The 144,179-nt window shown below is 44.4% G+C and overlaps 2 protein-coding genes, 16 non-coding genes and 2 pseudogenes across 19 annotated transcripts; 12 read left to right on the top strand and 8 right to left on the bottom strand.

Annotated features, from left to right (window-relative positions):
• The first annotated feature begins 8,516 nt into the window (after positions 1-8,516).
• Positions 8,517-8,602, top strand: TRNAR-UCU. The gene is given in 2 exon segments: positions 8,517-8,553; positions 8,567-8,602. It is a non-coding gene; the product is annotated as a tRNA-Arg (tRNA).
• Positions 8,603-8,912: 310 nt separating this feature from the next.
• Positions 8,913-8,983, bottom strand: TRNAG-GCC. Its single transcript has one exon. It is a non-coding gene; the product is annotated as a tRNA-Gly (tRNA).
• A 2,961-nt stretch (positions 8,984-11,944) lies between these two features.
• Positions 11,945-48,645, top strand: LOC120933530 (transcription factor HES-7-like). The gene is made up of 4 exons (XM_040346781.1): positions 11,945-12,022; positions 21,265-21,360; positions 43,910-43,997; positions 47,567-48,645. Exons 1-4 carry the CDS (start codon positions 11,981-11,983, stop codon positions 47,953-47,955), a joined length of 615 nt encoding a protein of 204 aa, XP_040202715.1. The 5' UTR covers positions 11,945-11,980; the 3' UTR covers positions 47,956-48,645.
• Positions 48,646-59,346: 10,701 nt separating this feature from the next.
• Positions 59,347-59,431, bottom strand: TRNAR-UCU. Its single transcript is given in 2 exon segments — positions 59,347-59,382; positions 59,395-59,431. It is a non-coding gene; the product is annotated as a tRNA-Arg (tRNA).
• A 3,320-nt stretch (positions 59,432-62,751) lies between these two features.
• Positions 62,752-62,836, bottom strand: TRNAR-UCU. Its single transcript is given in 2 exon segments — positions 62,752-62,787; positions 62,800-62,836. It is a non-coding gene; the product is annotated as a tRNA-Arg (tRNA).
• Positions 62,837-68,180: 5,344 nt separating this feature from the next.
• Positions 68,181-68,265, bottom strand: TRNAR-UCU. The gene is given in 2 exon segments: positions 68,181-68,216; positions 68,229-68,265. It is a non-coding gene; the product is annotated as a tRNA-Arg (tRNA).
• Positions 68,266-74,165: 5,900 nt separating this feature from the next.
• On the bottom strand, positions 74,166-74,251 carry TRNAR-UCU. The gene is given in 2 exon segments: positions 74,166-74,201; positions 74,215-74,251. It is a non-coding gene; the product is annotated as a tRNA-Arg (tRNA).
• An 8,839-nt stretch (positions 74,252-83,090) lies between these two features.
• On the top strand, positions 83,091-83,172 carry TRNAL-UAG. The gene has a single exon. It is a non-coding gene; the product is annotated as a tRNA-Leu (tRNA).
• A 3,217-nt stretch (positions 83,173-86,389) lies between these two features.
• TMEM107 (transmembrane protein 107) lies at positions 86,390-109,120 on the top strand. Of its 2 annotated transcripts, none has more exons than XM_040346780.1 (6): positions 86,390-86,487; positions 86,943-87,037; positions 88,855-88,922; positions 90,243-90,343; positions 107,992-108,088; positions 108,649-109,120. In XM_040346780.1, exons 2-6 carry the CDS (start codon positions 86,951-86,953, stop codon positions 108,716-108,718), a joined length of 423 nt encoding a protein of 140 aa, XP_040202714.1. In that variant the 5' UTR covers positions 86,390-86,487; positions 86,943-86,950; the 3' UTR covers positions 108,719-109,120. The 2 variants fall into 2 exon arrangements, with proteins under 2 accessions (XP_040202714.1, XP_040202713.1); XM_040346779.1 differs by lacking the exon at positions 107,992-108,088 and adding an exon at positions 104,501-104,597 and having other exon boundaries at positions 86,391-86,487.
• TRNAT-AGU lies at positions 92,129-92,202 on the top strand. The gene has a single exon. It is a non-coding gene; the product is annotated as a tRNA-Thr (tRNA).
• Positions 94,274-94,430, top strand: LOC120933967 (annotated as a pseudogene).
• TRNAI-AAU lies at positions 98,681-98,754 on the bottom strand. The gene has a single exon. It is a non-coding gene; the product is annotated as a tRNA-Ile (tRNA).
• A 7,588-nt stretch (positions 109,121-116,708) lies between the features above and the next one.
• Positions 116,709-116,867, top strand: LOC120933887. Its single transcript, XR_005748148.1, has one exon. It is a non-coding gene; the product is annotated as a U1 spliceosomal RNA (small nuclear RNA).
• Positions 116,868-118,041: 1,174 nt separating this feature from the next.
• LOC120933875 lies at positions 118,042-118,200 on the top strand. Its single transcript, XR_005748140.1, has one exon. It is a non-coding gene; the product is annotated as a U1 spliceosomal RNA (small nuclear RNA).
• A 3,916-nt stretch (positions 118,201-122,116) lies between these two features.
• Positions 122,117-122,248, top strand: LOC120934157. The gene has a single exon (XR_005748307.1). It is a non-coding gene; the product is annotated as a U8 small nucleolar RNA (small nucleolar RNA).
• Positions 122,249-124,380: 2,132 nt separating this feature from the next.
• Positions 124,381-124,475, top strand: LOC120933971 (annotated as a pseudogene).
• A 2,088-nt stretch (positions 124,476-126,563) lies between these two features.
• Positions 126,564-126,637, bottom strand: TRNAI-AAU. The gene has a single exon. It is a non-coding gene; the product is annotated as a tRNA-Ile (tRNA).
• Positions 126,638-130,325: 3,688 nt separating this feature from the next.
• Positions 130,326-130,397, top strand: TRNAW-CCA. The gene has a single exon. It is a non-coding gene; the product is annotated as a tRNA-Trp (tRNA).
• A 3,930-nt stretch (positions 130,398-134,327) lies between these two features.
• TRNAT-UGU lies at positions 134,328-134,400 on the top strand. The gene has a single exon. It is a non-coding gene; the product is annotated as a tRNA-Thr (tRNA).
• Positions 134,401-143,828: 9,428 nt separating this feature from the next.
• Positions 143,829-143,902, bottom strand: TRNAI-AAU. Its single transcript has one exon. It is a non-coding gene; the product is annotated as a tRNA-Ile (tRNA).
• Between the last annotated feature and the right edge of the window lie 277 nt (positions 143,903-144,179).

Here is a 144,179-nt window from a genome sequence, read left to right as displayed (position 1 = left end):
GCCAAGTCCTGGGTGTATTAGTCCCTGTACTTTCTGCCAGAAGGGTTCCCTATTTTTGAGGTACTTGCCTACCTGGTATAAGTTTTTATTTTATTTTTTTTACAGCTCTGCCTGGCTTTGCCGAGTTGTACCAAGATGGCGTCAGAGGACTTCCGGTGAAGCGGCAAGATGGCACCGGATAATAACTTGAGGCACTTTCCGGCGCCATGTTGATAAGGAACATGGCGTAGTATACTGAGGACATGCTGCCTGGCACAGCAGTCTATTTCTCTGGCCGATCTCCACTCGCCATATGGAGCTTGAGGACAGGCCTGAGGATGGAGCACCCACTCGGATTGAACCAGCGGCAGCACCCAGAATCTTTACAAAGATCATGGCCAAAGACATGGCCTTTTTTCGGATACAAAGTGTATCGATCATCCAATATCTGGACGATTTTCTGATCTTTGCCCGAGTCCCTTATCCGTGATCTGCAGTTGGTCTTGCGGACCTTTCAGAAACTGGGGTGGAAAGTCAACCAACAGAAGTCTTGTCTGGTGCCCTCCCAGAGCATACTTTTTTGGGTTATCTAATAGACTCTGTTGCTCAGAAGATTTTTTTTTTCCAGAGGAAAACATTTTTAAACTTTAGGCCTTCAAATTGCTCCCACAGACCTCTCTTCGGTGTATCATACAGTTATTAAGATTAATGACTGCAGCCATCCCAGGGTTACCCTGGGCCCAATTACACTCCAGACCCCTTCAGGCGTTTCTCTTACGCCATTGGGATCGCAGGAAGGATTCTCTAGATCAGCGGGTACAGCTGCCAAGAGAGCAGCGGGAACACCTGCAGGGAGGGAAGAACTGGGCGCAACATGCTCCAGTAAAAGTTACTACAGACGCCAATCTGTTGGGCTGTGGTGCGCACCCTCGGGGCTGGCAGGCCCAGGGAGCCTGGTTGCCGGAGGAGGCAGGCCACTCCAAGTTTCAGGGAACTACTAGCTGTAGGGAAAGCTCTCTTGACTCTGCAAGAGAGGGTCTGTTCAAGAGACTATGGTGGTGTACCTGAACAAGCAAGGGGCACACGTTCAGAGTCAGATTCTGTCCTGGCCAGAAATCAATGTCACCTCAATCAGGGCAGTCCACTTCAGGGGTTCAGAGAATACGCTGGCGGACTATCTGAGCAGAGTGAGTGTCAGTTCCAGCTGTTGGGAGCTACATTAAGGCACGTTCCAGGAGATTGTGCTAAGATGGGGTTTTCCTGCAGTGGATCTTTTTTCCTCCAGTCTTAACAGAAAACTGCTGGCATTCTTCTCACTGGAGAGAGAGAGAGAGACGGGGTCCTTGTGGACGGATGCTCTCTACTTCCCATGGGATTTCACTTTGACCTATGCCTTCCCTCCTTTTCCCCTCTTACCTCTGGTAGTTCGGAAAATAATTCAGGATTGGGCAGAAGTGGTTCTGATTGCCCCCTGGTGGCCCTGGAGGAGTTGGGTTTTCCTCTCTGAAGACCCTCTCTGTGGATCTTGGATGAAAAGCAGTGAAAAAATAGCGCAACCCCCAAAATTATATGAATATATAGAGATTAAAAAAAAAAAGTGAACAGAAGTTTGAAAAAATAAAAAATAAATTCTACAATAGAATTACTAATATCCATCAAATTATGGCAATCTCAAGTACTGATAGCTGGAGACATAAGTCCACTAAAACAGATGAAAATTAGCTGGCTTCACAGGTGATATAATTGGATCTTCCAGGGCATACATGTACATCCGCATGCAGAGACACAAGATAATATTCGGGCAAGTTGGCCCCTTACCATGAAAGATGGATCTCTGTTAGGAGATCATACAGGCAAATAATGCAGATTCCATAGGTCACAGGAGTGCAGGGAAGGTGGATCCGTCCTCTTTAGTTCACAGGAACACTGATGATCAACTCAGCTCCACAGCTCTCCCAGGGATGGCATAATTAGCAGGTGTAATTGGAGGAAAAAAGAGGCTTCATAGTGCATTACGTTTGATAAAGTTCATAAAAACCTCTTTATTAAAAGTTGCTGCAGTGGACATCAGCGTTTAAAATTCACATAATCCATATGCAAATCGGTTGGTTAAAAAGAAAGAAACCAATAATCCTTTCAGCAGTCAGTGTCAGTGAATTACCGATCTGCTGAGTGATGGCTGTGTCTGATACTGGGGCTCCGACCGACGCTGCGTTTCACCTGATAAGGTTTCAACTGGGAAAGGAGGCAGTGTGGATCTTCCCTGGCCCCTTCCAGGATCTACTCCATCAGGGACCAGTTTTGCATCCAAGCCCTCAGACCTTCCATTTGATGGCCTGGAGGCTGAGCGGCGCATCTTACAGTTGAGAGGGTGTTCAGAGAAAGTTATTCAAGCTATCCTGGACAGCCGCAAGTTGGTCACAAGGAGAATCTATGGGAAAATTTGGAAAACTTTTTATTTCCTGGCAAAGGAAATCCAGTTTAAATTATTTTTCCACTCCCTGTATATTGGATTTTTTTGCACAAAGGAGTAGAGAAAGTACTCTGTTGGCACCCTTAGGGTTCAGGTTATGGCCCTGTCTGTGTCTTCAAACAAGAGGCTAGCAGAAGATCCTTTAGTCAGGAGGTTCCTTTCAGCCAGATCTAGACATGCTCCCAGGATCGTCAAACATGTGCCTCCTTGGGATCTGTCATTCGTGTTAAATGCTCTAACAAGGGCTCCTTTTGAGCCTTTGCATGAAGCTTCCCTGAAATTGATTTCCTTGAAGATTTCTTTACTTTTAGCTATTACGTCGGGAAGAAGGATTTCTGATCTACAGTCCCTTTCCTGTAAAGACCCCTTCCTGATGATTCTAGAGGACAGGGTAGTGAGTAGGCCTGATCCTTTCTATTTGCCCAAAGTATCTTCAAACTTTCATAGGTCCCAGGAAGTAGTCCTGCCTAGTTTCTGTACCTCTCCCAACAATGCAGAGGAGGAAAGATTTAGTTTTTTAGACGTAAAGAGATGTCTTCTGCTTTACCTAGAGAAATCCAGTGGGTTTAGCAGTTCTTCCCAGCTGTTAGTATTTGTTCAGTGGCCCCAAAAAGGATCCAAAGTGTCTAAAAGCTCTATTGCTAGATTAGTGAAGCTTACAAAGCATCGGGTCGTTTCCCTCCTTCTAGAATTAGGGCTCATTCAACAAGATCCATGGCTACGTCATGGGCAGAAAGAGTGGGGGCATCATGGGAAGAAATTTCTAAAACTGCCGCCTGGTCCTCCTCTCATGCATTTTTCAAACATTATAGAGTTTAAATGCTTTCCAGCCAGGTCCTCTCCTTTGGTAGGAAAGTGCTTCAGGCTGTTGTTCCTCCCTAAGGTATAGAATCTTGTTTATCCTCTCAAGTAGCTGTCCTGGAAGGTGAGGGGGGGAAACCCCTGTTAGACTTGCCAGTAACAGTAATTCCAGGAACCTTCCAGGACAGCATCTATATTCCCACCCTATTCTACTTTCACCTGGTGGTGGTGGTGTTTTTTTATGTTTCTGTATTTTATATTATATTAACTGAGGGTCAGAGGAAAGGGAGGGGCCTTTTAAATTGTATCTGATTTTGTGTTTCCTGTAGAGGGCGGAGCCAATAATCTCTCGTAGCTGTCCTGGAAGGTTCCTGGAAATACGGTTACCGGTAAGTCTAACAGGGTTTTTTTTCAGCATGTTTCTTTTCATTAGAGTTCTCCTATAAAGGCTGGATCACTTTTCAGGGGGCACTTCACAGGCAGCTGGGAGCGAATCTTCCGGGGGTACAGAACTCAATATGAGTGCTTGACCTGTCAAAGGTACTCATTGTGCGTAGTATGCCTGTGAGGACTATGCCTGGGTTCAATCTATGAATAGAGGATGGATGGATAAAATGTTCACCGCCTCCATTCATAGATCTCTTTCCATTGATGGAAGCTATAGTACAGATTTAATAAATGGAGGAGGGTGATAAAAAGGGTGGGCATAATCTGATAGGCCCCCAGTTTGCAAACACTCCACAACCTTGGTCTGGTGGTTGTGGGGGTCTGCAAACTGTGGGACTATCAGATTATGCCCACCCTTTTCACCACCCTCCTCCATTTATTAAAGCTGTACTATAGCGGCCCTTGTTCTCACCAACATGGAGGCAAGTTTCCCTGTCAGGGGGGTCCCACCCAGCAAGGTACCCCTCCATGTTGACACGTGGCCTGATATGGTTCAAGAGAACCTGAAGGGCATTGTGTGCAATATGGTCAGAGTTCCCACATTGTTGTTTTTTGCAATATATCTCAGCTTGTTTGCATACATGGCTGAAGTGTGTCTTTTAGGTATTATAACTTAGGAACCAGTCAGTAAGATTTGTAGTAGATTCTAGAAGATTGTCAGTTGGGTACCACACTCAGGAGCTGGTTTATTGATGCTTACAGTGAAAGCATAAAAATACATTTCAATATAGTGCCTGGGGGGTCCCCTTAGTCCACCTGTAAAGTGGCACATCTGTAATGTGTATAGAAGCTGCTAAAGCCAAACAAATTAATTTTCCCTTCAAGCTTTCTTTATTTTGTAAGCAAGACTTGGGGAGCCAGTCTGTATGCTGAGGCCACAATGTAGTACACTGGGAACAAGATTAGAGATGTTTTGGATGAATTCTGGTGTCTCTTCCACAGACTTTGGATAGAAGTAACAGGTGTGTAAAAATTGGTCTTTGGGTGTTGGTGGCACCTTCACACCGTAACCCAATAGAGGTACTCTTGTTGAAAGCAAGAATTGGCCTTGCTGTCAATTTCAATGATTTGCCCCTGTTAAACAGTTGCCGAAAAATTGCTCTTTGGGTGGCTGTGGTGCCTTCACACCATAACCCTATAGAGATACCCTTGATGAAAGCAATAATTGGCATTGCTGTCAAAACATTGCAATGATATGTGCCTCTCAAATCCTGGGTACCTATTTAAGAAATACTGCACCACCAAATTGAGGACATGTGCCAGGCATGTGTAAACTTTTCCTGTCTAATGGCGGACAGGAGGTTTGTGCTATTATCACACACCACCATTCCTGGCTCCAGCTGATTTGGCGTGAACCACCTCTGGGCCTGTCCCTGTAAAGCTGCAAGAATCTCTGCTTCGGTGTGGTTCCTGTCCCCTAGACACACCAGCTGAAGCACTGCATGGAACCTTTTAGCCTGACTCATGGAATAGCCCCTTGAATGCTTAGGGGGTAGTTGTGGTTCATAGGACAGGTTTTCAGGTAAGTTTCATATAATGTGCTAGTATGCCTTTACCTTGCAGGTCCTAAAAAACCAAACCAAACAAGGGTTTACAACCGCTTTAAGATTTATAGTAGATTTTAGAAGTGTGTCTGTTGGGAACCATACACGGGAAACTTTGATCCCCCTAACACAAGTCATCCAGAGGTGTCACTGGCCAGTTTTCCCAACTTTCCCACAAGTGGCTTGTCACTTCTCTGTGAATTGGAGGACAAATGGCAGACATGACAACCACAATAAAATAGGACGGGAAGTTTTCATGGTAGTTCCACAAGTTGGGTTTACAGAGCAGATGTGTGATAGTAAATAACTAAACCACATAGTAAAATCTGTACAGGCCACCAGCTTTCCAAGATTAATTGTAAGGCTGGATTCACACTTAGGCTCCATTCACACTAATGCGTTTTTTGGTGCATTTTTTAGAAATTCAGGGACATTTTTTAACATGGGTTTCTATGGAACATGTTCACATCAATGCTTTTTTGTGCCTCTGCGTTTTTGGAAAGGGTCGGGGACTTTTTTCCCGCAAAAAGCAGCGTTTTGCATGTAATAGAATTCAATGGACCCGCATCCAAAATGCAAGTACCGCGTTTTTGCCGCGATTTGCATTTGCATTTTTTAACCTGTTTATAGCTGGTTGTTAAAGCGGTGGTTCACCCTCATTACCAACATTTTAGCATTAAATTAGGCATAGTAGCGCGAGCTACAGTATGCCTGTATTTTTTTAGCCCCGTACTCACTGTGCAATCGTATAGATAAGATTCCGACTCCCCGCGGGGAATGGGCGTTCCTATCCAGAGGGAGGATGATTGACGGCTGGCTATGGCACGTCACGCTCCCTGAAGATAGCCGGAGTAGGTCTCGGCTCTTCACGGCGCCTGCGCACAGACTATGTGCAGGCGCCGTGAAGCGCCAAGTCCTATTTCGGCTATTTCTGGAGAAGCGTGATGCGCCATAGCCGGCCGTCAATCATGCTCCCTCTGGATAGGAACGCCCATTCCCTGCGGGGAGTCGGAATCTTATCTATACGATTGCACAGTGAGTACGGGGCTAAAAAAATAAATACAGGCATACTGTAGCTCGCGCTACTATGCCTAATTTAATGCTAGAAAAAAAAATTGTTTTATTAGGGTGAACCCCCTCTTTAAAGGAAATGTAAAAAAAAATTAAAATTGATGGCTAAAAAAAAACGCAAATCGTGGTAAAAACGCACGTCAAACGCCGAAAAAACTATCAAAAGCAACATGCATAGGTGTAAATCGAGCCTTATGGCATTTTTAGTGCTTTTTTGCATTTTTCAAATTTGCACTACAGAATGTGTTCCATAGGAAACCATGTGAAATGGACTGTAGTACAAATCTGCAAAAAGCACTAAAAATGCAATAGGTGTGAATTCAGCCTAAATGTAATCTTGTATGCATGTGAGATAGCAACCTGAGAAAGTAAGCTCCTTAGATGCAGAGCCTGATGTGAATGTAAAGTGTTGTATACATTGTCTGAAATAAGTGTGCTTCTCCCCTGGGGGGGTAGCTTTGTGCTTCCTCTTCAAAGGATGTGGGAGATCTACAAATGAATGGACAGGCGCCAAATTCACACCATGAGAAGGACACACTTATATGACACACTTCAGTTCCCACCATCACACCTGAGACATAAAGGAAGCCATATGTGTGCTACTTTATTTTTTTATTTTATTCTTATATTTTATTTGATTATGATAAAAGAAAGAATGTTTATTTTATTATGTTTGATGATTTAATTATATTGAATGTATTATCTTAATTATTAGTATTAGTAGTAGTATTAATATGAATGAATTTTGCTATTCGTTTTTACTCTTTTTACAATATTAAGTGTTTATTTTTTTAATTGTTGTATTCTATTTGACTGTGATGAAACAAATAATATTTATTTTTATTGTTTTAATATTTAATTATAATCTATGATTTTTATATAATCATTATTAGTAGTATTGCTATTAATTTTTTATTTTATGTCATATATAAATAGCGCTATATAAAGCCTGTATAATATAATTTTTTTTTATATATAAATAACAGTTTGCGCAGCGCTTAACAAAATTAAGGCAGACATTAGTTGCATTACAATTTGGTACAAGCGGAATCAGAGGGCCCTACACATATATATATATATATATATATATATATATATATATATATATATTATATAAACTTTATTTTAAGACTAGTTAGCATGTTGTATCCTGTATAATAACAATTATAGCCTGATAAATGCAGAGCAGTAATCTCATTGGTCTTAAGGCCCCATGTACACTGCTGCTGGTAAACGTATGTTTAGGAGCAGTTGGGCATTTTATTCAACTGCTCCTGAACTCTCCTCTGTTATCTTATCAGTACATGTACCCTGGTTCGTTTATACTTGTTTATAGGCAGTTGTGTTTAGAGGCTTTTTCTTGAACCCCAAAAAAATGCTTTCAGAAGCTGTGTTTAGAGGCAGTTGAAGTGCCAAACAAGGCTAAATACGGCAACTCGTGTTTAACAGCGTTTCGTTTACAGACGTTTTCATTTTAACTAGGGCTGTTACTGATCAAAAAATGTCTGTTCGATTTAATTGTTTTTTTTTTTTTTAAACGATTATTCGACTAATTTCGATTAATTATAACACACATACAAATCCAACTACTTTTAGCTGATCTCCTTGCAGGCTGATTCCCAGTGCAGCTACCAACCACTGGAAAAATGGATAGCGGGATACAAAAAACACACAAAGGCAGCACTCAATGGGAATAGCATTAAAACTTGTATAGTCTTCAAGTAGGTAACAAAATAAATATTGCACTGGAGACAAAAACGATGTAGCTACATAAACTGTAAAAATGGTGCGAGTAATACCAAACGGTAGCAAAAGCAGTCATAAAAACATGTAACTAAGTATGATACTGGTATAAAAATGTGTACAACGATGCCACTGCTGAATCCAGATGAGGGGTTCACATCAGTCCGTTGGCATGTAGATGTCCCGTGAAGGGAACTATCACCTCCCAGGTTGATAGAGGGAAGTGTAAACGCGGCTGAACGGCAGTTTTTAGACACTGGTTTCTGGCTGTCAAGTTAAATTGTTTAAGAGAGGTTGAACAATGTCCCGTGTACATGAAGCCTGACTCAGCTTCCACCCATATAGTGTTGTCATCAGTCTGTATGCTCTGTGGTATTATATATTCCAACTCCACCAGGAGGCATTGCATCTGTAGGACCCTTCTTAATAGACACACTGCTTGCCTTCTGATGACACGTGGCTCTGTGGCGCAATGGATAGCGCATTGGACTTCTAGCTGGTTGAAGAGATTCAAAGGTTGTGGGTTCGAGTCCCACCAGAGTCGCTTTTTTTTTTTTCTCCCCTGTAGCTCTTTCCTGTAGATTTCTTTTGTATCTTATTTTATTTTTAACCTATGTTTTCCTGCACTGTAGCCAAATTAATAAGTTAGTTGCAGTGTAACCACTTATTGCTGCTTGCAGCCAAAGGATGGATGGAGGCTGGGCTGTCGTAGACTGCAGTTAGATGCCATCAATTGTCATTAGAAATGCAGATGGTTTTATTTATATATTTTTATGTATGCAGGTGTCATAATGGAGAGGGCAACTTCATGACTTCAAAGAAAATTTCAAAATCAAATAAAACAAAAATTCAGATGCATTGGCCGGGAATCGAACCCGGGCCTCCCGCGTGGCAGGCGAGAATTCTACCACTGAACCACCAATGCCTTCTTAGGAGCTGATTTTGGGGGACGTATTACAAATAGAATATACAGACGTATAACAAATTATAGTTATGTTTAATTAAATAGTATAATTGGCTCTACTTAAAGAGGAGGTAAATCCCCCGACAAAAACGGGGGGGGGGGAGAAAACCCTGCAAGCATAGCATACTAGCTCATTTTTGTGGCACTTACCTGAAAGTGCTCCTCGTTCCCCTCCGCCGCCATGTCCCCTCTGAGCTTCTTCCGGGTATCGCTGCTCCACAGTGCAGACTTCATACCGGGCTCTGCACAAGCACTGTGCGAACACGCCGGAGCTCATCACTAACTGGGATAAATCGGTCCTGTTCCCACTAGATTATGATAGCTTTAAATTTTTAAAAAAGAGCTTAGCGTGGTCTGAATTGCCATTATCAGTGGTGGGCCGAGCAAATTTTATAAAAATTATATGGGCCCCACAGCTACTTTACATTCTACATAATTCACCAGTATGGATCCCGTTAAAATGGTTTGAAAAAATAGAATCCCTGTTTCGTAAATTTAATATAGAAAGGTAAAAGTTCAAGGATCAGATTGTCTATTCTTCAGAGGGCTAAAGAAGAGGGGGGGGGGGGGGTAGCAGTGCCACAGCCAAGAATGTATTTTATAGCTTCCCCATTGCTGTATTTTGTGGGGTGGGGGATGATAGACTGGAAAGACCCAATTCAAGCTGTACTACTGAGTCAATGCTCGCACTATAATCTTATGGCCCAGTTGTAATCGGGATTATTTGCCCACATCGGAACTAGCCCAACAATGATACTCATGAATAAAGTGTGGCAGGAAATTAGACGGGGGGGGGAGGGGTTTAATCTTGTTGGTGTGTGTATATATATATATATATATATATATATATATATATATATATATAAGCAACTTATGGTGAATTATCAAGACATTATGGATAACCCAGGTAGAAAGGGATGGGAGATGGATCTGGGGGTTATATTGGAAGAGGAATGGAAAAGTATCCTGAAGAGTGCCTGCGGCACAGGAACGCCCACTCCCGCGTGAGGCAACTTCCCGGAAGCCGGCTAAGAAAATAGCTTTACAAGGTATGTACAGCAAGAAAAAAAAAAAATCGGCATACTGACACTGTCAGTAGTGAGCTGGATGTAATGTTAGAATTTTTTTTTAGGGTGAACCCCCGCTTTAAGTTTGTTGTATGTTTGAAGTGTTGTAAAATTGAAAAACTTTGAATAAAAAATGTAAAAGTAAAAAAAATAAAAGGAATACTGTTGTTATGGTAGCAGCTAGCTTCCATAATCCCGGTACCCTCTTCAAGAGCGGGTGTCCACTTTCAGGTAAAAGTGGTCTCTGCGGCGGATTCACAAGAACCCTTTTATCGGCGGCAGGAGAGGAGCCCCCCCCTTCCCGCCGCTCTCTGGTGCCCTCTGTCGACAGCGGCCAAGGCAATCGGATGCTGTCCCTGGGCTGACATGGAGACGAGTGAGAGGAAGATGACCCCCCCCCCCACCAGTCTCGATGTCATTGCAGGGCGAAAGCGATGTCAAAACGTCACTTCCGCCCAATGCCCTTAAAGGGACTTTTTTTTTTACATAAATTGTATTTCTTTTTATTGCATTTTAGTCTAAATATGAGATCTGAGGTCTTTTTGACCCCAGATCTCATATTTACGAGGACCTGTCATGCTTTTTTTTTCTATTACAAGGGATGTTTACATTCCTTGTAATAGGAATACAAGTGACCCAAATGTATTTATTTTTTAAAAACGGTGTCAAAATACAACAAATTAAAGTAAAATAAATAAGAATTTTTTTTTTTAAAGTGCCCTGTCCCGACAAGCTCGCGCCCAGAAGCGAACGCATACGTGAGTAGCGCCCGCATACGAAAACGGTGTTCAACCACACATGTGAGGTATCGCAGCGATCGGTAGAATGAAAGCAATAATTCTAGCCCTAGACCTCCTCTGTAACTCAAAACATGCAACCTATAGAATTTTTCAAACGTTGCCTATGAAGATTTTTAAGGGTAAAAGTCACCATTCCACGAGTGGGCGCAACTTTGAAGCGTGACATGTTGGGTATCAATTTACTTGGCGTAACATTATCTTTTGCAATATATAACAAAATTGGGCTAACTTTACTGTTGCCTTATTTTTTTAATAAAAAAAAAAAAATTCCAAAAAAAAAATTGCGCTTGTAAGACCGCTGCACAAATATGGTGTGACAAAAAGTATTGCAACAACCGCCATTTTATTCTCTAGGGTGTTAGAATAAAAATGTATATGTTTGGGGGTTCTAAGTAATTTTCTAGCAAACAAACCTGTTTTTAACTTAAATACAAATCTCAGAAAGAGGCTCGGTAAGTGGTTAAATGTCCTGTGTGTGTGTGTGTATAAATAATTGTTTATTGTGCATACATTTTATTTGGTTGTGATTAAACAATTAATAATTATTGTATTTGTTATGATTTAATTTATTGTAATGAATTTATTATTTTATTAGTAGTAGTATTGTTTTTAGTTTAATTTATTGTGTTTTTTAAATATATATAAAGTATAAATTATTTTTTATTGGTCATATCCACAACCGAAAAGGTTCTGGAGCTACTTTGGAGCGTTTTTTCGCACATAGAGCAGCCCTTTAAAATAAATGAGCTGCCCTGGAGCGTGACGCGCTGTAACACATGAAAAACACAAATAACTTTACTGCTGACCCCCCTCCTTCAAGGACATATCCCCCTTCTCATCACAGCCCAGAATTTCCATCACACGTGTGTGCATAAAGTTGATTGCACTCCTCCTCACTCTGGGGACAAATGCCTCCTTGTTATTGTCACCAAATGGAAGGGAGGAGAAGGCAGCAAAGGCACAGGAGCACAGAGGGGAGGGGTGTGGCCCTGGCTTTGAAGTGTACAGTGGGGGTGTGAAGATGGGCGTGGTTAGAAGGGGGTATTTAAACCTCCAGCAGGCTCCTAATACCAGTATTTGCAGCTGCAAACATGCCTGATATGGAGTGTGCTGAAGCTTGCCCCTCCAGAAAGGTAAGAAATGCATGAGATCTAATCCATAATAGATACATTGTATTTGTTACATCATTACTAGGATTATTTTAGTGCACAGTGCATGAAATACACACTTTTTTTTTAAAGCCTGGAGATTATTTACTGGGGAGGTTGAACATCTCAGCAGATTCGTTTTCCAGCTTTTTTGTATTTAAAACCAATCTTACAATTCCCCTTATTAAGTATGTTTGCAAATAGGGAACTTTGAGTAAATCCATAGTTTTTTTTTATTTTTATATCAGATAAATCAAAATCTACCCATCAGATATTAATAGATCAGAGGAAGATGAGTTGAGTCTCCTAATGTCTTTTTATAGCTCCCTAAAAGGTGACCATACACTATGCAATCTGATTGTCCAATCTCCTTTAGCTCTACCAACAATTACAGTTTGTAGTGCAAGGACCTGCTTGATCTGATACTAACTGAATCGATTTTTTTATGTGCATCCTGCTATTACATAGTCCTTGTGAATATAAAATATTGTACAATTAGATTGCATAGTCCAGCCGTTCTTGTAGAGGGTTTCTCCAGGGGTGGCTATGGGTTCCTTGACTTGTGCCTAACTGACCTCCTATCTGATGTAAGGAACATTCTTTACATTGACTTCCAATATAATGAACATTTCCCATTTTCCCATGTATGGAACATTCTCTCCATTGACCACCAATGTAAGGAACATTCTTCCCACTGATCACCAATGTAAGGAGCATTCTTCCCCATTGACCACCAATGTAAGGAGCATTCTTCCCCATTGACCACCAATGTAAGGAGCATTCTTCCCCATTGACCACCAATGTAAGGAACATTCTTCCCACTGACCACTAATGTAAGGAGCATTCTTCCCACTGACCACCAATGTAAGGAGCATTCTTCCCACTGACCACCAATGTAAGGAGCATTCTTCCCATTGACCACTAATGTAAGGAGCATTCTTCCCCATTGACCACCAATGTAAGGGGCATTCTTCCCCATTGACCACCAATGTAAGGGGCATTCTTCCCCATTGACCACCAATGTAAGGGGCATTCTTCCCCATTGACCACCAATGTAAGGGGCATTCTTCCCCATTGACCACCAATGTAAGGGGCATTCTTCCCCATTGACCACCAATGTAAGGGGCATTCTTCCCCTTTGACCACCAATGGACTAACCTTATTAGGGGTCCCCTGATACCTGAACATTATTTCAATGGGTTCCTCAGAGGCAAATATTTTGAGAGTCTGGTATAGTGCATGGCCAGCCTAAGTTCCAGTTCCCATGTATACCTCCTGAGTTATTTTTATTTTATTTTTACACCTCCTATACTGCAGCAGTAGAAGTGAGTCTCCATGGTGAGGAATTGGGGACACAACTGAGATCTTCCCAAACATGGTACAAGCCAGTGTGTGAAATATTAGATGTGTGGAGAATTATACTATGCTTTCCTCGCCATTAAATAGTTAAAACAATCCATTACTAAGGGCCCATTCACGCCAGAAATTGTGTGTTCTTTTTTTTTTTTCATACGCATTGATACCTGTTTTTACATGCGTTTACAGTGCGTTTTTTCCCAAGCATTTATAAGAGCCTGTCTTTGCCTTGAGGTCACTTCCTCATTTTTTCTTTGGGCTTTTGTGTGCACTGCATTTAGTTTACAGGTAGATGCGTTTGTTGCGTAAAAATGCAACTTGTTATGCTTACTGTATTTTCACTGCACTGCAATGGTGTGATCTATGCCTATTGGATAACATGGATTTTGGACTCTACATGCAGTGGGAATGTGTTCAAAAACGCACCCCACTGCACTGGGTGTGAATGGGTCCTAATGCAGTCAATGGACCTAGAGCAGAACTTTAGGAATGTAATGTGTCTTGTTCTTGAAAGCATCCAAATTGTACAGTGTGCACGGCCTGCTTATATGCAAGGTTTCTAGGTCCTTTCTATGTATTTTAGTGCATTTAACAAGTCCCAGTGTTCCTCCACCTCTGGGCATAGCTAAGGGAACGGGGCTCCCAGGGGTGGGGGAACATGGGAGCTCCCAGAGGTGGAGGTACAGTGGTGGAGGAACAGGGGGCTCCCAGTGGTGGAGGAACAGGGGGCTCCCAGTGGTGGAGGAACATGGGGGCTCCCAGAGGTGGAGGAACATGGGGGCTCCCAGAGGTGGAGGTACAGTGGTGGAGAAATGGGGGGTCCCAGGGATATAGGAACAAGGGTCGCAGAAATGGAGAAACAGGGGGCTCCCAGAGGTGGAGGAACATGGGGGCTCCCAGAGGTGGAGGAACATGGGGGCTCCCAGTGGTGGAGGAACAGGGGGCACCCAGGGGTGGAGGTACAGTAATGGAGGAACGGGGGGTCCCAGGGGTGGAGGTACAGTGGTGGAGGAACGGTGGGTGCCAGAGGTGGAGGAACGGGGGGTCCCAGGGATAGAGGAAAAAGGGTCACAGAAATGGAGAAACAAGGGGGTCCCAGAGGTGGCAGCCTTGCTACTGAGGTTCTTCTATTAACACGAGATTAGCACTTATTTTATTTCCCCCATGCTTAAATTTGTAATGCAGATGGCATTGAGCAGATCCATGCACACAGATGACCCTGCTGAAACATTTCCAGGATGGTCATGTGATTTGTGATATTACATCACCAAATACTGAGGACACCAGAGGAGAGGAATTGTCCTAGTGCTTAACAAGTAACTCCCCTGTGCAGGGTCATGTGACTGCAGGAATCCATAGAAGTTAAACGGCAGAAAAAAGACCAAGTGGTCCATTGGGTCTGCACATTTTTATTTTATATATATATATATATATACACATACACTTTTATTTTTTTTCCAACTTTTTTTTTTTATGAATATAGATCTATGTTTGAATCCAATCCGGACAGTACTGCTAGATGGAAGCAGTAGGTGGGGGGGTGATCTACTGATGAGGCGGCGTGCTTTCAAATTTCCCGCGTCGTATCTTTGTTTTGAATCCTCAAAACAAGATACGACGGCATCTGGGTTAGATCCGACAGGCGTACGTCTTCGTACGCCTTCGGATCTAAGATGCAATTCTTCGGCGTCCGCTGGGTGGCGTTCACGTCGTTTTCCGCGTCGAGTATGCAAATTAGCTATTTCCGACGATCCACGAACATACGAGCGGCCGTCGCATTTTTTACGTCGTCTCTAGTCGGCTTTTTTGGGCGTATAATTAAAGCTGCTATTTCGTGGCATACTCAATGTTAAGTATGGCCGTCGTTCCCGCGTATCGTTTAAAAAATATATATATTTTGTTTGCGTAAGTCGTCCGTGAATCGGGATGGACATAATTTACATCCACGTCAAAACAATCATTTTAATTCATTTTATTATCTGTAGTTTATTTGCCTCTGGTTCAGATTTTTTTCTCAACTTAAATATTATATATATTTTTTTCTAGTAGTAATATTGTGTAATAAGTTTTATATTACAACAAAATACTTTAAAAAAAAAATAGAAGAAAAACTGAACTAGATGCAGCAAAATTATTATTATTATTATTACAGTTAAAAGTAGTAGCAATGCTTTTATTTTTAGAAGTAGTCTTGATAGTAGTAGTTATAGTAAGAGCAATAGCAGCACTGGCTATGGTAATGGCTGTAGTAGTTGTACCCTTTTAAATGGAATATTAATACATTGTTAGGAGGGGTAGTAGTTGTGATTTAACGCTGTAATTGCGCAGCGGTCTTTCAAGCACATTTTTTGGGGGAAATCAGGGCTCTGTTATTGGACAGCAGAAAGACAGCCGCTAATGCTTAAAGTGTTACTAAACCCAGGACCTGCATTCACTACATCTGGTCTCCAGGGCCATCTTTAACCACTTCATTACTGAGCAGTTAAACCCCCTTCGTGCCCAGACCAATTTTCAGCTTTCAACGCTGACGCATTTTGAATGACAATTGCGCGGTCATACAACACTGTACACAAATTATACTTTTTATCATTTTTTTCCCCACAAATAGAGCTTTCTTTTGGTGGCATTTGATCATCTCTGCGATTTTATTTTTTGTCAGGCCTGCAATATTGCGGCGGACGTATAGGACACTTTTGACACAATTTTGGGACCATTCACATTTATACAGCGATCAGTGCTATAAAAATGCACTAATTACTGTATAAATGTGACTGGGAGTGAAGGGGTTAACACTAGGGGGTGAGGAAGGGGTTAAATGTGTATCCTGGGTGTGTTCTAACTGTGTGGGGGGACATATTGCTCCCCAATCATTCCAGAAATCATTGCAAACACTTGCCTTATATCCTCCAGCTCATGTTGTGGCCGTATCCATCATATGTGTGGGCATGTGAAGCCCAGTTCCTTTTTCTTCCTGTTTTTTTTAGGGAGAGGTGCAGGCTGGACATTTTTTAGGCACAGTAATGCCCAGAGACTCCTGGGAAATGAGTGTCATAATTTCCCAGGAGGCAATGGGGTCTTAGGACAGGAAGTTGAACCACCTAAGACCAGGAACTAGGCAGATTACGAAATCTGCCTAGTAACAGCCAGATAGAAGTGAGTAAATTGTTTTATATTTTATATTTTTTTACATTAAAGGCAAGCTGTTAATAGAACGTTATTTTTTTAGGGTGAAACTCCCGCTTTAAAGGTTTAAAATAACTGACAGGTTCACTTTATGCTATTTCTAGCCTCTAAAATACATATAAATGCATTTATTAAATTCAGTAAGATTTTTCTTTTTTATCCACCACCATCCTGATCGATTTTTACTCTGAGGTCGTTCGCGTGAAGGTCGATGGTTAGAAATGGTTGGTTTGAAATTTCATCATCAAATGTCTAAAGTTTATTTTTTATATATATATATATATATATATATATATATATATATATATATATATATATATATTATATTATGTTATACAGTGGATTACGAGCATAATCCATTCCAGGAGAATGGTCGTAATCCAAAGCACTCGTATATCAAAGCGAGTTTCCCATAGAAGTCAATAGAGACGAAAATAATAAAATATTTTTTATTTGTGTGTGGAAGGGTTAGAACCTATGTTCGCTCTCTTTGTCTGATACAAACTGTCACAACTCTATTTTCCCTTGACTTGTTGAGAGATTCTCTCTCACCATCTGTTGTGTCACCAAGACAGGAAGTTAAGGGAAATCACCCCAATGGGGGGAAAAAAATAAAAAGTTGTGTTACCAATGGTGATTATGACATCAGTTGAGGAATCAACAAATCCAAACGATATTATATCATTTTAGAATAAAAATAAAAACACTTGTATACAAGTTAAAATGTATTTATAATAAAGTGTATGCCCTTAAAAAATAAGAAGAAACAATGAATACTACTTTGCAGCGCCACACAATGGAAGGTCTATGAATTGGCCGATGCACATTGGCTCCATCTAGTGGCCAAAATGTGGTATCATTTTCTGAACTGCTTCAGTGTAGAGAAATATACCTTGTTTTTGGTCAACAGATGGCGCTGACGATCATAGGAATGAATCTATTACAGGAAATACGGGCAAAATGTGTCCTGTGTGTGTATCGCATTTGTCCAACAAATGTTCCCCTATGTATAGATTTGTCCAACAAATGTTCCCCTATGTATAGATTTTTTCCTGCTATTTTCTAGCTGTTCTGATGATATCACTGCCGCATGGGGTGGGCATTCTTTCTGAACTGACAGGTGCTCAAGTAATGACTTGTGAGCACTGTTTAGTCCTGGAGTACTATAAGCCCAGCCTGCATGATAAGCAAACCCCCAGCGGTGTGTAAACAGCCTGAGCTCTCAGGAACATTATGAATATCGTTCTGCCCCAAGAGGACTGGTGGCGCTGGATGGAGGAGGATGCCAAGGACATCATTTTTCACACGTTCCCGCACTGCGCCTGGTGTGAACAAGCATTTAAAGGAGTTGTAAAGTCCCAAGGTTTTTCGCCTTAATGCATTCTAAGGACTAACATCCTTTCACCATAAAGCCATGACTAACTAACGTCCGAAACGCGTAGGCTTTGTAACTAATTAATAAAGAAATACCATTTTGGATGTCATCCTGAGTGCCAAGTGCCAACCATCCCTTTCCTTATTCTGTGCAGTGAGGTGAAAAGCTTCTGTGCTGCAGCCCCCCTTTACTTGCCTGAACCCGATCGCTCCAGCGACGAGCATGAGCCCAGCAGCTTCAGCTGCTGTCTCTGGTCATCATTAGATAGATTGATGGCAGCGGGAGCCATTGGCCAGTGACACAGGAGTGGGGGGGGGGGGGCGGGGCCGAATCCTGCTGTCTGTGTCAATAGATGCAGCAGCAGGAATCGGGAGCGTGTCAAAGCTTCTTATTGGCATAATTGTTCTAGATCAGCAAGTTTGAAAGTCTTTGGGCGAGCCTGGCATACAGATGACAAGCATGCGTGTTTCTCGTAAGCAGGAGGACTGTGTGATTGCAGTGAGTTACACAGCGCCATCTAGTGGCAAATCTCTGTATGTACAATACAATGCCAATGTTATGGAAGCAGACCAAACATTACAATTAACACGGCAGTAATAGTGTAAAATAAATGTTCTCGGAAAATGCGTACATACATTCAACGCCTAATCCGTTTTAAGGTGAAGTTAAACCAGTATAAGTCGGCAAACTTGGCGGTAGGCTATACTGAAGAAAGTCATCCAACATTTTTTTTTTTTTTTTTAAGCATGTTTGTTTAACCACTTGCCTACTGGGCACTTTCACCACCTTCCTGCCCAGGCCAATTTTCAGCTTTCAGCGCTCTCACACTTTCAATGACATTTGCGCGGTCATGCAACACTGTTTTTCCGACATTACATTTTTATAGGGTTGTCCCGATATCACTTTTTTAGGACCGAGTACAAGTACCGATACTTTTTTTCATGTACCGTACTTGCCGATACCGATACTTTTTCTAAAAAATGTGTCCCCAAATGCAGCCATGTGTAGGTCCCCAGTGGCATACCTGTGTAGGCAAAGAGAAAGCCCCTCCGCCATTATAGCTGCCGTCTGGTTAATCAGTGCGCAGGGAACATAACGGCTTTCATTTCAATAACTGTGTGTTCTCTGCCACACGTCGTCATATATAGACCCTCCCCCTTGTCCGGGCACTTTGATAGACAGATCACCCGTCCAATCCTGGGACAGGTGATCTGTCTATTAAAGTGCCCGGACAAGGGGGAGGGGCTATGACGATGCGCGGCAGGGAACACACAGCTATTGAAATGAAAGCCGTTATGTTCACCGCGCTGATTAACCAGACGGTGGCAGCAGCTCTCCTCTCTCTTCCCTATTAGTGATATTATTCACACATTGACAGTCCTGCTCTCAGCCCCGCTCTCAGCCCCCTCCCTGCCCGCTCTCAGCCACCTCCCTGCCCACTCTCCTCCTCTAAGCCCGCTCTCCGCCCCCTCTCAGCCCGCTCTCCGCCCCCTCTCAGCCCGCTCTCAGCCCCCTCCCTGCCCACTCTCCACCTCCTCTCAGCCCACTCTCCGCCTCCTCTCAGCCCCTCCCTGCGCGCTCTCCGCCCACTCTCAGCCCCCTCTCAGCCCGCTCTCCGCCCCCTCTCAGCCCGCTCTCCGCCCCCTCTCAGCCCCCTCCCTGCCCACTCTCCACCTCCTCTCAGCCCACTCTCCGCCTCCTCTCAGCCCCTCCCTGCGCGCTCTCAGCCCGCTCTCCGCCCCCTCCCTGCCCGCTCTCCGCCCACCCCCTTCCGCCCACTCTCCGCCCGCTCTCCGCCCACTCCCTGCCCGCTCTCAGCCCACTCCCTGCCCGCTCTCAGCCCACTCCCTGCCCGCTCTCAGCCCACTCTCAGCCCACTCCCTTCCCGCTCTCAGCCCTCTCTCCGCCTCCTCTAAGCCTGCTCTCCGCCCACTCTCAGCCTCCTCTAAGCCCGCTCTCCGCTTCTCAGCCCACTCCCTGCCCGCTCTCAGCCCTCTCTCAGCCTCCTCTAAGCCCACTCTCCGCTTCTCAGCCCACTCTCTGCCCCCTCTCAGCCTCCTCTCAGCCCGCCCTCCGCCTCCTCTCAGCCCGCCCCCCCCTCTCAGCCCCCTCCCTGCCTGCTCTCAGCCCCCTCCCTGCCTGCTCTCAGCCCCCTCTCAGCCCCCTCCCTGCCCACTCTCCGCCTCCTCTCAGCCCCCTCCCTGCCCCCTCCCTGCCCGCTCTCAGCCCACTCCCTGCCTCCTCTCAGCCCCCTCCCTGCCCGCTCTCAGCCCCCTCCCTGCCCGCTCTCAGCCCAATCTCTGCCCACTCTCCGCCTCCTCTCAGCCCACTCTCCGCCTCCTCTTAGCCCACTCTCAGCCTGCTCTCCCCCCACTCTCAGCCCGCTCTCCACCCCCTCTCAGCCCGCTCGTCACTCACAAAAAAAGTATCGGGTGAAGCATCGGGATCATTTGCGCGAGTACAAGTACTCGCGCAAATGCTTAGTATCGGTACCGATACTAGTATCGGGACAACCCTACATTTTTATATTTTTCACAGTATTTTTTTGGGTGGGTTGTTTTGGGGGAGGGTCTGTAGATAGGGGGAACAAATGTTTAGAGCTTAGATAAAGGAATATGATTTTTATCATGTGTATCTGTGTATCTGTTTATATCTATACAATAAAAAGGAGAATATAAAAAAAAAAAAGTGACTAACCTCAGGGGATACACCGAGATTAAACAAATCCTCTTTCATAAGTTGTACCTGTTTATCTGGAGTTTCCTCTTCTCTACATCCATTCAAAGTGTTGAATGATAAAGCTTTTCTGAGAATTCAGAAAAGGTGTGGGGAGGTGAAGTCACACTCTGCAGGGCTCAGTGAGGAGAGCTCTGACAGATGATTGGGGGAAATTGACACACCTCCACACAGGAACAGAGCTGAGGCTGTCAATCACAGGCTTTTTTCTCTTGGTGTAATGAAAACTTGTAAGAACTTGTCAGATTCTTGCTGATGGCAGAAGAAGGAAGTAGCAGACAGAAATGGCACTTGGTGCTCTAGACTGAGACAAGCGCACAGAATAGAGGGATATGCTTTGTTCGTATTTCATATCTGAGGTTTACAACCACTTTAACTATTAGAGCTACAATGTATTTTCATTAAATAATTCTGATCAATTATTCGCTATTGAACACATAACTCATCTAATATAAATTGTATTTATCCTTCCGTTACCGGATCACTCACCCTCGCAATCTGTGTGCGCAATGGGCGGAGCTGAGCGGGAACCATGGGAGGGGTTTTGGTGCTCCTTGTTAACTTGTGCTGTCCATAGATCCTCAAGCCTGTGGTGGAGAAGCAGAGGAGAGATCGGATAAACCGGAGCTTGGATGAGATGAGGGATCTGCTTCTGAAGCTTACCGCCAATCAGGTTAGTGACAATTTGCAAAGTTCAATAAATGCCGAAGTCTAATCTACTTCTAAATTGCCTTGTCTGTTTTCTCCTTTCCCCCCTTATCAACATGCAAATGACATTTTTATTATATACTTTATTTTAGACCCAGTGATGTCATCACTGGGTCTCTGTGCTTCTCTATGCAATGCAAGCAGATCATGGCTGGTGGGAGGAGCCATCAGTGGGCTGTACGCAGCTTCCTAAAAACATCTTAGCACCCTGCCTCAGTGTTCTTCTTCAGAGCCCTCAGTCCTGATTACAGCCTGTACATGTTAACCACTTACCCCCCGGACCATATTGCTGCCCAAAGACCAGAGTACTTTTTGCGATTCGGGACTGCGTCGCTTTAACAGACAATTGCGCGGTCGTGCGACGTGGCTCCCAAACAAAATTGGCGTCCTTTTTTTCCCACAAATAGAGCTTTCTTTTGGTGGTATTTGATCACCTCTGCGGTTTTTATTTTTTGCGCTATAAACAAAAATAGAACGACAATTTTGAAAAAAATGAATATTTTTTACTTTTTGCTGTAATAAATATCCCCCAAAAATATATAAAAAAACATTTTTTTTCCTCAGTTTAGGCCGATACGTATTCTTCTACATATTTTTCGTAAAAAAAAATCGCAATAAGCGTTTATTGATTGGTTTGCGCAAAAGTTATAGCGTTTACAAAATAGGGGGTATTTTTATGGCATTTTTATTAATATTTTTTTTACTAGTAATGGCGGCGATCAGCGATTTTTTTTTGGTATTGCGACAATATGGCGGACACTTCGGACATTTTTGACACATTTTTGGGACCATTGGCATTTTTATAGCGATCAGTGCTATAAAAATGCATTAGATTACTATAAAAATGCCACTGGCAGTGAAGGGGTTAACACTAGGGGGCGGGGAAGGGGTTAAGTATGCCTGGGTGTGTTCTTACTGTGGGGGGGGGGGGGGGTGGCCTCACTAGGGGAAACACTGATCCTCGGTTCATACAGTGTATGAACAGAAAATCAGCATTTCCCCCGCTGACAGGAACGAGAGCTGTGTGTTTACACACACAGCTCCCGTTCCCCGCTCTGTACCGAGCGATCGCGTGTGCCCGGCGGCGATCGCGCCCGCCGGGCACACGCACGGGAGTCGGGGGCGAGCGGGGGGCGCGTGCGCGCGCCTCCGGCGGCGCGCGTGCGCCCCTAGTGGCGGCTAAAAGGTAGGACGTCATAATACGTGATCTCGCCTAGGAGAGCCACCTTGTGGACGTATTATGACGGTGCGGCGACGGCAAGTAGTTAAACTGCACCCCCGAGATGTATGAGAATTATGTGCCACTTAAAATCCCCTCACAAAAAAATTGAGCACTAATTTGCATGCTTACCCCCCCCCCCTCCAAGTACAAATCTGTCCCCCTGCTGGATGCCCTCCTCCTACTACAAATCTTTGCCCCCCCCCCCCCAAAAAAAACACCCCCCCCCCTAGCACAAATCTTCTACCACTAAAATGTCCCCTCCAAATGCACATCTTCTTCCCCTCCAAATCCCCCCCCCCATCCCCTCTTCCAACACGAATCCCCCTAAATCACCACTCTTCACACAACACCCCCCTCCCCCTCCAAAGTGTGCCTTCCTAGAACAATTGTTACCCACTTTCCTTCTCCCAAATTCCCCCTTGAAACACAAATCCCTTCACCTCACATGACCCCGGAATGCCCAGGGAAGCCGTCCCTCCTGCCCACCCCTTGCCCCGACTCTGGTCCTGATATAAACAGTAGGCGGGCTCTTGGGAGGAGTTATACTGGTAATGAAGTGCCTTGATAGGTGGATGTCTGTTTGGAGGCGTGTGTGTTCCCATACAGGCTACATTTGCATAAAGACCGCCCTAGGTAACGCCCACATGGGATGAGCCTACATGAACACTGAAATCCAATGAATAAAAAGGGGGCAGGCTATAGAGAGTCAGATGGGGGAGGAGGGGCTAGATGATGCTGGAAGGGACAGTCAGATGAGGGAGGAAAGGGGCAGGCTGTGTGAGAAGCTCACAGTGTGCGGGGAAATCAGAGTAAACCATTTCAGTCCAGGAGAGGAGTCTGTACAAGAGTGAAGGGGAAGCCGGAGTTCATGACGGTTACAATACTGAGAATACTTTTGTCTGTTTTATTTGTTACTTTTCATTTAGAAAGGAGAATAAAGAGTATTTAAAGTGATACTGAAGTCTCCTTTTTATTTTTATTTAAAAATAACAAACCTGTTATACTTCCCTGCTCTGTGTAATGGTTTTGCACAGAGCAGCCCGGATTCTCCTCTTCTCGGGTCCCTCGCTGTCGCTCCTGGCCCCTCCCTCCTGCTGAGTGCCCACAGCTGCTATGGGTGCACCTGAGCAGGCTCGCTCTCGAGCTGCTGCTTTGTGTCCATTCACAGATTGTAAAACGTCACTTCCGCCCATACTTCTTAAAGGCACATTTTTTTTGTTGTAATTTTTTTTAAACAAGGCGTTCCCCTATTCTGCCTAGTGACACTGTCACTGATGACCGTTCCCCGTGATCGGGAACGGTCATCAGTGACGTGTCACATGTAGCCACCCCCCCCCCTAAAAGTAAGAATCACTTCCTAGGGAACACTTAACCCCTACAGCGCCACCTAGTGGTTAACCCCTTTACTGGCAGTGTCATTTTTACAGTAATCAGTGCATTTTTATAGCACTAATCGCTGTAAAAATGACAATGGTGTCAAAAGTGTCCGATGTGTCCGCCATAATGTTGCAGTCCCGAATAAAAATCGCTGATCGCCGCTATAACTAGTAAAAAAAAATATTAATAAAAATGCCATAAAACTACTCCCTATTTTGTAGACGCTATAACTTTTGCGCAAACCAATCAAATGCTTATTGCGATTTTTTTTATTTATTTTTTTTACCAAAAATATGTAGAAGCATACGTATCGGCCTAAACTGTGAAATTTTTTTTTTTTTTCATATATTTTTTTTGGGGTCATTTATTATAGCAAAAAGTAAAGCGACGCAGTACCGAATCGCAAAAAGTGGCCTGGTCTTTGACCACCAAAATGATCTGGAGCTGAAGCGGTTAACCTCAATACCAGGCACTTTCACCCCCTTCCTCCCCAGGCCATTTTTCAGCTTTCAGCGCTGTCACACTTTGACAATTGTGCGGTCATGCAACACTGTACCCCAATATTGTTTTATCTTTTTCTTTACACAGATGGAGCTTTTTTGGGGAATTTTTTACAAAAAAAAGATTTAGAAAAAAAATGTTTTTCTTCTGTCAGTACATTCTGCCAGTACATTTTTGTAAATAAGTATTTTTTTTCCTTCACTGATGGGCACTGATTAGGTGGCACTGATGAGGATGCACTGGTGGGCACTGATAGGCGGCATGGATAGGCAGTACTAATGGGAGGCACTGATGAGCAGCACTGAGGGGCACTGCTGGTGCTTTCCTGTAATCAGTGCCCTGATTGTTTTATTGAATATTTTTGTTAAGCGTTAAATTACATAAGTATCAAAACGCTACCCGGCGTCAGGACCAGGTGCCATTCGCCGTACCTGCCTGGGTCTCCCCTGTGAGGAGATGCTGCTGATCGGCACTCTGTCAGTGCGAGGCGAGGAGAGCCTATTCATGGTACTTTCTTGTTTACATGTGACCAGTTGTGATTGGATACAGCCGATCACATGGTTAAAGAGCCGAGGATGCATTTTTTTTATTGCATTCTTTATTTTTTTGCATCTTTTTTTTTTTTTTTTTTTTTTTAATACTCTTGAACTTTATAAAAGTGTAAAACTTAAAGACTAAGTTCACTTTTTTCTAAATTCCAGCTCCCCCATTTACCAATATACCATTAATGTACCTCTGTTACTGAACAGAAAAATCTTTCTCTGACTTGCAGGACAGACCTTACCTAAGGCCCACAGTATGTTCGATGAGAAAAAACTCCTCCATTACTTCCTGCTCCATCCTGAAATGTGGTATTTGGGACGTAAAAACCTTTAGAAAGAAGTACTTGGCAGCTGACCTCATTAACTCACACCCTGCACCTGCCCTCCTCCTCCAGGAGATTGCTCCCACCCCACTCTGCAGTTTCAATGTTTTCAAATGCAGATATTGTCAATGAGCTTCTCTCTATACACAGCCATTGAAAGTTTTGTACTTTACCTTCATCTTTTAAGGATAATTCATTTGGCAGAGTGTGCAGCAGCTGAGCGATCACATACCAGCCTATGTGGAGGGGTTTTGTATTGAAAACAGTGTGCCCATGGAAGTCTGTAAAGCTCACCATACACTATATAATCTGATTGTACAATCCTCTTTAGATATAGACCATCAACTATGTAGTGCAAGGGCCTGCCTGATTGGATACAGAGTGATTGGATAGATAGATGTGTGCTCCTATTATATCGTTTTGGTAGATGCAAAGAAGATCGTACAGAGATTGTACAATACGATTGTATAGTGCATGGTGAGCTTTACAGACTTCCAGGGACATCTTTATACACGTATAGAGAGCTTTACAGACTTCCAGGGACATCTTTATACATGTACAGTGAGAATTAGACTTCCAGGGACACCTTTTACCCATATATAGTGTATAGTGAGAATTACAGACTATACATGTATAGTACAGTGGAGACTGGTGCTCCAATTTTTTTGGGGGGTGCAAACAAAGCAAACAAAAATTCTGAAAAAACCCCCATTAATTGCAGCTTCACTTTGCCATCAAACGCAGTCACTGTGCCCCATCAATTGCCACTTCACTGTGCCCCATCATATGCTGCCAGTGTGCCCCCCCCCCCCCGCACACCATCTAACTGCCACCTACCCTGTCTCAGTTGGGCAGCAGGGGATGGCGGTGGGCAGCGAGCGGTGTCCTCCATGCTTCTCGATGTCTTTTCCCATCCTCTCATCCCGTCGTCTGCTTTGATTGGATGCCTGACATAAGAAAAGGCTTCTGAAAAGTGACGATCTACCAGTTAGGAACAGCCCTATAACAGATTTACTGCTACAGGGCTGCCTTCCTGCACAGAATCGCATATATACAGTATCTCACAAAAGTAAGTCACATTTTTGTAAATATTTTATTCCAACTTTTCATGTGACAACACTGAAGAAATGACACTTTGCTACAATGTAAAGAAGTGAGTGTACAGCTTGTATAACAGTGTAAATTTGCTGTCCCCTCAAAATAACTCAACACACAGCCATTAATGTCTAAACCGCTGGCAACAAAAGTGAGTACACCCCTAAGTGAAAATGTCCAAAGTGTCAATATTTTGTGTGGCCACCATTATTTTCCAGCACTGCCTTAACCCCTTCCCGCCGTGCATACGCACATATGCGTCCTCGGCTTTTGGGGGTTATACTGGGATGACGCCCGTAGCTGCAGGCATCATTCCGGTATAATTTTTTAGAGCCGGCAATTGGCTTTCCAGGGATAACAACCAATGTTATCCCGGAGGAGCGGGAGGAGACATCCTCCCCCCCCTCCTCTTACCGGGCCTCCCGTCCTACCGGGAGACCCGATCTACGATCCGCCACCTCCATTCCCTAACTGCAGACTGGAACAAAGCCGCGAACGGCTTCAATCCAGTCTCTTCAGTGTAAACGCGGAAACAACCTCACTTCCCGGGTTACTCGGCTTCCAGGTTACATTACAATGGTTTTAAAAAAATACACAGTATTCAGAATCGCCATTTTCGACAATCTGAACACTTTGAAGTGTAAAGGAGGGATTGGGGGTCTTTTAGACCCCCAATCCCTCCATAAAGAGTACCTGTCACCACCTATTACTGTCACAAGGGATGTTTACATTACTTGTGACGGCAATTAAAGTGATAAAAAAAAAAAAAATGTAAAACACAATTTTAAATTATCAAAAGAAATATAAATAAGAAAGAACTTTAAAGCGCCCCGTCCCCGCGAGCTTGCACAGCAAAGAAAACGCATACGGAAGTTGTGCCCGCATATGTAAACGGTATTCAAACCACACATGTGTGGTATCACCGCGATCGTCAGAGCGAGAGCAATAATTCTAGCCCTAGACCTCCTCTGTAACTCTAACCTGGTAACCGTAAAATAAATTAAAACGTTACCTATGGAGATTTTTAGGTAATGTAGTTTGTCGCCATTCCATGAGTGCGTGCAATTATAAAGCGTGACATGTTTGGTATCTATTTACTCAGCGTAACATCTTTCACATTATACAAAAAATTGGGCCAACTTTACTTTTTCATTTTTTTTATTCATGAAAGTGTATTTTTCTCCAAAAGTTGTGTTTAAAACACCACTGCACAAATACCGCGTGACATAAAATATTGAAACAATCGCCATTTTATTCTCTGCTAAAATAAATATATATGATATTTGGGGGTTCTAAGTAATTTTCTAGCAAAAAAAAATCGTATTTAACTTGTAAACACCAAATGTCAGAAATAGGCTTGGTCAAGAAAGGGTTAACCCTCTTGGGCATGGAGATCACCAAAGCTTCACAGGTTCATGGAGCTGGTGGATGTTAGAGACCTTGCGCTCCTCCACCTTCTGTTTCAGGATGTCCCACAGATGCTCAATAGGGTTTAGGTCTGGAGACATGATTGGCCAGTCCATCATCTTTACCCTCAGCTTCTTTAGCAAGGCAGTGGTGGTCTTGGAGGTGTGTTTGGGGTCGTTATCATGTTGGAATACTGCCCTGTGGCTCAGTCTCTGAAGGGAGGGGATCATTCTCACTTTTTATAATACTGCATATACAGGTTTCTGCACTTTCACCTTGTGGGCACACTTTGATCTGCGGTTGACGGGCACTGGATGTTCGCCAGCACCTGCCGATAGTCGGGCAGAGACACAGGATGGAGCTCCTGTAAACATGGCAGATCTCCGTTCTGACAGGTGGGAAGTGATGGATTCTATCACTTCCCCGTATAAAAGCACCACACAGTGTACAGCAAAACACAGGCTAGGCACACGTTTACCCCTTTGATCGCCCTAGCTGTTTAACCCCTGCCCAGCCAGTGTTATTAGTACAGTGACGGTGCATATTTTTAGCACTGATCCCTGTATTAGTGTCACTGGTTCATGCACAGTGTTAGTTAGTGTCTGTCTGCCGCAATATCGCAGTCCTGCTATAAGTCACCGATCGCTGCCATTACTTGTATAAAAATAAATCCGTAAAAAAAATTCAGTATATATGCCATAGTTTGTACACGCTATAACTTTTGCGCAAACCAATCAATATACGCTTATGGGATTTTTTTTTTCTACCAAAAATTAGCAACAGAATATACATTGGTCTAAATTGATAAAGAAATTAGATTTTTTTTTTTTTTTTTTTTTTAATCGGGTGTGTTTTAAAGCAGAAATTAAAAAATGTTGTTTTCTCGAAATTGCATTTTTTTGTTTATGGTGTAAAAAAATATGGACAAATGTCACACACATCTGTGCGAATTTTGGCTGTCATTTCTGTAACAGATTAATTCCTAGGAACGTCCGCTCCCTCTAGTGGGCAAAATGAGGTATAAATTCTCATTGAGGGATTTCAGATAACTATACTGCATTTTGGCCAGTGGAAGGAGCTGATGACCCTAGGAATTAATTACAGAAAATACAGCCAACATTTGTGCAGCCTGCGCGGAATGTGTGTGACGTTCATCCAACGAATGTTTCATAAATAGACTCCCTAATCTAACGGTATGTGTAGCCAAAACTATTTTTAAATTGCAAGGCTGTGAGAACTGAGTCTTGTAAGCCATTATTTCTATGCTTTAAAACACTGACTGACAGACAGGTATTTAGTGTATAGTGCGTTTTAAGATCGTAAAGTAGAACTCAAAAAACAGATAAATGAATAACCCAGTAAAAGATCAATTTAAAAATACCAGTGTTTGCTGCAAAATTCACCTTGAATCCTGAGATTTTCTGCCACTAAGGTGTCCTTTTATGAAAGTGCGGTAAAATACAGCATTTCAGTTCTCAGGGGTGATCGCTCTCCTCTGAGTGCCTGTTTATGAAACTTTGTAGATCGCTCCTCATCTCAACATGAGAACCGATCTACAAACGGCTGGAAACTCCTGAGAACTGCTTCTCTCACTGTAATCTCGCGTGATGTAGCGGGATTACAGTATGAGGAAGTGAAAAATACACACATTATACACCACATATTAATAAAATAATAAAGTTACATTCTCACCAAACAATATACATTAACCTAATTATTAAACATTGTTTTTATCAATATTTAAAGCTCATACATGTGCCTATTTAAATGTGAATGGTGTATAGTATATGAATGGAATCCACATATCTAATGCAGCTATACACCATTCATATAAATGAAAAATACATTTATAATCATTAAATAATTTTTTTAAATAAAGTATATAAACCTGTATAACTGTAATAGAACAGTCCATGTGTAAAACATATTTTAGGGTTTACAATTTTTTTGTTACTAATAAATTAGAAATTATATAAAAATGACTTTAATAATAAGAGAGAGATAGAGAGAGATAGAGAGATATATAGAGAGATATAGATATAGAGAGATATAGAGAGAGATAGAGAGAGATAGAGAGAGATAGAGAGAGATAGAGAGAGATAGAGAGATATAGAGAGAGATAGAGAGAGCTAGAGAGAGATAGAGAGAGAGAGAGAGAGATCTCCAAACCCTGATCCCGCCGGGGCGTTAGGCTCCAGACGGGGACTGAGGTACTGTGGTCTGAGCAACCGAAGCCAACACGGACCCAACTTCCTCGGAGGGACTGCCGGAACAGAACCCTCCCAGTACTAGGTGGGGCTCCCCCGAAGTGAGAGCAGGCGAACTAAGCCAGAAGGCCATGTCCACCCACTCCCAAGACGTTCAGGGCAGGCCCGAGGACCCGCACCCTACTAATCGCATAGTGAACAAAAAACATGCAGAAACAAAGACAAAAACGGGACAAGACACGGGGGGAAAAAAAGGTGGGGGAGAAAGAAAGATGAGGAGAGTGAAAAAATGACGATGGCCAGCCAAAGCTATTTTTGCCCTACGTCTCGGTACTTGGTTCTGCACGCCTGTGACCTGTATTTAGTCGTCTGTCCTCTGTGGGCTTAAGTCACTCAGTCGGTCCAGACTGTGGAGAGACTGACTTTACAGCTGAGACCCACCCAGATGCCAGGACAGGCAGCTGGCTCAGCCTCTCAGTGAGCTGCTGGGAGATTGAGCCAGCTGCTCCAGTAAGTGCTGGAGGGGCAGAGCAAAGAGGCTCTCTGCAGATTGAATACTGAGAACTGAGTGATCAACAGTTAATGGTTGCTCAGTTCTCGGTGTAGAGCCAGCAGAGACAGCTGCAGCTAGATTCGGTGTTGCAGCCATCAAGGTGAGTATGTGTGTTTTATTTTTTTCTATTTTCTTTCTTTATCACTTATCCAGCCCTATAATAACATTTTGAGAAAGATATTATTTATTTTATCCCCTACGTGTAAAATATTCCCATTTGAATTTTATTTTTTCTCTTTGCAGCCAATAGGGAGAGCTATATGCAAGCTCAGTAAGTTCTTTTCCTTAGAGCTTCTGTGCTAAAAGTAGACCTTGGTGACTCACAACAGGGACTTGGCTGCTACCCCTCTGCCGACAGATATAGTAACGGTTTATAGTGGATCTAATATAAAAAAACTGTCCACTTGCATAAAAAAAATGAATGTCTGGCCCCCCCAAATACTCACTTTCTTCTGGTGCTGCTTTATCTGTTTCTCGGCCAAGCACAGGTACTGGCAGAGGCAACCAATCTAACCTCTTCTTCAAGCATACCTCCCAACTTTTTGAGATGGGAATGAGGGACACTTATCAGTAAAGGTATGCAGGCATAGGACACACCCCTTGCCACGCCCCCTTAAAGGATAATTGTACAAAAAAAAGATTGGTTAAACCCACAAGTGCTTTTTTTACCACTACTATTCCTTTATTGGCTTTTCGATTGTACAAATGCAGCAATTTAGAAATCGGATGAAAGGTTTAGCACTGGAAAACACTTTTTGATAGATAGAAAGTGCATTTTATATACATCGATATAGATCAGACCAAAATGAGGGACAAATGAGGAGGAATGAGGGACAGAGGGACATTGTTCCAAATCAGGGACAGTTGGGAGCTTTGTTAAAGAGAGACAGCGGGCAATCAAAAGATCCAGGAAAAAGTTTAGTCTTTGAGGACCATCCTGACATTATTTTATTAGCAGCAACAAGGGGGAAATAGGTAAGTTTTTGCCCATATGTCGCCTTTAAATAGTACATAGGTCGAGGGCAAATTTAACGTCCTTTAAACTATAACTTGACTGTGGCAGTGGAATTAAAAAATGTCCCATATTTGGCTTTAATGGGATGTATAATGCCCCACTGTTATCAGTGGGAGGAATCGTATCCAATCGGTGGTTTTATTGGGAGGAATAGTGCCCAATTGTTGGTATCAGTGGGAGGAATAGTATCCAATCGGTGGTTTTATTGGGAGGAATAGTGCCCAATTGTTGGTATCAGTGGGAGGAATAGTATCCAATCGGTGGTTTTATTGGGAGGAATCGTGCCCCATCATTGGTGCCAGTTGGAGAAATAGTGCCCCAAGGGCCATATAAAGACAAGCAAAGAGCAGCAGTTTGGAGACCTCTGAACTAGTGATTATCAGTTTTCCAGAAAGCCCAGTATGCTTTTCAAACTTTTTGCATAATAAAATATCAAATTGACCAGAAATCATTAGAGTATTCTACTGAGTATTGTCCACTGTTAGTCGGTTTTATGATCACATAGAGATCGATGAGTAATTTCATTGGGGTAAGTATAGGGAGGTTCTTTGCTCTTTTCTCCGACGAGGGCCAACAAGGAAAGTTTGTAGCCCTCCACTTTCTGCTCTGCTTTCACATTGAGTCGCCTCATTTTACACTAGTCGAGCATGGAGGTAGATTAGCTTTGCTGCCAATCCAACCAAAATTGGTACATTTTTAGGTGGGTTAAATTGCCTGTTGGCTTGCTCTGTCCTTTATGACCTCAGTAAGAATTCTTCATCTCAGCTTCCAGCACTATTTGTGAATTCCTAGCTTTAGATAGTTCCCTTTTTCCTTTACATCACAAATTAAATTCCAAAAAAATAATGATCATAATTCCCAAAGCAGGACTTGAAACCATTGTGCTATTATCGTTGGGTTACTTGTGAGAGATGTCAGACGATGTGTACAGGTGATATTCCACATTTTGGAATGGATTGACCCTTCATATGATAATGCAGGTTCTGAAATTTACAGAGAGTCATGGGATAATTGGTGTAAAAGAAACAATGGTGGCCCAGTTACAAATATGACCCCCCCTTACTGCCCTCTCCCTAGTGCACCCATTGCAAAAAATACTCCACTTTTACTGCCCACCTTGTGCAAATATTGCCCAACCCCCGTGCAAAGTGTACCCCATCCTTACTGCCCTCATTGCAACCAGTCCTCCACCTTTACTACCCACCCAGTGCAAACAGTGTCCCCCTTATTGCCCCAGAGCGTAAAGTGTACCTCATATTTGGTGCCCTCATTGCAAACAGTCCTCCACCCTTATTACCCACCTAGTACAATCATTCCCCCCCCCCCTTTTTTTCCCTCTCATTTTGAAGAGTACCCCATTCCTAGTGCCCTCATTGCAAACAGTCCTTCACCTCTGTTTGCCCTCCGAGGGCAAACAGTGCCCACATTGCAAATGTTCCCCCGCCTCTATTGACCACCCAGTGCAAACAGTGCCCTCATTGCAAACAGTCCTCCACCTCTGTTGCCCACACAGTGCTCACATTGCAAACGGTCCTCCGCCTCTGTCACCCACCCATTGCAAACAGTGCCCCCTTATTGCCTTCCCAGTTTGAAGAGTACCCCATTCCTAGTGCCCACATTGCAAACAGTCCTCCACCTTTGTTGCCCATCCAGTGCCAACAGTACTCATTGCAAACAGTCCTTCACCTTTGTTGCCCACCCAGTGCTCACATTGCAAACGGTCCTCCGCCTCTATCACCCACCTATTGCAAACAGTGCCCCTTATTGCCTTCCCAGTTTGAAGAGTACCCCATTCCTAGTGCCCACATTGCAAACTCCTCCACCTTTGTTGCCCATCCAGTGCCAACAGTGCCCTCATTGCAAACCGTCCTCCACCTTTGTTTCCCACCCATTGCAAACAGTGCCCCCTTAGTGTCCTCCCAGTTTGAAGAGTACCTCATTCCTAGTGCCCTCATTACAAACAGTCTTCCACCTTTGTTGCCCAACCAGTATTTCCCTTACGCCCCCCCCCCCCCCAGTTTAGACTCCTCCTTCCCTAGTGCCCTCCATATGCAACCAGTCCTAAACTCTTACTGGCCACACAGTGCAAACTGTACCCCCCCCCCCCTTACTGCCCTGCATTACATACATTACAGTCAGAACAACCTGACCCAAGAGTTGCTGGCAGGCCTAGGCTGAGAGGTTGGCAGAACAGGTATGTCCCCTGGGCGTTTCAAAAAGAGGGAGCACAACAGAGATTGTTCTTGCAATTTAAGCTGCTGAGATAATTCACAGATCATGGTAAAGGAGCAGGGGGGGGTTTGAGGGGTACAGGATACAGTTTGGCCTTTTTGCCTTGGGTGCTTAAAGGACTTTGTCCAAGCACTGGTTGCTGGCCACAGCCCAGGGAAGCTACTGAGGACCAAGCACAGTGGATGCCTTTGGCAGTTTATCTGCAGCTTCCCTATGCTCGGCCTAGAATAGAAATGCATGTCAAAGACAATAGAGAATGTAGAACTGTCACTTAATGTCTCCTAGGCCTCAAACAGACACTCGGTAGTCATACAAGCATTCTCACTTAGGGCAATTGAGAGTGAAGCGGGGCCACACTCAGACTGTCCCTTCACCAAAGGACTCAATAGCGATTGAGTAAAAAAATTCTATTTTGACTGATCATTTTATTCCCCACATTCGAATGTATATTTTGTTGCCACATGGGCACTAGATTATCACAGAATTGCTGGATGGTGTAATGTCTATACCAGACTTTTTGAACATTTGTATCCTAGAGAAACCCTTTTAAAGTGATATTAAAGTTTTTTGTTTAAAAATAGCAAACATGCCATACTTTTTTGGTCTGTGTAGTGGTTTTACACAGAGCAGCCCAGATCCTCCTCTTCCCAAGTCCTTACCTGACAATACTGGCCCCTCCCTCCAGCCGAGTGCCCCCACAGCAAGTAGCTTACTATGGGGGCACCCGAACTGCTGTTCTGTGTGTCCATTCAGATACAAAGTCATGTCTAAGCTCCACCCCCTCTCTTCTCATTGGCTCGCTGACTTTGACAGCAGCAGGTGCCAATGGCATCCGCTGCTGTCTCAGACATTGAGGAGGGAGAGTCCCGAACAGCCGAAACTCTTGTGCAACATCGGTGGCTTGAGATGGGGATCAGGTAAGTATTAGAGGGCCTGAGGTGGGCTGCTACACACATAAGCTTCTTTATCTAAAGACTCGTACACATGATTAGATTTTCCGCAGACAAAGCTTAAGACTTTTTTGTCCGAAGGGCGTTGGCCAGGAACTTGTCTTGCATACAAACGGCACACAATTGTCGGCCAACAAACACGAACGTAGTGACGTACTACGTCGTTTTTCAGCTCTTTAGCGCCACCCTTTTGGGCACCTTCTGCTAATGTTATGTTTGGTGAGCATTGCTTCTGAGCATGCTTGTTTGTACTTTGGACTTTTGTCCGACGAACACACGCTCGAAAAAAACAGACCGTTGTCCATGGAAAAATATAAAGCCTGCTATCCAACATTTGTCCATGGAAAATCCGACAACAATTGTCCGATGGAGCAGACAAATGGTCGGACCCGCCAACAGGCTGTCATCACACAATTACCGTCGGAAAATCTGATTGCGTGTACAAGGCTTTATTGCAGGGATCTCCAAACATTCTAAACAAAGGGGCGGTTCATTGTCCTTCAGACTCTTGGAGGGCCGGACTTTGGCCAGCGGGAGTGAAAATGTTCCTGGCATCATTGTTAGTAAACATCTGGTATTAGGGGGAGGAATAGTGCCCCATTGCTGGTATCATAAGGAGTAATAGTGGTCCATTAGTTGTGTCAGTGGGAGAAATGGTGCTCCATTGTCCGTGTCAGATGGCAGAATAGTGTCTTGTATCAGTGGGAGGGATAGTGCCCCAAGGGCCGGATAAAGGCGAGCAAAGGGCCACAGTTTGGAGACCACTGCTTTATTGCATAGAATGCGTTAAGATAAAATCTTCTGTCTTTAGAACCACTTTAACCACTTAAGGACCTGCTCATATATATATATATATATATATATATATATATATATATATACATACGTCCTGTTTTTAAAGATAGATATCTCGGTAACGGCAGCAGCTGCTGCCACAACCGAGGTATCCATCTTTAGCATGAGCGGTCCTTTAAACGATAATGGCGGTCTCCGCGGCGGATTCGCCGCAAGATCGACATTATCATGGAGAGGAGAGACCCCCCCCCTCCCGCCGATCTCCCGCTCCCTCCGCCGCTTACCGGAGCCGTCTGTAGCGGCGGAGGCGATCGGGTCCTTCAGCCTGCTGTGTGGGGATGCGAGTGAGGGCAAGATGGCCCCCACCCGTCCCCATAGCCTAGCAGGGCGTCCCCATATTTAGACTTAACAGTAGGGTGAGGTCGACGTGCCCTCTCATGAAACTGGCAGGTTAGGAACTGCATCAAATCCAGGCCAGGGGCCCAGCACCCTCCAGATTCGACCTCATGCCTCTGTCCAAATCAAAAGGCCTCCACCTCCACGCCAGCAGGCTTAGCATCTGCCGACCGCCATCCCTTTCCACCTCGCCGTGTACACAGGACAGTCAGCAGAGCACCACCTACTGGCAACTGATAAGAACAGGTACTACACTTGATCTTAGCCCAAAAAAAGAAGATTTATTTCGTTCTGAACAGAAACTAGAGTATAACAACGGGGGCGGCGGCGTAGGAAGTTCCCACCCCGATGTGATGGCAAAAAAGTATACACAACGTAATCGCGTCACTTCCTGTTTCCAAATCCCGCGATAACTCGCGGCGGGCCTCCGCAATGACTCCTGGGAACAATGACACAAGCTCCCAGGAGACAGTGCAGCACACAGGACATTACGTACATACCCTCAAAATACCCGCCCATAGCCGCAGGGGTCATATACCGGAAAATAAAATGAAAAGCTGAAATACACAGGTACACCTGATGATAAAAAAATGTTCCGTTTAAGAATGAATACATTAATGTAATTTGATTGAGCAAAACGTATAAAATTGGGTGGACCTCCGCTTTAATTTGCATGGATTTCCTCTCACTTCCTGTTTGGCTATTGGACAGGAAGTGAGTGGGAATTCTCCACAATAGGACACAGATGGCAAAAAAAAAGAAAATTGTATCCTACTTACCATAATTTTATTTTCCTGGTGCCTATCCATGGCAACCTACATATGATAGTAGCCCTGCCTACTTCCACCCACAGGACCAGTGCATAGCTATAAAAAGTAAACACCCACACAACAGCCCATTACCTGTACATCGATTGGGAATAAACTGGGTGGGTTCAGTATGCTGCCATGGATAGGCTCCAAGAAAAGGAAATTACGGTAAGTACAATTTTCTGTTTTACTGGTGCCTCCATGGCAGCATACATATGATAGATTAATAACTAGCTATCGGGATGGGAAGCTTCAGCAAATGATATCATAAGAAAGTGAGTGAGCTACTGGCCTCCTGCCAAAGACAGGTGGGTGGAAGTAGGCGGAGCTACTATCATACCGTGTTTCCCTGAAAATAAGCCCGGGTCTTATATTAATTATGCCAACAAAAGACACAGTAGGGCTTATTTTCGGGGTAGGTCTTACCATGTAATGTGTTGTCTTCTCTCCCCCTCTCCCTCCCTGCCTGTCAGGAATCCCCAGTGTGAACCGAGTTAAAATGCTTGTACAATCCTATAATCCTCTATTACAGTATTATATAATGTACAATGTGTGCGTTTCTGTAATATAATTGTGCCAAATACATTTGTTATAGCGCCACTCTGGTACCCGCCGGAGCTCTTTTCCCCGCAATTATATTCCAGAAACACACACATTGTACATTATATACTACTGTAATATAGTGGATTAGAGGATTTTACAAGCATTTTTAACTAGGGCTTATTTTCGGGGTAGGGCTTATATTGCAGCCCTCCTGGAAAACAACACTAGGTCTTATTTTAAGGGTAGGTCTTATTTTTGGGGAAACAGGGTATGTATGCTGCCATGAAGGAACCAGGAAAATGTTTTGCCTATACAGCGGAACCTCGGATTACAAGCATAATCCGTTCCAGGAGAATGCTTGTAATCCAAAGTCCTCGCATATCAAAACGAGTTTTCCCATTGAAGTCAATGGAAACGAAAATAATTTGTTCCGCATTGACTTCAATGGCATGTAATACCAAATGCGGCCAGAGGGGGTACCGGAGAGCCTCGGAAACACCTGGAAAGGCCCAAGGAAAGCTCGGCTGACCTTGGCAAACTTCGGAAAGGCTCGGGAACTTAATATTTCCGAGTCTTACCAAGCATTTCTGAACAGCGCCGTTCAGCTCTGCTCCGCCCCCCCCCCCCACCTCAGGCCAAACTCGGTACTGCACACGCTTTGGCCTCAATCCTGCTAGTTTTGTGAGACAACCTAGTTAGGATTTTTCAAAATACAGTGTTCGTATTGCCAAACGCTCGTTAACCGCATTACTCGCAATCCGAGGTTCCACTTTAATATTACAGAATACAAAGACATTTTAGATAATGGTTGCACTTCCAAAATGTTGGTAACGGTTTAGGGATGGCCCTTTCGGTTCCAACATGATTGTGTCCCAGTTTACAAAGCCAACCCTATAAGGACATGGTTTGATGGGTTTGGTGTGGAGGAACTTGAGTGGTCTTCACAAAGTCCTGACCTCAACCCTACTGAAAACCTTCAGGATGGATAGGAAGGCCAATTACAAGCCAGGTCTTTTTATCTAACATCAGTACCTGACCTCACAAATGTTATTTTGGCTGAATGGACACAAATTCTCAGATGCACTCTGAAGTTTTGTGGAAAGCCTTCCCGGAAGAGTAGAAGGTTACTGTGTTAAAGGGGGAGGAATTTTGCCTGAAAGCTTTTTCAGATCGAAAAAGACACCGGAGAACAAAGCCTGAGACAGTTTCATGTCCTTGTCTACTTTTGTCATCTGTAATGTTTTGATTGTGTATACTTTTGTGGTTTTTAAAGCCCACCTCCATGAAAACAAAAAGAATTCACCCTTGCAGTGAGGCCTTCTCGCATTCTAATGCCGCGTACACACGCTCGGAATTTCTGACAACAAATGTTCGATGTGAGCTTGTTGTCGGAAATTCCGACCTTGTGTAGGCTCCATCTGACATTTGCTGTTGGAATTTCCAACAACAAAGATTTGAGAGCTGGATGTCAAATTTTCCAACAACAAAATTTGTTCTTGTAAAATCTGAGCGTGTGTAGACAATTCCGACGCACAAAATTCCACCCATGCTCTGAATCAAGTACGAGACGTAAGCGCTCGGTCTGGTAAAACTAACATTCGTAATGGAAATAGCACATTCGTCATGCTGCAGTAATCGACTGAAAAGCACAAGGCTGAAAAGCAAATCTCAGACATGAAATATGAACAACACATTTCCCTCTATAGTGTGTACTTGTCTAAATTAAGAGCACTAAGTGTCATTTCTCTCTGCTGCTGCTTCATTCTTCCTGACACCAAGAGAAATATGGTGACAGGGGAGGGATCTCCAGCTGATTGACCGTCTTAGGTGTGTTCCTGTAAGCTGTGTGAAGGGGGGTGTGTCCCTTCCCTCCAATCATCTCTCAGACCTCTCCTTACTGAGCTCTGCAGAGTGTAATTTCATCTCCCCACCCCCTTTTTTCTGAACTTGCAGACAAGCTTTTTAAATGCAGCACTTTGAATGGATGTAGAGAAGAGAGGACTGTGGACAAACAGGTACAACTAATTTGTTTCGTCTCTGTGTATCACGTCACTGGGTAAATGGTAGGGGTTACAACCACTTAAACACTTTTCAGCTTGGCAAAGAACAATATTTCCATGTACCAATTTGAGGTCTGCGTGTTGCCACAAAGAAAATATTACCATTGTTTATGTGCCTCATTCTGATGTGATAGATGTATGTAGGAAGGCCTCCATGGCTACAGGCAAATGATGCAGTGCCTTGAAAAAGTATTCATACCCCTTGAAATTTTCCAAACTCTTTTCATGTTACAACCAAAAATGTAAATGTATTTTATGTGATAGAGCAACACAAAGTGGCACATAATTGTGAAGTGGAAGGAAAATGATAAATGGTTTAAAAAGGGAAAATTGCTGATCCCAGATGCTCTCCGTCCAATATGATAGAGCTTGAGCTTTTTTGCAAAGAAGAATTGGCAACAATTTCATTCTTTTAGATCAGTGGTCTCCAAACTGTAGCCCTTTGCTTGCCTTTATCTGGCCCTTGGTGCACTATTCTTTAAGAAGACACCAATGATGGGGCACCATTCCTCTTACTGACACCATGAATGGGGCTCTATTCCTCCAACTGACACCAATTATCTGGCACCATTCCTCCCACCGACACCAATGATGAGGCTCTATTCGTCCAACTGACACCAATGACGGGGCTCTATTTGTCCCACTGACACCATCAATGGGGCTCTATTCCTCCCATTGACACCAGTGATGGGGCACCATTCCTCCCACTGATGTTATCGATGAGATACTATGAGGGAGATTTACTAAAACTGTTGCACAAAGAATCTGGTTCAGATGTGCATGGTAGCCAATCAACTTCTAACATCGGCTCGTTCAATGAAGCTTTGACAATAAAACCTTGAAGCTGATTGGTTTCTATGCAGAACTGCACCAGATTTTGCAAAATTCCAGCTTTAGTAAATTTCCCCCTATTTCTACCCCACCCATCAATGGGGCACTATGCCTATAAATGACACCAATAATGGGGCACTATTTCTTCCACTGACACCAATAATGGGGCACAATTCTCCCTCTAAAATGAATGATGGAATATAATTTACTGTCAATGTTTCTACTCCCACTGAACTTAAAGTGGATGTAAACCCACTCTCATCCTTTCTAAACTACTGCCATAGTGCTGATCTATAAGGATATTCTTGCCTCCTGCATGTATCCTTACCTTATTAACCACTTGCTTACTGGGCACATAAACCCCCTTCGTTCCCAGGCGAAATTTCAGCTTCCGGCACTGCGTCGCTTTAACTGACAATTGCGCGGTCGTGCGACGTGGCTCCCAAACAAAATTGGCGTCCTTTTTTCCCCACAAATAGAGCTTTCTTTTGGTGGTATTTGATCACCTCTGCGGTTTTTATTTTTTGCGCTATAAACAAAAAAAGAGCGACAATTTAAAAAATATATATATTTTTTTTTACTTGTTGCTATAATAAATATCCCAATTTTTTTTTTAAAAACTCTTTTTTTTCTCAGTTAAGGCCGATACGTATTTTGACGTATTTTTATAAAAAAAAAAAAAAAAATCGCAATAAGCGACTGGTTTGCGCAAAAGTTATAGCGCCTACAAAATGGGGAACAGAATTATGATTTTTTTTATTATTTTTTTTTTTACTAGTAATGGCGGCGATCTGCGATTTTTATTGGGACTGGGATATTGCGGCGGACGTATCGGACACTTTTGACACAAATTTGGCGCCATTCACATTTATACAGCGACAGTGCTATAAAAATGCACTAATTACTGTATAAATGTGACTGGCAGGGAAGGGGTTAACACTAGGGGGTGAGGAAGGGGTTAACTGTGTAGCCTGGGTGTGTTCTAACTGTGTGGGGGGTGACTGGGGGAGGTGACCGATGCTGTGTCTCTATGTACAAGAGACACAGATCGGTCTCCTCTCCTCTGACAGGACGTGGAGCTCTGTGTTTACACACAGAGCTCCACATCCCTGCTGTCACCTGCCGTGTCACCGACGATCGCGTGTACCCGGCGGACATCGCGGCCGCCAGGTACACGCATCGGGTCTTCGGCGATGCGCCGGGACAGTTTTTACCCTCTGCGCGCCACCCAGTGGCGCGCGCGGGTAATGCACATAAAAGGCCGTGTTTAAACGGCCACTTGGCACTTGAGAGCCGCGCTGCGGACGTATTTTGTCTATAGCGCGGATCTCAAGTGGTTAAATGTTTCACCTCTGTCTGTTATAAAAACTGAAACTGCAGATTCTGTGGGTGGATCTGTTGTCTGGAGCTCTGTGGGTGGAGTCGTGATGTCAATAGACTTCCCGCCCTCCTCTACACTCCCCTTGTCAACATGCATTTTCTCCTGTGTATTCCTTACACTGAATTCTGCTATGATCTCTAACATCCAGTCAAAATCCAGAAAAGTAACCACATTACTTCAGAAAAGGAGTGGGTGGGAATTAAAAAATAGTGCCTGTCTCCAGGCTGGTGCATGAGATATGTAAATAACATGTCATTCACAGCAAGGGGGCGGAACGGATTTAGGTTTTTCTCTGTAAGTCTGTTTAATTTTACTGAACAATAAAAGAGGATTGCTCAGAGCTGGATGAACTCTGTGTGGCAAGACTGGGCACAGATGATAGGAAATCGTATACTGTACATTGTGACATCAAAAAAATATAAACAATTTGGGTTTACATCCACTTTCAGCTTAAAAGGAACCTTATTGACCTGCATTGGACTGTGAGAGCTCAGGCTTGGCTCTGTCAGCATTGGCATACCATGCCCACTTAAAACTCATGGGCTACTGAGACCTGCTAAAGCAAAGGGCCAGTTCACTGTGCTTAAAGTGGAACTAAACCCATCAATTTAACTGTTTTCCCAAAACAGTCTCAGTCAAGGCATGTTGTGAATTATAATTGTAACAATCACTTGTGTTCTTAACTAAACTGCAGCACCATAGTATCTTCCAATCAAACAGAGGATAAGATGGCAGCTTCCAAGGCTTCAAAGGAAAGGAGGGTTTAGTTCTGCTTTGGGACCCTAGAGGGGCCAGGCTATGGCCAATGATAGTAGAAAATGGCTGGTGTCAGCGGTCATTGAGAGTAAACCATGTCCAAGCGCTAGTGGGGGGGGGGGGGGGATACATAGCACCTGTGGGTTAGTGGGAGAATATTGGTATCAGTGAAATAATAGTGCCCATTGTTGGTGTCATTGGGAGGAATAGTTCCCTATCGCTGGTACCAGTGGGAAAATAGGGTCCCATCATTGGTATCGGGGTCATTTGGAGAAATAGGACCCTATTTGTGCTATCAGGACAATAGTGCCCAATGTTGGTGTTAATGAGAAGAATAGGGACAATTAAAAGCTGTCAAAGGGCCACACCGGCCCATGGGGTGCAGTTTGCTGATCCCTGTGCTAAAGAGTGTATATAGATAATACAATCTATATTATGTAGTGACACCTTGTGGTATCCCATGTGTACTGCGTGTTTTAAGGTAAGAATTAGGGGCCAGATTCACAGAGCAGATACGACGGTGTATCTCCTGATACGCCGTCGTATCTGTTGTTCTATCTATGCGACTGATTCATAGAATCAGTTACGCATAGATAGCCATAAGATCCGACAGGTGTAATTGTTTTACACTGTCGGATCTTAAGATGCAATACCGCGGCCGCCGCTGGGGGCAGTTTGCGTTGTAAACCAGCGTCGGGTATGCAAATTAGGAGTTATGGCGATTCCCGACTGTTTTTCGCGTTCGCTACGTCGCCGCTAGTCTAGTTTCCCGTCGCAAAGTTAGTCGTTTTTTTGGTGCCTTAACTTTACACAGCAATCGTATTGCTGTATAAAGTATGGCCATCGTTCCCGCGTCGAAATTTAAAAAATAACGTCGTTTGCGTAAGCCGTCCGGGAATACGAAATTACGCTACGCGCGTCGCCGTTCGAAAAAATTACGTCACTTCGCGCAAAGCACAGCGGGAGTTCGGAAACAGAGCATGCGCGGTAGGTCCGGCGCGGGAGCGCGCCTAATTTAAATGGCACACGCCCCTTTGAATTGGCCCGCCTTGCGCCAGAGGCCGCCGGCCGTAGGTTTTCATCGCAAGTGCTTGGTGAATCGGGCACTTGCGATGAAAAATTGCGGCGGTGTAACGTATCTACGATACGTTACGCCACCGCTTATCTACGTGAATCTGGCCCTAGGACTATAAATTTATGCGACCAGCTAAGTTAGAACTTTAGATATGTTGTTATTATTATTTTTATTGTTAAATCATTTTTATGCCATAATTTTCTTGCCAATATACAGTGCTAGCAATGAAATGTATATTAATCATAGTAGCAACTGTATCAGTAAAATCATTGCAACAATACTTATAGTATTAATAGTAATAAAAGTGTTATACAAAAATAAGTGCCAATTGACCAGATGGGAAGGCAAATCACCAAAGCACCTGATATTTTATAATGCACAGTATGTTTTGTAACTATTTGGCTTTAATTTTTGACCCATTTTCTCTGGATTATTCTCCTGCAGAAGCTTCGCAATCCTAAAATGGAGAAAGCAGAGATCCTGGAGCTGGCGGTCATCTATGTCAGAGACATCACCCGTATGAAGTCGCAAGGTATTAATCTTACCCATCATGTGACCTCTATAGGCTGTGTACCTTTTTTGTGTCATATTCAAATTTTAGGAATAGGGTAGTGGCAATTTCAAAGCGGCAGCATCCAGGCTTTCATTGTCTACTCCATGCTGGATAAGTGACTGTTAAAACATGATTTGATGTTACAAGTCAGGCCCATAGGTTGCAACCCTGCTATGGTACTTCTTTCCATATACTACCATAGCCTGTCTACATACTACCCTAGCCTGTCTATATACTACCCTAGCCTGCCCCTATACTACTCTAGCCTGCCCCTATACTACTCTAGCCTGCCCCTATACTACCCTAGCCTGTCTATATACTACCCTAGCCTGTCTATATACTACCCTAGCCTGTCTATATACTACACTAGCCTGCCCCAATACTACCCTAGCCTGTCTATATACTACCCTAGCCTGTCTATATACTACACTAGCCTGCCCCTATACTACCCTAGCCTGTCTACATACCACCCTAGCCTATCTATATACTACCCTACCCTAGCCTGTCTACATACTACCCTAGACTGCCTACATACCACCCTAGCCTGCCCCTATATTACCCTAGCCTGTCTACATACCACCCTAGCCTATCTATATACTACCCTACCCTAGCCTGTCTACATACTACCCTAGACTGCCTACATACCACCCTAGCCTGCCCCTATACTACCCTAGCCTGTCTACATACTACCCTAGCCCACCCCTATGCTCCCACAGCCCGCCCCTTGGAATTGAACATAATAGTATGTCATATAATTTTGCATACAGACAAGGTGCTGTTGCATGTAAATCTGACTTCCTGATACATTTAATTTTAGTTTTAATTATCAGGATATAAAATAATGATTGTGGGGGCCTTTTGGTGGACGTGATTTATTTTTTTTGGTGGGGGAGAACCCTTAAAATAACTTTCCGGTCTCAGGGAACCCCTGATATTGATTGGATGCATTATGCAGGGCTTTTTTTAGGTGCAAGAGCTCAACCATGCACCCCACAGAACCGCATCAAACTAGGGGTGTGGCCAAATTGCAGTGGGAGTATCCTAAATGGGACAATAAGTACCAGGGGTGCGCTACGTGCAGAGTTCAGGGGTGCGCTACGTGCAGAGTTCAGGGGTGCGCTACGTGCAGAGTTCAGGGGTGCGCTACGTGCAGAGTTCAGGGGTGCGCTACGTGCAGAGTTCAGGGGTGCGCTACGTGCAGAGTTCAGGGGTGCGCTACGTGCAGAGTTCAGGAATCGGCTCTCTTTCACAGGCTGTTAACATCTTACTTCCATCCCTTCCCCTGGGTGTGAAGGCCACATAAAATGGCTTGGAGTGCTGATTTGGGCCACGGGCCTTGTGTTTGACACGTGTGATCTAGGGTTTTTATACATTGAAGTATAACCTCATTGGCAGCTGAATTAAGACAAAGGGACTTTATGCTGCTTTACTAAAATGTATCTAAAGCTGCCCATACATTATACAATTTTCTTACACCTTCCTGTACAATTTCTTTAGATTTACCTTCACTATGTAGTGCAAGGGCCTGCCTGATTGGATACAACTGGAAGTGTTTAATTTTGACCTCATATTATATGTTTTTTAGTAAATCTAAAGGAAAACTGTATAAGGAGATTAAACACGTATGGCAAGCTTTAAACTAGAACATTCTTTTTAGGTTTTTTTTGGAACAGAAAAGGGTAAAAAAAAGCTGTCTTTTTGCTTTTAGCTACCCATTGGGCATATCGCTTCACTTCCTTTGTGGTTTTGAGACAGGAAGTGAAGTGTCAGCTTTTCTAAAGTGAGGGGAAATCCCCTGTTAGACAGTTGTCTCCTGAACAGATGTCTCCATTGAAAGATTTCCCCTTACCTCTTGTTCAGATGACAGTTATAACATTTTGAATTTTCAATCACGTTCTGTCCTACAGTTTTGACAATGGTCAGCAGGACAAATAACATAAAATTTCTCTAGCAGGGAAGGAGATGGGGGGGGGGGGGGAACCCCCACAGGCGTTTTTACCTTTCCCAAGTCAACAGTGCTGGGGCAAGGTCCTTTAGCGTCCAAGGCAAAAAAGCCAACATGTGCTCATTCCCTCATCTATTTGTCCAGCTTCCAGCATATTTCCCTACCTGTATCCTTCCCTTCCACCAAAACCTGTTGTATAGATGCATACATTCACCTATGTTTTGCATTTTCTTGTATTTGCAGTAGCATCAGGGGTCAGGCTGGTAGTTTGCTGTCAGGGACTGGGCTTCCTCAGCTGAGCTTGGGTTTTTTCAGTGGCAGCTGGTGCTCAAAATTTTTGGGGTGGCGCAAATAAACGGAAAAAATAAATCAATTGCCACCACTGTGCCATAAATTGCCACCACTGTGCCATAAATTGCCGCCACGGTACCCATAAATTGCCACCACTGTGCCATAAATTGCTGCCACGGTACCCATAAATTGCCGCCATGGTACCCATAAATTGCCGCCACGGTACCCATATATTGCCGCCATGGTACCCATCAATTGGCGCTACTGTACCCATCAATTGGCGCTACTGTGCCCATCAATTGCTGCCAGTGTGCCCATCAATTGACACTACTGTGCCCATCAATTGCTGTCAGTGTGCCCATCAATTGGCGCTACTGTGCCCATAAATTACTTCCAGTGTGCCCATCAATTGCCGCTACTGTGCCCATCCAATGCTTCCAGTGTGCATCCCCCACCCGCCCCGCACTTACCTGTCTCGGTGAAGCAGCTGGTCATGTTGGTGTCCTCCACGCTCCGCGATGTCTTCTCCCGCCCTCTCTTCCCGTCCTCTGCTATAGACGGACGCCTGATAGGAGTCCGTCCATAGCGCCTGTCGTAATGCACAAATCTAGCTATGGTGATAGAGAAGTGGCAGGAGAGAGGGGACAGCGCCTGTGCGCCCCTTATGGACCCACCGCCACTGGGCCTAAAGAAGGGGTTCTATCAGCAAAGAAAAAGGCTTACATTTTCAGACATGTTCCATGTACAGGTATTAAGGGAAGTATGAAACCTACTAGAAAGGATTGAAAAAGGTGCAATGTGCATATATAATGTACAAATCACAGAAACACAAACCAATTCAATTCCCACAGATGTGTCTGCTTAAACTAAATCCTTGTTGGGTGCTTTGATTTACCAATGTTTGTACTTCTAGTATTTTTAGAAGGCCGATTACAGTCAAACCCTTCTCCCATTTCTCTACATTGATTTGCTTTAATACGTAACTCCATGCCAATATAGCAGACCAGGAAGAGTAATTTTTGATGATCTTTTTGGGACTTTCTTGGCAATGGATGAATGTCGATGGGCTTTGGAAATTTCCCATTTGGGATCTAACACCTTATTGAGAATAAGACCAAGTCACTGAATAACTGGATACAAAGTATAATTTATTATACCCTAAATTACCAATTTCTGCTAGTTAGATTAATGTGGTGTATGCTATAAAGAAAAATGTGTATTATCTTGCACATACCCATATGAGATATGTTCCACTCAGACAAAATATATTTAATACACTTTACTCTTCTAACTGTCTGCCTTTCTCTCTCAGATCCTCACCGATGGGCAAAACCTGCAGGAAAGTGTTATCTTTCTGGGTTCCAAGACTGCTTGGACCGCACAGAAGACTTCATCCAGGACAAAAGCCCAAAAGCCAAGGCCCGTTTTCTCGATGAGCTGCAGACGCACCTTCAGGACAGGTTGCGTTTACCAAATCAGCTCAACCTTTGCAGCCAAGTTGGCAGTCAGGATAAAGACTTGTCTTCGGAAGGGAATGTCTCCCCCGTTTCCACCATAGAAGTAAGCCCATGCTCGCCTCCCCTCAGCGGATCTGAAAGTGTAAGCCCCCCGAGATGGATGCAATCAAGTTCCCCAAACCCTGGTGCTTACCAAATGGAACATAACCATGCTTCAACCTATGTTTGGAGACCTTGGCCATAAAGTTAAATGAACAAGTACGATGGACTCCTAAAACCTGTTTTGAAGACTTTTCTAATCAAATCTCCATGATTGTTGATGTCCCAAGTGGAATCTCCCAACCACAGCTGGAAAGTCTCAGACTCCATGCTGCAAAGGGGTCATATTTTTGGATATTCAAATCAAGTTATGATTATTTTCTCTTTTTTTAAAGGGGATTATCCAAAAATGAGTTTACCTGCAGTAACAAGGGGAGCTATTCTATAGACTGGCCATACATTTTAATGCTCAGCATCTCTGTATGGTTGTCAGCTCAAACAGGTAATAATTATAATATATTTATATAATACAAAAACATTAAGGCACGCCCCCTAGAAAGTTTCAAGGTGTGTGTTTACTAAAAAACGTATAAATTGGTTTTTGAATACATAACTTGTGAACTCTGAAGAAGTATTCCCAACTGCAGGCAACCAGTATGGAGCATCTTATTATCCTACAAAATGTCTAATATATTAGGGCTGGAGAATTCTGGGGTAAAGCCAAGGAGTCCGTTTTTGGAGTCCACGAGATACCAGATGCTTGGGTATGAAAGCAGAGTGAAGGTTTGAGGATGGCAACCCTTTTGTGTCTTGAAATTATATTATTAAGTTGGCTTCCTATGGGCAAACTGGAACAGTAAGGCCCCGTACAAACGACCGAACATGTTTGATGAAACTGGTCCGCGGACCAGTTTCATCGGACATGTTCGGTCGTGTGTACGGCCTAGCGGACAGGTTTCCAGCGGACAAAAGAAACTTGTCCTCTGGAAACCTGTCCGTCGGACATGTCCGCTGGTTAGTACGTCTAACCAGCGGACCGAAATCCCGCACATGCGTCGAATTGATTTGACGCATGCGTGGAAGCATTGAACTTCCGTGTTTGAGAACGTCGGTGTCTTCTACGTCACCGCGTTCTCTGTCCGCGGGGATTTTGGTCTGATGGTCTGTACACACATCAGACCAAAAGCTCCCGGGAGACATGTCCGATGAAAACGGTCCCTGGACCGTTTTCATCAGACATGTCTTCTCGTGTGTAAAAGGCCTAATGGGACAAAAGGGACTAGAACTAGGGACAAAATCAGCAGCTCCTGGTGCCTCCCGACAGGGTCATTGTATCAGACTGCTTCTTTAACCACTTAACCCCCGGACCATATTGCTGGTCAAAGACCAGGCCACTTTTTGCGATTTGGCACTGCGTCGCTTTAACTGACAATTGTGCGATGTAGCTCCCAAACAAAATTGGCGTCCCTTTTTTTCCCCACAAATAGAGCTTTCTTTTGGTGGTATTTGATCACCTCTGCGGTTTTTAGTTTTTGCGCTATGAACAAAAATAGAGCGCCAATTTTGAAAAAAAATTATATTTTTTACTTTTTGCTATAATAAATATCCCCCAAAAATATATAAAAAAACATTTTTTTTCCTCAGTTAAGGCCGATACGTATTCGTCTACATATTTTTTGTAAAAAAGAATCGCAATAAGCGTTTATTGATTGGTTTGCGCAAAAGTTATAGCGTTTACAAAATAGGGGATAGTTTTATGGCATTTTTCTTAATATTTTTTTTTACTAGTTATGGCGGCGATCAGCGAATTTTTATCGGTACTGCGACATTATGGCGGACACTTTTGACACATTTTTGGGACCATTGGCATTTTTATAGCGATCAGTGCTATAAAAATGCATGGATTACTATAAAAATTGCAGTGAAGGGGTTAACACTAGGCGGGCGAGGAAGGGATTAATCATGTTCCCTGGGTGTGTTCTAACTGAAGTGACTGACTAGGGGAAATGACAAATCACTGTTCATACATTGTATGAACAGACGATAGGTAATTTTCCCCCCTGACAGGACCGGGAGCTGTGTGTTTACACACACATTTCCCGATTCTCGCTCTGTAACAGCGATCGCGGGTGCCCGGCGGTGATCGCCACCGCCGGGCACGCGCGTCGGCGTCAGGGGCGCGCGCCCCTATCAGCTGCTCGGCGAGGTGGCGTAAAGCTACGTGCTTTCGCCCAGCAGAGCCGACCTGCCGTTGTATAGCTGCCGCGGCTGGTCAGCAAGCAGTTGATGCCGCGTACAGACGGTCTGACATTCCGACAACAAAAACTTGGATACATTTCCGACAGATGTTGGTTCAAACTTGTCTTGCATTGCATACACACGGTCACACAAATGTTGTCGGAAATTCCGAACGTCAAGAACGTAGTGACAAACAACACGTACAATGGCACTAGAAAATTGAAGTTCAGTTTTCAGCCTCATGCTTTCCAGTCCATTAAAGAGTCACGAATCTCCATTACGAATGCTAGTTTTACCAGAAAGAGCGCTTCCATCTTGTACTTGATTCAGAGCATGCATGGAATTTTGTGCGTCGGAATTGTCCACACACAATCGGAATTTACGAGAACGGATTTTGTTGTCGGGAAAATTTAAGTACCAGCTCGCAAATTGTTGTTGTCGGAAATTCAGACAGCTAATGTTCGATGGGGCCTACGCACGGTCGGAATTTCTGACCAAAAGCTCCCATCGAACATTTGCTGTCGGAAATTCCGAGCGTGTGTGAACTGTACTGTCCTATCATACAACTTAATAATGATATTAATCACAGGCCATGTATACAGACATGAGTTTGTATATGTATCTCTATACAGTATCTGTATGTCCTTTCTATATGTTGTGCATATGTATGTCAAATATTGCACATTTGTTTGATTGTATCACTATGTTTTTTGCTGTTATACAGCATTTTGAGTGTATTTCTTTTTATTTCTTTAATAAATGTCTAAAAATGTTTCAAAAGTCTCAATTATAAATTTCAGAATGCCTTATTAACTGCTCAGTCATGACAGCACTGTGAGCTGGATTTCCCACCAACAGCAGAATGCCGTTTCTGATCTTGTCTCTATTAGTTAAAGTAGATCCATGTCATTACAATATGTTAATTAACCACCTTCCTGACCAGGCCATTTTTTGTGGTAAGGCACTGCTTTGCTTTAACTGACAATTGCCAGATCATACGACGCTATACCCAATTTAAATGTACCGTATATACTCAAGTATAAGACGACCTGAATATAAGCCGAGGACCTAATTTTACCACAAAAAAATTGGAAAACGTATTGACTCGAGTATAAGCCTAGGGTGAGAAATGCAGCTACGGTAGCTACGGTAAGTGGAAAAGAGGGTCAACTGTGCCCATTTGCAGCCCCACTGTGCCCATCTCCCTGCCTCTCTGTGCCCATCTCCCTGCCTCACTGTGCCCATCTCCCTGCCTCACTGTGCCCATCTCCCTGCCTCACTGTGCCCATCTCCCTGCCTCACTGTGATCATCTCCCTGCCTCACTGTGATCATCTCCCTGCCTCACTGTGATCATCTCTCTGCCTTACTGTGTCCATCTGCAGCCTCATGTACCTGATCTCAGGAACACAGGTGCTGTGACATGCAGTCAGTCTATTCGGCGGCCGTCCAGTGTAACAAAGCCCCGCCGCCTCCTCGTCCTTGTCCGTGATGGAACACTGATTCCGTTTCCCAGCAGTGAGTCAGTGTCCTGCCTATCACGGATGAAGACGAGGAGGAGGTGGGGCTTTGTCACACTGCACGGCCATCGACTAGACTGCATGTCACAGCGCCGGGAGATCGGGCACATGAGGCTGCAGATGGACACAGTGAGACTCGAGTATAAGCCAAGGGGGCATTTTCAGCACAAAAAAATGTGCTGAAAAACTCGGCTTATACTTGAGTATATATGGTATGTCCTTTTTTTTTTTTTTTCACACATAGAAATTTATTTTGGTGGGATTTGATAAGAAATTTTTTTTTTACTTTCTGCTAAAAAACGCATCCAATAAAAAAAAATCGAATTTCTTCATAAATTTAGGCCAATATGTATTCTGCGATTAACACTATATTGTCAAAAGTATTGGGACACCTGACTTTACATGAACTTTAATGGCATCCCAGTCTTAGTCCATAGGCTTGAACATTGAGTTGGCTCCTCCCTTTGCAGCTATAACAGCTTCAACTCTTCTGGGAAGGCCGTCCACAAGGTTTAGCAATGTGTGTCTATGGGAATGTTCGACCATTCTTCCAGAAGCGCATTTGTGAGGTCAGGCACTGATGTTGGTCAAGAAGGCCTGCCTCGCAGTCTGCGCTCTAATTCATGCGCTCTAATTCATCCCAAAGGTGTTCTATCGGGTTGAGGTCAGGACTCTCCAGAGTGCCAGACCAGAAGTGCTGGATCATGTACATGATCCAGTGCACCAGGGCCGCTCTTCTGCAGTAAATCTGCGGTAGGTGGTCCGCAGGTGATTAAGTAACGCACAGACTGCAGGGGGTCCGGATTAACTACTTAAAGGGTCACTAAAGGAATTTTTTTTTTTTTAGCTAAATAGCTTCCTTTACCTTACTGCAGTCCTGGTTTCATGTCCTCAATGTTCGTTTTTGCTCTGATGTTGCTGTAATTCTGCTCTGTTCTGGACACTTCCTGGTTGTCTGTTTCCTGATGACCACAGTACTGGGAGCTTCTAGTTTCGTTTTCCAAACCATCACTGCTCTATGGCTCTGTGTAGCACAGAGGCATGAAATAACATGCAAAAACTAAGCTAGATGCAAAAACGAAACTGAAACTACAGGTACATTATATGATTGATTTTTATCTATTTTTAATCGTTTTTAAAAGGAATCAGTTAACTATTATGTCTCTATACCCTGTAAACAGTAATTTCAGCAAAAAAAATGTTTTCCTTTACAACTCATTTAAGCTCTCTGGGTGTACTAGATATGCTGGTGAATAGGGACAAGGTAGGTGGATTCATTGATGGAGATAAGGAAATTGATCAGCTTTGATACTACAAGCTATAACCACAATATAATGTATATTACAAGGTATGGCAAGAAAATGACATAGGGATTATAACTACACCTTTACATAGTTAAAACCACAACAAATAAATGTAAAGTGTACAACACCTTTGAACATGGCTATCAGTATTTTCAGTTAGAATGAAAGAGTCGAAAAGTACACAGTTTCCACTGTGCTTTGCCCGTAGATAAACCATAGTGCTCCATGTATCTAGTGGCATGAGTGCGCCTTGTATTAAATGTTTACTTGCAAAAAAAAGATTTTATATACCGTAAATCCTAGATAAATCAATATGAAACAGTAATATGTAATATAACATTTATAATACACAGCATATTTAGACAAATGCTTAGGATATTATAGCCATAGTACCATTATTGGAATCAAAAGCAATTCATAGTAAAGCCAAGGCGAGAATCCAGAAACTTCCAAGATCAACAAAGCAACTAGAAGAATAAACAGCAGGTTTCAATTGTGAAGGATCACATGTGAAAAAGCTGCCTCTTGACAGCAAAATAATTGTTAGTCTGATAAAGTATAGTTTCAAGTAAACCATAGAAAGAGAGTCTGAAAGTAAACAGTTTCTGCTGTGCTTTGTCTTTAGATAATCCATAGTGCTCTGTGTATCCAGTGTCATGAGGGCACCTTGTAGGGTGTATGCGGGGAATCCTGCCAACTATGCCAAGTTGTGGGCGGTGCTACTCTCCCTGCACATGCGTGTACCTTTCACTCTGCACGCTCTCATCAATGCCTGGGATCATGTGAGGATCAAACATTAAGGCAGTTACCCAACTTAGAGATGAGTCGTGTTCCTGTGTGCAGTAATAAAAGTACAGAGTTCCTCTGAAAAGTACCGTCCCGTTCCAGTACACACTTTAACTTGATATATGTTGCATTTAGGAGGGACACCGCTGAGCCTGCGCTCTCCACTAGTCTAGCATTCCTCTGTTACCCCATTCCCAGTCTTTGTGATGTAGGAGTGCTGAACCTTATGCAGATGCGTTTTAACGCAATGGGTGGTTTGTGGTCCTAGAGCACTGGAGGGAGCCAGATTACCGACCCTCTCACTAACAGAGGGCCCGTCACCTACACCACGTAACACGCTTCACAGCTGTCAGCAATGTACCTTGCACTAGCTGGTTGCCCATAGCAACTGCTTTACTCCTCCTGCTTATCCTGCTGAGTAGATCTTTCATGGTGGCTTTGCTTCATAAGCCATATGTGCTTTACTGACCCTAGTTCCTTCCCACACCAGGAACCATCATGCACCCCTTAAAAATAACTTCAGACCAAACTTGGCACTAGGGTTGCACCAATACCACTTTTTTAGGACCAAGTACAAGAACCGATATTCTTTTCAAGTACTCGCTGATTACTGATACTTTTCTTTTAATGTCATGTGACAGTTTTTAAAGCACAATTTTCTAAATAATAAATGCTTCTCCTTCACTGATGAGGCTGTACTGATGGGCACTGATGAGGTGGCACTAATATGCAGCATTGATGGGCACTGATAGGTGGCACTGATGGGCACTTGTGGTGTTCAACCTCTGACGGAGACACGAAATGTCACTTCCGTTACCGAATGCGATGGCCCTTGTCACCGATTCTGACGGAACATGCGGCTGTGCCCTTTACCCCTGCCCCAGCCAGCTTACCTTCTGCTGCTGCCAGCCTGTTGAGGACTCACTTTCCAATCCGCCCTCTCAGACCCACTAACTTCCAGGAGTGAGCACCGCCGCCTCTTCACTCCCACATATTGGATTAGGCATCGGGAGAATTGAGTACAGGAATTCGTGCAAATGCTCGTTATTGGCGCCAATACCGATACTAGTGTCGGTATCCGTGCAACCCTACTTAGCACAGTTGATACAACTTTACTTAAATGTTTGGGCAATTCAGTCCAATATGAACAAATACAATAGAATATCCCCCTATCTCTACTTGAATGTCCAGGAATATCTTCACAAGGTAGTAGTCAATGCTTGGTGTTCTTCACAAACTGGTAAATCTTCGGGCTCCTGGTGCCTCCAATGGACTGCAAGGCGCAGCAGTCTGCCTCTGCAGTAGTCATAACATTTCTTCGTGAGCGGGGTGAAGTAGACTCTATGGAACCCGTCTTTACCCCTTATTTATATTGCAGGGTCGATAGGCTGGTTCTAAAAAGCCCAGGAACAGCAATTTACAGCATTACCCCTTCCCCACCCTGGGCCAGTCACTACCTAACGAATATACTATAACAGGGGTGTCCAAACTTTTTTCAAAGAGGGCCAGATTTGAGGAAGTGAACATGTGTGAGGGCCGACCATTTTGCCTGACATTCTTTGAACCATTACAATTAAATTAAAATTAACTAATACGTTTCCCAGCTAGAATTCTCTTGTCTTTGGGGCTGTGTGTTGTGAAGAGTCTAAGGATGAGCTTGGCGTGTTATTTGAAAAAACGTATTTATAGGCGTATAACACACACCTTCACTTTAAAGCGGAGCTCCACCCTAAAGTGGAACTCCTGCTGATCGGAACCCTCCCCCCCTCCGGTGTCACATTTGACACCTTTCAGGGGGGAGGAGGGTGCAGATACCTGTCTAAATACAGGTATTTGCACCCACTTCCAGCCACACAGTCTGCGGGTAGACTGTGGGCAGGACGCCACCTCCACCCCCCCCCCCTCAACTTGTGTTCTGGGAACACTCGGCTCCCAGAACACAGCGGGAGCCAGTTAGCACGGCACATCGCGACTCACGCATGCGCCGTAGGGAACCGGGAAGTGAAGCCGGAGCGCTTCACTTCCTGGTTCCCTCACCGAGGATGGCGGGGGGGGGGGGCAGCAGAGTGAAGAGCGATCGCTCGTCCTCTGCTGCGGACGGCGCTGGACTCCAGGACAGGTAAGTGTGCTGATATTAAAAGTCAGCAGCTGCAGTATTTGTAGCTGTCGGCTTTTAATATTTTTTTTTTCAGCGGACATCCGCCTTAAGAGGGAAGTTTCCAGAAAAAAAGAACATTTTAAATAAAGAACTGAAAAAAAGCAAAATAAGGGTCAGTGCCCATCTGCAGCCTCACAAGTGCAATGAATTCAGCCTCACCATTGCTATCAGTGCAGCCTGATCCATGAGCATCTGCAGCCTCGGAGGGGACAGGGAGGGGGGTGGGCAGGAGAATCTCTTGTTTACTCTGTGCCCTCTTTAACCACTTCCCACCCTGCGAGGGGACAGGGAGGGAGGCGGGAGGTGGGACGAGTGCCCTCAGATTACATACAGGAGAATCTTCTGTTTACTTGGTGGCCTGTGTAATAGGAAGTCCTGTCTCTTGGGCTAGCATTGGACGACTGTTCTGTCTATTACAGGAGGCGGGACTTTGTATTTACCACTTAAGACCCAGGCCATTATGCAGGTTAAGGACCTTGTCCCTTTTTGCGATTCAGCACTCTGTCGCTTTAACTGACAATTGCGCGGTCGTGCGACGTGGCTCCCAAACAAAATTGGCATCCTTTTTTCCCACAAGTAGAGCTTTCTTTTGGTGGTATTCGATCACCTCTGCGTTTGTTTTTTTTTGCGTTATAAACAAAAATAGAGTGACAATTTTGAAAAAAATTCAATATTTTTTACTTTTTGCTATAATAAATATCCCCCAAAAATATATAAAAAAAACATTTTTTTCCTCAGTTTAGGCCGATACGTATTGTTCTACCTATTTTTGGTAAAAATAAATTGCAATAAGCGTTTATCGATTGGTTTGCACAAAATTTATAGGGCCGGATTCAGATAGAGATACGACGGCGTATCTCCTGATACGCCGTCGTATCTCTGAGTTCCGTCCGTCGTGTCTATGCGCCTGATTCATAGAATCAAGTTCCGCTCCGCATAGATCTCCCTAAGATCCGACAGGTGTAAGTGACTTACACCGTCGGATCTTAGGCTGCAATTCCAGGCCGGCCGCTAGGTGGCGTTTAGTTTTTTTTACGCAACGAATATGCAAATGATCCGCTAATCTATCTGAATCTAGCCCATAGCGTTTACAAAATAGGGGATAGTTTTATTGCATTTTTATTAATTTTTTTTTTACTACTAATGGCGGCGATCAGCGATTTTTTTCGTGACTGCGACATTATGGTGGACACATCGGACAATTTTGACACATTTTTGGGACCATTGTCATTTTCACAGCAAAAAGTGCTATAAAAATGCACTGTTTACTGTTTACACACACCTCTCCCTGTTCTTCAGCTCCGGTAACCGATCGCGAGACACCGGCGGCGATCAGGTCCGCAGGTCCCGCGGGCGCGGTCACGGAGCTTTGGACCGGGTCGCGAGTGCACCGCCAGTGGCGCGCTCGCGACCCCACGGCTGGGCTTAAAGAGACAGGTACGTGATTGTGCCCTGCCATGCCATTCTGTCGACTTATATCGTCGGTAGGGGGTCCTTAAGTGGTTAACCACTTGCTTACTGGGCACATATACCCCCTTCCTGCCCAGGCGAAATTTCAGCTTTCGGCACTGTCACGCTTTAAATGACAATTGCGCAGTCGTGCGACGTGGTTCCCAAACAAAATTTACGTCTTTTTTCCCCCACAAATAGAGCTTTCTTTTGGTGGTATTTGATCACCTGTGCGTTTTTTTTTTTTTGCGCTATAAACAAAAATAGAGCGACAATTTTGAAAAAAACACAATATTTTTCAGTTTTTGCTATAATAAATATCCCATTTAAAAAAAACTATTTTTTTTTTTTCAGTTTAGTCCTATACGTATTCTTCTACATATTTTTTGTAAAAAAAAAAAATCGCAATAAGCGTATAGTGATCAGTTTGCGCAAACATAACGCCTACAAAATAGGGGATAGAATTATTACTTTTTTTTATTATTATTATTATTTTTTTACTGGTAATGACGGCGATCTGCGATTTTTGTCACGACTGCGATAATACGGCAGACACATCGGACACTTTTGACACATTTTTGGGACCATTCACATTTATACAGTGAACAGTGGTAAAAAAATGCACTGGTTACTGTATAAATGTGACTGGCAGGGAAGAGGTTAACACTAGGGAGCATCAAGGGGTTAAATATGTACCCTGGGAGTGATTCTTACTGTGGGGGGAGGGGGACTGACTGGGGGAGGTGACCGATGGTTGATGGTGACCGATGGTTGTCCCTATGTATCCTCTCCCTGACAGGACGTGGAGCTCCATGTCCCTGGCTCTGTGACTGCCGATCGCCAGGCACGCGCATCGGCACTTGTGTGACGTGGCGGGCGCGCACGCCCCACAGTGGCGTGCGGCCAGAGGCCGTATATAGACAGCCTCCCGGCAGATCAGAGCCACCTTGCGGCCGTAAATAGTGGCCCCCCAACAAATCACTGGGGGCCACAAAAGATATATATCCAAATTATCAGTGGGGCCGTATTAAACCGGACCATGGGCTGGACTTTGGACATGCCAGTACTATAGCACCCTGCCTACAATCTTGTATGAAATAGTTATTTGACAAGCAAAGATGTTATATGAATATGACATAATAAATATGAAACAACAAGATGATCGACAATGGCTTGATTTAATAAATCAAATAAACAGCAGGTTTCAGTTGTGAGTCAGGTGAGTCTTGACAGCAAAATAATTGTTAATGTCATATAAAGTATAGTATTAGCTAATCTATAGAAAGAGAGAGTCTGAAAGAAAATAGTTTCTGCTTTGCTTTGTCTTTTGATAATCCATGTGGGCACCTTATATTAAATGTTTATTTGAATAGCAAAGATTTTATATAAATTAAAGCGGTTGTAAACCCGCATGAAAAAAAAAAAAAAGAAATTTCCTCCTGTAAGGGAAAAGTCATAATGAGCTAATATGCACCGCATATTAGCTCATTATGAAATACTTACCTGGGAACGAGGTGCGTAGCACTTACCTGGTTCACGCAGAGCGAGATTTCATCTTGCCTCGGCATGTCTTCCGGGTATCGCCGCTCCAGCGCTGTGATTGGCTGGAGCGGCGATGACGTCACTCCCGCGCGTGCGCGCGGGAGATTTAAAACTCGGCAAGGTCCGGCGGCTGCCGGTCCTTTCGCCGTAGATCCCCCCTGCGCATGCAAGATATTCTCCTTATCTACAGGTAAGCCTTGTTATAGGCTTACCTGTAGGTAAAAGTACAAAAAGTGGGTTTACAACCACTTTAATATGAAACTGGTAATCTGATCTTATACGATCAGTTTGAGTTACTAGTATACCGATAAGCTAAGATTTGCTAAATTTGCAAAGAGATGCACAGCAGCGGAGAAAATTGATAGGACCCCGTGAAATTAATTTCTATTTAAATAAGTCAACCCCATATAAATGTAATTACCACCATACATATTTATTTCTGTACAACGAAATGTGATGAAGAAACGAGTGTTACAACCTCTTTGTATACAGGAACTTTCTATTACAAGGAGTTGTTGGTGTTTTACACATGACCCAGTGTACTGCTAGGACTTATACACAAATCTTCTCCCTTGTACTATGCTACTTGTACAGCAAAAAGCGACTCTGGTGGGACTCGAACCCACAACCTTTGAATCACTACACCAGCTAGAAGTCCAATGCGCTATCCATTGCGCCACAGAGCCTGTAGGGGCTTTCTGGAGACCACATGCTAATGTACGTAATGTCCCATCCTGTCTGGGATTACACTATCACAAATATCATGGGTGTCCAACTTTGGCCACCTTGATTGACCAGTACGGGATGACGTCACTCCCACGCATGTGCAAGAGAACAGTCATCCAGGCAAAGTGTAAGCCCCCCGAGATGGATGCAATCAAGTTCCCCACACCCTGGTGCTTACCAAATGGAACATAACCATGCTTCGACCTATGTTTGGAGACCTGGGCCATAAAGTTAAATGAACAAGTATGATGGACTCCTAAAATCAGTTTGAAGACTTTTCTAATCAAATCTCCATGATTGTTGATGTCCCAAGTGGAATCTCCCAACCACAGCTGGAAAGTCTCAGACTCCATGCTGCAAAGGGGTCATATTTTTGGATATTCAAATCAAGTTATGATTATTTTCTCTTTTTTTAAAGGGGATTATCCAAAAATGAGTTTACCTGCAGCAACAAGGGGAGCTATTCTATAGACTGGCCATACATTTTAATGCTCAGCATCTCTGTATGGTTGTTAGCTCAAACAGGTAATAATTATAATACATTTATATAATACAAAAACATTAAGGCACGCCCCCTAGAAAGTTTCAAGGTGTGTGTCCACTAAAAAACGTATAAATTGTTTTTTGAATACATAACTTGTGAACTCTGAAGAAGTATTCCCAACTGCAGGCAACCAGTATGGAGCATCTTATTATCCTACAAAATGTCTAATATATTAGGGCTGGAGAATTCTGGGGGAAAGCCAAGGAGTCCGTTTTGGAGTCCACGAGATACCACAGATGCTTGGGTATGAAAGTCCCAAGTGGAATCTCCCAACCACAGCTGGAAAGTCTCAGGCCTTGTACAGACGACCGAACATGTCTGATGAAAACGGTCCGCGGACCGTTTTCTACGGACATGTCTGCTGGGAGGTTTTGGTCTGATGTGTGTACACACCATCAGACCAAAATCCCAGCGGACAGAGAACGCGGTGACGTAGAAGACACCGACATTCTCTGACACAGAAGTTCAATGCTTCCACGCATGCGTCAAATCAATTTGATGCATGCGCAGGATTTCGGGCCGCTGGTTATACAACATAACCAGCGGACATGTCCGATGAGTCGTACTAACCATTGGACATGTCCAACGGACAGCTTTCCAGCGGACACGTTTCTTAGCATGTTAAGAAACTTTTGTCCGTTGGAAACCTGTCCGCTAGGCCGTACACACGGTCGGACATGTCCGCGGAAACTGGTCCGCGGACCAGTTTCAGTGGACATGTTCGGTCGTGTGTACGAGGCCTCAGAGTGTAGCAGGCTTTTTTTGGTAATGCAATTTCTCCTGTTGGCCACAAGATGGAGACAGAGAGTTTATGGGACTCGAACGTTTGAAATCTAAAGTGCTAATTTTAAAGGCTAATATGCAAGTTATTGTCCTAAAAAGTGTTTGGGGACCCAGGTCCTGCTCCTGGTATCAATACAAAAAAAGTTTTAAAAACTATCCTTCAGAAATGACACTTTGTGCAGGGACAGTTCTACGCATGGGAAACAAGCGCTGCTTTATAGGCATACTTTACACACCCGTTAGGTACGAAATTTGAAGGAATATTTCACTTTTATTGTTTCACTTTAAGCTTTATTAAAATCACTGCTCCCGAAAAAACTGCAGTTTTTTAAAACTTTTTTTGCATTGATACATGTCCCCTGGGACAGGACCCAGGTCCCCAAACACTTTTTATGACAATAACTTGCCGCGAACACCCCAAATTGTTCGCTGTTCGGCGAACAGGCAATGTTCGAGTCGAACATGAGTCGAACATGAGTTCGACTCGAACTCGAAGCTCATACCTACCCCTAACTATCTCTACTTGAATGCCCAGGAATATCTTCACAAACTCTTAGATCTCTGGGCTCCCGTAGCCTCCAATGGACTCTGCAGTAGTCATAATATTTCTTTGTGAGCGGGCTGAAGTAGACTCTCTGGAACCCGTCTTTACCCCTTATTTATATTGCAGGGTGGATAGGCTGGTTCCAAAAAGCCCAGGAACAGCAATTTACAGCATTACCCCTTCCCCAGCCACTACCTAACTACTATACTATAGCAACCTGCCTACAATCTTGTATGAAATGTTTATTTGACAAGCAAAGATATTATATAAATATGACATAATAAATATGAAACAACAAATTGATCGACAATGGCTTCATTTAATAAATCAAATAAACAGCAGGTTTCATTTGCGAAGGATCACATGTGAAAAAGGTGAGTCTTGACAGCAAAATAATTGTTAATGTCATAAAAAGTATAGTATTAGCTAATCTGTAGAAAGAGAGAGTCTGAAAGTAAATAGTTTCTGCTTTGCTTTGTCTTTAGATAATCCATGTGGGCACCTTATATTAATTTTTTTTTTTGAAAAGAAAAAAAAGTCATATAAATTAATATGAAACTGACAAATTGATCTCATACGATCATTTCGATATACTAGTACAGTGGAACCTCGGATTGTGAGTAACAAGGTTAACAAGAGTTTTGCAATATGAGCAATGTATTTGAAAAAATCGTGACTTGCTTTGCAATCTCTTCTCGCAAAACAAGCATGATTCAGGCCAAAGCTGTGTGCAGTACCGCTTTTGGCCTGAGGTGAGGGGCCACCGGAGCCAGGCAGAGCCAAACATCACAGATCGCAGCCGATCGGCACCGTTCGGAAATGCACGGAAAGGCCCGAGGACAGCACGGCTGACCTTGGCAAATCTCGGGTAGGAAGTCTTTCTGAGATTTGCCGAGGTCAGCCGAAGTGCCCTCGGGCCCTTTTGCCCGTTTCCGAGGCTCTCAGTCGCCCTCCGCCTCTGGCCACATGCGGTATTGCATCCCATTGAAGTCAATGCGGAAAAAAATAATTTTAGTTTCCATTGGGGAAACTCGCTTTGATATTCAAGTACTTTGGATTATGGACATACTCCTGGAACGGACTATGCTCGTAATCCAAGGTTCCACTGTATACCAATAAGCTAAGATTTGCTAAATTTGCAAAGAGATGCATAGCAGCGGAGAACATTTTTAGGAGCCAGGGAAATTAATTTATATTCAAATAAATCAACGCCATATCAATTTAATTACCAGCATACATATTTATTTCTGTACAACGAAATGTGATCAAGAAACGAGTGTTACAACCTCTTTATATACAGGAACTTTCTATTACAAGGAGTTGTTGGTGTTTTACACATGATCCAGTGTACTACTAGGACTTGTACATAAATCTCCTCCTTTGTACTTTGCTACTTGTAGAGCAAAAAGCGACTCTGGTGGGACTCGAACCCACAACCTTTGAATTACTACACCAACTAGAAGTCCAATGCGCTATCCATTGCGCCACAGAGCCTATAGGAGAATACATGCTAATGTACGGAGTATCACATTCTGTATGGGATTACACTATCATAAATATCATGGGTGCCCAACTTTGGCCACCTTGATTGACCAGTACGGGATGACGTGACTTCCACGCATGTGCAAGAGTACAGTCATCCAAGCACTGTGCTGGAATCTAAACTGAGCGGAACACATGCAGCTCAGAGTACATTCCACAGATAACTGTGAACAGATCGGTAAGTTAATTTATAACGTTAAACAAGACAAATAGAGAGGGTGAATCTCCCTAACACGGGCACAGACAGCAATAAAAACCTGACAGGTGCTCTAACCCCTCTCATCTCTATCCAAACCTAAAAAAAATGTTTTGCCTTTAGTTATAATTTTATTCAATTTAAAAATCCAAACAATGAGAATTTTTTTTATTTCACAGAACAAATCTTTCAAGAAAAATCCTTAAAAGTGTGCTTGAGAGACGGTATGTAAAGAAAGCCATTGGGTGATGGTCAGACAAGCAGGCACAATCCAATTGTTAGTAGATATTTGATGTGGAAATTCATACCTTCAGTTTGCCCGAGCATTCATTTTGCTGGAAACAATAACCTGATCATGCGTGTTTATGAAATAGTTGAGGATAGATAAGGTGTTCTCACCTATTTGTTTAACCCCCTCTCCCCCCCCCCCCCAGATCTCTTAACCACTTGCTTAACACGCTATAGCCAGATGATAGCTACAGAATTGGTCGTCCAGTTCTGGGATGCGTCATATGACGGCTTCCCATGATCGCACCCTCCGTGGGCTCTTTGTGGTGTGTGGGGGACACGTTCTGTAATCACAGTGTCCTTCAGCCACTGCAGATCACAGATTGAAGTGAAGAGCCAATCATCGTCTCTTTACTACATGATCAGCTGTGTCCAATCACAGCTTGTCATGGAGTTAAAAAGATGCTGGATGCACACCTTTCCTCACGCTGACAGCATGAGGAAGGGAGAAGAGAGCTGATAACTGACTTCTGTAAAAAGGGACTTGTACAATGAAAATTTAGGGCACTGATTATCAGTGTCCTGATGATCAGTGCAGTCCCAACAGTGCCTCCATCAGTTTCACCTTTCAATGCCACCTATCAGGGCCTCCTCATCAGTGCAGCCCATTTATGGCCATCAGTGCCGCCTAATCAGTGCAGCCTATCAGTGCCACCTCATCAGTGATCATCAGTGTCGCCTCATCAGTGCAACTTCATTAGTGATCATCAGTGCCGCCTCATCAGCGCACATCATCGAAAGAAAAAAATTACCTGTGTAGCGGGGTCATCCTGTCAGAGTCTCACGACAGGTCATCCCCGCTGGAATTACATTCACGTTTCTAAATATGTTAGACATTGTCGTGAAGTTGTGCATCGCGGGGCTATGAGTGACAGGAGATATGGACTTCATTGACTCTGAGAAGAGAACAGGCTACGCCCCTCGCAATGCCCCGTACCATTGGAACATGTGACAATTCCACTCAGCCAGTCAGAATGGACATGGGAAGTTATTTAAGAGAGGGGAGGAGCTAACTTCGCTCTCTCGGGATCGGCACTCTCTCCTCAGCGGAGCTGCTAATAACCACAGCCGCACCACTAGGCCAGAGCCTGGGCCTATTCACGGAGAGACCAGCCATCTAGACAGAAGCAAGACCCCCAGCATCGAACTTGTGTTCTCAGAGATCGAAGAGGCAGCCCAGCTGACAACAGGAACAGTGGAGCACCCTCGTCCGGGATCCCTCGTGCTGCGGAGCAGTGCCTTCTCTACATGTCCCTTTCTGAGGAGAAATCAGGCAGTTGGCCTGTCGAGTGAGAGAGTACATGCTCAGTTTCTGACTTCCTGGCTGTTATAGACACCCAGTACCTCTTTACAGGCCACAGATACCCATCGGCCCATAGCTGAAACTTAGAGGCCTGGTAAAACGTGCCAGTGGTCCGTAGGGGGGAGTTGACGCCGGCAGGCGATCACTTCACCAACGCCCTGCTGTCTTAGACATTGTTGTTTACTCAGTTTATTCCACCAATTGTTACCCGTGGATTACATATTTTTATGTGCACCGACCGGCCGCAACACAGTTATTGACTAATCAGTAGACTTGTCCGTTAGGGGCCGCTCGTGAGCATAGACTTCCTCTAAGTTTAATGAATGGTACCATTCCTAGGTTCAAAGATAAACCTCTTTAGCTTACATTGATTACTGATTCCTGCAAGGGCCCTTGCGAATCAGAGTTATTACTATTGATTGCGTTTATGTACAAATCTTACACCTGTTGTTTTCTGAGTCTTTATACAGTAAACTCACCCCTTGCATTCAAATATATTCATTGTGTGGAGTACCCTTTTTCTTGCTTGAAGAGACCGTTTGCCACCACAGGTAATTCTTTATCATTATTGTCCTTGAATATTGTATGCTTGCTATTGTGATTTTAGCCCAGCAGGGGTCACAATGTTCCTCTACCAGGTTTCTGATGTGTCAAGGGAGGGTTCGAGCTAATTAAACCGGCGCGAGTTGAGCAAATAGAGAGTAGATCCCAAACTAATCAGCGGCTGGCTCCTTCGGGGGTAGCGCTACACCTGTTTGAAAAGTGTTATTACAAACTATGAAAAAGTTATTTATTTTTTTTATTTTTTTTAATTGTCGGTCTTCATTCGTTTATTTAGCAAGTAAATTTCTGCCAGTAAATACCTTATACAGCCCACTTCATGTTTCTTGTCTGGTCATTTGCCTAGACTTATGACACCATGCACAGCTCTCTTTCTCACTCTCGTGAGAGTTTGCCAGGAAGGGAAGGGGATGAGTCATAAGAAGGCCAATGAGAGCTGCAGAGCTGGAGGTGTGCCTCTGTGTGTCTGTGTAAATCCAGGAAGTGAACAGGCAACAGCGTCATCTGCCCACAGTTAAAATGATTGCAGTCAGGCTCAGTGGAGGGAGATTTCTGCAGCATATTTGGCAAGTACAGAATCACAGTATATATAAAATAATATGCAAAGCGGTTGGAGGGAAGCTTCAGAATGGCAAAGATGTTTTTATTACAAATTATGTGAGCAGACTGCAGTTCCTCTGTAATAAAAGGGCTTTAAAATTTCATTTGCTTTTAACTTTTGATGTTGGAATGAATGGAATTTCCCAAACAAAAACCACATTCACCATTTACATTTAGTCGAGAAAAACCTCATTAACTACTGAATGTTCTGAAATTGAATTGTTTAAAACTAAACACTGACATTCGATTTTGGAATAAATTGAATTTTCCATACACTGATTAAGTTATTTCGAAAAAATGTTTCCATCCTGCTTCTCGGCAGCCAAACATGATCTTCATTACCTACTGGAAAATCAAATACATTTTCCCGAAAAATGTTTTTGTTTTCTAACCAAATTCCACCCGTGCATGGCCAGCTGTAGACCGACATTGTCTGCAGCTACCCATATTAATGAGATTGTTCTCCAGGCCACAGGCCAGTTTCAGCAGACATGTTTGGTCGTGTGTGGGCGCGAGCGGGCCGAATTCCAGCAAACATTTGCCCGCCGGGCCTTTTCCCAGCGGACAAATATTCCTGGACTTGTTTTAAAACAAAACAATATAAAAAGCCGCGCCATTGGCGCGGCTTTTTATATTGTTTTATTTTTTCTTGTCATCACACGCTAGCCGCTGCCTGAATTTACTGTGTTGTGATAGCGCGGTTTTTTGGTGTATACTTGTTTTAAAACAGTCCGCTGGAATCCTGCCCGCTCGGACATGTACGGTCGTCAGTACAGACCTACCGTATATGTCCAGGCGCCCGCCGTCCCTCGCATGCGTCGAATGACTTCGACGCATGCGTGGAAGCATTTTAAAGGCGGGCCGCCCACGTCGCTGCGTCATTGTCGCGGCGACACCGCGTCATCGACGCGGCGACACCGCGGACACGCCCCGCGTATTGTTTACGCGCGGACTTCTGTACGATGGTGTGTACAACCATCGTACAGAAGCCCTCTGGCAGACATGTATGGTGAAAACGGTCCGACGGACCGCTTTCACCATACATGTTTGGTCGTGAGTACCCGGCCTTAGTGTCCCATACTGCAAGTATAGCATTAGATCATTTATATAAAGAGAGTCTGAATGTAAACAGGTTCTGTTGTGCTTTGTCTTTAGATAATCCATAGTGCTCTGTGTATCCAGTGTCACGGGGGAGCCTAGTATTAAAAGTTTATTTGAAAAACAAATATTATATATAAATAATAAATATTAAACTGCCAAAGTTGAACAGCAATGATCTCATATGACCTATAGATTGATTTACTAATATACCAGTAACCTAAGATGTAGGGCCAGATTCTCATACATTTACGTTGCTCCTGGGCAGCGTAACGTATGTGATTTACGTTACACCGCCGCAGGTTTACAGGTTTACAGCCTGATTCTCAGAACACTTACCTGTAAACTTGCGGCGGTGTATCGTTAAATCGCTTGGCGCAAGCCCGCCCAATTCAAATGGGGCGGGCACCATTTAAATTAGGCGCGCTCCCGCGCCGAGCGTACTGCGCATGCTCCGTCGGGTAAATTACCCGACGTGCATTGCGCTAAATGACGTCGCACCGACTTCATTTGCTTAGACGTTAACGTAAATGGCGTCCAGCGCCATTCACGGAAGTCTTACGCAAACAACGTAATTTTTAAAAATTTTGACGCGGGAACGACGGCCATACTTAACATTGGTTGCCCCTCATAATAGCAGGGGCAACTTTATGCGTCGGAATGGCTACGGAAACAACGTAAATTCTCTGCGTCGAGCGCGCGTACGTTCGGGAATCGCCGTAATTTGCTAATTTACATAAGCGACCGGGAAAACGACGTCCGCGACACCTAGCGGCGGGAAACAAAATTGCATTTTAGATCTGACAGCATAAGAGCCTTACGCCTGTCAGATCTAATGGGTATCTATGCGTAACTGATTCTAAGAATCAGTCGCATAGATACCCGGGGCCAGATGAGGAGTTACGACGGCGCAAATGGTGTTGCACCGTCGTAACGCCTTTGAGAATCTGGGCCTATGTCTGCAAGGAGAAGCACATAGGACATTGAGAGGAGCCTGGGAAATGAAATTCTATTCAAATAAGCCAACCAACCCCATATCTATGGTAAAATCAAAGTAACAGCATAAATATTTATTTCTATACAACATGATCTGCAAAGTAGCTTCACGACCTCTTTACATGCAGAAGATTCTATTACAAGTAGGTGTTGGTGGTTCACACATAACCACATGCACTACTAGGACCCCGTACATCAATCTCCTCCTCCTCTGTACTCAGCTACTTGTAGATTGACAATCCTGGAGCAAAACTCGACTCTGGTGGGACTCGAACCCACAACCTTTGAATTGCTTCACCAGCTAGAAGTCCAATGCGCTATCCATTGCGCCACAGAGCCTGTGAGTGTTGCTGTTGAATGCCTGCTCATATACAGTGCTCAACATAAATAAGTACACCCCAACAGATTTGTTGGAAAACATTTACTTTCTTCTAAAAATCAACATTTTCTATGGGACACTATACTACAAAATACTCCCAAAAATGCGGGCCATTGATTGCTACCAAGATTTGTTAATTTGCACACACATAAAAGTATTTTTCCTAATTAATTCATTCAAGAACATGTTGCAAAAATGAATACACCCCAATGAAAGTCTTACGAGCAAAGCTAAACTTTAGACAACAAAACCCTAATTAACAAGAATCCAACCACAGATGAGTCTAATCATTCATTAAACAGGTGTCCAGCAGACAGTTGATTATAGTTGATTAAAAAAAGGGCATTACTTAAAGCAGAGGTGCGCCCAAATTTTTTTACTACTACTATTTTTTCTACTAATAGTGCAGCTGCTGACTTTTAAAAAATGGACACTTACCTGTCCAGCACACCCGCAATGTAGGCAGCCGAGGCCGAGCAATCGCTCGTCCCTCGGATGCTGCCGCCGCCATCCTCATTGAGGGAATCAGGAAGTGAAGCGCTGCGGCTTCAATGCCCAGGTTCCCTACTGCGCATGCGCGATTCATGCGGCGTATCGTAACTGGCTCCTGCTCTCTCCTGGGAACAGTGTGTTTTCCAGAAGACAGCGGGGGGGGGGGGGGGGGGGGAGAGTGGTGCCTGGAAGTGGGTGCAAATACCTGTCTTAGGTCTAAGGTGACCAGATTTTTTAAATGAAATCCGGGAACATATTTACTAGTAAGTGCGGCAATCAGCAACTCTCTGCCCGTCGCCACCCGCCTCACAGCCTGTCAAGTCTCACTCTCCCGGCCCCGGCTACTACTGGGTGGGGAGCGGAGGAAGATCACTCCGTCAGGGGAGGCAAGAAGATAAACAGGCAGGCGGCTGGCCGGGACTTCTGGGAAGAAGAGATACCTGATGACCCGGCCTTTTTTTAATTACATGAAACAAAAATGCCAGTAAAGAGATATAAGGAAATGATAGTATGCCATCTCCAAAATGCGGCCAAAGCTTGTATACCTGGCACTTGGAAGCAAAGACAACCCCCATTAATAAGACTTTGGCTTAAGAAAGTAGAGGAAATTAATCAAATGGAAGAACTAATATGGACAGCACGACAGGAAAAAGAGACCTATCAGAAAACATGGTCCACATGGAATCTCTTTATTAATTCAAAGGAAGGGAGGACGCTTATGGTAGTAATATAGAGGAATAATATACTGCTAGGGGGTTCAGGGAAGAAGGGGGGGACGCAGTGGAGCGGGAGGAGAGGGGGGATTCCCCAATTCACCGTAAATGGCCTTTTTTTTGGCCGCTATTGGGTTATGTAGTGTACTTTGTTGTCTTGTCTCATCATAATTTTGACGGTAGGGGTAAACTGAGGGGGAGAGATACCATATTAAGACAGGGTAAAAAGTAAAGGTGGAGGGGTCTGTCTCAATGTGAGAAGTGATCTTAAAGCAAGTGTGAAAGAGGACCTGTTGGATGGAGAGTGTGATGGGTCATTATGGGTGGAACTGCATACAGATGTGCGTAGTTCAAAGTTAATCATTGGGGTTTGTTATAGACCACCCAATGTTAATGAGGAGGTGGAGACTCAGCTCCTTGCACAGATGGAAAGGGCTGCAAGGTCTGGGACGGTGATAATGATGGGGGATTTTAACTACCCAGAAACTAACTGCAGTAATGGCACTGCTGGGACACTTAAAGGGCAAAAATGTATAAACCTATTGCAGGACAATTTTTTGGTCCAGTTTATTGAGGCCCCGACTAGGAATGATGCTCTGTTGGACCTGGTAATCTCAAACCATGCAGAGCTTATTACTAATGTTCAGATAAAGGAACACCTGGGTAGAAGTGACCATAACATGATTTCATTTGATGTTAGCTGTAAGCAAAAATCATATACGAGAAAGATAAAAACACTTAATTTCAAGAGAGCACATTTTCCAAGGACGAGGGCTGCTCTCAGGACTTAGACTGGGACAGAATATTGGCATCAATGGGCACAGAATAGAAATGGGAATTCTTCAAAAAGACTGTTTGTGAACTCACTGCAAAGTATATTCCCATAGGCAATAAGTTTAAAAGGCTAAAAATAAACCTACGTGGCTCACGGTAAAAGTTAAAAAAGCTATAAACTATAAGAAAAGAGCCTTTAAAAAATATAAAAATTAAGGAACACTAGTGTCATTTAAATGTTACAAAGAATATAACAGGATATGTAAAAAGGAAATCAAGGATGCAAAAACTCAAAATAAACGACAGATTGCAAAAGATAGTAGGACAAACCCCCAAAAAATCTTCAAATATATTAATAGTAAAAAGGTGAAGTCTGAGCATGTAGGCCCCTTACAAAATAATCTAGAGTGGGTGACTGGGGACAAAGAGAAGGCAAATTTATTAAATGCTTTCTTCAGCTCTGTGTATACAATGGAGCATGGGGGAGCTCATGTCCAAAATGGGGGTGGGAGTGACACAGCCCCAAATGATCCACAATGGCTCAAAAGTGATATGGTCCAGAAATATTTAGACAGAATAAAAGTGGATAAAGCACCTGGACCTGATGGCATCCATCCACGGATCCTAAAATAATTGAGCTCTGTAATTTCAAAGCCATTGTATCTAATTTTTAGGGACTCATTAATGACAGGAATAGTACCATTGGATTGGTGCAGGGCCAATGTGGTGCCCATATTTAAAAAGGGAACAAAGTCTTTACCAAGTAACTATAGACCTGTTAGTTTAATTTCTATATTTGGGAAGATACTGGAGAGATTAATAAAAGACCACATGGATGAGTTTTTGCTGGAAAAAAATGATTTAAGCAACAGACAGCATGGATTCATGAAAGACAGAAGTTGTCAGACAAACCTGATTTCCTTTTATGAAGAGGTAAGTAAAACCCTGGACAGAGACGTGGCTGTGGATGTGATATACTTGGATTTTGCAAAAGCGATCGATACAGTTCCGCACACACGGCTCATGTGTAAGGTAAGGTCTACACGATTGGATATATCAGTTTGTAAATGGATAGAAAACTGGCTGAAAGACAGAATTCAGAGAGTCGTGGTTAATGATTCTTACTCTGAATGGTCCAATGTTATCAGTGGTGTACCCCAAGGTTCAGTGCTGGGACCCTTACTTTTTAATATCTTTATAAATGATATTGGGTCTGAGATCAAAAGTAACATTACTGTCTTTGCAGATGACATCAAGCTATGCAGTGGAATAACGTCCTTACAGGATGTTGCCAATTTACAAGCCGACCTCAATGCTCTGTCTAATTGGGCGACTAAGTGGCAGATGAGGTTTAATGTAGATAAATGTAAAGTTATGCACTTGGGGCTAAGAATATGCATGCATCATACATACTAGGGGGAGTACAACTGGGGGGTTCCGTAGTGGAGAAGGATCTGGGGGTTTTGGTAGAACATATGCCAAGCTGCGGTTTCCAAAGCGAGCAAAGTCCTTTCTTGTATTAGGAGAGGTATGGACTCCAGAGAGAGAGATATCATTTTGCCCCTGTACAAATCTATAGTAAGACCTCATCTGGAATATGCAGTTCAGTTTTGGGCCCCAGTTCTCAAAAGGAATATCGGGGAACTGGAGAAAGTGCAGAGAAGGGCAACCAAACTGATAAGAGGCATGGAGGAGAAAGATTAGAAGAACTAAATGTATTCACTCTTGAGAAGATGAGATTAAGGAGGGATATGATCAATATGTACAAATATATAAGGGGGTTCCATATAGTGAACTTGGTGTTGAGTTATTCACTTTACGGTCAAGACAACGGACAAGGGGGCACTCTTTACGTCTAGAGGAAAAGAGATTTCATCTCCAAGTACGGAAAGGTTTCTTCACAGTAAGAGCTGTGAAAATGTGGAATAGTCTCCCTCCAGAGGTGGTTCTGGCCAGCTCAGTAGATTGCTTTAAGACATGCCTGGATTCTTTCCTAAATGTACATAATAAAACTGAGTACTAACATTAAAGGGTCACTAAAGGAAAAACATTTTTTTGCTGAAATGACTGTTTACAGGGTATAGAGACATAAAAGTTAACTGATTCCTTTTAAAAATGATGAAAAATAGATTAAATTCTATCATATAATGTGCATTTAGTTTCACTTTCGGTTTTAAACTGATTTCATGTTTATGTGAAGTAAAGAGACACACAGAACAAAAACAAACAAATCCAGGGCAGTGTTTTGTTTTTAAAATGAATCTGATTGGTTCTGAGGAGTTGTGGACACACAGCTTAGACCACAGTGAGAAGCTCCCATGAGAAATTTACTATGGAGCCAGAGAACCAGGAAGTGAGGATTTCAGCAAAGGATTACAGCTGCTTCAAAGCAAAAACGGACAAGGAGGACATGAAATCAAGACTGCTATAAGGTAAAGCAAGCTATTTAGCCCAAAAATGTTTTTTGTTTAGTGATCCTTTAAGGCTGGATTCACACTTGTGCGGTGCAAATTTCAGCTCTCTTATCTCTGCAGAGAGATAAGAGAACTGTTCAGCAGATCATCTCGTTTTAGCTGCGAATTTGGAGACCTGGGAGAGGGGAGAGGGGAAGTGTATTGAGGTGAATGAGAGAAATCCTGAAGAGAAATGAACACATCTACAAATCAGATGCGTGCCCATAAAAGATAATGGGCCTGAATTCGCACCGCAATGCCTAGAAAAGGCACACATTTTTTCGGCAATGCGCAGTGCGAATATCGCACATATGTGAACCAGCCTCATTGACATCAATGTATTTTATAATGTTATGCAAATTGGATGCGGTTTAAGCCACAACCAATTCACATAGGTGTGAACATGGCCTTATAGGTAAAGTTGATCCAGGGAATATCCGTTTGCCTCTCGGGGGATCAGGAAGGAATTTTTTCCCCTGCTCTATCAAATTGGATCATGCTCTGCTGGGGTTTTTGCCTTCCTCTGGATCAACTGTGGGTGTGGAGTTGGGTGTATGGGATTGTATGTTATTATTATTTAATTTTTATTTTTTATTTATTTTTTATGGTTGAACTGGATGGTCTTGTGTCTTTTTTCAACCTGACTAACCATGTAACTATGGAAGAATACTAGACTAGACCGAGCCTATAGATTTATGACCAAAGGGAAATGGATACTGGGAGAAATAAATAAGGGATTTATTGTAAATATGAATAAAATGGTGTGACTATGAAGTAAATTCTGGAATATAACCACTATTCTGATGGAGGAATAGGTCAACTAGGTGATTATATTATTATAGTGATGTACGGAAGATGTCTTGAGATTAACTTTCCTTTCTTGTTGTCTTTTCTGTTTGGTTGAAATAAAGAAAATGTTGAAAAAAAAACATTCGGAGCTGAAGTGGTTAAACATGCACTAAAAATGCTGCGTGCAAGACTTTTAAAAAAACGCATCACACCCGCAGTGTACTGGTGTGGAGACATTTACATTTTTCAGACATTTTTGTTCTGCTTTTTAAACATCAAAAATAGATCAGTGGGAAAGGATCCATAGATAAGAGATTGTCCCGAAAACTGGCAAATTGGGTGGAGACGATCTCCTATGAATGATCTATGAATTAATTTGCTAATATACTGATGAGCTAAGATTGTATGCAGGAAGCACAGCAGCATCTGTGGAATGAAGTTCTATCCATATAAATAATTTAAAATAAACACACATAATCTTCCATACAACACCATGTGATGTACAAACTCACTTTTACAACCTCTTTACACACAGGAAGTATCTATTACAAGTACTTTACACATAAGCCACATGTACTCCTAAGGACCTCCCTCCTCTGTACTCAGCTACTTGTAGATTGACAATCCTGGAGCAAAACTCGACTCTGGTGGGACTCGAACCCACAACCTTTGAATTGCTTCAACCAGCTAGAAGTCCAATGCGCTATCCATTGCGCCACAGAGCCTGTGAGGATAATCCTTCCCACATGCTAAAATACAGAATCTCTCAGCCTGTCTAAGCTCTCATCATGATACTTTGTTGTTACTTTGTTCTTTTTTTCTTCACTACCAACACGTTGCTCTGTCTTGTATATCATCAGAAGTTCCTGCAGTCAGTGTTCCCTTTACGCCACCCTTAGCTTATTTTACTTCAGTCTACATAGGGGGCGGTGTGTGATGAATGCTGAAATGTTAAGTATGAAAGTGTAAGAAGTGCAGTCAGCTATAGAAGGGTTTTAAAGAGACTGACAGTGTGATATAGAGGAGAACTGGGAATATAAAGGGGTACACTGTGATATGAGGTATAGAGGTATAGTGTAGGGTGACCAGACATCCCCAGTTTCAGGGGACAGTCCCCTGATTGAGGACACTGTCCCCGGACCAAGTCTGTCCCTGGTTTTGTCCCCAGATTGGATTTAATAGGGGGCAGGGGCAATTTCAAAGACAATCAGTGCAGAATTAAAATTAAAAAATTAGAATTACACACCCCCGCTCTGCCGTGCCTACTAGCATAGGGGGGTTGTATTTTTCCCATTATCTGTGCCCCTTTCTGATGATCATGTGCTGGTCAGAGCGGAGGGAATATTTCTTCAGTTTCAGGCTCATGCCCATTCAGCTTCGCTCGCATGTTCTTCTGCCTTGGCTCAAATCCTGGCCAGCCACCTGCCTATCTCCTTGCCTTCCCTGGCGGAGTGATCTTCCTCCGCTCCCCATCCAGTAGTAGCCAAGGCCCGAAGAGTAAGACTTGAGAGGCTGTGAGGCGGGTGGCGACAGGCAGAGAGTCGCTGATTGTTGCCATTACTAGTAAAGAAAAAATATGTCCCTAGATTTAATTAAAAAAATCTGGTCACCTTAGTATAGTGGTACATTGTTATAGGAGGTATGGAGAGAGGTATAGGGGAACACTGTGATATAGAGGAGTTATGAAGAGAGGTATAGGGGTACACTGTGATAGGAGGTATGGAGAGAGGTATAGGGGTACACTGTGATATAGAGGAGGTATGCAGAGAGGTATAGGGGTACACTGTGATACAGAGGAAGCATGGAGAGATGTATAGGGGTACACTGTGATATAGAGGACATATGGAGAGAGGTATAGGGGTACACTGTGATAGGAGGTATGGAGAGATGTATAGGGGGTACACTGTGATAGGAGGTATGGAGAGAGGTATAGAGGTACACTGTGATATGAGATATGGTGAGAGGTATAGGGGTACACTGTGATAGGAGGTATGGAGAGAGGTATAGGGGTACACTGTGATATGAAATAAAAAAAAACATATCATCGAACAGCGAGGGCAGGACAGTCCGAGGGCCTCTACGCTACCACTGGAGAACAAGACAAACTTCCCTTGGATCCTCATTCGGATTCCTGTATCGGTCAAGGGGGCTCCGGTGACAGTAGGCATCGGGTTGGCTACCGGTACAGACATCGGGGGTCTCAGCCTTTCAAACGGCATTGGTGGCACAGACATGGTTGCACGACTCTCGTGGGCGGGCAATCACTCCTTTGTCCTTTGGCGCCAAACTCGCCCTACGTCTCATGCAGGGTGGGTGACGCCCTCCACCTGAGTTCTTTTTCTCGCACATTGCAGGCCCACGTGGCTCCACTGCACGTGCGCCCAAACTTTAATGGTGAAGTTAACTCCTTCCTCACCAGCACAGTCAAACACCATGACAATTCCTTGAAATAATGGCAGAATAAACATCTCAATTCGGTTGTGCGAGGTAACAGCCTATCTCGGACGAGCCCCCATGTGTAGCACTACCCCTGGAGGAGCTGCTGGTTTGTTTTGGGTGGATGAGAGGCTGGATCGCCAGCCTCTCATTGGCTCTCGTCAGATGGACACCCCACCGAACAGCTATACCGATTGGGATCTTTAGGATTGGGAACCCAGTCGACCACTGGGCTCCCTGCCACGACTCAAATGCTCCAGACCCATATGGTCCCGTAACCAGGAACTCCGCGTGGCACGCACGCCCTGGCCAGGTAGGCCATAACGCTGGGGCGCCGTGGTGCAGACACCCTAAAGGTGGATGCCGCACTTGAAGAAGAAGACCCAGAACAAATGGCGTCTGCCCCATAAATACCCTCCCTTAGCATGCAAAGCGAGGCTCAACCCTCCTGATTGGCTGCTGGGGAAGAGCACCCAAACCTTGACTCCACTGCTGCCACCTACTGCACTGGGGTGGGAAGAACACCCCAGTACAACAGAATGAGCCCACAGCACAGGCAAGCTGAGACAGAGACCCAATTTGAGCATTTTAACCAGATCAGAGTTTAACTACACTCTGATCTCCCTCTAAATTTAAATAGCACCGGTATTTGAAATAACCAGGCACTACACATATTATTACTATTAAAGCCAAATTTACCACCCCAACTCCTCCCACAGCTTTTACACTACATAGACAAGTAATATACCGAAACGTGCAGATTGTTCCTGATACTCCGCCCACTCCAGTTGTAGACTACTGGTGGAGGCAAGAACACGTCACACAATTTCCCCAGAAATTGTAGCTTTTCTAGTTATTAAGTGTTCTTGCATAGCAAGACCACTTACTGTTATCTCACATATATATATTATTCTTAATATAGCCAAATTAACCACCCTAACTTCTCCCACAGTTTTTACACTACATAGACAAGTAATATACCGAAACGTGAGGATTGTTTCGATTGGTGTGCTATTACTTTGTGGAACGTTTCACCGAATCATTCACGAAATATCGCCATATCCACGGCTAATGCCGCGTACACACCATCACTTTATGTGATGAAAAAAAACGACATTTTCTGTGAAGTAAAAAATTACGTTTTTGAAACTTCAATTTTCAAAGACAAAGTTGCCTACACACCATCGTTTTTCTCACAATGTTCTAGCAAAGCGAGGTTACGTTCTCACCACTTTTTCCATTGAAGCTCGCTTCTGGGCATGCGTGGGTGTAAAAATGTATTTTTAAACGACGTTTTTTGCTACACACGGTCAATTTCTGTGAAGTAAAAAACAACGTTTTGAAAAACGACACATAAAATTGAAGCATGCTTCAATTTTTTTTGGTCGTTTTTTACAAGACATAAAACGACATTTTCCCCCACACACAGTCAATTAAAGTGACGTTTTTAAAAACGTTGTTTTTTTTCATCACATAAAGTGATGGTGTGTACGGGGTATAAGCCATAGTTCTGATAGTTTTCACAATATGACCATTTGTTTGCAACTCATGCCATCCATAGACATTCATTGAAATTACACTCTAGAGTCTAGACACCTAAAATTTGAAGGGCAATATGTAAACTGCGACTATGCCTTAAATTTTAATATTTCAGAGACATACTATACTAAATGTAGGTCTGGGTCTTGTGATTTTCACAATATAAAGCTATTCGCTGTAGGATTTATAGTTTTTAAAATACGACGGTTTGAAGAATGACAAGTATTCAGGAAAGGCAAAATACTCTGGACTGTGCTTAGAGCCTGCATAAACATTGGTTTCCTGGCAACGCTAAGGGGAATTGTAGCTCCTCCCACACAGCTCTGAGGAGAATTATAGTTCCTCCCACACAGCTCTGAGGGGAAATATAGCTTAATGTTCAAAAATAGAGTGGGAGCTGACAAAAGCTGACAACCCCATGATCAGCCAAAACATTATGACCTCCTCATAATCAGCCAAAACATTATGTCCTCCCCATGATCAGCCAAAACATTATGACCTCCTCATAATCAGCCAAAACATTATGTCCTCCCCATGATCAGCCAAAACATTATGACCACCCCATGATCAGCCAAAATATTATGACCCCCCCATATAATCAGCCAAAACATTATGACCCCCCCATGATCAGCCAAAACATTATGACCCCCCTTGATCAGCCAAAACATTATGACCCCCCATGATCAGCCAAAACATTATGACCCCCCATGATCAGCCAAAACATTATGACTACCCCATGATCAGCCAAAACATTATGACCACCTAATGATCAGCCAAATTATTTATGACCACCCCATTATCATCCAAAACATTATGACCACAACATGATCAGCCAAAACATTATGACCCCCCCATGATCAGCCAAAACATTATGACCCCCCATGATCAGCCAAAACATTATGACTACCCCATGATCAGCCAAAACATTATGACCACCTAATGATCAGCCAAATTATTTATGACCACCCCATTATCATCCAAAACATTATGACCACAACATGATCAGCCAAAACATTATGACCCCCCCATGATCAGCCAAAACATTATGACCCCCCATATGATCAGCCAAATCATTATGACCAGCCAAAACATTGTGACCAGCCAAAACATTATGACCACCCCATGATCAGCCAAATAATTTATGACCACCCCATTATCATCCAAAACATTATGACAACAACATGATCATCCAAAACATTATGACCACCCCATGATTAGCCAAAACATTATGACCCCCCATGATCAGTCAAAACTTTATGACCCCCCCATGATCAGCCAAAACATTATGACCCCCCATATGATCAGCCAAAACATTATGACCTCCCCATGATCAGCCAAAACATTATGACCACCTCATGATCAGCCAAAACATTATGACCCCCCATGATCAGCCAAAACATTATGACCAACCCATGATCAGCCAAAACATTATGACCACCTCATGATCAGCCAAAACATTATGACCACCCCATGATCAGCCAAAACATTATGACCACCCCATGATCAGCATAAACATTATGACCCCCCATGATCAGCATAAACATTATAACCCCCCATAGAGGCAGGAACACTTCACACAATTTCACCTGAAATTGTAGCTTTTCTAGTTAAGTGTTCTTGTACTGTTATCTCACATATATATTATTATTCTTAATATAGTCAAATTTACCACCCTAACTCCTCCCACAGCTTTTACTGTACATTGACAAGTAATATACCAAAATCGTTCACAAAAAATTGTCGTTTTTGCATCAAAATTTTCCCATAGGAATGAATGGTGAAACTAGAGTGAGAGCTGACAAAAGCTGAAAAATCAGGACATGATTTCTAAACTGCCACCACTCCCTCATTTTCAAGCCCACCTACACAAATCGTATATCAAAATGTTCAGCTATCCCTGCTGCCACTACACATGTCCACAGCTAAGCCATAGACCTGATCGTTTTCACAATATGACCATTTGTTTGCAACTCACGCCATCATTAAAATTACATTCTAGACACCTAAAATTTGAAGGGCAATATCTAAGCTGTGACTGTGCCTTCAATTTTGATATTTCAGAGACATACTATGCATCAAAATGTAGGTCTGGGTCTTGTGATTCTCACAATATAAAGCTCTTCGCTGTGGGATTTTAAAATACGACCGTTTGAAGAATGAGAAGTATTCAGGAGAGGCAAAATACTCTGACCTGTGCTTAGAACCTGCATAAACAGGGCATGAGTGTTGCCAGGAAACATTGGCTTCCTGGCAACGCTGAGGAGAATTATAGATTCTCCCACACAGCTCTCAGGGGAATTGTAGCTCCTCCCACAAAGCTCTGATGGGAATTATAGCATTATTGCTCCTCCCACACAGCTCGGAGGTGAGCTATAGCTCCTCCCACACAGCTCTGAGAATTATAGCTCCTCCCACACAACTCTGAGGGGAATTATAGCTTCTCCCACAAAGCCCTGAGGGGAATTATAGCTCAATGTTCAAAACTAGAGTGGGAGCTGACAAAAGCTGACAGCCCCATGATCAGCCAAAACATTATGACCACCCCATGATCAGCCAAAACATTGTGACCACCCCATGACCAGCCAAAACATTATGACCACCCCATCATCAGCCAGTTTTGATGGGGGCAGTTTTTGATGGGGGCAATAGGATGGGGGCAATTTTGATGGTGAAGTTTTGATGGGGGCAGTATTTGATAGGGCAATAGGATGGAGGCAATTTTGATGGTCCTGTTCTGATGGGAGCAATTTTTGATGGGGCAATTTGATGGGGCAGTTTTGATGGGGCAGTTTTTGATAGGGTCAGTTTTTGATGGGGGCAGTTTTTGATGGGGAAATGGATCGACACACTGTTCGATCTAGCTAAATGTTCTTGCATAGCAAGACCACTTACTGTTATCTCACATATATATTATTTGTATTCTTATTCTTATTCTAGCCAAATTTACCACCCTAACTCCTCCCACAGCTTTTACACTACATAGACAGTAATATATCGAAACGTACAGATTGTTCCCGATTGCTGAAACGTTTAACCGAATGGTTCACAAAATATCGTTTTTGCATCAAAATTGGTCCCATAGGAATGAATGAGTGGGAGCTGAAAAATCAGGACATGATTTCTAAACAGCCACCACTCCCTCATTTTCAAGCTATCCCTGCTGCAACTACACATGTCCATGGCTAAGCCATGGTCCTGATAGTTTTCACAATATGACCATTTGTTTGCAACTCACCACATCCATTGACATTCATTGAAACTACACTCTAGCCACCTAAAATTTGAAGGGCAATATCTAAACTGCGACTGTGCCTTAAATTTTACAAAAACAGAGACATACTATGCATCAAAATGTAGGTCTAGGTTTTGTGATTCTCACAATATAAAGTTCTTCGCTGTAGGATTTATATACATTTTAAAATACGACTGTTTGAAGAATGAAAAGTATTCAGGAGAGGCAAAATACTCTGACCTGTGCTTAGAGCCTGCATAAACAGGGCATGAGCGTTGCCAGGTAACATTGGTTTCCTGGCAATGCTGAGGGGAATTATAGCTCCTCCCACACAGCTCCGAGGGGAATTGTAGCTCCTCCCACACAACACTGAGGGGAATTGTAGCTCCTCCCACACAGCTCCATAAAGTTACTCTGCTCAGTCTAACCTTTCCACAGTTACCCCAGCCACTCCAACCACACAACAGTTACTCAAGCCACTCCACCCAGTTACTCCACCCACTCCAGTTGTAGACTACTGGACTACTTCACACAATTCCCCAGAAATTTTAGTTTTTCTAGTTAACTTTTGTGTTTTTTGGCCCTTCTAGGAACGGCCACTTTGTTATCTATGTTTTCAAATATTTAGTATGTTGCACTTCTAATAAATTTACATATTTTTTAAGTCCATCATCTGCCAACCTACTCTTATAAAACACTGTGATATGCAGTATGGAGAGAGGTATGGGGGTACACTGTGATATAGAGGAGGTATGTAGAGAGGCATAGGGGTACACTGTGATAGAGAGGAGGTATGGAGAGAGGCATAGGGGTACACTTTGATATAGAGGAGGTATGGAAAGAGGCATAGGGGTACACTGTGATATAGAGGAGGTATGGAGAGAGGTATAGGGGTACACTGTGATATAAGAGGTATGGAGAGAGGTATAGGGGTACACTGTGATAGAAGAGGTATGGAGAGAGGTATAGGGGTACACTGTGATATAGAGGAGGTATGCAGAGAGGCATAGGGGTACACTGTGATAGGAGGTATGGAGAGAGGTATAGTGGTACACTGTGATATAGAGGAGGTATAGAGAGAGGCATAGGGGTACATTGTGATATAGAGGAGGTATGTAGAGAGGCATAGGGGTACACTGTGATATAGAGGAGGTATGGAGAGAGGCATAGGGGTACACTGTGATATAGAGGAGGTATGGAGAGAGATATAGGGGTACACTGTGATAGAAGAGGTATGGAGAGAGGTATAGGGGTAAACTGTGATATAGAGGAGGTATGGAGAGAGGTAAAGGGGTACACTGTAATAGAAGAGGTATAGGGGTACACTGTGATATAGAGGAGGTAGGAAGAGAGGTATAGGGGTACACTGTGATAGAAGAGGTATGGAGAGAGGTATAGGGGTACACTGCAATATAGAGGAGGTATGGAGAGATGTATAAGGGTACACTGTGATATGAGGTATGGAGGGAGGTATAGGGGTACACTGTGATATATAGAAGGTATAGAGAGAAGTATAGGGGTACACTGTGATATAGAGGAGGTATGGAGAGAAGTATAGGGGTACACTGTGATATGGAGGAGGTATGGAGAGAGGTATAGGGGTACACTGTGTTATATAGATGGTATGGAGAGAAGTATAGGGGTACATTGTAATATAGAGGAGGTATGGAGAGAGGTATAGGGTATATGCAGAGTTCAGGGGTCAGTAGTATGTAACACAGAATTCAGAGGTCATTAGTATGTAACACAGAGTTTAGGGGTCAGTAGTATGTAATGCAGAGTTCAGAGGTCAGTAGTATGTTATTCAGAGTTCAGGGGTCAGTAGTATGTAACACAGAGCTCAGAGGTCTGTAGTGTGTAACACATAGTTCAGGGGTCAGGAGTATGTAACACAGAATTCAGAGGTCATTAGTATGTAACACAGAGTTTAGGGGTCGGTAGTATGTAATGCAGAGTTAAGAGGTCAGTAGTATGTAATGCAGAGTTCAGAGGCCAGTAGTATGTAATGCAGAGTTCAGAGGTCAGTAGTATGTAATGCAGACTTTAAAGTTTGGTAGTATATAATGCAGAGTGCTGGGGTGGAGCCACGTCGCACGACCGCGCAATTGTCAGTTAAAGCGACGCAGTGCCGAATCACAAAAAGGGGCCTGGTCTTTTACCTGCATTTTGGTCCGGGTCTTAAGTGGTTAAAAAAGGAAGCACTCATACTTGATGTACTTGCAGCACACAGTAACTATAATAATCTTTGCTTGCACTTATTTATGCTATTTTCTCTGACATACAATAAATCGAATGGTTGCACTGACGTCACACAAAGACAGTAATGATCCCTATGGCTCTGTGCAGAGCTCCAACAGGGTAGCGTGGCCGAGCGGTCTAAGGCGCTGGATTTAGGCTCCAGTCTCTCTGGAGGCGTGGGTTCAAATCCCACCGCTGCCATGTGTTTTTTTTTATTCTTTACTTATTTTATTGGATAGAAGAAGATCCTGGGCTGCCGCACTCTTTAAAACGATGTCTTTATTGTACAAATTAACCACTTGCTTACTGGGCACATATACTCCCTTCCTGCCCAGGCGAAATTTCAGCTTTCAGCACTGCGTCGCTTTAAATTAAAATTGCGCGGTCGTTTGACGTGCCTCCCAAACAAAATTTACATCCTTTTTTTCCCACAAATAGAGCTTTCTTTTGGTGGTATTTTATCACCTCTGCGGTTTTTATTTTTTGCGCTATAAACAAAAAAAAGCGACAATTTTGAAAAAAAAAACACAATATTTTTTACTTTTTGCTATAATAAATATCCAATTTTTTTTAAGAAAAACTATTTTTTTCTCAGTTTTGGCCGATACGTATTCTACATATTTTTGGTAAAAAAAAAAAAAAAAAAATCGCAATAAGCGTATAGTAATTGGTTTGCGCAAAAGTTATAGTGGCTACAAAATAGGGGATAGAATTCTGACATTTTTTTTTTTTTTACTAGTAATACGGCGATCTGCGAATTTTGGCAGGACTGCGATATTGCAGCGGACACATCGGACACTTTTGACACATTTTTGAGACCATTCACATTAATACAGAGAACAGCACTATAAAAATGCATTGATTACTGTATAAATGTGACTGGCAGGGCGAGGAAGGTTTTAAATGTGTATCCTGGGAGTGAGTCATACTCTGGGGGGAGGGGACTGACTGGGGGAGGTGACCAATGCTGTGTCCCTATGTACAAGGTACACAGCATCAGTTTCCTCTCCCTGACAGGACGTGAAGCTCTGTGTTTACACACAGAGCTCCACGTCCCTGTCATTGCCGATCGCGGGAACCCGGCGGACATCGCGGCCGCCAGGCATGCGCATCGGCATCTCGGGGACGCGCCGGGTGCGCGCGCGCCCCCCCAGTGGCCGGAGGACGCAAGGCCGCAAAAAGACAATGCAGTCAGCTATGAGTAAGCATCACATGATGTAAAACATATCAGCCATCTTTTTCCTGTTGTTCACTTCATTTTTACTGCATCGTTTTGCTTGTTTTTTGGATTTTTAAAAACGATGCAGTCAAAATGAAGTGAACAACAGGAAAAAGGTGGCTGACATGTTTCACATCGTTTTAAGGAGAGCGGCAGTCCAGGATCTTCTGCATAGCCAGCACCCTTTTGGTTTAGTGCAGGGGTCTCCAAACTGCGGCCCGAGGGCCAGATGTGGCCCTTTGCTAGCCTTTATCTGGCCCTCTGGCACTAATCCTCTCACTGATTAGAGGTACTATTACTTCCACCGACACCAACAAGGAGGCACTATTTCTTCCACTGATATTAATGATGGGATACTATTCCTCCTACTAATAGGGGCCCTACTCCTCCTCCTACTGACCACCAACCCTGAGGCCATATTTATTCTCACCGCCGGGCCCAGGACATTTTCTGCCCCCGCTGGCCACAATCTGGCCCTTCTAAAGTCTGAAAGACAATAAACTGGCCCTTTGTTACATGTGGAGGCCCTTATGCGAAAGTGTCACCCTGATGCGAGACTGTACCCATGCCCCCCATCCCTTAGTTCACCCCCCCTCCCTTTCTCTTTCTTTTCTCTCTCTCTTTCCTTTATACAAAAAAACACACAGGGACTGGGCGACCCGCGGTGCCACGGATGAAACTGACCCTCCACAAAGGGGTAAACATGAGAAGAGGCGCCCGTACTAAGCCCAATTTGGGAACTTCCCCCGACTGAGGGCTCTTTATAGGCGAGTGAAGTTAGCTGATCCCGTTTTGCACGGGGCACTGTTAATGGGAAAATGTTATGCTGCGTGCTATCTGGCGCACATGTTACACGCTTTTTTTAGCACCTGCCTCCTGGGCCGGGCCTTTTGGCTAGGACTGGAGGAATTTTTTATTCCTGGCCGGAGGGCCTGGTCATTGTTTCACCACAATGACCACTTCTTTCACTCTCCTCTCCACTATCCCTTCCCCCACTTTATTTTATTTAAGCCTGTGTTTGTCACTTTTTTGTCTTTTTTTGTTGTGCACGTTTTGTCACTGTGTGATTAGTAGGGTGCGGGTCCTCGGGCCAGCCCTGAACGTCTTGGGAGTGGGTGGACATGGCCTTCTGGCTTAGTTCGCCTGCTCTCATGGGGTCTCCCTTCGGGGGAGCCCCACCTAGTACTGGGAGGGTTCTGTTTCGGCAGTCCCTCCGAGGAAGTTGGGTCCGTGTCGGCTTCGGTTGCTCGGACCACAGTACCTCAGTCCCCGTCTGGAGCCTAACGCCCCGGGGGGTTCGGGGTTTGGGTCCCTCTTCACAGGAGGACCACTTGACGTTGCACCCGTCTGCATGTTTTTGTGAACACTCTTTATGTGTGTGCACATTTTTTCTGCACCGGGTGGAGTTTTTGGGTGTGTTCACACGCCATAGGCTTTTCAAAATAAATAAATAAATAAATAAATAATAATCTGGCGCACATGTTACACTATTATCATTTGTTGTGCCCTTATAATGTGGATGTTTTATTATACTGTACTGATTTGATGTTGTTGTCGCTGCGGCTCGTGTGTGGGCCAGTTTTCCTGACATAAATAAAGAAAAAAAAATAATAATTTTGGAGACCCCTGGTTTAGTCGGACGGAAGCAAAGCCAAGGGATCAGCAGTTTTTAGAGCGGTATCACTTATTTTATTCCATTATTTCCATACTTCAGATTATTTATATAATCCCACAGCACATCCACAAGTCCATAAAACAATGAATTATCAATTTATATATTTCTCATTAATTTCAATAAGTTGTGACATTGATAAAAGGATCATAAATAATATCATGGCAAAGATCCAGCTGCTGCAGAACTTCGCCGACCAGCAATGCTGAGGACTTGACCCCAACCAATCACTGAATCGGGGGGGGGGGGGGGGGGTTGTATAGCCAGTTACACTTTTTTATAGAAACAAAGAGAATACAAAATTATTATGAAATAACAAATTATTGATATTCCCAGACACAATTTTGCAGGTTTAATATTCAAACCTTTTACAATGTACAATGTACCATTCATAAATAACGTCCAGCCCCGGCTGGTGTGAAGGTCGTTTTAGTTCTCGACGCTCCTGTGCTATTATTGTCAGCGGCGGCCATATTGTTGGAGACCAACCCTAGGAAAGGGAGACAAACTGTAGAGGTCTCAGAGCTCCAGCACCTAAGCCGACTACCTCGCGAGATCTGGCGGCGGCGGCGGTTTAGCGGCTAGTTGTTGCTAGGCAACCCATGGTGAGCGGGCCGCGCGGCAGGTAATACTGAATGTGGTTATGATATTTATGTGTCTGGTGGGCTGTACCATCTGCGCCAGAATAGAGGGGGGTCTTTGGATTCGTATACTGGCTGTGTGGTTTAGGTATTCCTTCTTGTACTGTAAATTAACATCCAGGGTGTGTTGGGTAATGTAATGTTTTGGCACTGCAGGAGTGCAACAGAATTCATTTTGGGGGGTAAAACTGCTATTCAAGTGGGTGGGGTCTTGGTTCAGGCACTTCCTGTTAGAGGGTGACAACATGGGGCGATATTTTGTTTTTTAGTCTCAGTCCAATTTTGACTCTATTTGTATCTATTCTGGTAACTCTGTTGATATTTGGGTGGGGGGTGCACTTTAGCGCCCCTGGCAGACACACAGCAGGATTGGTGTAACAGTGCTAGAATAGAGGTCTGTCCTCTATGATAAAAACGTGTTTTATCTTTGTGATTACAGATCCAACAATGGCCGTCATCAACAGTCTAATACCAGCAAGGTTCCTGACACTGTTAGCTCACCTGGTCATCGTTGTCACCATATTCTGGTCAAGGGTGAGTGCCTCCCTTATTTGCAGGTGGTTTATCTATTGATCGGTACCGCCGCTATCCGCTGCTGCTGCAGAGAGTACATAAACTGTCCCTTGGGGGGCGCTGTTTACAGAAAACCCTGCAGCCTGTGCGCTCTCCTCCACATACTGCGGGTCATCATTGGAAATAAGGATGAGCTCGGGTGTGTTCGCAACCCCGCAACACGTGCAGAGCCTGCCAGGAAGTTGGCGCTGCACTAATCCCAGGTAGGGATGAGCTCCAGCGTGTTCGCATCGTACACATGCAGAGCCCGCCAGGAAGTCTGCACGGCGCTGCGCTAAACAACAGCCAGGGAGACATTTCCCGATGCTCAGCTGCAGAGATCGGGAAATGTCTCCCTGGCTGTGATTAGCGCAGCACCGTGCAGACTTCCTGGCGGGCTCTGCACGTGTACGATGCGAACACGCTGGAGCTCATCCCTGATCACAGGCAGTGAGACATTTCACAAGCTCTGCAGCCGCAGATCGGGAGAATGTCTCACCGCCTGCAATTAGCGCTGTGCAGTGCCGACTTCCTGGCGGGCTCTGCAGGTGTGCAAGTTGCGAACACGCCCAAGCTCATCCTTAATTGGGAATACAGCACATATAGGGGACCCTGATGTAAGGGCGGCTCCGACGGGGACCTTGATGTAAGGGCAGGTCCGACGGGGACCATGATGTAAGGGCGGCTCCGACGGGGACCCTGATGTAAGGGCAGCTCCGACGGGGACCCTGATGTAAGAGAGGCTCTAACAGGGACCCTGATGTAAGGGCGGCTCCGACGGGGACCCTGATGTAAGGGCGGCTCCGACGGGGACCCTGATGTAAGGGCGGCTCCGACGGGGACCCTGATGTAAGGGCGGCTCCGACGGGGACCCTGATGTAAGGGCGGCTCCGACGGGGACCCTGATGTAAGGGCGGCTCCGACTGGGACCCTGATGTAAGGGCGGCTCCGGCGGGGACCCTGATGTAAGGGCGGCTCCCGCGGGGACCCTGATGTAAGAGAGGCGCTAACAGGGACCCTGATGTAAGGGCGTCTCGGAAGGGGACCCTGATGTAAGGGCGTCTCAGAAGGGGACCCTGATGTAAGGGCGGCTCAGACGGGGACCCTGATGTAAGGGCGGCTCAGACGGGGACCCTGATGTAAGGGCGGCTCAGACGGGGACCCTGATGTAAGGGCGGCTCAGACGGGGACCCTGATGTAAGGGCGGCTCAGACGGGGACCCTGATGTAAGGGCGGCTCAGACGGGGACCCTGATGTAAGGGCGGCCTCGACGGGGACCCTGATGTAAGGGCGGCCTCGACGGGGACCCTGATGTAAGGGCGGCCTCGACGGGGACCCTGATGTAAGGGCGGCCTCGACGGGGACCCTGATGTAAGGGCGGCTCCGACTGGGACCCTGATGTAAGGGCGGCTCCGGCGGGGACCCTGATGTAAGGGCGGCCTCGACGGGGACCCTGATGTAAGGGCGGCCTCGACGGGGACCCTGACGTGAGGGGTGATTTTTGTTTTGTTTTACTGAAATTCATTCTCTTTTGTTCTGAATTATATCACGCTGATTACAAAAAATATCTAAGTAAATCTTATCCATTCATGCTTTGTTCATATAAACTTGATTCTATTTTCTGCCTGAGAACCTCTGCTTTAGATTCTAGGTAGGATTAGCGAAAATCATGTATTTAATATTATTATTATTTTTTTTTTTAATTAAAATTTCAAAAAAGATAAAATCAGAGAAAGTCATGAATTATTTACATATATTAACCATTAAACCTTTTTATGTCTTCTTTTTTTTTTTTCTAGGAAAATAATGTTTTAGCCTGCCTGCCTGTCAGTTATACACAGGATCAGTACAATGCAGCCGACACTCAGTAAGTACTTCCCCTCTTCCTGCAGGGTTATACAGACAGAAGGGGCTATGAGTCTGTCCTCCTCCTGCAGGGTGATACAGACAGAAGGGAGATATGAGTCTGTCCTCCTCCTGCAGGGGGAAAAAGAAAGAAGGGAGCTATGAGTCTGTCCTCCTGTAGGGTGATACAGACAGAAGAGAGCTAGGAGTCTGTCCTCCTCCTGCAGGGTGATACAGACAGAAGAGAGCTAGGAGTCTGTCCTCCTCCTGCAGGGTGATACAGACAGAAGGGGCTATGAGTCTGTCCTCCTCCTGCAGGGTTATACAGACAGAAGGGGCTATGAGTCTGTCCTCCTCCTGCAGGGTGATACAGACAGAAGGGAGCTATGAGTCTGTCCTCCTCCTGCAGGGTGATACAGACAGAAGGGGGGGCTATGAGTCTGTCCTCCTCCTGCTGGGTGATACATACAGAAGGGGCTATGAGTCTGTCCTCCTGCAGGGCGATACAGACAGAAGGGAGCTATGAGTCTGTCCTCCTCCTGCAGGGTGATACAGACACAAGGGGGCTATGAGTCTGTCCTCCTCCTGCAGGGTGATACAGACAGAAGGGGGGGCTATGAGTCTGTCCTCCTCCTGCAGGGTGATACATACAGAAGGGGCTATGAGTCTGTCCTCCTGCAGGGTGATACAGACAGAAGGGAGATAGGAGTCTGTCCTCCTCCTGCAGGGTGATACAGACAGAAGGGGCTATGAGTCTCTCCTCCTCCTGCAGGGTGATACAGACAGAAGGGGGCTATGAGTTTGTCCTCCTCCTGCAGGGTGATGCAGACAGAAGGGAGCTATGAGTCTGTTCTCCTCCTGCAGGATGATACAGACAGAAGGGAGCTATGAGTCTGTCCTCCTCCTGCAGGGTAATACAGACAGAAGGAGCTATGAGTCTGTCCTCCTCCTGCAGGGTGATACAGACAGAAGGGAGCTATGAGTCTCTCCTCCTCCTGCAGGGTGATACAGACAGAAGGGGGCTATGAGTCTGTCCTCCTGCAGGGTGATACAGACAGAAGGCAGCTATGAGTCTCTCCTCCTCCTGCGGGGTGATACAGACAGAAGGGAGCTATGAGTCTGTCCTCCTCCTGCAGGGTGATACAGAAGGGAGCTATGAGTCTGTCCTCCTCCTGCAGGGTAATACAGACAGAAGAGAGCTATGAGTCTGTCCTCCTCCTGCAGGGTGATACAGACAGAAGGGGGCTATGAGTCTGTCCTCCTCCTGCAGGGTGATAAAGACAGAAGGGGATATGAGTCTGTCCTCCTCCTGCAGGGAAATAATTATCTCCTCTTCCTGCAGGTTGATTGTGGCCCTGTCGGTGACGTTGGGGATGTTTGTCATTGAGATGGCTGGTTTCCTCTCTGGAGTGTCAATGTTCAACAACACGCAGAGTCTTCTATGTATCCTTTGTACAGCAAGTGTTATAAACCCACTTTGCAATGTAAATATAATTGTGAGTGTCTGATATGTACACACAATGGGGTTGATTTACTAAAACTGGAGCACACAGACTCTGGTGCAGCTGTGCATGGCAGCCGATCAGCTTCTAACTTCAGCTTTTTCCATTAAGCTTTGATGATAAAACATTTTATTCAAACCATATGTGGACCGCCTCACGCACATATACTGCGGCAGAGCGTCCGCTCTGTGCCAGATTACATAACTTGACACTACAGGGTCTGGGGAGTGCACACATGCCACCGGCAACCTGCACCCACTGTGATTGGACATAGCAGGAGCCAATCAGCGGGTCTTGCAGATATCGCTGATCGTTTGGGAGACAGGCAGAACGGCGGTCCGCCTATGTAAATACGGCAGATCACAGTTCTGTGCGAGGGGAATGTGCTGATCCTGTGTTCCTGCTAAGCATGACCATAGATCTTTACCTTCCCCCCCCAGTCAAAGCACCTCCCCCACAGTTGGTAAGCATTCTCTAGGAACACATTTAACCCTTTGATCACCGCTGATGTTAACCCCTTATCCTGTCAGTGTCATTAGTACAGTGACAGTGCATATTTTTAGCACTGATCACTGTATTAGTGTCACTGGTCCTCAAAGAGTGTCAGTGTCTGATTTGTCTGCCGCAATATCGCAGTCCCGCTATGAGTTGCTGATCGCCGCCATTACCAATAAATAAATAAAACTAGGGTTGTCCCGATACCACATTTTGAGGACCCGAGTACAAGTGCCGATACTTTTTTTCAAGTACTCGCCGATACCGAATACCGATACTTTTTTTAAATGTGTCCCCAAATGCAGCGATGTCCCCCACGAATGCAGCCATGTCCCCCCACGAATGCAGCCATGTCCCCCCACATATGCAGCCATGTCCCCCCACATATGCAGCCATGTCCCCCCACATATGCAGCCATGTCTCCCCATACCTAGATGCCGCCGCCTAGTTAATCAGCGTGCGGGGAACATTACAGCTTTCATTTGAATAGCTGTCTGTTCCCCGCTGTGCCGCGTACAGACACTCCCCCTTGCTCGGGATTGGACGGGTGATCTGCACTTTGATAGACAGATCACCCGTCCAATCCCGAGCAAGGGGGAGTGTCTATACGCGGAGCGGCGGGGAACAGTCAGCTATTCAAATGAAAGCTGTAATGATCTCTGCACGCTGATTAAATAGGCGGCGGGGGCGTTGCGGTATGCGGCGGCATTGCAGTAACGGCAGGGGGGGGGGGGGTAGTATCGGATCTGGCATCGGGGGCATTTGCGGGAGTACAAGTACTCCCGCAAATGCATTTAACATTTAAAACATTTAACATTTAAAAAAATTAAAATATCCCATAATTTATAGATGCTATAACTTTTGCGCAAACCGTATACGCTTTTTTTTTTTTTTTTTTACCAAAAATATGTAGCAGAATACATATTGGCCTAAATTGATGAAGGCATTTTGATTTTTGAAATTTTTTAATTGGGTATGTTTTATAGCCGAAAGCAAATAATATATATATATTTTTTTACTTGTATTTTTTTGTTTATAGCGCAAAAAATAAAAACCGCAGAGGTGAAAAAAGGACATACATTTTGTTTGGGTACAACGTCGTACAACCGTGCAATTGTCCGTTATATTAACGCAGTGCAAGAAATGTGTCAATCCTTCCAGAGCCGAAGAGGTTAATAAGAGCACGGTGTGATATGTGATAATGGTTTATGTTTTCTTATCAGCCGCCCAGGGCGCTGTGGCTTAGTTGGTTAAAGCGCCTGTCTAGTAAACAGGAGATCCTGAGTTCGAATCTCAGCAGTGCCTGGTGTCTTTTTCTAATTTAGAATGGACTTTGTCCTCATCGTATTGAGACACTAACTGAACAGTGGACTTGTCCCCTTCAGGGCTCAGGATTTCCGAGGCTCTTAGAATGTTTCAGCTAAAATTTGGATTTTTTTTGTTTTCAACTTTAGAACAAATAAAGCGGACCTCCGGGCCTTCTCTTTGGTCTTGCACAGTTGTAACAGGCTCCTCTTCTGTACTGAAATGGCTTACTCTGATGTCACTGCACACTGTGAGCATTAGAAGCTGCAGCAAGTCGGAGCCAAGCTCATTTTCTGGCTGGAGGATGTCCATCATTATCTAGCTCTTTCCTCCTCAGCCTGGCGGGCCAACCTGATTCATTCGTTGCATTTTACTTCTTACAATCAGGGAGACTCATCATCACATGTGGGCGTTGCCTAAATACAGCCCGCCTTGGAAAGCCCACTACTCCCAGATTGATATCCACCAATCAAGGCATTTTGATATTTGCATAACTCCTCCCAAGTGCCAGCCCACTTCTTGCATCAGGGCAGAGGAGTACAGAGTGAGCGAGCTGGGGCATTTTCAGGAAGCTCTGTACAGCACCTAGTCCCCCCCCCCCCCCCCCCACCAGTCATGATCTGCTTGCATTACATAGAGAAGCACAGAGACCCAGTGATGCCATTACTGGGTCTAAAATAAGGCGTGTAATTAAAAATGGAAAGGTTTTATTTAACCGCTTAAGGACCCCTTCACGCCGATATACGTCAGCAGAAGGGCACAGCTGGGCACAAGCACGTACCTGTACGTCGCCTTTAAGAGCCCAGCCGTGGGGCTCTCGACCTGGTCCTGTGCTCCGTGACTGTGCCTGCGGACCCGATCGGCCACGCCCCTACACAGTTAGAATCACTCCCTAGGAAACACTTCAACCCCTTCAGCGTCCCCTACAGGTTAACCCCTTCACTGCCCGTGTCATTTTCACAGTAATCAGTGCATTTTTATAGCACTTTTCGGGTGTAAAATTACAACGGCCCCAAAATAGTGTCAAAAGTGTCCGATTTGTCCGCCATAATGTCGCAGTCACAATAAAAATCGCTGATCGCCGCCATAACTAGTAAAAAAAAATTATTAATAAAAATGGCATAAAACTATCACCTATTTTGTGGACGCTATAACTTTTGCGCAAACCAATCAATAAACGCTTATTGCGATTTTTTTTTGCCAAAAATTTGTAGAAGAATACGTATCGGCCTTAACCTGAGGACATTTTTTTATTTTTTTTTATATATTTTTGGGGATATTTATCAGAAAGTAAAGCAGAAAGTAAAAAATATATATTTTTTTTTTTTAAATTGTCGCTCTATTTTTGTTTATAACGCAAAAAAATAAAAACGGCAGAGATCCAATGATCAAATACCACCAAAAGAAAGCTCTATTTGTGGGAAACAAAGGATGTAAAATTTGCTTGGGAGCCACGTCGCACGACCGCGCAATTGTCAGTTAAAGCCACGCAGTGTTGTGGAATCGCAAAAAGGGGCCTGGTCCTTTAGCTGCATAATGGTCCGGGGGTTAAGTAGTTAAAGGGTAACTCCACTTTCATGGGGACAAAATATAACAAAGAAAAACATATTATAACGCATATAATTGCGACACTGATCATATTGTAATTGAATGTTATTAAAAATGACCTTTACTTTTCAATCGGTAGCGCAATAGTAGAATACAATATGGCTACATGGAGTTATTCTGTACACAGAGTGTGTACAGACCACTCCCCAGAAACATAATTTCCTACTTGTGTGATTGGCTCACCAATTTTCCCAGAAGTCTGCACTAAGATACAAGTCAGATTTCAGGCATCCCCCTGCAACAAAAATTAAATTTTTCGGATACTTTCAATAGGAACACATCTAAAGGGATGCAGACCCAGCAGATTTCCTCATTCGTACTCTGCAGCTGCACACCTGACAGTTAATTGTGAAACCACTCCCATTAGACCCACTCGGTACAGAGGCACAGACAAAGGCACAGACAAACGCACATGGATTTCTTTAGAATAACAAAAGATAGGAATCTGCAACAAAGGTTGTTATAATCTTCTTGGCCTTTTGGCTAAGATCAAGTGTAGTATCTGTTCTTATCAGTTGCCAGTGGGTGGTGCTATGCTGACCGTCTCTAATACTCGGCGAGGGGGAAAGGGATGGCGGTCGGCAGATGCTAAGCCTGCTGGGGTGGAGGTGGAAGCCTTCTGATTTGGACGGAGAGGCATGAGGTCGAAGCTGGAGGTCTGGGCCCCTGGCCTGGATTTGGTGGTGCCTGCCCCAGTCAGTTGTTCGGGAGAGAACCGTTGCTCCTCTTTTCGTCGAGAGGAGCGGGTAGTATTTCCCGAATGTGATTAGGTGGGAGGGATGGGGGTTGTGGGTATTGGCCTGATGAGGTGGGCTCTCCCCGACCTTCTTTTCCTACCTTCCTGGCTGGGAAAGGTGCTGCTGGTCCAGACCGGGGGTCAGGGCCCGTTGAAAATCCTGTGGAGATAGTGCCTCTGGAGTGGCAGTCCAGGGGTGCCATACATTGCACGATTGTTTGAAAGGGGCACTCATCGTGTGGCACCTTAGGTCACTGATCTCCACACACACCTTTTTGACACCTGCCTCTAGGGCCGAGCCTTTTGGCTAGGACCAGGGGAATTTATGTTTCCTGGCCGGAGGGCCGGCCAACGTATTGCACGTTGGTCACTTTTCACTCACCTCTACCACCTTCCTTCTCCCCCACTTTCTTTTTTTATTTAACCCCCTTTGTCACGTTTTTGTCTTTTTGTTGGTGCACTTGCACTTTATGTGTGATGAGTCTTGGGAGTGGGCAGACATGGCCTTCTGGCTTAGTTCGCCTGCTCTTATGGGGTCTCCCTTCGGGGGAGCCTCACCGAGGAGAGCACTGTTTCGGCAGACCCTCCAAGGATTTTGGGTCCGTGTGGCTTCGGCTGCACGGACCACTGTTTACTCGAGTCCCTGCCAGGAGCCTAAAGCCCCGGGGGATCAGAGTTGGGTCCTTTTCGGAGGACCAATTGACGCAGCACCCGTCACAGTTTTTTGTGTCACTCTTTATGTGTGTGCACATTTTTCCTGCACTGGGTGAAGTTTTTGGGTTGTGTTATGCATGCCACAGGCTTTTCAATAGGAAAAAAAAAAAGGTTGTTATAATCATAGTTACCTTGTTGTCTTGTCATATACTTTCCCTTTGCTGCTTCCAGTGAAACATCCTCCTTTTTCTCGAAGACAGAGTTTTCCTTCCCTGTCACAGAAACCTGGTGTGGTGCTGAACTTTCTGCTGTGACAGTTTCTTCGGCACCAGAAATGTCAGAAATTAATCCAGATTTCAGATGAATTCTCCTCAGATGAATTCTCCTCAGATGAATTCTCCTCAGATGAATTCTCCTCAGATGAATTCTCCTCAGATGAGTTCTCCTCAGATGAGTTCTCCTCAGATGAGTTCTCCTCAGATGGGTTCTCCTCAGATGGGTTCTCCTCAGATGGGTTCTCCTCAGATGGGTTCTCCTCAGATGGGTTCTCCTCAGATGGGTTCTCCTCAGATGGGTTCTCCTCAGATGGGTTCTCCTCAGATGGGTTCTCCTCAGATGAATTCACCTCAGATGATTTTACCTCATGTGATTTCACCTCAGAATTAACTGCAGCAGCCTGCTTTGTTTTCTCTGCGGTGTGGCCATACATATGGCATATGCGACAGAAACTGGCCATTCCATCAAAAAATAAATTGCCATTATGCTTTCCAATGCTAAAGCGAGCTGGGGGAAGAATGTCTTTTTTTTAATTTCCTTTTTCCAGTCCACAATCCAAACTGGTTAGGAATTTTATGTAGAAAAATTACCTTGTCACAATACAGGGAGAGCCAGCTGGTAATGTCTTCCTGAGGTAAATTTGGATTGTAGATTTTCTTCCTCATAATGTGGAGTCATCTTTACACATAGTTACATAGTCAGGTTGAAAAAAGACACACGTCCATCTAGTTTAACCATAAAAAATATCATACAATCCCATATACACAATCCTATACTCACAATTGATCCTTGCAATGTACATAGATCACAGTCGCACCAAAAGTCACATCAAAGTTGCACTGGAAGTTGTGCAACTTCGGATCGGTGCTAATGTGAATAAAGCCTTAACGTCTGCATGAATAATTGCCTGCTCAGATCTCCTGATAAAGTCACGTGGTCAATGACGATACGCGTAGGGCGGGGCCTGGTGACGTCAGAGCTGTTGACCAGAAGTTTAGTAAGAGCATTATCTATGCATGTCCCGAATACAGTGGAGATAATGCCAGTATATTATTAATTTTTAAATGAAGTGAAGTGTTTTTTTTTTACCTGTAACTACACTAAGGCAGAATACTTTGTTCGAGTACCTTTTAGACCCCTTGATCAAATTTCCCAAAGTTGTGGGGACCCCTAAAGGTAAAATTATTTTCGTAGCACGGGTTGTCAGCATCCAAGTCTAGACAAGTAATTTGTGCCCCTAACCCACAGAGATTTAGCGCTCCCTGAGTCCCTTCCACTCGTACAGTATTAAAACCTCTTATGGTACATTGGAGGATGTACCCCTCTATCTCTTTGTTCTCCTTCCCCCCCATCCCTCTCTTTAGCCGTCTTTCGCTCCCTTTTTCTTTGTTCCTTCCCCTCTTTTTCTCTCCCTTACATGCATTCTCTATTTTTATTTCTTCTCTTATTTCTTGGTGGGGGGTGGGGTTAGTAGGATCAGTGGCGATGCTGGCGGGGAGTTCTGATCAGGTTCTTGACTTAGGTGCTCTTGATGAAGGTCATCTGCTGATCTGAGACCTGGAGTGGGGACTTTTAATGGCAACTATAATCACAGGTAGTGTTACTCACTGTTTCTCCGCATTCTCAGACTTTCTGGTGTCTCGTAGCAGTGACACCTATGCTGAAATCAGGAGATAGGGTCTCCTCCAGCACCTCCCAATTCACATTCCTCATGTCAGCTGACTTCTAGTCTCTGCCCCCCAGCCATGCCGTGAACTGAATGGGCAGCTGCGGGCTTCAGGAACAGCCAATGATTTGGTGACCCCTGGCAAATCATAATTTGACCCCCAAGGGGGTCCCGACCCCCAGGTTGAGAACCACTGTTTTAGAGGAATGCCTGGCAGACTGAATTCCTAAGAGCCCTTTCACACTGGCAGTGCCTGAAAAACGCTGGTAAAGCGCCGCTAAAACTACCAGCGTTTTGCTGGGGCTTTTAAACCCACTAGCAGCCAAAAAAAGGGTTAAAAGTGCCCACAAAGCACTGCTGCGTTTTGCATGCACTTTGGCGTGTGAAAGGGCAATATGTTTTTACAGCGCTTTCAATTAATTTCAATGGAGAGGGGCGTTTTTGGAGTGTTTTTTTCAGCGCCCAAAAGCTGCTCCAAAGATGCTGCTTGCAGGACTCTGTGTGAAAGGGTCCATTGAGATGCATTGAGAGCTTTTTATGAGCGTTTTAATAGCGCTATTTTTAACGCTAAAACGCTGTAAAAACGATTCAGTGTGAAAGGGGTCTTATTGGGTTTATTTTTTTTTACCAAATACGTGTAGCAGAATACATATCGGCCGAAATTGATGAATAAATTTGATTGTTTTATATATTTTTTTATTTGGTATGTTTTATAGCAGAAAGTAAAAAATATTGTTTAGAACTACCACTAATTTATTCTCCAGGGTGCCTGCTTTCAGATTTTTTTTATTTTTTTATATATATAATGTTTTAGGTAATCTTCAGACCTAAAATAATTTTTTCAGCCACGTATGCAATAAAGGTGAAAAAAGACTCTGGCAGTGAAAGAGTTAGATTTGTAAGGCCCCTTTCACATTGAGGCGTTTTTCATGCGGTACAGCGCTAAAAATAGCGCTGCTATACCGCATGAAAAATCATGCCCTGCAGGCTTCAATGTGAAAGCCCGAAGGCTTTCACATTGAAGCGGTGCGGTAGCAGGACCGCTCCAAAAGTCCTGCTAGCCGCATCTTTGGAGCGGTATAGGAGCGGTGTGTTTACCGCTCCTATACCGCGCCTTCCCATTGAAATCAATGGGAAACCGCGGTAATACCGCCCGCAACGCGGGGGTTAAAACCTCACCGCTAGCGCCCGAATATCGCGGTAAATACGACAGTATAGCGGCGCTACAAATAGCGCGGCTATACCGTCACCGCGGCTCCACGCCTCAATGTGAAAGAGGTCTAAGGGGGTCTGGTATCAGATATTTAAATTAAAAACTTCTGTAAAATAATATAATTTACAATAAAGGGGGGGGGGGGTTCTAATTAAACCGTTTATACAAAGACCTATTCTTCTAGTATCTTAATCAATTATGTTTTCAGGGAAAAAAATACATATATTCAAAAATATATTTGTTTTGTAATATATTTTGTCCCTGAATTTTTCAGCTTATTGTATGTGCCACCTATGGGTTAATATAATAATTTTGATAAAACACATGGCCCGTACGGGGATCGAACCCGCGACCTTGGCGTTATTAGCACCACGCTCTAACCAACTGAGCTAACCGGCCATTGGTGTCAGTCCTTCCTGTCACAGTGAAACAGAAAACATGGCAATGGACTTTAACAGGGTTGTAAAGGTACAATTTTTTTTCCTAAATAGCTTCCTTCACTTACCTCATCCTTCAATTTTGCTTTTAAATGTCCTTATTTCTTCTGAGAAATCCTCACTTCCTGTTCTTCTGTCTGTAACTCCACACAGTAATGCAAGGCTTTCTCCCTGGTGTGGAGTGTCGTGCTTGCCCCCTCCATTGGACTACAGGAGAGTCAGGACACTCTACGTTGCAGTTAGAGAAAGGAGCTGTGTGTTAGTGGACATCCTGACTCTCCTGTAGTCCAAGGGAGGGGGCGAGCATGACACTCCACACCAGGGAGAAAGCCTTGCATTACTGTGTGGAGTTACAGACAGAAGAACAGGAAGTGAGGATTCCTCAGAAGAAATAAGGACATTTAAAAGCAAAATGGAAGGATGAGGTAAGTGAAGGAGGACTGCACTGAGGTAAAGGAAGATATTTAGGGGGAAAAAATTGTACCTTTTAAGGTATTTGCTCATAACCCATTTTTACTAGTCTATTCCAGCCCCCCTATTAGAGGCTGACATAGCACACTATGTAGTTGTTTGAAAAAAAAAAAAAAAGTTCTAAATACCAAATTTGAGCTGTGTTCAGGCTGGTCACATGACTCGCATCCGCTTTACAGCTCCGATGGATTGCTTCTGCGGGAGGAGCCGTGATCTCCCTCTGACGCCAGCCGGGGAGATCACGTGGGCCACTTGTCTCCTCGGCAGCTGTAATAGGGTTGACACCTGTCCGGGATTCTCCCAGACAGTTCGGGTTTTAAATCATGTGTCCGGGTTTCAGGCAGACTGAAACCCGGACACATTGTTCAGACTGGGCTTTGGCTCCCCATGTAACCAAGATAGTCGCACACATCTTTTGCTGTCCAGGGGGTGCGGAGGGCTGTCTGGGTGCAGGTTCGGCATCACTGGGGAGGGGGGCAGGCAATGATGTCAGCAAAAGCAATTTGGCTGCACCCACTGTTCGCTGCAGCAGGCTATGTGCACCACATTACTACTGTCCTTGGGGCACCCAAAGGTGTCCCAGGCCACTAAAGTGTTCGGGTTTTGTTTGAAAAAAGGTGGCAACCCTAAGCTGTAAAGCAACCGCGAGTCACGTGACCGGCCTGATGACAGCCTAAAATCGGTATATAGAATGCTTGTTTTTTAACCGCTTAAGCCCCGGACCATTTTACAGCTAAAGGACCAGGCCACTTTTTGCGATTCGGCACTGCGTCGCTTTAACTGACAATTGCGCGGTCGTGCGACGTGGCTCCCAAACAAAATTTATGTCCTTTTTTTCCCCACAAATGGAGCTTTCTTTTGGTGGTATTTGATCACCTCTGCGTTTTTTTTTTGCGCTATAAACAAAAATAGAGTGGGGGCCTCAGGAGAAGTGGGACTTCCTGTCCCACTTCCTCCTTCCGCCCAGAGACCACTAAGGCGATATGTCATATCGCCTTTTAGTGGCCCCTCCCTGTAGGCGATCACCTGGGACACGTGACAGGTCCCAGGCGACCGCCTGTCCAATCAGGGAGCGCTGCGCCGTTCGCGCATGCGCAGTGGGTGCCCGACCGTGAAGACGAAAGCTGTCACGGCCGGGTGCCCACAGTTGCAGTGGAGGCGGTGAAGGGGGGGACCGGAACAAAGCTCCCAGCAGCACGTCGCTGGACAGTGGAACAGGTAAGTGTATGTTTATTAACCACTTAAGACCAGGACCAGAATGCAGCTAAAGGACCTTGCCCCTTTTTGCGATACAGCACTGCGTTGCTTTAACTGACAATTGCGCGGTCGTGCGACGTGGCTCGCAAACAAAATTGGCGTCCTTTTTTTCCCACAAATAGAGCTTTCTTTTGGTGGTATTTGATCACCTCTGCGGTTTTTATTTTTTGCGCTATAAACAAAAATAGAGCGGCAATTTTGAAAAAAAATCAATATTTTTTACTTTTTGCTGTAATAAATATCCCCCAAAAACATATCTAAAACATTTTTTTACTCAGTTTAAGCCGATACGTATTCTTCTACCTATTTTTGTTAAAAAAAAATCACAATAATCGTTTTTTGGTTGGTTTGCGCAAAATCTATAGCTTTTACAAAATAGGGGATAGTTTTATTGCATTTTTATAAAAACATTTTTTTTTTTACTACTAATGGCGGCGATCAGCGATTTTTTTTTTTTTTTTTCGTGACTGCGGCATTATGGCGGACACTTCGGACAATTTTGACACATTTTTGGGACCATTGTTCTTTTCACAGCAAAAAAATGTATTTAAAATGCATTGTTTATTGTGAAAATGACAGTTGCAGTTTGGGAGTTAACCACAGGGGGCGCTGAAGGAGTTATGTTACACCTAGTGTGTGTTTACAACTGTAGGGGGGTGTGGCTATAGTAGTGATGTCATCGATCGAGTCTCCCTATAAAAGGGATCACACGATCGATGCAGCCGACACAGTGAAGCACGGGGAAGCCGTGTTTACATACGGCTCTCCCCGTTCTTCAGCTCCGGGGAGCGATCGCGGGACCCCAGCGGCGATCGGGTCCGCGGGTCCCGCGGTCCCGGAGCTTCGGATGGACCAAAAATGGGGGAGGGGGGGGGAGGAGCTGTGCCATGGCAAATGAATACAACTTGGGTAAGTAAAAAGCAAAAAGCTTCTGTAGGTTGAGTTGTACTCGTTTGCTATGGCACAGCGCTTTTCCCCCAGTTCTCTTTATGTCTCATTGGTCTATGAGTTTGGGATGGCAGCGCCCCCAGTTGGGCAATTGTCCATGCGCCTGGATATTTGTGTGTTTGCACTTCAGATAGACACCCATCAAGGTATTTTGATAAATGTATAACTCCTCTAAAGAGCCAACATCAGTGCTGAGAGCTCTTGAAAGAAATACAGAGGCAGGATGATGTGATGTGTTCATGAAGCGAGGTACAGACTTGAACTGGCAGCATTGCATAGAGAAGCACAGAGACCCGGTGATGATGTCATCAAGTCTAAAATAAGACATGTAATGAAAGTTATATATATATATATTTTTTAATAAAATAGGTTTTAGGAGGGGGAGGGAACCAGAGCGTGCAAAAGATAAGCAGAATTATCTTTAAGTGACATTGAATCCAAAACCAAAAATTTAAAATATTGCAGCTTGTCAATCATTAAATGCGGTGGCTGCATTCGTTTTCTTTTACTTTGGCTTTTTTTCCATCTGTTTCTCTGTTTTTCCCCTGGTGATCTGGCCAGTAACACACCATCTGTATTGCACCCCATACACTCGCACTCTGGATGGAGGAGCACAGGATGCACAGCAGACAGCAGTATTGTCAGTCTGGGGGTGGAGGGGAGTGTTAAATGTACCGTATATACTCGAGTATAAGCCAAGTTTTTCAGCAAATTTTTTTGTGCTGAAAATGCCCCCCTCGGCTTATACTCGAGTGACATTTTTGCGCCTGATCTCCCGGACTTTGGGGACCCGGTACCGGCCGGCCGTAGGTCCCCTGGACATGTAGCCCCACTCTTCCTCTACAAGTGTGAAAAGTTTGTTGTCCGGGGGACCTACGGCCGGGGAGCACCGATTTCTCAAAACCAGATACCCCTTCCATAGACTCCCATGTTAAATGGTAATTTCTCTGGTGACTTTGGGGACCCGGTACCGGCCGGTCGTAGGTCCCCTGGACCCGGAACTTGGCACACATGTAGCCCCATTTCTCCTCTATAAGTGTGCAAAGTTTGTTGGCTGGGAGCACCGATTTTTTCAAAGCCAGGCACCCCTTCCATAGACTCCAATGTTAACCACTTAAGACCCAGACCTTTAGGCAGCTAAAGGACCCGGCCAGGTTTTGCGATTCGGCAATGCCTCGCTTTAACAGACAATTGCGCGGTCGTGCGACGTGGCTCCCAAACAAAATTGGCGTCCTTTTTTCCCCACAAATAGAGATTTCTTTTGGTGGTATTTGATCACCTCTGCGGTTTTTATTTTTTGCGCTATAAACAAAAATAGAGCGACAATTTTGAAAAAAATTCAATATTTTTTACTTTTTGCTATAATAAATATCCCCCAAAAATATATAAAAAACATGTTTTTTTTCATCATTTTAGGCCGATAAGTATTCTTCTACCTATTTTTGGTAAAAAAAAATCGCAATAAGCTTTTATCGATTGGTTTGGGCAAAATGTATAACGTTTACAAAATAGGGGATAGTTTTATTGCATTTTTATAATTTTTTTTTTTTTTTTACTACTAATGACGGCGATCAGCGATTTTTTTTTCGTGACTGCGACATTATGGCGGACACTTCTGACAATTTTGACACATTTTTGAGACCATTGCCATTTAAAATGCATTGTTTACTGTGAAAATGACAATTGCAGTTTGGGAGTTAACCACAAGGGGGCGCTGAAGGGGTTATGTATGACCTCATCTGTGTTTCTAACTGTAGGGGAGTGTGGCTGTAGGTGTGATGTCATCGATTGTGTATCCCTATAACAGAGATCACACGATCGATGACGCCGCCACAGTGAAGAACGGGGAAGCCATGTTTACACACAGCTCTCCCCGTTTTTCAGCTCCGGGGGGCGATCGCGGGACTCCAGCGGCGATCGGGTCCCGAGGTCAAGGTCACGGAGCTTCAGACCGGGTCGCGGGCGCACGCCCACGACCCACGGCTGGGCACTGGCATAGGATGTACCTGTACGTGCTTGTGCCCAGCCATGCCATTCTGCCGACGTAAATGTGCAGGAGGCGGTCCTTAAGTGGTTAAACATCAGTCTAGGCATGGGCACAGTCTAGGCATGGGCACAGTGAGGCATGCCGATGGACACCCTAAGCTTATACTCGAGTCAATAAGTTTTTCCCAGTTTTCTGTGGTAAAATTAGGTTCCTCGGCTTATATTCGTGTCGGCTTATACTCCAGTATATACGGTACTTTGTAGGTTTCAATCCACTAACAAATTGAAGCCAAACTTCAGCTCACCTTGAGCAGTTACACGAGGAGTTTTTCCTTTTTGGATAAGTGACATACCCTCCTGTATTGGTGAGACACCACTCTGGAGGCATGAGCACAGGAGGCACAGCAAACAGCAACATTGTAAGTCTGGGTAAAATGTAGTGTTAAATGTATTAACAGATTTACATACACTAACAAATTGAAGCCAAACTCCAATATGGGATGTGCTCCCTCCTTCTAATGCCCACGCAAACTAGCCTGTGTAAGGAAGGTGCGCATACTTGCTTATTTTCAGCCTGCTCCAGTCTGGTCACGTGATTCGGCTGCCCTATGTAAGCCAGTGGCAGCTGCAGGGGAGAGGAGTGATCACTGACAACAGATGACCCATAGGAGTCTATGAGGGACCACACTGTGACCAGGCTCTTAGCGTTGGGGAGTGCTCTCTCTTCTCCCCTGCAGTCTCTACTGGCTGACACAGGGGAACATGTGACTGGACCGGAGCTGCATTAATATAGGTAAGTACATCTTTCTTACAAAGGTGTTAGGAGGAGGGAGGGAGTATTTTTAAGACTAGTTGGATATAGCCTGGAATTCCACCTATTTTATAAAATGCCTTGTGTGCCAACTATGCGTGTTATTTCACATTTTGTGGATTTTATTTTATTTTAAATACTATTATTATTAGTATACTATATTATTATTTATCTAAAATATTAAATACCTGCTTTTGATTTTTATGAGTCCCTAACCCAGTACTGCGCCCTCCAGCCATAGGAGCCCATGCTAGTGCTAGTGTGGCCCTTCTCTTCTACCTCTTTGAGGGCTGGCAGTGCCCCGTGATTTGGTGGATTTTTGCTTTTTGCAGGTGAGTGCTGGAAAGTTGAGTGTCCTTGAAGGGTAATGGCTCATTGACTCGAAAGAAATTGTCGTCCAATCTGGTTGTGGGTGGGGCTGTTCAATCCCCAAAATATTTAAAGTGATTGTAAAGTATGTCCCAAAGTGAGTACACCCCTAAGTGAAAATGTCCACATTGGGCCCAAAGTGTCAATATTTTGTGTGGTCACCATTATTTTCCAGCACTGCCTTAACCCTCTTGGGCATGGAGTTCACCAGAGCTTCACAGGTTGCCACTGGAGTCCTCTTCCACTCCTCCATGATGACATCACAGAGCTGGTGAATGTTAGAGCCCTTCCCCTCCTCCACCTTCCATTTCAGGATGCCCCACAGATGCTCAATAGAGTTTAGGTCTGGAGACATGCTTGGCCAGTCCATCACCTTTTACACACCTGCTCCCCATTCACACCTGAAACCTTGTAACACTAACGAGTCACATAACACCGGGGAGGGAAAATGGCTAATTGGGCCCAATTCAGAAATTTTCACTTAGGGGTGTACTCACTTTTGTTGCCAGCGGTTTAGACAATAATAGCTGTGTGTTGAGTTATTTTGAGGGGACAGCAAATTTCCACTGTTATACAAGCTGTACACTCACTACACAACATTGTAGCAAAGTATTATTTTTTTCAAAATTGTCACTTTTTTTGTTTATAGCGCAAAAAAATTAAATCGCAGAGGTGATCAAATACCACCAAAAGAAAGCTCTATTTGTTGTAAAAAAAAAAAAGGCATTGTAACTGTGGGCACCCGGCTGTGGCTTCACAGCCGGGCATGTACTGTGCATTAACAAGCTGCGCAATCTTCTGGGACCTGTGACTTGTCCCAGAAGATTGCAGGGAGAGTGGGGGGTGAACTTCCTCCCTGCGCCGCAGAGCCCCGGGAGGAAGTTTGGAGCTGAGTGCCTTTTTAAAAAGGGGGTATGCGCCCCCCCACCAAAAAAAAATTCATGCCAAATGTAGCATCTCAGGGGTCACCATCACTTAAAGCGCAAGCTCCATTTTTGGGTGGAACTCCGCTTTAAGTGGCTAAAGTGGTTGTAACCCTCAGACATGAAATATGAACAAAGCATATCCCAATATAGTGTGTACTTGTCTCTATCCAGAGCACTAATGCACACATGACCGTTTTTAATGTCATGGAAAAAATAACGTTTTTCTCGACATGTTTCTTGTCAAGCCTGATCGTGAAAAAAAAAAGCGAAGTGACGTACAACACGTACGGTGGCACTATAAAAGGGAAGTTCCATTCGATTGGCGACACCCTTTGGGCTGATTATGCAAATTTTCCTTCTCATAACCTGCTTCTGAGCATGCACATTTTTTTTCCTGTCGTTAAAGCCTACACACGACAGTTTTTCACGACATGAACACCAACGAGAAAAAATAGAGCAGGTTCTAAATTTTTAATGCCCATTTTTCACGTCAAGAAAAATGCTCTGGAGCCTACACACGGTCGTTTTTAATAACCAATTTAAAAAATGGCATTTTTCTTGTCATGAAAAACGGTCGTGTGTACGCGGCATCAGTGTAATTTTTGTCTGCTGCCCCCTTCCTCTGCTTTCCGCATGAATCAATTCTTACAGGTTTTCATTCCTCTAATATGTCCAAAAAAGTTAGATTTTATTTCCATCATTTACACTTTCAAAATGACAGAAAACAAAAAATGGCATCTGCAAAAGTTTGGGCACCCTGCAGAGTTAATATCTTGTACTGCCCCCTTTGGCAAGTATCACAGCTTGTAAACGCTTTTTGTAGCCAGCCAAGAGTCTTCCAATTCTTGTTTGAGGTATCTTTGCCCATTCTTCCTTACAAAAGTCTTCCAGTTCTTTGAGATTTCTGGGCTGTCTGTCACGCACTTCTCTTTTAAGGTCTATCCATAGATTTTCAATTATGTTGAGGTCAGGAGATTGTGAAGGCCATGGCAAAACCTTCAGTTTACGCCTCTTGATGTAATCCCCTGTGGATTTTGAGGTGTGTTTAGGATCATTATCCATTTGTAGAAGCCATCCTCTCTTTAACTTCAGCTTTTTCACAGATGGCTTCAAGTTACCATCCAAAATTTGCTGAAATTTTATTGAATCCATTTTTCCTTCTACTCGTGAAATGTTCCCTGTGCCACTGGCTGCAATACAGCCCCAAAGCATGATTGATCCACCCCCATGCTTGACAGTTGGCCAGAGGTTCTTTTCATTAAATTCTGTGCCCTTTCTTCTCCAAACGTACCTTTGTTCATTCCGGCCAAAACGTTCTATTTTAACCTCATCGGTCCACAGAACTTGTTTCCAAAATGTATCAGGCTTGTCTATATGTTCATTTGCAAAGTTCAAACGCTGATTTTTGTGGTGAGGACGTAGAAGAGGTTTTCTTCTGATGACTCTTCTATGAAGACCATATTTGTACAAGTATCTCTTTATAGTGGAATAGTGTACCACAACTCCAGTGTCTGCCAGATCTTTCTGGAGGGGTTGTGCAGTCAAACGTGGGTTTTGAATTGCTTTTCTCACAATCCTGCTAGCTGTTCTGTCTGACATTTTTCTTGGCCTTCCAGATCTTGCTTTAACTTCCTTGGTTCCTGATGACTGCCATTTCTTAATTACATTCCGAACAGAGGATATCGACATCTGAAAATGCTTTGCTATCTTCTTATAACCTTCTCCAGCTTTGTGAGCGTCAACTATTTTCAGTTTCAGTTTTCTAGACAACTGCTTAGAAGAACACATGGTGCTGATTGTTGGGGCAAGGTCAGATGAGTCTGGGCATTTAAAACCTTTGAGATTTACATCACCTGGTCTTCCCAGACGATGATTGAGAACAATCCATGACACTGGCCGGTCTCAGCTTTGCAAAGGGGGCAGCGCATGCTATAAATTCTGCAGGGTACCCAAACTTTTGCAGACGCCATTTTTTTGTTTTCTGTAATTCTGAAAGTGTAAATGATGGAAATAAAACTAACTTTTTTTGACATATTATAAGAATGTCTAATCTGTAATTTGATGCCTTTTGGAGATTCTTCCATCTTTCCTTGGCTTCGTTATGCACATTAATACAATTTTTTACCTGGGGTGCCCAAACTTTCGATCCCCACTGTAACTTCAGCTCCCCACACCCTGCTTTCTAGTATTGTCCCTTCACTGGGTATATGAAAGGGTCTACAACCACTTGTAACTTGATGTTTTGGGGGGCTTAAGACACAATGCAAATATTTTAGGGTGCTGCTTAGGTTTTCTAGACGTTCCCTGATCTGCTATAACAAGCTGAGGGCTGTAAATCATTGAACAGGCCATCTATGTAGAAAATGGCAAACTGCTATAATAATTGATATGATGTTTAGTTCCATTGCTTTCCTTGACACTGCTCTTCAAGCCCTGGCTGCCCATTGCTCTGCGTCGGTCAGCCTTTCCCTGTTTGTCTCCCAGAAGTGGGAGTGCTTCTCCTATTGGTACATATTTGGCTTTTGCAGGTACATATTAAGGAGGGGATGGGGGGGGGGGGGGGCAGTGACAAGATGAAGGATAAAGATGACAAACCGGCTGAAGCATGCAGAGAGCATGTGATCTGCCAATATGGTTCCGGCTATCAGGATGGTTCCTGTAAGGACTGCACAGGCGCAATCCCTGCTGACGGAAATCTCCGAACCTCGGCCGGCATCCAGGGCGACGTGGAATTTGAGGAAAGTGGCCAGTCGGCCTCACGTCCTCGCTTCGCTCCTGGCTCTTTTTTTTAACATCCTCCAATCCACGGGGATGTTAAGGAATGAGCCTGGATGCCCGGCCGAGGTTCGGAGATTTCCGTCGGCAAGGATTGCGCCTGCGCAGTCCTTACAGGAACCATCTGGATAGGGGAACAATACCGACAAGTCAACGGCATAAGGAATAAGTATTGTAGACAGGGGGAGGGTAGAGAAGAGACGATGTAAGAGGATAATGTAGAGGAGATAATCTGTCATTTCTTGCTGAATATCCTCTAGGCAGCCATGACCGCGGCTCCTGGTAACCCCCGACCTTTGTTCTCTCTCCGCAGCGCCTTCCCGGCCTTCACCGAAATAATCGTCTTCATCGCCGTGCTTGGATTTAAGCGGAAACCGCTGTGATTTCTTTATACAACCAAATTACTGTTTCCACAGGGTACAAGGAGCCAGCTGGATGGGGGGTCATTCACACCTTGGCACTTGGGCACCATTGTGCATCCGAATGCCGGGGCTAAACCTCTTGAAGAGTTTTGCGGTTTTCAAAGGTACACTGCCTTGAAAAAGTATTCATACCCCTTGACGTTTTCCACATTTTGTCATGTTACAACCAAAAATGTAAATGTAATTTAATAGGATTTAATGTGATAGAGCAACACAAAGTGGAAGGAAAATGATGAATGGTTTTCAATGTTTTTTTACAAATAAATATGTTAAAAGTGTGGGGTGTACATTTATATAGCGCCCCCCGGAGTCAATACTTTGCAGAACCCCCTTTCACTGCAATTACAGCTGCAAGTCTTTTTGGGGATGTCTCTACCAGCTTTACACATCTAGAGAGGGACATTTCTGCCCATTCTTCTTTGCAAAATATCTCAGGCTCTGTCAGATTGGATGGAGAGTGTCTTTGATCAGCAATTTTCACGTCTTGTCACAGATTCTCAATTGGATTTAGGTCTGGACTGTGACTGGGCCATTCTAACACATGAATATGCTTTGATCTAAACCATTCCATTGTAGCTCTGGCTGTATGTTTAGGGTCGTTGTATTGCTGAAAGGTGAACCCCCACCCCAGTCTCAAGTCTTTTGCAGACTCTAATGCCCCGTACACACGATCGGTTCGTCTGATGAAAACGGTCCGATGGACTGTTTTCATCGGACGAACCGATCGTGTGTGAGCCCCATCGTTTTTTTCCCATCGGTGAAAAAAAATAGAACCTGTTTTAAAAAACCGGTAGAAAAAAAAAAACAGATCGTCTGTGGGGAAATCCATCGGTCAAAAATCCACGCATGCTCAGAATCAAGTCGACGCATGCTCGGAAGCATTGAACTTAATTTTTCTCAGCACATCGTTGTGTTTTACGTCACTGCGTTCTGACACAAATGGATTTTTAACTGATGGTGTGTAGGCAAGACTGATGAAAGTCAGCTTCATCAGATATCTGATGAAAAAATACATCGGCCCGTTTTCATCGGATGAACCGATCGTGTGTACAGGGCATTCCAAGATTTCCCTGTATTTGGCTCCATCCATCTTTCCATCAACTCTGATCAGTTTCCCTGTCCTTGCTGAAGAAAAGCATCCCCACAGCATAATGCTGCCACCACCATGTTTCACAGTGGGGATGGTGTGTTCAGGGTGATGTGCAGTGTTCGTTTTCAGCCACACATAGCGTTTTGCTTTTAGGCCAAAAAGTTGAATTTTGGTCTCATCTGACCAGAGCACCTTCTTCCTCATGTTTGCTGTGTCCCCCACATGGCTTCTCGCAAACTGCAAACAAAATTTCATATGGCTTTCTTTTAACAATGGCTTTCTTCTTTCCACTCTTCCATAAAGGCCATATTTGTGGAGAACACGACTAATAGTTGTCCTGTGGACAGATTCTCCCACCTGAGCTGTGGATCTCTGCAGCTCCTCCAGAGTTACCATGGTTGCTTCTCTGATGAATGCTCTCCTTGCCCGGCCTGTCAGTTTAGGTGGACGGCCATGTCTTGGTAGGTTTGCAGTTGTGCCATACTCTTTTTTCATTTTCAGATGATGGATTGAACAGAGCTCCATGAGATGTTTAAAGCTTGGGAGATTTTTTATAACCAAACCCCGCTTTACACTCCTCCACAACTTTACCCCTGACCTGTCTGGTGTGTTCCTTGGCCTTCATGATGCTGTTTGTTCACCAAGGTTCTCTAACTAACCTCTGAGAGCTTCACAGAACAGCTGTATTTATACTGAGATTAAATTACCCACAGATGGACTCTATTTACTAATTGGGTGATGTCTGAAGACAATTCGCTCCACTAGATCTTAGTTGGGGGTATCAGAGTAAAGGGGGCTGAATACAAATGCACACCACACTTTTCACATATTTATTTGTAAAAAAAAAAAATTAAAACCATTTTATCATTTTTCTTCCACTTCACAATTATGTGCCACTTTGTGTTGGTCTATCACATAAAATCCCAATAAAATATTTTTAAATTTCTGTTTGTAACATGACAAAATGTGAAAAATGTTAAGGGGTATGAATACTTTTTCAAGGCACTGTACATACATTAAAAATGAAATGCCTCCTGCGCATAATTGTGATAGTCTGGTATAGGTATAGAACATGGTGCTTAACCTGTTGCTCTCCAGCTGTTGTGGAACTACAAGTCCCATGAAGCATTTCAAGGCTGACAGTTATAAGGCATGACTCCCAGTGGCTTGAGGCACGATGGGACTTCAGCAACACCTGGAGGGCCCCAGGTTGAGCTCCCATGGTATAGAACAGGGATATGCAATTAGCGGACCTCCAGCTGCTACAAAACTACAAGTCCCATCATGCCTCTGGACGTCATGCTTGTGGCTGTCAGAGTCTTGCTATGCCTCATGGGACTTGTAGTTCTGCAACAGCTGGAGGTCCGCTAATTGCATATCCCTGGTATAGATGACAGCTCCACATCACTGGGCAATTGCTTTTAGCCTTGCTGCCCTCTAGGACTGGGGATGTCCTGACAAAACAAACAAGAGGGAGCACCAGCCTACTGCATTATTCCATTCATTTTATTTTATCAGTTCCCACCCAGGCCAATTCTGAAATTTCTCTCCTGCATGTAAAAATCTGTGCAGCGGAACCCTGGTTTACGAGCAACTTAAATCTTGACTCGGTTTGCGAGTATTGTCTCTCAAAACAAGCATAATTCAAGCTAATGGGGTTTGCAGTAAGTACTGCATTTGAGCAGAGGTGATACTTGGAACGGTTCGGAGCCGTTCGAAAAAAAATCGGAATCACTCGGAAATACTCAGTTTCCAAGCCTTTCTGAGGGTTTACGAGATCAGTCAAGCTGTCCCCAAGTATTTCCGAGGCTCTCCAGCGCCCCTCCTCCTCCTCTGATCACATGCGGTATTGCTTGCCATAGAGGTCAATGCGGAACAAATTATCTTACTTTCCATTGACTTCTATGGGGAAACTCGCTTTGATATGCGAGTGCTTTGGATTACAAGCGTTCTCCTGGAACTGATTATGCTCGTAATCCAAGGTTCCACTGTTTTTTTTTTTGCTAGAAAATTACTTAGAACCCCCCTCAAACATTTATATAATTTTTTAGAGAATAAAATGGTGGGTGATGCAACTTATATATGTCACATGGTATTTGCACAGCGTTTTTTTTTTTTTTTTTTTAAATATAAAAGATTTTTTTTTTTTTGTTTTTTTTTATTCAAAACCGTATTTCTTTACGCTGACGCTTTTTAAAAAAAAAAAAATAAAATTTAACTTTTCATGTTGGTTTTAAATAATTTTCTACCAATGTCTACTTTTGAAAATTTACTTTTGTATTTTTTTAAATAAAATATATGTTTTATATATTATTAAAAGTGGATATGTTTTAAATTGATCCTCTGTAACATTTTTTTTATTATTTGTTACCATTTGGAAATATATCTGTCCTATTTCTTTTAGCTTACGTGGTACTATTCAGGCTATATTGGATCTCAGATTTCACCATTGTCGGTAAAGGTAGGTAGCGACCGATTTGGTTGGGTCGGAAAGGAACCGGCCGAATTTAGATCCGTGTGTGGCCCTCGCTTTTCGACAGAAGTCATTTGGAATTTTGACTCTTTTTGATCAGTCGTGCTGGAAATCTTTCATTTGTTCAGCCTGCTGGCAGAATGAAAAGAAACTCAGTGGGCTAAATTCAGATAGGTTACGCGGATCTAAAGATCCGCTAACCTATCTGATTTACGTTACGCCGCCGCTATTTTTTGAGGCAAGTGCTTTATTCAGAAAGCACTTGCCTCTAAAGTTGCGGCGGCGTATCGTAAATCCCCGGCGGAATTCAAATTCCGCGGCTAGGGGGCGTGTACTATTTAAATCAGGCGCGTCCCCGCGCCAATCCAACAGCGCCGTCCGCAAATTTTTCTCAGCGTGCATTGCTCCAAATGACGTCGCAAGGACGTCATTGGTTTCGACGTTAACGTAAATTACGTCCGGCCGTATTCACGAAACGACTTACGCAAACGACGTAAAAAATTCAAAACTCGGCGCGGGAACGACGGCCATACTTAACTAAGGATACGCCGCACTTACCCCTTCTATAGCAGGGGTAACTTTCCGCCGGAAAAAGCTGAACGCAGTAAAAAAAAAGCGCTGGGCGGTCATTCGTTTCTGAATCGGCGTAAATGCTCATTTGCATATTCGACGCGTAAAAGATATGGAAGCGCCACCTAGCGGCCGGTCTGGAATTGCAGCCTAAGATCCGACGGTGTAAGTCACTTACGCCTGTCGGATCTTAGGCATATCTATGCATAACCTGATTCTATGAATCGGGCGCATAGATACGACGGCCGGACTCAGAGATACGACGGCGTATCAGGAGATACGCCGTCGTATCTTCTTTCTGAATCCGGACCACTGTGTATACCCAGCTTAACACAATCTAGGGAAATGTTTGGACCCTCCCTATGGGGATCACACTGCGACCTTGGCTTAACCACTTAAGGACCGAATCTCTTTCTGAGATTTGGTGTTTACAAGTTAAAAACATTTTTTTTTTTTGCTAGAAAATTACTTGGAACCCCCAATCATTATACATTTTTTTCTAACACCCTAGAGAATAAAATGGCAGTCGTTTTAATACTTTGTCACACTGTATTTGCGCAGTGGTCTTACAAACATACTTTTTTTTTATAAAAAAATAAGACAACAGTAAAGTTAGCTCAATTTTTTTTTTTATATTGTGAAAGATAATGTTATGCCCAGTAAATTGATACCCAACATGTCATGCTTCAAATTTGCGCCCGCTCGTGTAATGGCGACAAAATTTTACCCTAAAAATCTCCATAGACGTTTAAAAAATTCTACAGGTTGCATGTTTTGAATTATAGAGGAGGTCTAGGGCTAGGGCTAGAATTATTGCTGTCACTGTCACGATCGCGGCGATACCTCACATGTGGTTTAAACACCGTTCTTACATATGCGGGCGCTGCTCACGTATGCGTTCGCTTTTGCACGTGAGCTCGTCGGGACGGGTCGCGTTTGAAAATTATTTATTTTCTTATTTATTTTACCTTTTTGTTTTTATTTTTTACACTGTTCTGGTACAAAAAAAATGGTGTCACTTTTATTCCTATTACATGTAAACATCCCTTGTAATAGAAAAAAACATGCCAGGTCCTCTTAAATATGAGATCTGGGGTCAAAAAGACCTCAGATCCTATATTTACACTAAAATGCAATAAAAAATAATAAAAATCATTGAGCACCAGCCGCCACTGATATTATTATCACACCGTTACAGTCAGGCCATTTTTTAAGGGAGGACATAGGTACAGCACCTCCAGCACTAAATGTATATAATGGCAAGGGGTGCTGCGGTGTGCTGGAACAAGGTCATCCAGTGCCCAGGGCAAAGATGCAAAACTGCGCCCACCTTTCCCTTAGGGTCAGTGCACCACCATCCCTGCAATAAACCATTGTGCCCAGGGCAGCTTTCCCTCCTGCCCACCCCTTGTCCCGCCCCTGGCTGGAGGTTCTATTGATGATGGGGGGGATACTGTATATACTCGAGTATAAGCCAAGTTTGCTTCCTCGGCTTATACTAGAGTCACCTTTTTGTGCCTGATCTTCAGGACTTAGGGGACTCGGTACCGACCGGTCGTACCCAGAACTTAGTACACATGTAGCTCCATTTCTACTCTACAAGTGTGCAAAGTTTGTTGTCTGGGGGACCTACGGCTGGGAGCACCGATTTTTCAAAGCCGGGCACCCCTTCCATAGACTCCCATGTTAAACGTCAGTCTAGTAATGGGCACAGTGAGGCATGCACATGGACACAGTGTGGCAAAGTGAGGCATGCAGATGGACACCCTAGGCTTATACTCGGGTCCCAGTTTTTTGTGGTAAAATTGGGTGCCTCGGCTTATATTCGGGTCGGCTTATACCTCGAGTATATACGGTAGTTGGTTGTAGGGGGTATATTGTTGCTGGAGGAGGGGGGCGCTATTGTTGCTGAGGGGAACTATTGTTGCTGGCTGCAGGTTATCTATTTTACTACTTTTTATGTTATCAACAAATTCCATACAAATTACTAGCACAACAAAATAATACTTGCTTCTTTACTCTCTAAAAGGGGCGGTACTGAGAGATGGGTAGGGGGTGGAACCAAATGACAGTGCGTAGGGGTGGAGACAAGGGGTGACTTGGAAGGGGAAGTACCTGTGCCTATTCTCTGAGAAAAAAAGCCCCGGCTACAATACACCTACTACAATTGTATCTAGTAAATAATAAATAAAATGCTCCACAATATATCCTAAATTATGTGTCACTATACATTCAGCATATGAAATAAAGTCTCAGATCAAAAAGAAGATATGATCCTAAGTAATATTTTCATAAAGTGTTTAATGTTTTCTTCTTATAAAACAATTGCACCACCACCTCCTGTGCCTGTTACCCAGCTCTGACTGACGCAGTTCGTCACTTTGTGGACTTTGTTATAACCTGCTATAACCTATTTAGCAGAATGACAATCGTCGTTGATTTCATAATTTTTACCCATATAAACATCAATACTCCCTAATCTTCCTCTAATCAGAGAATCTTGCATATAGCAAAATATAATAAATATGCAAATCATTGTAAGTTGTTATCAATAAAATTATAAAAAAAAATACACAAAAATTTTACAAAAGAATATTAATAGAAAAGTAGTCAAATAAAATGCATTATATTATCTATCTAGAATGTTTATATTTTAAATATATATGTGTAATATTACCCGCTTGCCGACTGCCTAACGATGATATACATCGGCAGAATGGCACGGCTGCACAAAGCAACGTACCTGAATGTTGCTTTGAAATTGCCGCCGTGGGTCCCGTGGACTCGATATCCGCCGGTGTCCCGCTATCGTGCCACGGTGCTGCAGAACAGGGAGATGCATATGTAAACAAGGCATTTCCCTGTTCTGTGAAAAACATATTCTAAAACCCTAAAAATGGTGTAATAAAATATAAGCAGCGCTGTAAACAATGGAAGATGAAATATCAGTTTTCACAGGTATTCAAAAATGTCCATAAACATCACCATGTGACAAAAGTGAATATGTGCACAAATTGCCAAAAATATATATAAATGTGTTTAAATATTAATTAAATATAAGTCCATATATTACATCAAGTAGGAAAAAATAATGATAATAGCTTCCAATCTTCCACCACACCCGGTGTCAGTAAATCCTCTCCCATCAGATACAAAACTCACCAACTCAAATTGCCTTACACTCTCGTGTTCGGCATGTAAACATGTACAAAAATACCTCACTGGTAGGTATAGCAGATAATCCCAGTTCCAACCAATTCACTGCCAGAAAGCTCCGCATGTAAATAAAAGAAGTGCTAAAAAATAGCGTGATACCGTAAAATCAGTTTAATAACACACTTAAATCTTCAAATATAGCACTCACATGAATCTCAAAAAATAGAGCAATACACTGCACAGCAAACACTCATTCAGAGATGAACCGAAAACAGAGTATATTGGTCGCGGCTGACCCAAGGTGTCCACTGATAGCTCACCACCTCCCCGCTGTTCCTTCCTGGATCTCCGCTTCCTTGATATGTCACACGTTCACTTCAGATGGTTGCCTCACAGCCACGCCCGACTTGTTTCGTCATAAAAGACTTGGTCATGGGATTGGCTGTGCGGCGCAGTAAACCCTTGTTTTATCCCCCCTACATGAACTCAGGGCGAAAGTAAAACACCATCCTCCGACTATGGGCGGAAGAATGATCTCCACTGTCGCCTCTCCATAGGCTCAACGGGTGTCCCTGTGACCTTAATACACTCGCTTCTGGTTGCAAAATTTCAATTAGATACAATATATCTCCGTCATTAAAACCTTCCTACAATCTCTTCGCATACTTACCTGGCAGGGGAGACACCATGATCATGAAGGTGGTTCTCCCAGGGCGAGGCACGGCTATTGCACACTCTAGGCCGTGCTGATTGTTGTTGTCTTCCCTGCCGCTTCTCGGCCTTTTGGCTGGGACTGGGTGTGGTATCTGTCCTTATCAGTTGTCAGCGGAGCGCTGAAGCACCTCCTACATGGGGAGGATGGATGCAATCCAATGACGTCATTGCACCTGGAAGGATGGTTTCAGCAGGGACTACGCTGTGCTGCCCGACAGAATACTGGGGGCCGGCCCATGGTTGAGTCTGAGCCATCTGGAAGGGTGCTTCTGGTGAGGATGGGTACTGCGCTTGGTCTTGGTCTTTTTGCCGAGTTCTAGTCTGGCCTTCTGGCTGGCTGGTGTAAGTGCTATCTCTGTCAGCGATCCGATTGGAGGAGCTGGTAATGCCCTGGGATAAGACGGGGTAGAGCCATGCAAATCCGCTGGGTTGACGGAGGGTCTGGAGGGACTAGTATTGGTGGAGGCTGTTACCTGAGCGGCAGTTCTCCCCAAGAAAACCTTGAAGGGCTCTCTAGCTGGCAGGGGTGGAGGGCTGCACTGGCCGGTCGGATATGGAACGAAAAGCCTATGGTGCATGTGCCCCTGGAGTGGCAGTCCAGGGGTATCTGAAGATCACTGTGTGTGAGGGACACATTGATTTAAGGATACCACGGTCACTGCACCAGATACACGCTTTTTTTAGCACCTGCCTCCTGGGCCGGGCCTTTTGGCTAGGACCGGAGGAATTTTTTATTCCTGGCCGGAGGGCCTGGTCATTGTTTCACCACAATGGCCACTTCTTTCACTCTCCTCTCCGCTATCCCTTCCCCCACTTTATTTTATTTAAGCCTGTGTTTGTCACTTTTTTGTCTTTTTTTGTTGTGCACGTTTTGTCACTGTGTGATTAGTAGGGTGCGGGTCCTCGGGCCAGCCCTGAACGTCTTGGGAGTGGGTGGACATGGCCTTCTGGCTTAGTTCGCCTGCTCTCATGGGGTCTCCCTTCGGGGGAGCCCCACCTAGTACTGGGAGGGTTCTGTTTCGGCAGTCCCTCCGAGGAAGTTGGGTCCGTGTCGGCTTCGGTTGCTCGGACCACAGTACCTCAGTCCCCGTCTGGAGCCTAACGCCCCGGGGGATCAGGGTTTGGGTCCCTCTTCACAGGAGGACCACTTAACGTTGCACCCGTCTGCACGTTTTTGTGAACACTCTTTATGTGTGTGCACATTTTTTCTGCACCGGGTGGAGTTTTTTGGGTGTGTTCACACGCCATAGGCTTTTCAAAAAAAAAAATCTCTTCGCATACATACTTACCTGGCAGGGGAGACACCATGATCATGAAGGTGGTTCTCCCAGGGCGAGGCACGGCTATTGCACACTCTAGGCCGTGCTGATCGTTGTTGTCTTCCCTGCCGCTTCTCAGCCTTTTGGCTGGGACTGGGTGTGGTATCTGTCCTTATCAGTTGTCAGCGGAGCGCTGAAGCACCTCCTACATGGGGAGGGTGGATGCAATCCAATGACGTCATTGCACCTGGAAGGATGGTTTCAGCAGGGACTACGCTGTGCTGCCCGACAGAATACTGGGGGCCGGCCCATGATTGAGTCTGAGCCATCTGGAAGGGTGCTCCTGGTGAGGATGGGTGCTGTGCTTGGTCTTGGTCTTTTTGCCGAGTTCTAGTCTGGCCTTCTGGCTGGCTGGTGTAAGTGCTATCTCTGTCAGCGATCTGGTTGGAGGAGCTGGTAATGCCCTGGGGTACGACAGGGTAGGGCCGTGCAAATCCGCCGGGTTGGCTGGCAGGGGTGGAGGGCTGCACTGGCCGGTCGGGGGGTCGGATATGGAACGAAAAGCCTATGGTGCATGTGCCCCTGGAGTGGCAGTCCAGGGGTATCTGAAGATCACTGTGTGTGAGGGACACATTGATTTAAGATACCACGGTCACTGCACCAGATACACGCTTTTTTTAGCACCTGCCTCCTGGGCCGGGCCTTTTGGCTAGGACCGGAGGAATTTTTTATTCCTGGCCGGAGGGCCTGGTCATTGTTTCACCACAATGGCCACTTCTTTCACTCTCCTCTCCACTATCCCTTCCCCCACTTTATTTTATTTAAGCCTGTGTTTGTCACTTTTTTGTCTTTTTTTGTTGTGCACGTTTTGTCACTGTGTGATTAGTAGGGTGCGGGTCCTCGGGCCAGCCCTGAACGTCTTGGGAGTGGGTGGACATGGCCTTTTGGCTTAGTTCTCCTGCTCTCATGGGGTCTCCCTTCGGGGGAGCCCCACCTAGTACTGGGAGGGTTCTGTTTCGGCAGTCCCTCCGAGGAAGTTGGGTCCGTGTCGGCTTCGGTTGCTCGGACCACAGTACCTCAGTCCCCGTCTGGAGCCTAACGCCCCGGGGGATCAGGGTTTGGGTCCCTCTTCACAGGAGGACCACTTGACGTTGCACCCGTCTGCACGTTTTTGTGAACACTCTTTATGTGTGTGCACATTTTTTCTGCACCGGGTGGAGTTTTTTGGGTGTGTTCACACGCCATAGGCTTTTAAAAAAAAAAAAAATCTCTTCGCATACATTGCACGAGTGTTTGAGGGGCACTCATCGTGTGGCACCTTCAGGTCACTGATCTCCACAACACACTTTTCACACCTGCCGCTTGGGCCGGGCCTTTTGGCTAGGACCAGTGGAATTTTTATCCTGGCCGGAGGGCCGGCCAATGTATTTCACATTGGTCACTTTCCTCACCTTCCCATCTTCCTTTTCCCCACTTTCTTTTATTATTTTCCCCTGTTTGTCTTGTTTTGTCACTTTTTCTGTTTGGTGCTTGCACTTTTAGTGTGGCGAGTAGGGTGCTGGTCCTCGGGCCGGTCTCTGAAAGTCTTGGGAGTTGGTGGACTCGGCCTTTTGGTTAGGTTCACCGGCTCTCATGGGGTCTCCCTTCGGGGGAGCCTCACCGAGGAGGGTTCTGTTTCGGCAGTCCCTCCGAGGATGTTGGGTCCTTGTGGCTTTGGCTGCTTGGACCAAGATGGGTCCATATGGCTTCGGCTGTATGGACCACAGTAACTCTTTTCCCTGTCAGGAGCCTAACGCCCCGGGGGATCAGAGACGGGTCCTTTTCGGAGGACCACTGAGGTATGCACCCGTTGCAGTTTTTTGTGATGTCACTCTTTATGTGTGTGCACATTTTTCCCTGCACTGGGTGGAGTTTTTGGGTTGTGTTTTGCACGCCACAGGCTTTTCAACAGAAAAAAAAAAATCTCTCTGCAAGGGGGGATCGTGACTGATAAGCGCACTCGCCTAGCTCACAACAGTGTTGACTACCTCACGTTTATAAAAATGAATGAAGCATGGATCTCGGAGGAATTCAACACATGTGACCAGTAGACCATGTTCAGTAGACATATTCACATAACAGACTGACTGTTGGCCAGGCTGGTTGGATCCAATACATCACACACCATCATGGTCTGCCGCTGGAGACACTACAATGGACAATGTGTCGTGTCTTCTTCTGGAGGGGTGGGAGCAACTTCCCTCTGCTGCCAGAAACAATAGAGCATCTGTAGACTTTGATTGGCCAAGGTGGAGAGGCGGGGTGGATGACATCATGATCTTCACATCGCCCAATCAGAGCCTGCTAAGTATTGACAGAAATACAAGGCAGTTCCTTAGAGGCAGAGGGATCGGAGCACAGACACTCTATTGTTTTCCTCTGTAGTGGGAGGGCACTGAAAGGGTATTTATTTTAGTTCTGGACATTAGATTTAAATGGAAAAAAGCAGAGATTTGTGTATTTAGAAAAATGTATATAATACATTAATGAAGTAATATTAACTACTTGCCGACCACCTAACGTCTATGTACGTCGGCAGAATGGCTTATGTGGGCACGTGCCCGTGGGGCCCACAGACTCAAGGTCCACCGGTGTCCCATGAACGTTTCACATAGCTGCAGAAAGGGGAGATGCCTATGTAAACAAAGCATTTCCCTGTTCTGCCTAGTGACAGGACACTGATCTACTGCTCCCTGTCATCAGGAGCAGTGATCACTGTTGTGTCACTCGTAGCTCAGCCCCCCCCCCCACAGTTAGAATCACTCCCTAGGACACACTTAACCCCTTTCCTGCCAGTGTCATTTACACAGTAATCAGTGCATTTTTATAGCACCGATCGCTATATAAATGACAACGGTCCCAAAATAGCATCAAAAGTGTCCAATATGTCCGCCATAATGTCGCAGTCACGATAAAAATCACAGCCATTGCTAGTAAAAAAATAATAATAATAAAAATGCCATAAAATTATCCCCTATTTTGTTGACACTATAATTTGTGCGCAAACCAAACAATATATGCTTATTGCGATTTTACCAAAAATATGTAGAAGAATATATATCTGCCTAAGCTGAGGAAAAAATATTTTTTTTCGATTTTTGGGGGGATATTTATTATAGCAAAAAGTAAAAAAATGTGATTTTTTTTCAAAATTTTTGTTCTTTTTTGTTTATAGCGCAAAAAATAAAAACCGCAGAGGTGATCAAATACCACAAAAAGAAAGCTCCATTTGTGGAATAAAGGACTTCAAATGTGTTTGGGTACCACACCGCATGACCGCGCAATAGTCCGTTAAAGTGACGCAGTGCCGAATCCAAAAAGTACCCTGGTCAGGAAGGGGGTAAATTCTTCGGGGGCTGAAGTGGTTAATACAAACAATAAAAAAAGCATAACTATAGTCAAGCTGAGTAAAGATGTCACACAATCAAAGTCTCAGCTGACGTTATATTGCATTGTAATGAGATGAACAAATCTACTTTGATTTCATTAGTCTTTGGAATCTCAAATGTAGGACTCTATGTACGAAATACTCACATATTCAGAGCAAAAATTGCTGTATTGTCTCTGATGTACATAGTTCCTATATCATCAGCGCCATCTAGGGGCCATAGTGCTTTTTCCCATTTGAAATTAGGCAAACTGTAGAAAAACACATTAAGGCCACTAGATGGTGCTGATGATATTGGAAATAATCATATTAGGGAAAATACAGCAAATATTCATTCTCACTGGGTGGAGTTTTTATAATTTAATTGTGGGGTTAATTATGGCAATTTTTAGGGGTTAAAGTGATATAACAAGTAATTTGGCCGCACCCTCTTTGCATGTCACTTCCTGTATGTAAATATAACACAGGAATCATGGGAAAGGAATCCTGGGTCATTTATATTAGATCAGTTTCAATATTATGAGAAGGAATAGACTCATAAAAGTATTAAAAGGGGCATTTTTTTATTTTGAAAAAAATAATAAATAATAGAGCCTATCAGTAATAATGTCTCCCTGAGCTGAGTGATGATGTCATAATATTGGGTGTTGTGTGAGATCATTACATTGTATTGTCAGTGAGGTCAATCCTTACCTGTTCCTCCTTATGGAGAAACAGAAATGATGAATGGAGGGGGATGAGTGCTGATTACACAATCTCCCCCACTGCCTTGAATGACAACTCAGGGTGGTGTAATTCTGATACTAATCACTGACAATCACAGTCTTTAATGGTTTAACAACAGAATAGTAGGACCATGCAAATCCGTCAGGATGATGGAGGGGCTAGTATTGGTGGAGGCTGCTAACTTGAGCGGCAGTTCTCCCTAAGAAAACCTTGAAGGGCTCTCTAGCTGGCAGGGATGGAGGGCTGCACTGGCCGGTCGGGGGGTTAGATTTGGAAGGAAAAGCCTATGGTGCATGTGCCCCTGGAGTGGCAGTCCAGGGGTATCTGAGAATCACTGTGAGTGAGGGTCACTTTGATTTAAAGATACCACGGTCACTGCACCACATACACGTTTTTTTTTTTAACCACTTCGTTACCGGGTCTATTTTGGCACTGTTCTCCTTTATGTAAAAATCACATTTTTTTTGCTAGAAAATTAATCAGAACCCCCAAACATTATATATTTTTTTTGAGCAGACACCCTAGGGAATAAAATGGCGGTCATTGCAACTTTTTTTCTCGCACGGTATTTGCGCAATAATTTTTCAAACGCCTTTTTTTAGGGAAAAAAACAGTTTCATGAATTAAAAAATAACAAAACAGTAAAGTTAGCCCAATTTTTTTGTATAATGTGAAAGACGATGTTACGCCGAGTAAATAGATACCTAACATGTCACGCTTTAAAATTGCGCACACTCATGGAATGGCGCCATACTTCGGTACTTAAAAATCTCCATAGGCGACGCTTTAAATTTTTTTACAGGTTACTATTTTTGAGTTACAGAGTAGCTCTAGTGATAGAATTGTTGCACACGCTCTAACGCACGCGATGATACCTCACATGTGGGGTTTGAACGGTGTTTACATATGTGGGCGGGACTTGCATGCGCGTTCGCTTCTGCACGCGAGCGACCGGGACAGGGGCGTTTTAAATTTTTTTTTTTATTATTTTATTTTATTTTTTTACTTAATTTTTTTATTTTTACACTTTTTTTGACATTTTTTTTTTTTGATCACTTTTATTCCTATTACAAGGAATGTACACATCCCTTGTAATAGGAATCACTGTGACAGGTCCTCTTTATGGAGAGATGTGGGGTCAATAAGACCCCACATCTCTCCTACAGGCTTACAAGCATGAAATCGGTGGAAAACATTTCACCGATTACATGCCGACAGCCGCGATTGCGGCTTTGTTTACTTCCGGGTAAGTCGCGCCCGGCCCTCCGACGGTCATAGAGATGACTGTGACCGTCTGGTCACCAGTCATCTCTATGGTTCAGCAACGCGTGCCGGCCGATTCGCTCTCCGGGCCCCCGATGGCACGGGAGAGCCCGGAGAAGCACCGGATGGCGGCGGGAGGGGGGGGGGCGTCCCCTCCCGCTGCCTAGAAGAACGATCGAGCGGCGCTTTGATCGTTCTTCTGGTGCACAGAATCGCCGGCTGAAGACAGAGATATCTGAATGATGCCTGCAGCTGCAGGCATCATTCAGATATCACCACTCAAAGTCCAGGACGTCCCAGGACGGCCTACGGGTCTGAAGTGGTTAAGCACCTGCCTCCTGGGCCGGGCCTTTTGGCTAGGACCGGAGGAATTTTTTATTCCTGGCCGGAGGGCCTGGTCATTGTTGAACACAATGACCACTTCTTTTCACTCTCCTCTTCACTATCCCTTTCCCCCACTTTCTTTTATTTAAGCCTATGTTTGTCACGTTTTTGTCTTATTTTTGTTTGTGCACATTTTGTCTCACAGTGTGGCTATTAGGGTGCCGGTCCTCAGGCCAGCCCTGAATGTCTTGGGAGTGGGTGGACATGGCCTTCTGGCTTAGTTCGCCTGCTCTCATGGGGTCTCCCTTCGGGGGAGCCCCACCTAGTACTGGGAGGGTTCTGTTTCGGCAGTCTCTCCGAGGAAGTTGGGTCCGTGTCGGCTTCGGTTGCTCGGACCACAGTACCTCAGTCCCCGTCTGGAGCCTAATGCCCCGGGGGATCAGGGTTTGGGTCCCTCTTCACAGGAGGACCACTTGACGTTGCACCCGTCTGCACGTTTTTGTGGACACTCTTTATGTGTGTGCACATTTTTTCTGCACCGGGTGGAGTTTTTTTGGGTGTGTTCACACGCCATAGGCTTTTAAAAAAAAAAAAACCCTCTGCAAATGTACCATAATCGTTATCGCTTCTCGGCCTTTTGGCTAAGATCACGTGTAGTATCTGTTCTTATCAGTTGCCAGTAGGTGGTGCTAGGCTAACCGTCCTGAGTACACGGCGAGGTGGAAAGGGATGGTGGTCGGCAGATGCTAAGCCTGCTGGCGTGGAGGTGGAAGCCTTCTGATTTGGACGGAGAGGCATGAGGTCGAAGCTGGAGGGCTGGGCCCCTGGCCTTTGGCCTGGATTTGGTGGTGCCTGCCCCAGTCAGTTGTTCGGGAGAGAACCCTTGCTCCTCTTTTCGTCGGGAGGAACGTGATTAGGTGGGAGGGATGGGAGTTGTGGGAGTAGCCTGCTGAGGTGGGCTCTCCCTGATCTCTCTGAACTCCTACCTTCCTGGCTGGGAAGGGTGCTGCTGGTCCGGGCCGGGGGTCAGGGTCCATTGAAAAGCCTGTGGTGTTTGAGGGGCACTCACCGTATGGCACTTTGGTCACGATCTCCACAACACACTTTTTAACACCTGCCTCTAGAGCCGAGCCATTTGACTAGGACCAGGGGAATCTTTGTTTCCTGGTCGGAGGGCCAGCCATCGTATTGCACGATGGTCACTTTCCACTCACCTCTCCCACCTTCCTTCTTCCCCACTTTCTTTTTTATTTTACCCCCTTGTTTGTCACTTTAATGTCTTTTTTTGTTGGTGCACTTTTTGTACACCTTTGTGTGTGATGAGTAGGGTGCTGGTCCTCGGGCCAGCCTTGAAAGTGTTGGGAGTGGGTGGACATGGCCTTCTGGCTTAGTTCGCCTGCTCTCATGGGGTCTCCCTTCGGGGGAGCCTCACAGAGGAGGGTTCAATTTCGGCAGACCCTCCAAGGAAGTTGGGGCGTGTCGGATTCGACTGCACGGACCAAAGATTACTCTAGTCCCTGCCAGGAGCCTAATGCCCCGGGGGATCAGGGTTGGGTCCTTTTCGGAGGACCATTTGACGATGCACCCGTCAGTCTTTTGTGTTTCACTCTTTATGTGTGTGCACATTTTTTCCTGCACAGTTTTTGGGTTGTGTTATGCACGCCACAGGCTTTTCAATAGAAAAAAAAATTATCGTAGAGTTCATAAGTACAATGATAAAAAATATTAAAATATATTAAAATTAGCTTGACGGGCTAAGTTTGCCCCGAGCCTAGCCAACCTGTTTATGGCTGAATGGGAGGATAGGCACGTGTTCAGAAATCAGAGACCCCAGTTGCGGTTTTACCGCAGATTCATTGATGATTTCCTCTTTATTTGGGAGGGATCAGAGGGATCTGCCGTGGAGTTCTTGGAAACCCGGAACAAAAACAACAACAATATTAGATTGGAGTACCAGATTAGTGACAGGACCGTGAACTTTCTTGATGTCACTATAGAAAAAGGTTTGGGGGGCCTAAAGACTCAGGTCTATTTTAAGCCTACAGACTGAAATAGTTCTATTAGCCAGATTCAGGTAGGGGCGCATATCTTTAAGGCGGCGTGGCATATCGTATTTACGCTACGCCGCCTTAAGTCAGAGAGGCAAGTACTGTATTCCCAAAGCACTTGCCTCCTAACTTACGGCAGCGTAGCGTAAATGGGGCCGGCGTAAGCGCGCCTAATTCAAATGAGGATGGGGGGCATGTTTTATGTTAATGTTTGGTGACCCGACGTGATTGACGTTTTTTTACGAACGGCGCATGCACCGTCCGTGTACAAATCCCAGTGTGCATTGCTCCAAAGTACACTGCAAGGACGTATTGGTTTCGACGTGAACGTAAATTACGTCCAGCCCCATTCACGGATGACTTACGCAAACGACGTAAAAATTTCAAATTTCGACGTGGGAACGACGTCCATACTTAACATTGACTAGGCCAGCTATTTGTTGGAATAACTTTACGCCGGAAAACGCCTTACGTAAACAGCGTATCTTTACTGCGACGGGCGTACGTACGTTTGTGAATCGGCGTATCTAGGCCTTTACATATTCTACGCCAAACTCAACGAAAGCGCCACCTAGCGGCCAGCGTAAATATTGCACCCTAAGATACGATGGAATACTTTACACATTTTTTCAACTTGCAGAAATACATTCATCCAATCTCTTTGACTTACCTGGTAGATACGTTATTGCTATGCTGTTGTAAATCTGCCCTAATAGCAATAGTAATTTCGTCTGCAGCAATACTAAGAAAAACATATGGCCCGTACGGGGATCGAACCCGCGACCTTGGCGTTATTAGCACCACGCTCTAACCAACTGAGCTAACCGGCCAATTGATGTGCTACTCAAAGTGCACTCAATAGAAATACAAAATACAAGGTTTTCAGGCATTCAAGATATTTTTGTTTTTTCCATCATTACATAAGATAGTTATTTCCTTATGCCGCGTACACATGATCGAACTTTAGCCCGGGCAAATCACATCGGAATTCCATCAGAGAACAATAGAACATGTTCTATATCTAAACTCTGATGGAATTCATCAGATTTTCCAATGAAAAAACTCAGATGGGGCTACACACGATTGGAATATCGGATAGAAAAGGTCAGTCTGACTTTTTCCGTCGGAAATTCCGATCCTCTGTACAAGGCATTAGATTATGGTAACAAGCTGTAGATATAGCAACAAATATTTATAGAAATTAAACTGTATAGTAGAATAACTATTAAAACGTATGCCCCTAATGTGAAAAAAACTGTGTTTGTTGACGCAGATGTTCAATTCTGGGTCAAACTTGAGATTCTGGGTCAAAACACAAATTTCATCCAATCTTACCAACTGTCAGTAAATTTACGAACAGTTTGTAAAATCCGTAATTTTTTAATCTGTTCTTAAATGTTCGTTACAAACATGCACATTCTAGGACAGGTGCAAAAATTATGGATTTTACAAACTGATCATAAATTTACTGACTGTTGGCAACCCTGATTTCATCTTATAGTTACATAGTAGGTGAGGTTGAAAAAAGACCATCAAGTCCAACCTATGTGTGTGATTATATGTCAGTATTACATTGTATATCCCTGTATGTTGTGGTTGTTCAAGTGCTTATCTAATAGTTTCTTGAAACCATTGATGCTCCCCCCTGAGACCACCGCCTGTGGAAGGGAATTCCACATCCTTGTCGCTCTTATAGTAAAGAGCCATCTACGTGGTTTAAAGTTAAACCTCTTTTCTTCTAATTTTAATGAGTGGCCACGTGTCTTGTTAAACTTCCTTCCGCAAAAAAGTTTTATCCCTATTGTGGGGTCACCAGTACGGTATTTGTACATTGAAGTCATATCCCCTCTCAAGTGTCTTTTCTCCAGAGAGAATAAGTTCAGTGCTCCCAACCTTTCCTTATAACTAATATCCTCCAGACCTTTTATTAGCTTTGTTCCCCTTCTTTGTACTCGCTCCATTTCAAGTACATCCTTCCTTAGGACTGGTGCCCAGAACTGGACAGCATACTCCAGGTGCGGCCAAACCAGAGTCTTGTAGAGCGGGAGAATTATCATTTTATCTCTGGAGTTAATCCCCTTTTCAATGCACGCCAATATTCGGATTGCTTTGTTAGCCGCAGCTTGGCATTGCATACCGTTGCTGAAAATATCATCTACTAGGACCCCCAGGTCCTTGTGCATCCATGATTCTCCCAGAGGATCACCCCCTAGTCATGTTTTTGCCACCCAAATGCATTATTTTACATTTTTCTACATTGAACCTCATTTCACCACCCCATTAATTTCTTCAGATCTTTTTGCAAGGTTTCCACATCCTGCAGTGAAGTTATTGCCCTGCTTAGCTTAGTATCGTCCGCAAATACAGAGAGATTGCATTGCTTACCCCATCCTCCAGGTAATTTATGAACAAATTAAATATAATTGGTCCCAGGACAGAATCCTGGGGGACCCCACTACCCATCCCTGATCATTCTGAGTATTCCCCATTTATCACCACCCTTTTAACCTAGCCTTTATAACCAGTTTTCAATCCATGTACTCATCCTATGGTCCATACCACATCTTCAAATGTTAGGTGGCACTGGTGGGCACTGAGAGGTGGCACTGAAGGGCATTGATAGGTGGTACTGGTGGGCACTGAGAAGTGGCACTAATAGCTGGCAGTGATGGGCACTGATGGGAAACTCATAATTTCTCCAGGAGCAGGTTAGTACATTTTGAGTGTATGATCAAACTGGAGCTAACAAAGTTCTCCCTGATTAATCAATTTCTTAGAGGACTTAGAAAATACTCCTCACCCACTCGTACAATATGGTACGAAAGGTATGGAAGTTTTGTTCTACAATACATCCAAGTGGTTTTGAGTTAGACTTAAAACTTGCTGATCTCCATCCTCACTTCCAGCTATTCCTCCCACTGATACCAATGATGGGGCACTATTCCTCCCACTGATACCAATGATGGGGCACTATTCCTCCCACTGATACCAATGATGGGGCACTATTCCTCCCACTGATACCAATGATGGGGCACTATTCCTCCCACTGATACCAATGATGGGGCACTATTCCTCCCACTGATACCAATGATGGAGCACTATTCCTCCTACTACCATGGATTGGGCACTATTCCTCCCACTGACACCAACATCTGGCCCCCCTAATGTCTGAAGGACAGTAAACTGGCCCCTTGTTTAAAAAGTTTGGAGACCCCTGGCCTACGTAAACAAGGTCAATCGCTGTTCTGTGACAGGAGAAGACAGAGATCCTGTGTTTCTGCATACCAGGAACACGGATCTCTGTCTTCTTACAGTATAAGACCCCACCCCCCCACTGTCAGAAAGCGCTCCCTAGGGACAAGCTCTATTTGTGGGGAAAAAAGGACGCCAGTTTTATTCAGGTGCAGCGTCGCACGACCGCGCAATTATCAGTTAAAATAACACAGTATCACAAAAAAATGGCCTGGTCATTAAGGGGTGGGTAAACCTACCGGGGCTGAAGTGGTTAAGGCATGTGCACATGTTTCTTATCACATTAGGGGCCAGATTCACAGCCGAGATACGACGGAGTATCTCAGATACTCCATCGTATCTCTCAGAGTATCTATGCGACTGATTCATAGAATCAGTTACGCATAGATATCCCTAAAATACGACAGGTGTAATTGTTTTACACTGTCGGATCTTAGGATGCAGTACCGCGGCCGCCGCTGGGGGGAGTTTGCGTCGTAAACCAGCGTCGGGTATGCAAATTAGGAGTTACGGCGATCCACAGCGGTTTTTCGCGTTCGCTACGTCGCCGCTAGTCTAGTTCCCCGTCGCAAAGTTATTCGTCGTTTTGGGTGCCTTAACTTTACACAGCACACGTATGTGCTGTATAAAGTATGGCCGTCGTTCCCGCGTCGAAATTTAAAAATTCACGTCGTTTGCGTAAGATGTCCGGGAATACGGAAGTACGCTACGCACGTCGCCGTTCAAAAAAATGACGTCACTTCACGCAAAGCACGGCGGGAATTTCGAAACGGAGCATGCGCAGTAGGTCCGGCGTGGGAGCGCGCCTAATTTAAATGGCACACGCCCATTTAAATTACGCCGGCGTAGGTTTTCATTGCAAGTGCTCTGTGAATCAGGCACTTGCGAAGAAAACTTGCGGCGGTGTAACATATCTACGATACGTTACGCTGCCGCAGTTCTACCTGAATCTGGCCCTATATTTCTAATTGTATAATTGAATGTGTGGGTAAAATACTTATGTGGATGAACTATATGTGTATTTAGTGGATTTTCATCTCACAAAAGATAGTGCACCTAGTTTATTTAATTTTAGCTGGTGTCTTGTATTCAGACATGTAGAGTGCTGCATCCTGATATTATTATTTTCTCACTAAGCACAAAGATTTTTTTCATATATTTTGTAAAATACAGTACAGTATGTATTTTGTTGTGTGTAAGAAAGCCTTCAGCCTATTTTATTTTTTTGTACTTTTTCTTTACTTTTTTTTTATATATTTTTTATATGATTCTGTGGCGCAACGGTAGCGCGTCTGACTCCAGATCAGAAGGTTGCGTGTTCAAATCACGTCAGGGTCAGGTAATCTTTTAAAAGCCACATTGACCATTGTCCTCTGTCTGCCCTCAGCATAGAAGGCAGAAATGCTACAACTCTCAGAATTGTTGTATTGTCTGTATATAACGGGATTAAAGGCTAAATTCACATTTAACCACTTGCTTACTGGGCACTTAAACTCCCTTCCTGCCCAGAACAATTTTCAGCTTTCAGCACTGTCACTCTTTGAATGATAATTGTATGGTCATGCTACACTGTACCCAAATGAAATTCTTATCATTTTTTTTCACAGAGATAGAGCTTTCTTTTGGTGGTATTTAATTACTACTGTTTTTTTTATTTTTTGTTAAAATAAAAACATCCGAAAATTTTAAAAAGAAAACAAAACTGTTTCATAGTTTGTTATAACATTTTCAAAACAGGTAATTTTTCCCCTTCACTGATGTGTACTGATGAAGCTGCACTGATGGGTGGCACTGATGGGCACTGGTAGGTGACACTGATAGGCAGCACTGATCTGTGGCACTGATTATGAGACACTGATGGGCATTGATGGGTGGCACTGATGGGCATTGATGGGTGGCACTGTGGGCACTGGTAGCTGGCACTGGTGGGTACTTATAGGTGGCACAGTGGGCACTGGCAGCTGACACTGGTGGGCACAGAATATGCAGTCGGAGCTTTCTGTGTGAAGGACCGGTGTCCCTCTAATACAGAGGTTCTCAACCTTACTAGTGCCGTGACCCCTTGATAACATTTTCCAAGTTGTGGGGACCCCTAACAGTAAAATTTGTGCCCCTACCCCACTGAAATTTAGTGCTCCCTGAGTCCCTTTTTTTTTTCTCCCATCCCTCTCTCTAGCTGTCTTTCTTGTACTTTCTCTACTTTTTCTTTGTTCCACCCCCTCTTTTCATCTCCCTTCCATGTATTTTCTTTTTTATTCCTTCTCTTACTCCTTGGTGGGGGGTGGGAAGTTTGGATGAGTGGCAGTGCTGGTGGGGAGTTGGGATCAGTGGCAATGCTGGGGGGAGTTCTGATCAGCCAACTTAGGTGCTCTTGATCAAGGTCATCTGCTGATCTGAGAACTGTAGTGGGGACTTTTAATGGCAACTATAATCACAGAGGTAGTGTTACTCACTGTGTCTCCAGCTTCAATGTGTCTGCAGCTCTGTGGTGTCTCGCAACAGTGACACCTATGCTGAAATCAGGAGATAGGGTCTCCTTCAGCCTCTCCCACTTACAATTCCTCACCAGTCAGCTGACCTCTAGTCTCTGCCCCCTACCCATGCCGTGAACTGAATGGGTGGCTGCAAAGAGGCTGAGTGGGCAGCCGTAGGCTCCAGGAACAGCCCAGCTGGGCGGCAACAGGCTCCAGGGACAGCCCTGCTGGGTGGCCACAAAAAAGCTAGGAGAGGAGCGCAGTCTTCAGAAACAGCCCAGGATTTGGTGACCCCCTGGCAAATCTTCATTTGACCCCCAAGGGGGTCCCGACCCCCAGGTTGAGAACCACTGCTCTAACAGAAGCTGGTGATCAGCTTTTTTTCCCTCACGCTGAGAGCGTGAGGGAAAAAAAATGCTGATTACCGAGCTTCTGTTTACATCATGTGATCAGCAGTCATTGGCTGACAGCTGTCATCACATGGTATTGGGTCGGGATCGGCTCCTTACTCGGATCTGTGATCAGCCGAGTCTCATAGACTCAGTGATCACAGAGCGTGCCACGCGCAGACAGCGCTTGCTCGGGAGGATGTACATGGACGCCCTCCCAGCAATTAAGGCCCGAGCTGTAGCTGTCTTTCGGCTACAGCGTGGGTGGCAAGTAGTTAAGAAAAAAATAATAAAAAAATATTTTTGTCTAATGAGCTTACAGAGCACAACCAGTAGATCATTGGTGCAATGTAGGACTCCTGCAGACACTGCCTCCAGCTTGCATGCCCGTACCTCCATACGAGCCGACAGTTACAAAGCTGGAAGATGGAACTACGAGAGTGCTCATTAGTGCCTTTGCAGTTCATTGAGAACTACAAGCTGTCTGCTGCAGTGGCAGAGGGGACTTGTAGTTCATTCAATAACCACTTCAGCCCTGGAAGGATTTGCCCCCTTAATGAACAGGCCATTTTTTGCGATACAGCACTGCGTCGCTTTAACTGACAATTGCGCTGTCGTGCGACGCTGTACCTAAATAAAATTGATGTTCTTTTTTTTCCCACAAATAGAGCTTTCTTTTGGTGGTATTTGATCTCCTCCGTGATTTAATTTTTTTGCGCTATAAACAATTTTGAAAAAAATATATTTTTCACTTTTTGGTATAATAAATATCCCCAAATAAAAAAAAAATCTTCATCAGTTTAGGCCCATATATATTCTTCTACATATTTTTGGTAAAAGAAAAACTCAATAAGCGCATATTGATTGGTTTGCGCAAAAGTCATAGTGTCTACAAAATAGGGGATAGATTTATGGCATTATTATTATTTTTGCTAGTAATGGCGGCAATCTGCGATTTTTAGGGGAAGGGATCACCGCTCCAGGTGGATGTGTGGAAATTGCACTCTCCTCAAGGTGAAAGCAACAGGTGCAGGCTATCTATGATTAAGCACTGTTGAGAGTGTGAAACGCGTCAGATTTTTTAACCTGTAACCTGCTGTGGTTTGTACTTTTGTAATTTTGCACAATAAAGGCGTTTTTAATGGAGTGTGGCTTAATTTTAGCAATACTGCGACAGGTCGAACAATTGACATTTTTTGGGACCAGTGACATTTATACAGCAATCCGTGCTATAAAAATGCACTGATTACTGTATAAATGACACTGGCAGGGAAGGGGTTAACACTAGGGGTGAACAGCTGTGGTCATTTTGAGCTTTCCTCGAGCATTTCAGTCCCTGGTAGTGCAACTGAAACAAACAATCCACTATGGGTGGCAAGGCATGCCCTTCTGCATAGTAACCACTAGAGGGAGCTCCCTCAGTACCGTCACTATTTAGACAACACCTTGCATTTTCCTCAACGAATGCAAAGCATTCTCTGATTAAATGAGGTGGAGATTGTTGCATCACCCCCCACACCTCATCCATTTAGAAAATCTCTAAAATAAAATAATTTACGCAAGACAATAATGCCAAAAGAAATGTATGCATTACCCTGTTATCCTCGTTTATGACAAGGTTATTGCCAAATAAGCAGGCTCGTAGGGCCAAGAAAACATTGCTGTGATTCATAAGGGATGTACAAGAGCCAAAGTAATTCAGCCAAAACTTAAAACGATTCTGTGAACTGCAATAATATGCACCAATGTCTTAAAGCGGGAGTTCACCCAATTAGTTTTTTTTTTTTCTATGTTCCCCTTAGCTTCATGCTCGTTTTCTCTAGGGGAATCGGCTATTTGTTTTAAAATATGATCCGTACTTACCCGTTTTCGAGATGCATCTTCTCCGTCGCTTCCGGGTATGGGTCTTCGGGAGCGGGCGTTCCTTCTTGATTGACAGTCTTCCGAGAGGCTTTCTGATGGTCGCATCCATCGCGTCACTCGTAGCCGAAAGAAGCCGAACGTCGGTGCGGCTCTATACTGCGCCTGCGCACCGACGTTCGGCTTCTTTCGGAAAATCGTGACGCGATGGATGCGACCGTCGGAAGCCTCTCGGAAGACTGTCAATCAAGAAGGAACGCCCAGTCCCGCAGCCCATACCCGGAAGCGGCGGAGAAGATGCATCTCGTAAACGGGTAAGTACGGATCATATTTTAAAACAAATAGCCGATTCCCCTAGACAAAACGAGCATGAAGCTAAGGGGAAAATGTGTTCGCTATGGGTGAACCTCCGCTTTAAGTTCCTAAATTATATTACCTTAAAGGCATGGTATTTTTTGTTTTATAATTATTATGTTATGTACTAAAAAAAATTGATGAAAAATGTTGTGTATGTTATGTGTGCTGTTCAATAAAAATGTTAACAGGGCTCCATAGCTCAGGGGTTAGAGCACTGGTCTTGTAAACCAGGGGTCGCGAGTTCAAATCTCGCTGGGGCCTGGCTGTATTTTTTGCCAACTGTGTCTTGTATAATATTATAATAATAACTGTATAATAATAATTTTTCAGAAAAGTCCCAGGATTCTTAGAGACTTAAGGTTATAAATGATACAAAGGCCTTTCAATTATGAAATAATAATCTTCTTAAAAATATTGACATAGGGATTATCTACTACAAACACTGGCAGGACTGTGTTTTTTTTTAGCTGCCTGCTGAAGCAAAAGTAAACCCACAGTGAAATGCAATATCTACGTGGCCTTATATTAGGAAGACTACTTTCACATGTAAATCACATGGTTTGTATTGGACTTGTGCAATTGGTTTCGTTCTGAATTATTTTTTTTAACAAATTTCAACAAATTCATTAATTTGGAAGTATCCGCATTAATGAAAACCCGTTTTACAAACTTTTCCGAATATTCGTAAATTTGAATTATATATTATAATACATTTAAAAAAAATAGAAAATTAAAAAAAAAAAATGAAAGTCAGAAATTCGCAAAAAAAATAAGAAATTCGCAAAAAAAATACAGAAATTGGTAAACTCCCCAAAAATCTGAAATTCGTAAAAAATCTGAAATGCAATTTTTTGGAGGGAATTTGTAAATTTAAAAAAAAAACTGAAATCCGAAAACTCAAAACAATTTGAAATTCAGAAATTTGAATAAAACGGAAATTCTAAAAAAAAAACACTGAAATTCGAAAACCAGATTATCTGAAATAATAACTAACAAATAATAACTGTACTATTACTAGCTATTAAATTATAGGTATTGTATTTTCCTTTTAAATTTGGCTGTTGGTGAACGTAACGAATTTATCCAAAGTTACAAATTAACCAAAATAACGAATGCCTTATATAAGGAATTAATAATAATAAATTACAATAATAATAATAAAAACATTTTATTATTATTATTATTATTATTTATTATTAATTTGTTCCGTTCCATTTGTTTAGATGCGGCATTCGTTATTTTGGATAATTTGTATCTTTGGATAAATTTGTATTCATTATGTTCACTAACAGCCAAATTTGAAAGGAAATTCCAATACCTATAATAGTTAGTAATAGTTAAGTTGTTATTAGTTAGTTATTATTTCAGATTTTCGAATTTTCACATTTTCGAATTTTCACATTTCCGAATTGCCAAATTTCCGATTTGTTTAGAATTTCCGTTTTTTTTTTCAAATTTCTGAATTTCAGTTATTTTTTCAAATTTCAGAATTTCTGTATTTTTTTCAAATTTCAGATTTTTTTTTAGTCTTGCCTTCTGGTCTGGAATCTCCTTTTGTTGGATTTTACAGCCTTCTTTGGCTGCCTGTCTTCAGCCCCGTAAGATTTTACCCCCTTTCTGAGCAGAGCACTTTTTACAATTTGGCACTGAATCGCTTTAACTGACAATTGTGCGGTCATTTGATCCTGTACCCAAACAAAATTTGTGCCCTATTTTCCCACAAATAAAGTTCTTTTTTGGTGGTATTTGATCACCTCCTGTGGTTTTTATTTTTTGCGCTATAAACAAAAAAAGAGCGACACTTTAAAAAAAAAAACAATATTTTTAAAATTTTGCTATAATAAATATCCACAAATAAAAAAAGAAATAAATATTTCTTCATCAGTTTAGGCCGATATATATTCTTAGCGGTACTGCAACATTGCGACGGACAGACCGGAGATTTTTGACACTTTTTTGGGACCATTGGCATTTATACAGTGATCATTGCTATAAAAATGCACTGATTACTGTGTAAATGTCACTGGAAGGGGAGGAGTTAACACTAGGGGGCAATCAAGGGGTTAATTGTGTGTTTTTCTGTGTGTTCTAACTGTATGGGGATAGGATTGACTGGGAGCGGAGATATATAGGTGGATTCAGAGAGAGTTAGGCCGGCGTATCAGAAGATACGCCGACCTAACTCGGAATCTGCACCGTCCTAAGTTTAAGTGTATTCTCAAACTGAGATACACTTAAACCTATCTAAGATACGACGGCTTGCGCCGTCGTATCTTAGGGTTCAATATTTAGGCTGGCCGCTAGGTGGCGCTACGTTGAGTTTGGCGTAGAATATGTAAATGCAAAGATACGCCGAGTCACGAACATACGTCCGCCCATCGCAGTAAAGATACGCCGTTTCCGTAAGAGATAGGCCGCCTAAAGATAAACATGCCCCCTAGGTGGCGTAGCCAATGTTAAGTATGGCCGTCGTTCCCGCGTCGAAATTTGAAAATGTTACGTCGTTTGCGTAAGTCGTCCGTGAATAGGGCTGGACGTAATTTACGTCCACGTCGAAACCAATACGTCCTTGCGGCGTACTTTGCCGCAATGCACACTGGGATATGTACACAGACGGCGCATGCGATGTTCGTGAAAAACGTCAATCACGTCAGGTCACCCCCCATTAACATAAAACACGCGCGCTTACGCTGGCCACATTTACGCTACACCGCCGTAAGTTAGGAGGCAAGTACTTTGTGAATACAGTACTTGCCTATCTAACTTAAGGCGGCGTAGCGTAAATACGATACGCCACGCCGCCTTAAAGATGCGGCGATCTTTATGAATCCAGCTAATATTGTTTTCCTGACGCATTCATGGCACCACACACTGGGTTGTGACTCCGCCCCCACAACCTGACAGGATTGGTTAGCTATAAATTCGAAGAGGAGACACCCGGCATCATTCTCTTTTTTTATCCTCACCTGACAGGACGTGGACGTACAGCTTGCCTCCTACCGCTATCGCCCCTGCAGGTTCAGCCTCTCCTGTTTGGAAGTCCCCCCTGTGCAGTCTCTAATAGAGCTTTATGGGGGGAGCCCCGCTCTGGTGGTCTCAGGGGCTAAAATCCCGGCAATATCCTGACATATTACAAGCTTTAAATAAGCTTAGACTAGGCAGTGGGTCACCCTTTTTTAAATCAGTATCCTTTACTAGATCCGCATCCTCGATCTATGTGTCTTAACCTTTATTGTTTTCTGCCTTAAATTACCTCCATCCAGCGGGCTTGCTGGACTATGTAGTCCAATGCTTTCCCCCCCGCTTCGCAGCGTCCTCCTGTCTGCTCTGCGCATGTGCGCAGCACACTGATGACAGCGCCAGTCTCCCTCGCCCTCATCCAAGATGGCGGCGGGATGCGCGCGGCGCTACTGCGCATGCGCGATGACGTCATCAGCGCCGCGACGGCGACGCCGAATTTAAAAAAAAGAAAAAAAATTACATTTTTTGTTTTCCTTCTCTAAGGCCGGGTACTCACGAGCAAACATGTGTGGTGAAAGCGGTCCGTCGGACCGTTTTCACCATACATGTCTGCCAGAGGGCTTCTGTACGATGGTTGTACACACCATCGTACAGAAGTCCGCGCGTAAACAATACGCGGGGCGTGTCCGCGGTGTCGCCGCGACAATGACGCGGCGACGTGGGCGGCCCGCCTTTAAAATGCTTCCACGCATGCGTCGAAGTCATTCGACGCATGCGAGGGACGGCGGGCGCCTGGACATGTACGGTAGGTCTGTACTGACGACCGTACATGTCCGAGCGGGCAGAATTCCAGCGGACTGTTTTAAAACAAGTCCAGGAATATTTGTCTGCTGGGAAAAGGCCCGGCGGGCAAATGTTTGCTGGAATTCGGCCCGCTCGCGCCCACACACGACCAAACATGTCTGCTGAAACTGGCCTGCGGGCCAGTTTCAGCAGACATGTTTGCTCGTGAGTATGGGGCCTTAGGCTGCTGCTCTGCTGTTTTTCACTGGATTTCTTTCCCCAGGTACTCCAGCTCCTCTCCCCTTCCAGGCATTCCTTATCCTACCTTATTCTAACCTCTTTTGTACCTTTTCCCTCCAGCTTCCATATCTGCTGCTGTCTCTGCTCACTTCATGGAACCCACTGCCCTAGCAGACCACTACCAACAAACGAGGTATGGAGGCCATCATGTGACGGGTAAGTAGTGAAGAGACAAAAGAGAGCCGGCCACTGAACACTGCTTTTTTTTGCAGTCCCAGGCCAAGAGACGCAAGCCCACGGCGCAGGGAGAGATCCAGGCATGTGTCAAGCAGGAAGTCCCACAGAAGTCGGTCAAGGTCGTCCTTCCGTTACCATCGATCAAGGCACAGCCGATCACGCCACAGCCGCTCCCGTCGCAGTCGGTCCCACCGCAGACGGTCTCCCTTATCGCACCGTGAACATTACCATGCCCGTCCTGCAGCAAACGCCTGCTGGATATGCGGTGCTCCTGCAATGCCAGGGAAGCTAGCCTGTCACTTCTGCTTCAATGAAGCAACGAAGGAAAGGGAGACGGATGCTAGAGTCGCTTCTGATCGCACAAGAGAGCCTGCACAGGAAGCATCCTGGACCATGGCCCCTCTGGCCTGCGATGACCCCACCCCGGGCACCTCTTCAGCCTTTGGTCCGTATGCTCAGCTGGCAGGAACCTTTCCCGATCATGAGGAACATGAGATGATGTCAGGCTTTGATTTTAGCTTGGTCGAACCCTTTGCACGCTCTGTTAAGGAGGCCATAGGCTGAGAAGAACCTGTGGTGGAACCACCAAAGGTTGGGAAATACTTTCCAGAATTAAGGAGGGACCCCGAACTGTTCCCCTTCATTGAGGAATTGGAAGACCTCATCAAGGACGAGTGGGAAAAACCAGATAAGCGGCCTGGTCTGTCTAATAAACTCGCTAAGATGTACCCTCTGAAAGAGTCTAAGGTTTCTTCCCTCATCAACGCTCCCATCGTTGATTCATCCCTAATGCGGCTAGCCAGGCATGTCACGCTGCCTATAGAAGACGCAGTCTCGTTCCGAGATGTTCTCGACCGCAAGATTGACTTAGAGCTAAAGAAGGCATACTCTATGGCAGGGGGAGCATGCAGACCAGCTATTACCACGGCGGCTGTTGCCAGAGCCATTTCCGCATGGGCAGCCAATGCTGAGAAGGCCCTCCTAGAAGGTACTGACCAGGGGGAGGTGATATCCTCTTTACAGGAAATCAGACTGGCGGCGACTTTGTGGCAGGGGCTTCAGTAGACGCCATTCGCTCCTCAGCTAGATCCATGCTAGCCTCAGTGATGGCCTGCAGAGCCTTATGGCTGAAGCCCTGGGTCGCTGACACAGCATCGAAGTCCAATTGGTGCAAGATCCCGTACGATGGCACAAACTTGTTCGGCGCTAAGTTGGACTCAGCGATCTCCAAGGTCACTGGAGGAAAGTCGGGGCTTATTTCCTCGGACAGGAGGCCCAAGCCTCAGAAGGGTCCTACCTTCAGGCGTAATCTGCCTGACAGATACAGAGAAGCCAGAACCTATCGCCCCGGCAAGGAGTTTAGGAAAGATTGGAGAGCTACTCTCCCTCCCTTTGTAAGGGCTCAGAAGGCCAAGGCCATTACTGCGGGGGACCAACCAAAGTCTTTTTGAAGTTTTGCCTGCCCACCCAGCTCGGGTGGGCGCCAGGCTCAGGGCTTTCGCACAAGTTTGGTCAGAGCACATAAAGGACCCATGGACTCTTTCCACGATTGATCAGGGTCACAAGTGGAACTTTATGGGGGCATTACCTCACACCGTCTTCCAACCCACCAAGATTCCATCTTCTCTGGACAAGAGGAAGCTTCTTGTTCAATATGTTTCAGAGCTAATTTTGAAGGGAGCAGTCGTAGAAGTTCCTTCGCACCAAAGAGGCAGGGGATTTTATTCCCCTCTATTTTTGGTCCGAAATAAATCAGGGGACCTTCGGCCCGTTCTGGACCTCAAGCGACTCAACAGGAGAATTCAGATAGAAGCTTTCAAAATGGAAAGTCTCCAGTCTATTCTTCTAGCAGTGAATCTAGGGGATTGGATGCTGTCAGTGGATCTTTCTGACGCCTATCTTCATGTGCCAATTCATCCTGCTTTCCAGAAGTTTCTATGCTTTTCCATCAGCCAACATAATTTCCAGTTCCGATGCCTACCTTTCGGCATCTCTTCGGCACCCAGGACGTTCACAAAGGTCCTCCTACCTCTCATAGCACTCCTCAGGGAGAGGGGGCTCTGGGTGCATCACTATCTGGACGATATCCTGCTGTTAGCAGCGAGCCAGGAGACTCTGCTCCTCCAGCGGGAGATCCTGATCTCTACCCTTTAGAATTTCGGCTGGCTGATCAATTGGCGGAAGAGCAGCCTTCAACCTTCACAGGTGATGATATTCCTGGGGGCAGAGTTGGACACCGAACAGAACAGGGTACAGCTGCCCCTAGAGAAGGTGGAACCTCTAGTTCGGAGGGTACGGAATCTACTGTCTTCCAAACTCGCGTCAGCCAGAACCTGCCTCAGCGTACTGGGCTCAATGTCTTCAACTATTCCCATGATACAATGGTCCCAATGGAACATGAGAACCTTCCAGAACACCTCTCTAAGACAGTGGGACGGAGTTTCAATGCACCAACACATCTGGATCCCCAATCAAGTGAAACACGCTCTTTTGTGGTGGACATATCCTCCCAACCTCAGGAGATCCAGACCTATAGCTCCTCCGAGTCCGGAGATCGTGACCTCAGATGCCAGCGAGAAGGGCTGGGGGGCTCACTACCGGGACCAGACAGCCCAGGGGCCGTGGCACTTCCCTGCTCGGGGCACAGTTTCGAACATTCTAGAGCTCGGAGCTGCGTTCCAGGCACTCTTAGCCTTCGCGCCTCTGCTACAGGGGAAGACCGTTCTAATCCGGATGGACAACAGGGTGGCGGTAGCTTATGTCCAGAGACAGGGCGGTACCCGAAGCCACACTCTACTAGAGGAGGTTCACCCCATAATGGAATGGGCACAGGCTCACCTATTAGACCTGAGAGCAGTTTACGTTCCTGCGGCACAGAACACGCTAGACGACTTCCTGAGCAGGGAACTTCGTTCAAACAACGAGTGGTCTCTGAACCTCCGGGAGTTCTCCATTCTGACGGAGGCATGGGGGACTCCAGAGATCGACCTGGCAGCAACACCACCAAATGCCAAATGCGTGAGGTTTCTTTCCAGAGTACCCTTTCCGACAGCAGAAGGGACAGATTGCCTTCTTCATCCATGGGACTTCAATCTGGGGTACATCTTCCCCCCAACTCCCTTGATAGCAAGGTTTCTATCCTGGTTTCGAAGGTCATCAGTCACAGTGATCGCGATAATACCATTCTGGCCAAGGAGACTGTGGTTCACGACTCTCCTGCAACTCAATACCCGACCTCCAATCCACCTACCGGTCTCAGCAGACCTCCTTCACCAAGGTCAGCTCCTCCATCCGGCTCCGGACAGACTCCACTTGACAGCCTGGAGGTTGAGAGGGCTAGACTTAGGGAACAAGGATGTTCCCAGGCAGTTATAGCAACCTTAATGCAGGCCAGGAAGGTCACCACGAACACTGTCTACACCAGAGTCTGGGAAAGATTCGCCCACTTGGCACAACTCAGAGGTTGGAATCACGTCTCTCCGGATCCTTACCAAATCCTAGAATTCCTGCAAGCGGGAATTGACAAAGGCCTGAGCTCAAGCACCCTAAAAGTACAGATCTCCACTCTGTCTGCCAAAAGGGGCACTAGATGGGCCCTGCACCCGTTGATAATTCAGTTCACTAAGGCATGTATTAAAATCAGGCCGCCCAGGAGACCATTCTTTCCGGCTTGGGATCTTTCAGTGGTTCTGGAGGCGCTGTCCAATCCTCCCTTCTTCCCACTCAACGCAATCTCCTTATGGGACCTGACCCTAAAATTGTCCTTCCTCATTGCCATTGTTTCGGCTAGGAGAGTGTCGGAGTTACAAGCTCTCATGTCAAAGGAACCATACTTAGTTTTCCTGCCCGACAGGGTGGTACTGAGGCCTTCGGATCGCTTCCTTCCCAAGGTTACTTAGGCCTTCCATTACGGCCAGGACATCGTCTTGCCATGCCTTTCTAACGAAGATGGTGAACCGCATGCCTTGGACATTAAGTGTGGAATTTCTAACTACCTGTCGGCCACTATCCACCTTCAGTCAACAGACGCCCTCCTGATTATACCTCACGGAGCCAGACGAGGCCAGGCAGCCTCCTCTCGGACCATCGCCTCTTGGCTAGTTAAGGCTATCGAAAAAGCATATTCCACTCATCAGCTGGAGATCCCAGAAGGCATCAAAGCACATTCAACCAGGGCAGTGGCTACCTCTTGGGCAGCATATTGTGGAGTCTCTTCGGAGACCATCTGCAGAGCAGCAACCTGGTCTTCCAGGCATACCTTTATCACCCACTACAGAGTGGACGCCGCTCTGTTGGCGACTTCTGAATTTGGCAGATCTATCTTCAGGGCCAATTCTTTGGCTCTATAAGGAATAAAATACTTTTGCATTGAACCCTCCCGACTAGCGAGTTATTTCCCACACGGATGAACACGGACATACGGTCCGTGTTCATCCGATCCCCCCATAGGGGAGAGCGGAGAATAGACAGGGCGGTCCTTGCACAGTGTGCGGGGACTGCCCTGTCATCCACCAGCTCAGCAGGGATCTACGGAGCGATCCCTGCTAAGCTTACAGAGCACACGAAGGCGGATCATTACTGATCCGCCCCGTCTGAAAGGGGCCTTCATTTTATTTTGTAGACTACACCTACACTATTAGCAAAAGAATATCCCTGAGGAAGGAGTTTAATTACTCTGAAACGCGTCAGTTATGCTGATGCAACTGGTTCAAACAATGTAATAATTGTAATGTGAATATAAGATGTGGTAATACATCCCCCCTTCTTTTTTTACTGTGTATGGTATTTTTGGTAATTACCTGTTTTTTCTCCTTTTGTAAATCTATTTGAAAAGATTGGAGTATGGTTTGAGGTCATCTTTTTGCAGCTTATGTTGATTAAAGGGTCACTAAAGGAAAAACATTTTTAAGCTAAATAGCTTCCTTTACCTTACTGCAGTCCTGGTTTCATGTTCTCATTGTTCGTTTTTGCTCTGATGTTGCTGTAATTCTTCTCTGTTCTGGACACTTCCTGGTTGTCTGTTTCCTGATGACCACAGTACTGGGAGATTCTACTTTCATTTTCCAAACCATCACTGCTCTATGGCTCTGTGTAGCACAGAGGCAGGATAACATGCAAAAACTAATCTAGATGCAAAAACGAAACTAGAGGTACATTATATGATTGATTTTTATCTGTTTTTAATCAATTTGAAAAGGAATCAGTTAACTATAATGTCACTATACCCTGTAAACAGTCATTTCAGTAAAAAAAATGTCCTTTACAACTCATTTAAGCTATACTGCGACTTTTTCCATCACACTTGTGAGTAGGCCCTGTATATATTTAAATGTTATTAACATTTTGTAACGGTAATACTCTAGGCTGGTGCGCCTTTGTTTTCTTTTGTTTTTGAATGCTATATTGTAAATTGGATCGAGGCAAGTCAGATTTCAAGCATGTCTGTAGCACTTCCTGAAAAAAATAATTGGCCCGTACGGGGATCGAACCCGCGACCTTGGCGTTATTAGCACCACGCTCTAACCAACTGAGCTAACCGGCCAACTGCTGAGAAGTCATTTGGGAGGTCATTCAGGAGGTCATTTGGGAGTTCTATAAAAAAACGTTACTTTCCGCAAGGTTGTATTACATTGGGCTAGATTTTGTGTTTTCTTATCAATAATTAGAGTAGTTATCAGCTGATGATACACCTGCTCCATGACTTGTGAAAAAAACCTTAGAAGCTGTGCCCTAAAACACTTCAGCAATCTGTTTATTGTCCCCACAGACAACTCAAGTCCCAAAAACAGTGAAAAAGACAGAACAGGTACCAGTACCAA

Source organism: Rana temporaria, chromosome 3 (genome assembly GCF_905171775.1).
Source record: "Rana temporaria chromosome 3, aRanTem1.1, whole genome shotgun sequence".
NCBI lineage: Eukaryota > Metazoa > Chordata > Amphibia > Anura > Ranidae > Rana > Rana temporaria.
The sequence above is the reverse complement of the archived record's forward strand: the minus strand, read 5'-3'. Positions and strand labels throughout refer to the sequence as shown.

Bases quoted from the DNA above. Each gene is read 5' to 3' on its own strand.
- TMEM107 (XM_040346780.1), top strand. From the start codon at position 86,951: ATGGCCGTCATCAACAGTCTAATACCAGCAAGGTTCCTGACACTGTTA. The intron at 88,923-90,242 runs GTAAGTACTTCC...CTCTTCCTGCAG, and splicing joins TACAATGCAGCCGACACTCA to GTTGATTGTGGCCCTGTCGG. The intron at 90,344-107,991 runs GTATCCTTTGTA...CTGCTCTTCAAG, and splicing joins CAACACGCAGAGTCTTCTAT to CCCTGGCTGCCCATTGCTCT.
- LOC120933530 (XM_040346781.1), top strand. From the start codon at position 11,981: ATGCCTGATATGGAGTGTGCTGAAGCTTGCCCCTCCAGAAAG. The intron at 21,361-43,909 runs GTTAGTGACAAT...ATTCTCCTGCAG, and splicing joins TGAAGCTTACCGCCAATCAG to AAGCTTCGCAATCCTAAAAT. The intron at 43,998-47,566 runs GTATTAATCTTA...TTTCTCTCTCAG, and splicing joins CACCCGTATGAAGTCGCAAG to ATCCTCACCGATGGGCAAAA.